This window comes from Pipistrellus kuhlii, unplaced genomic scaffold (assembly GCF_014108245.1).
Source record: "Pipistrellus kuhlii isolate mPipKuh1 unplaced genomic scaffold, mPipKuh1.p scaffold_m20_p_84, whole genome shotgun sequence".
Taxonomy (NCBI): domain Eukaryota; kingdom Metazoa; phylum Chordata; class Mammalia; order Chiroptera; family Vespertilionidae; genus Pipistrellus; species Pipistrellus kuhlii.
In genome coordinates, this window is record NW_023425589.1 from 37501 (window position 1) to 142500 (window position 105000).

Genomic DNA, 105000 nt, shown 5'->3' on the forward strand with positions numbered 1-105000 from the left:
TAGAAACATCAACCAGCTGCCTCCTGCACACCCCCCACTGGGGATGTGCCCACAACCAAGGCACATGCCCTTGACCGGAATTGAACCTGGGAACCTTCAGTCTACAGGTGGACGCTCTATCCACTGAGCCAAACCGGTTTCGGCTAGGAGCCATCTTTATTGCGAGCAGGTTCAGAGCAGATTGATTGCCTCTGTCAGATGCTGAGCAAACACAAAAGGGAGTGTTTCCTTTTTATATCCTCCTCGTTCTTTGTGTAAGACAGCCTGTAACCTCGAATGCATATTATATCCAATCAAACACCTGTGACCTTGGAGGAACGAACTCTCGGCAGAATCCTGTGAATTAATATTAGTCTCAGGGTATCGGCTCCTGTAGATGGCTAGCTTGCAAGGTCAGACAATAAAGTTTATCTTTTCTATTTAAGCAAAATACAAAGTTATTCTACAGTCTGAAAATGACAGGGTTGACCTACAGAATAAGAGGCTGCCTAAGGATAACAGAGTAGTTCAGACAGCAGTTTTTCCAAAGGAGGGAACACTCTGCTCCTGGTTCAAGTCGGGGCACATGCCCGGGTTGTGTGGACTACAGACATAGAGCCTGGTGGGCTGTTACTGGATTCATGACATCATCCCCAAGACATGGACTTCTGGAAATCCATCCATCCATTCATCCATCCATCCATTCATTCATTCATTCAATACATATGCAGAGAGCACCTACTATCTTCCAGGAAATGTTCTAGGCAGTGGGGGACACAGCAGGAGCAAGTCAGGCATGCTTCCTGCTCAGAGAGCTGTCATGTCCGTGGGAGGTGTGTCAGTCAGCTGATGCTGCGTAACAAACCAGCCCAAGTGTGGCTTCCAATGCAGACTCTCTCTTTTCTCTTTCTCACAGTCCACAGGGGTGGACTGGGTCCCGTGTTCTCCCCACGTGGTGTCACACGTCTGAGGTCTCTCACACAGCTGCTTGTGTTTTATTTATGTCTTTATTTTTGTTCATCCTCACCCCAGGATATTTTTCCCATTGATGTTTAGAGAGAGTAGGAAGGAAGGAGGGGGAGGAGAGAGAAAGAGAGAGACACGTCGATGTGAGAGTGACACATCCATCCGTTGCCTCCTACACACACCCCAGTGGGGCCGGGCACTGCCCTCGACAGAATCAAACCGGAGGCCCCCCGGTGCAGAGGCTGACGCTCTGGCCACCAGCACGTGGTGCCGTCTGCGCTCTCCTGTGCCGCCCCTTTACCGGGGAGCCGAGCTGGGCCGCATCCGTGGGGCCTTTCTCCCGAAGGACAGGCTGGGCCTCCTCACCGCATGGCATGGCAGCAGGGGTCCCGGGAACTGTGTTCCAGTTCCAGGAAACGGGGACCGTGTCTGTGCAGGGCCTTGTCTGTGCAGGGCCTTGTGTAGGGCCTCGGCGGCACCCGTGTTGGCTGCTAAGAGACCTCCCTGCTGAGCCCAGGGCCTTCTGCAGCAGGACTGGCTGCTTCCCAGGTGGGGGAGGGGGGAGGGAGGAGACCACCCCCTCACCCACAGCCCCCCACCCCCCCGGCTTCCCTGTGGCACGGCCAGGACTCGAACCCGGGCCCGCGACACCCCGCAGGCCCCTGCACTGCCCTGCTGCCCACTCCCCTGCCGCTGCCTCCACGGAGGGCGGCCACGCAGGCTGAGGCAGACGCTCGGAGCCGGGCAGTTCCAGTCCGGGACCAGCGAAGAAAGGAGGTGACGCAATGTAATTAAACGAGGCAAACAGCGAGCGGCTTCCCGGCAGCTGACGAATCTGGGTCTTATCTTCCCTCCCCGGAGCAGATGGCGGACACTGTGCAGACTGACTGGGCTGGGGAGGCCGGCCTCATCCCGGTCCCTCCTCAGTGATGTTGTTGACGACCTTCTTTAAAAAACACCGACCAGCTGAAACCGGTTTGGCTCAGTGGATAGAGCCTGCCAACTCAAGGATCCCAGGTTCAATTCCCATCAAGGGCATGTACATTGGTTGCGGGCACATCCCCAGTAGGGGGTGTGCAGGAGGCAGCTGATCGATGTTTCTCTCTCATTGATGTTTCTAACTCTCTATCCCTCCCCCTTCCTCTCTGTAAAAAATCAATAAAATATATTTAAATATATTTTTAGGACAGTCATCCTGTTACGCAATCACCGCCACGGTCGGATTTCCCTCGCCGCCAAGAGAAGCCCTGCGTCCATCCCAGTCCCTCCCTCTTCCACTCGCCGCCAGCCCAATCCCTTCTCCTTCTCCGGAGAGTTCGTGCCCCGGGCAGGTATGTGAGTGATCACACGTGTGTGTCACGCAGCCCTGGTCTGGCCTCCCGCCCTTCACACGGCGTTGTCAGGGTCCGTCCCTGTTTGTCGCACCAGCCGGTCCTTCGTCCCCTCTGGTGGCCGACTACCCAACAGACTTTGGCAAAGTTACAAGTGACTATAGACACGGAGTGGCCAGATTATTGTGATCTCTGAACGCATAATAACCTGGCCACTCAGAGTGTGTGTGTGCGTGTGCGCGTGCTAGAGGCCCAGTGCACTGTGGGGGATGACCCTCGGCCAGCCTGCACCCTCTCCAATCTGGGTCCCCTCAAGGGAAGCTCAACTGCCCATTTAGACCGATCCCACCGGGCAGTCGGACATCCCCCTCACAGTCCAGGACTGCCGGCTCCCAGCTGCTCACCTGCCTGCCTTCCTGATCGCCCCTAACTGCTTCTGCCTGCCAGCCTGATCACCCCCTAACCACTCCCCTGCCAGCCTGATTGATGCCTAACTGCTCCCCTGCCAGCCTGTTTGCCCGCAACTGCCCCCCTCTGCTGGGCTGGTCACCCCTAACTGCCCACCCTGCCAGCCTGATCATCCCCACCTGCCCCCCCTCAACTGCCCCCTGCTGGCCTTGTCACCTCTCATGCTCCCCCCCCCCCCCCCCCCCGCGCCAGTCTGGTCAAACTCCTGGTCAAGGGGACAATTTGCATATTAACCTTTTATTATATAGGATATGCACTGAGTGGCCAGATTATTATACGTTCAGAAATCAATAATCTGGCCACTCCGTGTGTGTTTATATACTTTAAAAATATTTTTATTGACTTTCAAAGAAGAAGGGAGAAGGAGAGCAAGATAAAAACATCAATGATGAGGGAACCTCTCTCCCTCTCTCTTCCTCTCCCTCTCTCTCTCCCTCTCCCACCCCTCCCTCTCTCTCCTCCCCCCCCCCCCCCTCTCTCTCTCTCTCTCTCTCTCGCGCGCGGTTATTTGCACCATGAGGAGGAATCTTCTGTCAGCGAATGCTGCCTTCAGCGATGTCGTGTGGCTGCCTGGCATTGCCCACGATGGGAGTAGTTACACACGGAAATTGAGGAATGCTGCCAACCAGCATTGTTCCTCCAGACAACAGCCACGAAGCGTGTGCGGGGAAGTGGGAGGCCTGGGGGGCGTTTCGGCATCACAGTGGTTGTCTGAGGCGTCACGGCATTCAGTGCCTGAGGGCTAGGACCAAAAGCTACACAATGAAGTCATCCTGCATCCCCTTTTGAACATGTGTGAGATGTTCTTTCACCTTTTCTATTTTCTACGAGAGGCCCAGTGTGCAAAGATCTGTGCCAGGATGGGCCTTCCTGCTCCTGGCTGCCAGCACCCCCTTTGCTCTGGCCTAGGGCCACCTTTGCACCTTCCTGCCCCGCCCCTGGCTGTTCAACGCCTGCATATGCAAATTGACCCACCATATTTGTTTGGCTAATTTGCATGCCCACTTCTGATTGGCTGGTGTGCATTGCAAAGGTACAGTCAATTTGCATCTTTCTTTTTTATTAGTGTAGGTTGATATGAGGGGGGGGGCATTCATTGGTTGATTCTTGTATGAGCCTGACCAGGGTTCGAACCCACAGCCTTGGCATCTGGGGACCATGCTCTAACCCAGTGGTCAGCAAACTCATTAGTCCACGGAGCCAAATATCAACCGTGCGACGATTGAAATTTCTTTTGAGAGCCACATTTTTTAAACTTAAACTTCTTCTAACGTCACTTCTTCAAAACAGACTCGCCCAGGCCGTGGTGTTTTGTGGAAGAGCCACACTCACGGGGCCAAAGAGCCACAGTGTGCCGACCACGGCTCTGAACCACTGAGCCAGGCCAGCCAGGCACCTGCCCGGCGCTCTCCTGGGCGGGAAGCCTGCTTCTCCCTCTCCGAGCGCAGAGCCTGCTCTGCACGCTGTCCGGCCCCGGGCCCTCCGTGCCGCCGGGAGCCGGAGAAGCGGGTCACTGCCCGGGAGGCTGTCCCACATTCCGGACTTGGCCGTGGCGTCCCCACGGTGTCGGTTCACCAGCAACTTTATCCTCCTGTTTTCTGAAAACGGCGATTACCCGAGAGGCCTGATGGGATTCGGGCTCCCTAAGGGGGGGCGGCGGGGGGTTCCGGACGTGTGGGTGACGCAGGGGAACTCCTGTCATGGCCCAGGGGCCATGGGGCGGCCCCCATCGGTGTGGCTCAGTGGTTAGAGCGCCAGCCCGTGGACTGAAGGGTCCCAGGTTCGATTCCGGTCAAGGGCATGTGCCTTGGTTGCGGGCACATCCCCAGTAGGTGGTGTGCAGGAGGCAGCTGATCGATGTCTCTCTCTCATTGATGTTTATAACTCTGTCCCTCTCACTTCCTCTTTGTGAAAATCAATAATATATATGTGTGTGTGTGTGTGTGTGTATATATATATGTATATATATATATATATATATATATATTTTTTTTTTTTTTTTTAAAGCAAAGGTTGCTGGGAACTCCTGGCGGTGCCCACCTCACCCCCCACCGTGCACTGTTGCCTGGGCCCCTGATGACCCATTAGCAGGCGTCTTCAAACTACGGCCCGCGGGCCACATGCGGCCCGCAGAGGAGTCTGATCCGGCCCGCCAGGTTTTTTGGGCAGTGAGCGCAGCCGAGGTGTTACAGTAGGAATTAGTAGTTCATATAGTCCGGCCCTCCAGCTCTCTGAGGGACCGTGATCTGGCCCCCACTTTAAAAAGTCTGAGGACGCCTGCATTAGGGGATGCAGAACGGTCCTTTCCTCATGCAGAAAGGGCCTTTTTTGGAATGAAGGAACCTGAGACACGCTGCTGTTTGCCCGGTGTTTTTCTGAGATTCAGGCTGCCTGGTTTCACGTGCCAGCTTCCGTGGCTTTGTGGCCTGGGGCAAGGTCCTTCCCGCCTCTGTGCCACAGAGCTGCTGAGCGGTCTGCCCACCCCCCGCCCCCAGTGGCTGTGAAGACGGAATGAGTGCTAACCTGCATTTGCCAAAACACAGAAAGCCAGGACCGAGGAGGCTGACGGCCAGGAGAGCCCAGCCCAGTGGGCTCCGCGCCCTCCTCCAGGCTGCCTTCCAGGCGTGCATCCGGGCAGGCAGGCGGGGAGGGAGGACGGGTTCGCCTGGCTCCCACAGCCGGCCAGCCCGCCTCCCTCGGCTCCTGGAGCCAGGTGGATCTGGGCGGGGTTTACCTGCCATCGGCCGCCGGCCGGGGAGGAAGGATCTGGAGGTTCCTGAGCGAGGAGTTGACGCCAAGGGGAGCGAGCCGCCAGCCGCCCCTCCGAGCCGCACCTGTCCCCCCTCCGCTCCGGCCGGCGCCAGTGCCAGAACCAGGTGAGAGGCGGAGCGAGAGGGCAGCCGCGGCCCAGCCCGGCTCCCGCAGGGCAGGGCGCTGGGCACGGACACGGACACGGACACGGACACGGGGTTTGGCACCGGGAGACTCGGGCGCACGCCCACCCCGGGGCCTCCTCCTGAGCAGCCGGCCGCCAGGCTCCCACTGTCCTGCCCCAGCACCCCACTGCCTGACCTCCCGTCCCCTCCTCAGCCCGTCCCTTCCTTCCCTGCAGACCTGCTCCCTGAGCGCCCCCCTCTGTCCCCCCCCTTCCCCCTCACACACCGAGGCCACCTGCCCCCCCTCCCTCGGGCCACCGGTTCCAGCTGGGGAGCGGAGGTGCAGATGCAGAGGCCGGGGCAGGGCGGTAGGAACTAGTTTCCTGTCCGCTCTTAGGGTCTGCCCCCCTCTTCTGGGAGGTTAGCAGGACCCCCCACGGAACACCCCAGTTCTCGGGGACCCCAGGTTCTCGGGGACCCCAGGCTGCCACCCCCACCGGTAAGCCCGCGTGGCCCAGGGCAGCCTGATCTCTGCTCCCTGATCCCCGTCACCCCTCCCTGTGGTCCAGGCCAGAGAGTGCACTCGGGGGGTCAGTGCCAGCACCCACCCCTGCCCCCGTTTTGTCCTGAGCGCCTCCCAGGGTTGAGAAGCTGCCCTGTGGGGCCCGTACGGATGGGCCAACCTGTCCGTGCACAGGGGCGGGGAGCCGGCAGCCGGGTGGGACCGCCTGGGTGCCGGAGCCGGAGCCGGCGCAGCGGGGTGAGGCCGGCCGGCCGGCCGGGCGGGAGGAGGGTTCGCCCGTGGAGTGCACAGGAGGTGGAGTGGAGCGGGAGCCGCAGGGCGAGGCGGGGGCGGGGGCGGGGGCGGCTGTGGCTTTGCCTGGGCTGGAGTTGGGGGGAGCCCTGGGAGGCTGGGGGGGGGGGACAGGGCCAGCTCTGGGTGCAGGAGGAGGCTGGGTCAGGCTCGTGGGGAGAGGGGGGTGGGTCTGGGAGAGGGAAGGAGCAGGATTTGAATTTTAACGAAATTTCTGAGTGACCTGGAGGCCGGTGTCCTCACCCAAAGTGGGGGCTTCTTTCCATTCTGTCTGCCAAGGACACCCCACCCGGGGGACCCCTACCCCTCCTCTCCTCACCCCGCCCGGGGGACCCCTCCTCTCCTCACCCCGCCCGGGGTGGGCCCTCCTCTCCTCACCCCGCCCGGGGATCCCCTCCTCTCCTCACCCCGCCCGGGGGACCCCTCCTCTCCTCACCCCGCCCGGGGGACCCCTCCTCTCCTCACCCCGCCCGGGGGACCCCTCCTCTCCTCACCCCGCCCGGGGTGGGCCCTCCTCTACACACACACACACACACACACACACACACACGCTTGCCCGGCCCAGGTGCCTGCGCAGCTGTAGGGACTGAGGGCGGGTAGCCAGCTGGACTGCAGGAGGGCCGGCTCCTCCCACTGACCAGAAGCAGCCCCCAGCGGGTGCGCCCCGAGATTCCCCACTGATAGGGTGCCGGGTATTTCCCAGGTTCCTCCGTCCCAGCTCCCACCCACCATCCCAGTCCTCTCTGAGCCTCACAGCCAAGCCCACGCCCAGGCGCGGGGTCTCCCCTCCGGCCTCAGTCAAGGTCAGGGGTCCCCTTCCTGGGTGAGGAGGGGGAGCAGCTAAGGAGGCTAACAGATGGTGTTCTAGAATGTTCTGCCTTTCTCTTCACCCCAAAACCCCCCACAACGATCCCTACTGCCTGTCTGTCTGCTGTAAACAAATTCCGGGGGAGCCGCCCGGGGGCTGCGAGATTAAGACCTTTGACTGTGAAGGTCTGTTCTTCCAATATTCATTTTTTTTTTTAATCTACTAGGCACTGGAAATGAAGACAAAAAAAAGAGAGAGAGAAAGAATAAGAGAAAGAAAGAAAGAAGGAAGGAAGGAAGGAAGGAAGGAAGGAAGGAAGGAAGGGTGTAGGACATGAGAAACGGGAGCCAAGGTGATGCTGGCAGAGTCAGAGAGAAGGAAGGGAAAAAACACAGATGAAGCCAGACAAGGACTTGACAAAGATAGAGACCATATTCTATTAAAAAAACAAACAACAACAACAACAACAAAAACTTCAACTGCCCTGGCCGGTTTGGCTCAGTGGATACAGCATCGGCCTGTGGACTGAAGGGTCCAGGGTTCGATTCCGGTCAAGGGCACCTGCCTGGGTTGTGGGCTTGATCCCTAGCGGGGGGGGGGGGGGGGGGGGGGGGGCGGCGCCAAGAGGCAGCCGATCCATGATTCTCTCTCATCATGAATGTTTCTCCCTCTCAAAAATCAATAAAAATATATTTTTAAAAATTCAGCTGAGTAAATGTATTGATTTGAGAGAGAGAGAGAGAGAGATGGAACATCAGTGATGAGAGAGAATCATCGATCTACACGTGTGCCCTGACTGGGAACAGAACCGGAACCACCTGGTTCATAGGTCAGTGCTCAACCTCTGGGCCACGCCTTGACCAGCCACGACCGCGCCGCGGCCACGCTGGCAGGCCGGCTGAGCGAATGATGAAGAGATCTTACTGGCTTTACCCGGGACTCCCGAGCAGGGCAGCGTCCGTCAAGCAGGTAGAAAGGAGGTCCGAGTAGCCACACCAAATGAGAGCCTTTATTTATAGGCAGAGAGGAGAGGCAGGGAAAGCTTTTCTAGGCAAAAAGTGGGCTGGTTGTGGCAAGGTCGCCTTCGGGGGGCAGGGAGGGGGGCAGGGGACCCGGGTTCCTAGCAGATTTCCGATGGACCCGCCTGGGATGCCGCTCCTGGCAGAAGCCGACTCTGGTCTCTGTTGGGTGACCTGGGCTGAGCGGGTATCTTCTTTGTAACCGTTCCCTCTGAAAATACGACCTGAGCACCTACTGTGTGCGGCTGAGACCTGCGCACCTACTATGCGCCCAGCCCAGTTTCCGAGACGGTGGGTGGGGGGGGTGCAGAGGACACCGTCCTTTCTTCACGGAGCTGTGAGACTGGGAGACACTGAGAGGGACTGATGGGGAAAGCGAGGACTGGGACGGGGGGGGGGGGGGAGCTGCCGGCATGACAGGAGGGGACAGTCCATCGGCCTGCCACCTTACTTCTCTCTGGCTCACTGCGTCTGGCAACCTGATGTCCCTCTATTCCTGTCTCTCTGACTCTCCCTGCCCCCCCCCCTCTCTATATATATATATATACATACACATACACACACACACACACACACACATATATATATATATATATATATATATATATTTCAGAGAGGATGGGAGAGAAAGAAACATCAATGATGGGAACGAATCATTGATCGGCTGCCTCCTGCACGCCCCCTACTGGGGATCAAGTTTGTAACCCAGGCATGTGCCCTTGACTGAAATCGAACCCGGGACCCTGCAGACTGTAGGCCCATATACTATCCACTGAGCCACACCGGTGAGGGCTGCCTCCTCCTTTTTAGTCATTCATGATTTTTTTTGTTTTTTTTAAAATATATTTTATTGATATTTCACAGAGAGGAGGAAGGGAGAGGGATAGAGAGCTAGAAACATCGATGAGAGAGAAACATTGACCAGCTGCCTTTTGCACACCCCCTACCGGGGATGTGCCCGCAACCAATGTACATGCCCTTGACCGGAATCGAACCTGGGACCTTTCAGTCCGCAGACCGACGCTCTACCACTGAGCCAAACCGGCTTCGGCTAGTCATTCATGTTGAAGGCCTCTCATATGTCCCCTTTTCCCCAATGGACCCCCTCTAGCCCGCCCCCCTACCCCCCTCTTTCCCTCTCAGTCTGTGTCTCCTGTTTCTCTCTCTTCTTGGCTCTGTCTCTTTCTCCCTTTCCTTATGTCGCTGAGTCCCTGCTCTTTCTCTTTTTCCATTTCTCTTCCCTCCCTCCCTCCCTCCTTCCCTCCCTTCCTCCCTCTCTCCTCTCCCCACTTCTGCCTTCCCACAGCCACTCCTTGGCCATGGTCCCATGTCCCTGGCAGATTAGGAGCCAAAAGCAGCCACGTTCACTCCTTTGTGAAGGGCCGGTCTCCTTGGAGAAAGGGAGAGCGAGGCCGGACGGGAGGTGGGAAGACAGCAGGCAGGCACCCTCGGGAGCTCTTCCTGCTCCCCGCCCGCTTCCTCCCGCTGCCCCGTCCGGTTCCTCTCCTCCCCACCCAGGTTCCCATGGAAGCCTGGAGAGAAGGGAGCCCGGAGGCCACCAGGCACATGTGATCCAGCTCTCTCTCTCTTTTAAAAATATGTTTTATTGGTTTAACAGAGAGGAAGGGAGAGGGATAGAGTTAGAAACATCGATGAGAGAGAAACGTCGACCAGCTGCCTCCTGCACCCCCTACTGGGGATGTGCCCTCAACCAAGGTACATGCCCCTGACAGGAATCGAACCTGGGACCCTTCAGTCCGTAGGCTGACACTCTATCCACTGAGCCAAACTGGTTAGGGCCAACCTCTTTAAAATATATATTATATATTTCAGAGAGGAAGGGAGAGGGAAAGAGAGAGAGAGCGACGTCAGTGCTAAAAGAGAATCACTGATTGGCTGCCTCCTGCCCACCTCACACTGGAGTCCGAGCCTGCAACCCGGGCCTGTGCCCTGACCGGGAATCGAACCGTGACCTCCTGGTTCATAGGCTGATGCTCAACCACTGAGCCTCTGAGCTGGCCGGCCGGGCTCTCTGTTTATCCTCAGGGCCGGCTCCTCTCGGCGTTCCCCTGGTTATCCTGGATGTGGCTTAGCGTGGCCGTCCGGCTGCCAGGCCTCCGGTGCACGTGCTTCTGTGCTTCTCCGCTAAGTCCCCAGGCAGAGGGTCTGCTGGGTGCAGCTTGTGCTCCCGAGTCAGGACACACACACACACACACACACACACACACACACACACGGCATGGGCGGCCAACGACGGGCCATTCTTAGGCCGATGTCATATGATATAGAATGGGCTGCATTTTAGTTTTTCCTGTTTTAATTCTCACCCGGGGCTATGTTTTTTATTGATTTCAGAGAGAGAAGAAGGGGGGGGGGGAGAGAAACATCGATTGGTTGCCTCCCACATGCACTCTGACCGGGGGTCAAACCTACAACCTGTGTGTGACTGGGAATGGAACCCGAAACTTTTGTGCGCAGCTGAGCTACCTTGCCAGGGCAGCCTTGGGGTGTTTGTGTGTTTAATATATAGAGGTCCCACTCCTGCCCTGGCCGGTGTGGCTCAGTGGCTAGAGCATTGACCTGGGAACTGAAAGGTCCCGGGTTCAATTCCGGTCAATGGCACATGCCTGGGTTGTGGGCTCAGGCCCCAGTGGGGGACTTGCAGGAGGCAGCTGATCCATGATTCTCTGTCACCATGGATGTTTCTGTCTCTACCTCTCCCTTCCTCTCTGAAATCAATAAAAATATATTTAAGAAATAAAATAAATAACTTTTAGAAAACAAAAATGAAGGTCCCACTCCTGTTGGGTCAGAGTACATCTCAGGGTGACCTCACTTGACTTGGTCACCCCTTAAAGACCTGTCTCCCAGTAAGGTCCCATTGGAAGTGCTGAGGGTTAGGATTTCTCTCTCTCTCTCTCTCTCTCTCTCTCTCTCCTCTCCCTCTCCCTCTCCCTCTCCCTCTCCCTCTCCCTCTCCCTCTCCCTCTCCCTCTCCCTCTCCCTCTCCCTCTCCCTCTCCCTCTCCCTCTCCCTCTCCCTCTCCCTCTCCCTCTCTCTCTCCCTCTCCCTCTCCCTCTCCCTCTCCCTCTCTTCTCTCTCTCTCTCTCTCTCTCCCCTCTTCTTTGTCTTTCCTCACCTGAGGATATTGTCCCCATTGCTTCTTAGAGAGTGAAAAGGAGAGGAAGACACAGAGAGAAACACGGATGGGAGAGAGACACAGGGAATGGGTGCCTCCCGCAGGCGCCACCGGTACACGCCCTTGACCAGGATCGAACCCAGGACCCTTCAGTCCATGGCCGACACTCTATCCACTGAGCCAACCCGCCAGGGCTCATATATCTTTCTTAAAGGAGCCCAATGCAGCCCATAATAGGCTGTAGCAAGGGTTGTGTGTGGGTGAGCAAAGTGTGCTACGTTAATACAGCCCACCCCTTGTTTGCCCATCACATACACTCTTCCATATCTTCAGCTCCATTAACTAACAAACAAACAAACAAAAATTGGCCCTGACCGATGTTGCTCAGTGGATAGTGTCAGCCTGCAGACTCAAGGGTCCCAGGTTCCATTCTGATCAAGGGCATGTCAGGAGTGTGCAGGAGGCAGCTGATGGGTGTTTCTCTCTCACCGATGTTTCTAACTCTCTCCCTCTCCCTTCATCTCTGTAAAAAATAAATTATATATATATTAAAAAGTAACCCTGGCCGGTTTGGCTCATGGATGGAGTGTTGACCTGCAGACTGAGGGGTCCCGGGTTTGATTCTGGTCAAGGACACATGCCCGGGCTGAGGGCTCAGTCCCCAATTCGGGACGCGCGGAGGCAGCCGATTGGTGATTGTCTCTGATTGATGTTTCTACCTCTCCCTCCCCTTTCCTCTCTGAAATCAATTTAAAAAAATTATATATATAAATATATTTTAAAGGCAGTCAGCCTGGCCCAGTGGCTCCACTGGTTGAGTGTCCCACGCACCAAAGGTCGCCTGCTTGGTTCCCAGTCAGGGCACACGCCTGGGTCATGGGTGTGATCCCCGGTCCGGGTGGGTACGGAGGCAGCTAATGGATGTTTCTCTCTGGCATCAATCTTTCTATCTCCATCTCTCTCTCTCCGTTTCTAAAATCAATTTTTTAAGACGTAATTTAAAGAATATCAGACGTCAACCATGGCGGGTGGGACCACGGATGCGCTCATCCACCCCCGAGGGACAAACCCCAAGGTCAGCTCTGTCCATGGCCGCCGCCTCCGGTGACACGGGGCTGCCCGGCGGGTCCCCGAGGTCACAGCCTCCGAACGAGACGGTTGCTCCTCCCTGCCCGCCCCTCCGAGCCTCCTCCCAGTTCTGCCTGCCGCGTGGTGGGCAGGCCAGATGGACCAGGAGCAAAATGCCGACATGAAAAGCGGGAACCACCCCACCCTGTCCTTGGCCCAGAGCCCGTACAGAACGCGCCCTTTGCTTCGTCGGCGGTAATATAAAACACCTGCACCGCCCTGGCCGGTGTGGCTCAGTGGATAGAGTATGGATCGGCCTACACTGCCCTACAGACTCAAAGGTCCCAGGTTGGATTCTAGTCAAGGGCATGCACCTTGCTTGCGGGCACATCCCCAGTGGGGGGGTGGGGGAGAGGGTAGGAGGCAGCCGATCCATGATTCTCTCTTATTGTGGATGATTCTCTCTCTCTCCCCCTTTCTTCCTCTTTGAAATCAATAAAAATATATTTTTTAAAAACACAAAACCTACGGCACGTGTATTGCCGGGCACCGATTCACGCCTCAGAGAGGCGAAGTCTCAGCCTAGAATCAGCGGGCGAGGGGGGCAGCCCGGCGCCGGCCCCTGGGGCCGTGGGGGCTAACGGGTGGTGTCATGCTCAGCTCCTGGGGTTCTCTGCGACCCCTGGGCCCCAGCTGCCGTTCTGCTGAGGATTCCGGGGCGTCTGTTCAGGTGCCTCATGGTTCCGGCTCCCTCTGCTTCAGCCTGTGCTGTCCGGCCGCCCTGCGCGGTCTCGGCGAAGGAAAGGCGTTTGGTCTTTGAGCCCGGCTCCCGCACAGCTCGTAAAAGCATCGGCATTTCCTGAGTCATAAGGGCGATAGGAGTGTTTTTTTGTTTGTTTGATACGTGGACTCTAGACTTAGGATGGGGTCAGGTCAACGGAAAAACCAAGCCTTGCCGGAACCGGTTTGGCTCAATGGAGAGAGCGTCGGCCTGCAGACTGAAAGGTCCCGGGTTCGATTCCGGTCAGGGGCATGTGCCTTGGTTGCGGGCACATCCCCAGTGGGGGGTGTGCAGGAGGCAGCTGAAGGATGTTTCTCTCTCATTGGTGTTTCTAGCTCTCTATCCTTCTCCCTTCCTCTCTGTAAAAAATCAATAAAACATATGGGGAGGGGAGAAGTGAAAGAGAGAGACAGAAATGTGGGTGTGAGAAACACATGGATTGGTTGCCTCCCACACAGATGGAGCCTGCAGCCGAGGTATGTGCCCTTGGCCAGAACTGAACCTGATACCATTCAGCCTGCAGGCCGACGCTCTATCAACCTGGCCCGGGGCTTCTGATCAGTGTCTGAAGTGGACAGTCTGGTGTAGGGGTGTCGAACTCAATCAGAGAAGGGGCCAAAATCTAAAATCCAGCCTAAATCGCGGGCCGAATGGTTTACTGAACAGTCATAAACTGTCATTGTGATGGAAACGCAGCGGAGTGCAGTGATGACAGCGCGGTGCGGGCCACATTGCAAGGCCTGGCGGGACGGATTTGGCCCGCGGGCCTTGTGTTTGACACATGTGGTCTGGTGGAACGGCGCTCTCTGATCTGATAGGAGCTCTGGCAGATAGGGTCCGAACTGAACTGGATTGTTGGACACCCCGTTGGTATCCGGAGTGCAGGGGGGGGGGGATCCTCTCATGGGCCTTCTGAGCCTTTAGTAAAAATTCCCGATAGCCCTGGCTGATTTGGCTCGGTGGACAGAGCGTCGGCCTGCGGACTGAAGGGTCCCAGGTTCAATTCTGGTCAAAGGCACATACCCAGGTTGTGGGCTCGATCCCCAGAGGGGTAATGCAGGAGGCAGCTGGTCAATGGTTCTCTCTCATCATTGATGTTTCGATCTCTCTCCCTCTTCCTTCCTCTCTGAAATCAATAAAAATATAGTTTAAAAAACTGGCCAGGCCATCTCACAGAGCCACAGGCCACAGTCACTGATGGAGGAGCCGGTGGAGGCAGCGTATGCCCGTCTCAGGCTCGGCCTGCTGTGTCCGGAGGGCGGCCAGGCCTGGCGATGGCCCTTCAAAGGGGATGAGGACGGCCGGGCCTGCAAAGACAGGCGTCTCTAGGAGCGGGATCTTCAGCAAATAGAGGTTCATAGACATGTACGTGCACACACAGACACCCCCGTGGGTATACCCACAGGCAATAAACACAAGTAAACCGACAATAAAGATGCACATAACCTATGTCCACTCACATCTATACACTCACATAGTCCCGTGGTCGGCAAACCGCGGCTCGCGAGCCACATGCGGCTCTTTGGCCCCTTGAGTGTGGCTCTCCCACAAAATACCACGGCCTGGGCGAGTCTATGTTGAAGAAGTGGCGTTAGAAGATTAGGTTTAAGAAGTTTGGGCTCTCAGAAGAAATTTCAATCGCTGTGCTGTTGATGTTTGGCTCTGTTGACTGATGAGTTATACCAGTGGTCGGCAAACTCATTAAAGTTCTTCAAAATGAAGGGTCCGAAGGGTCTCGGGTTCGATTCCGGCCAAGGGCACATGCCCGGGTTGCAGGCGCGATCCCCAGTGGGGGGTGTGCAGGAGACAGCCAATCCGTGATTCTCTCTCATCATAGATGTTTCTCTTTTTTTCACTTTTATTTTACTTTATTGTTGGAAGCATTACAAATAGTAATACATATGTCTCCTTCCCCCCCCCTTAACCTCCGCCCAGCCTGCCCTACCCCCCAGCATATGCCTTCACCTTCCCCCCTCCCGCCCCCAGTGTCTTGTAACCATTGGTTATGCCTATATGCATACATACAGCCCCCCCAACCTCTCCTCCTCATAGATGTTTCTGTCTCTCTCCCTGTCCCTTCCTCTCCGAAATCAATACACACACACCCAGGCACGCCCACCCACAGCCCACCCCGTGCGCCAGGCGCCCGCAGCCCCAGCGCCCAGCCCGCTAACCTTCCCTCTCTCCCGCCCACAGCCATGCCCCGCACCCAGGGGCCCTTCTTCTTCCCCATGGCCCACTTCGTCCTCTTTGTCTTCACGGCCTCCACCATCTTCCACCTTCAGCAGCGGCTGGTGAGGATCCAGCCCCTGCCGGCCGCCGAGAGGCTGGTGCCCGTGGAACCTGAGGACAACGCCTCCAGCGCCCCGAGTGCCGCGAACGCCCGGAGCACCCAGATCACCCCAAGCGTCCCGAGCACCCCGATCGCCAGGAGTCCCCCGAGTGCACCGAGCGCCCTGAGCACCCGGATCACCCCGAGCGTCCTGAGCACCCGGATCACCCCAAGCGTCCTGAGCACCCCAAGCACCCCAAGCGTCCGGAGCACCGCGCCCCGGGGCATGTGGACCATCAACGCCATCGGCCGCCTGGGCAACCAGATGGGCGAGTACGCCACGCTGTACGCGCTGGCCAGGCTGAACGGGCGGCCGGCCTTCATCCCCGCCGAGATGCACAGCACGCTGGCGCCGCTCTTCCGCATCTCCCTCCCGGTGCTGCCGGCCGCCGCGGCCCGCGGGCTGCCCTGGCTCAACTACCCGCTCCACGACTGGATGGAGGAGCGGTACCGCCACATCCCCGGCGAGTACGTGCGCCTCACGGGCTACCCCTGCTCCTGGACCTTCTACCACCACCTGCGCGCCGACATCCTGCGCGAGTTCGCGCTGCACGACCACGTGCGCGAGGGGGCGCAGGCGTACCTGCGCGGTCTGCGCGTGCGCGGGCGCCGCCCCGCCACGTACGTGGGCGTGCACGTGCGCCGCGGGGACTACGTGCGCGTCATGCCGCAAGTGTGGAAGGGCGTGGTGGCCGACCGCGCCTACCTGCAGGCGGCGCTGGACCGCTTCCGGGCCCGGCACGCGTCCCCCGTGTTCGTGGTCACCAGCAACGACATGGCCTGGTGCCGCGAGAACATCGACGCGTCCCGCGGGGACGTGGTGTTCGCGGGCGACGGCGTGGAGGGCTCGCCGGCCAAGGACTTCGCGCTGCTCACGCAGTGCAATCACACCGTCATGACCATCGGCACGTTCGGCATCTGGGCGGCCTACCTGGCCGGCGGGGAGACCGTGTACCTGGCCAACTACACGCTCCCGGACTCGCCCTTCCTCAAGGTCTTCCGGCCGGAGGCCGCCTTCCTGCCCGAGTGGTTTGGGATCGCCGCCGACCTGTCCCCGCTGCTCAAGCCCTGAGCCCGGCCCGCCCCGGGCACCCCCGCTCCTGGCTCCTGGCTCCCCCGAGACCAGATCCGCGCCTGTGGGGTGAGCGCCCCGTGGCCTGGGCCAGGACCCTTCCCTCTCACAGCAGAGGACTTCCGGCCACCGCCAGGGGGCGTCCCAGCAAACGTGTTTAACCTCGTCACGTGGCCAGAGGTGGCACAGGCCCCGGGCCAGCAGCTGACAATGTCACCGGTGCCCTGCTTCTACCCCTTCATCTGTTATTGGACGGGAGAGAGATACAGCAAGTTGTTGTTCCTCTTGTGTATGTATTCATACACAAGAGGAACAACAACTTCTTTTTATTTTTTATTTTATTTTATTTTTAAATATATTTTTATTGATTTCAAATAGGGAGAGGAAGAGAGAGAGAGAAGCATCAATGATGAGAGAGAATCATTTGATTGGCTGCCTCCTGCATGCCCCCCACTGGGGATCCAGCCCTGTAACCCGGGCATGTGCCCTTGGCAGGAATCAAACCCGGGACCCTTCAGTCCACAGGCCAATGCTCTACTCACTGAGCCAAACAGGTTAGGGCGGTTGCTTCTTTTTAAAGAAATATATTTTTTATTGCTTTTGAGAGAGAAGCATTGATGTGAGAGAGCAGCATTGATCAGCTGCCTCCTGCACATCCCCTTACCAGGGATCAAGCTCCCAGTCCAGGCATGTGCTCTCACCCAGAATCACACCAGCAACCTTTTGGTGCACAGGATGACACCCAACCAACTGAGCCACACCAGCCACCCCCATTGGCCGCTTTCTGTCCGTGCTCCAGACTGGGGATCAAACCCGAGACCTTGGTGTATTGAGGACGATGCTCTAACCACCTGAGCCACCCAGCCAGGGCCCAGTTCCAGCCATCGCAGTGAGCTGCCTTCATCTTCTCTCAGGCCGACTCCCTCATGGTCCCAAGAGGACTGCCACACGCCCAGGACGGCCGCCTGCAGACACCCTCTTCCTGAGGCCGCGAGAGCAGGCTCATTCCCGTCTTGGGTCCCTTCGGAAGAGGGCGGAGGACCTGCCGAAGCCGCCTCCGGCAACTCGGTGCCCCTCAACGCGACAGACCCTCCTGGCTCACTGACCAGAGGGTGTCCCGGGTCCACGGGTGAGGGACTCCTGGGATCGGCCTAACCTCGCCTCCCTGAGCCGTGGCCACCGCAGCCGAGGATTTTGGTCTGCCTTCCGAAGGACGTGGCTGCCGGCAGGAAGACATGGCGCGCTCTCACCAAGGAAGAGGGAGGAACGGGCTGCCGAGAACAAAGCCGGGAAGCCCTCGACCATTGTGCCCACTGCTCACTGCACAAGGGCTCGGCCAAGAAGACAAGTGGGCCTTGGCGAGAGCCCGCCGGGTGCTCTCCAAGCCGGGCGTCCTGGGACCATGCCTACCCAGGGGGCTCTTTTTTCTTCTTCTAGTTAGTCTGCCCTGAGGGAGAACCTGTCTTCCAGTTCTCACAAGAGTGACATGCTGGCAAGACCAGGGAGCCTAAGGCCCAGGGCGATGACTGTTGAGAACTCTGAGACCAGCATGGCTCCGTGGCCTGGAGGGGAGTCCATGCATCCTCTCAGTACACCTTTGTGACGGTGAGCCTTCACGGACAGGGTCCCCGCTCTCCGGGGTGCGATAGCAAAGCATAGTGGCCTTCAATGACGACGGCCATGTTTTATTCCCCACAATCCTGTGGGCCAGCCCGGGGTCCTCGGCGCCGGGCGATGTTGGCCGAGGTCTCTCCCACGCAGCTGCATTAGGTGGAGTTCGGCGAGAGCCTCTTGAGCTCAGCGTGGCCAGTCCTGCAGGGTAGCATGGTCTTCCTCACCACACAGCTTTCCGCGTGTTTGCTAGAACGTTCACTGGTGGGGCCCTCGTCGTCATCATCATCGTCATGTAAGAAATCCAACTGCCGGAAGCCGCCATACTGTGAGGAAGCCTAGTGTCCCTGGGAGGCTACAGGCAGGTGTTCTGGTTCACAGTATCAGCTGAGCCCAACATCAAGTCAACGCCCTGCAGGCATCAGATATGTTCATGAAGGCGCCTGTCGATGCTTCCACCGTTGTTCCAATCAGATTATCGCTTTTAGGGACCCAGTCAGGCTCCTGATCTTGTGTTACAGGGATAAGCCATATCTAACCGCCTGACTCCCAGATTCTGGGAACATCATATGGCGGTGTTCCGCCAGTAAGGGTCGAGGCCGTCTAACAGGCTGCCGTAGATGATGGGAACACACAGAACCATCGAGTCTCTTGTTTGCAGATCCTTGATGGCTTTGACATGAATGTGGCCAACATGAACTTCCCCCTCTGGCTGGGGATTCCATGTGCACATGTCCTGTGGCAGCAGGGAGTCTAGCTACACAGGAGAGAGAAAAGAGGCCAGTGGCTAGAGCACATGGAGCCGGATGTGGACGGGAACCTGAGCAGGGCCAGGCCCTTTGAGACCTGTGTGTGCTGATGAGGACTTTGGGTTTCTTCTAGGACCAGCTGGAAATACCAGAGGGTTTTAATCATGGAAGGCACTGTTGTGGAGAGAACACGAGTGAACGACCACTGGAGTCCAGACCAAATTAAAATTTAGGGAGCCTTTATTAGCCGGCCAGCGACTGCTCTGCCTTTCTCCACGCAGGGAGTCCAGAGAGCAGCCCCGACCCTTTGTGCAGGACCGCTTTTAAGCACATTAACCACATGTTGTTCTTGCAGAGCAAGTAACCCAAGACAAAACAGTTTTTCCCAAGCCACGTCAGAGTTGTGCCATTGACGGCCATGTTGTTCACAGGGTCATCCTGTTCTTCAGAAAGCTGGCCGTGTTCTGTGAAAGAAGGCCTACGTGCTGGGAAGGGGCCATGAGGCCCTATCTCAAGGCCTGGCCCGGTGTCAGCACCGACAACTCTGTCCGGGCCTAGTCCCCAGCCTCTCTGGAATGGGGCCTGCTCAAAAATCCCCACTCCCCAAGGGACACGATCGGATTTCCCTGGTGTGAACAGACCCGGCCTCTGTGGAGAAGAGGCTGTGGGGCGAAGGCAGGAAAAGGCAAAGAGGCCAACGAGAAGGCCGTGGCAGCTTTCCCGGCAAGTGACCGTGGCGGGCCACGGAGAGAGCGGTGGAACAGAGACAAGCCTCGCTTCAAGGACCCGAGAGAGGCTCTCGGTGTCTCTGTCAGTTTCCCTTTCCTGAAAGGGACCGTCGGATCGCCTCGGCCGGGTGGATGTCCGAGTCCAGCATCGGCCGGGAGCCCCTTCGCGGGGGCCGTGGGGAAGGCTCACCGAAAACACGTGGCGGCCACGTCTGGTCCCGGGGAAGGAGCGGGAGGGTGTGAAGAGTGGGAAGATGCTCCAGCATGGGGACTCGGGGCGGGAGGGGTGGGAGGAGGGAGGTGAGCTGCTCACACTGCAGCGGCTGCAGCAGGCCCGGAGGCCACACCCGGCTTCAGAGAGGACCAGCAAGAGGAACCCGTCCACACGCCCACAGTGTTCGTGCCCCAGTGACTACCTCACAGCTCCTCCCGGGCGCACGGCCCTCTGGGAGTTCTCCTGGGGCCTCTTCCTTCCTTCCTACCTGTTTTCCCTTTTTTTTTTTTTTTTTTTTTTTTAAGTTGACTACAGAGCCTAACTGGTTTGCCTCAGTGGATAGAGCGTCGGCCTGTGGACTTAAGGGTCCCAGGTTCGATTCTGGTCAAGGGCATGTACCTTGGTTGCGGGCACATCCCCAGTGGGGGGTGTGCAGGAGGCAGCTGACCAATGTTTCTCTCTCATCGATGTTTCTAACCATCTATCCCTCTCTCTTCCTCTCTGTAAAAACCAGTGAAGTATATATATATTTTTAAATTGACTATAAAGAGAGAGGAAGGGAGAGACAAAAAGAGAGAGAGAAACACTGGTTTGTTGCTCCACTTATTTGTGCCTTCATTGGTCGATTCCTGTCTGTGCCCTGACGGGGGATTGAACCCAAAACCTTGGCAAATCAGGATGACCTCTAAGCAACGGAGCTGCCCGGCCAGGCCTGGGACTCCTTTCCTTGGGCTTGGTGCCCGCAGAGCGGGGTGCCACCTTACTAGGCCAACAGGCTCTGTCTCAATTACTATTTAAGTAATCCTCTTTCAAATTTCCAGTCTTATTTTACTTCTATTTTTTATAATATGTTATTGTTTTAAATATATATTTTCATTGATTTCAGAGAGGAAGGGAGAGGAAGAGGGAGATAGAAACATCAATGATGAGAGAGAAGCATTGATCGGCTGCCTCCTGCATGCCCCCCCCCTGGGGATGGAGCCTGAAAACCAGGTCTGTGCCCTTGACTGGAATTGAACCCAGGACTTTTCAGTCTCTAGGCTGACCGACGCTCTATCCACTGAGCCAAACCAGCGAGGGCTTAAAATATGATTTTATTGATTCTAGAGATAGAGGAAGAGAGAGAGAAACATTGATTGCTACCTCTTACGCGCCCCCAACTGGGGATCGAACCTGAAGCCCAGGCATGTGCCCTGGCCAGGACTCAGACTGGTGACTTCCTGGTGCAGGGACAGCGCCAGCCTGCTGAGCCGCACAGGCCGGCTTCTAGTCTCACTTTGTACAGATCGAGTGCGTGGTCGTCAGTGGACCAGGTTTTGCCACTAAAGACAATCAATCCAACGTTAACTTATTAGCTTGCATTCTCTCTCTTTTTAATGTATGTTTTTAAATGTGTTCTACATGCTTCTAAACTAAACAGTGTCATGGCTGGGGTAGTTTCCAGAGACAGCCATGACGACATCTCGCCGGATTCTAACCCCTCAGACCTTCCCCTGCCCACCCCCATTTCACTACCCTTTCCCTTCCGCCAGAAACTTGAACTTCCCCGAGATGCCTTCTTGCACATTCCACCCGCCAGCAAGTTGTGTGGGCTTTGCCTGCAGTACACACCCTGACCTCGCTTCCCTGCTCTGCCATCGCCCTTCAGCCCGTCTGTCTTCCTCTCTCTCCCTCTCCTCCTCTCTCCACCTCCTCCTCTCTCTCCCCCTCCTCCTCTCTCTCCCTCTCCTCTCTCTCCCCTTCCTCTCTCCCTCATTCTCCCCCTCTCTCTCTCTCCTCTCCCCCCCTCCCCTCCCCCCCTCTCTCTCTAGCCCTCTCTCCCTTTCCCCCTGCCGCCACTCCTCCTCTCCTCCCTCGCTCCGCCCTCCTCTCTCACCCTCCTCTCCGCCCCGCCTCTCGCCATCCTTCTACCGTCTCACGCTCTCTCCTCCTCATCCCCTCCTCGTCTCCCTCTCTTCTTTCTCCTCTCTCTTTCTCCCTCTCTCTCCCTCTTTCCCTCTCCTCCTCTCTCCCTCTCCTCCTCTCCCCCCCTCCTCCTCTCTCTCCCTCTCCTCCTCTCTCCTCCTCCTCCTCTCTCTCCCTCTCCTCCTCTCTCCCCCTCCTCCTCTCTCCCCCTCCTCCTCTCTCTCTCCCTCTCTCCCCCTCCTCCTCTCTCCCCCTCCTCCTCTCTTCCTCTCTCTCCCTTTTCTCCCTCTCCCTCTCCCTTTTCTCCTTCTCCCTCTCCCTTTTCTCCCTCTCCCTCTCCCTCTCCCTCTCCCTCTCCCTCTCCCTCTCCCTCTCCCTCTCCTTCTCCCTCTCAAAATCAATACAAAATCTAAAGGAAGATAAAGAAAATAGTCCTTAAATTCCTAGCCCGGTTAAGCCATGGTCATGGGGTGGGCCCTAATCCAACATGACTGCGGCTTTATGGGAAAGGGATGCTTGGGCTCAGAGACAGGAAACAGCCAGGGGAAGAAGGTGGAGGTCAGGGGACTGGGGGGGGGGGGGGGGGCCTCTACCTGCCAAGGAACCCAGTGATGGTCCCCAAACCTTCAGGAGCTGGAGAGAGGCAGGGAGGGGCCTCAGAAGGAACCAGGCCTGCGAGAACCTGGATCTTGGACCTCTCGCCTCCAGACCTGAGGCACCCATGTCTGCGGCGAAGGCGTGCCGTGTGGGGTGCTTCCTGAGGGAGCCCCAGGAAGCTGAGGCCGTGTGGGGTGCTTCCTGAGGGAGCCCCAGGAAGCTGAGGCCGTGTGGGGTGCTTCCCGAGGGAGCCCCAGGAAGCTGAGGCCGTGTGGGGTGCTTCCCGAGGGAGCCCCAGGAAGCTGAGGCCGTGTGGGGTGCTTCCCGAGGGAGCCCCAGGAAGCTGAGGCCGTGTGGGGTGCTTCCCGAGGGAGCCCCAGGAAGCTGAGGCCGTGTGGGGTGCTTCCCGAGGGAGCCCCAGGAAGCTGAGGCCGGGCCTAGGCGAGTGGGGGGTGAGGGCGTTCCTGCCGGCTTTGTGCAGTTTCTTCGGTCCTCCCAGCTGGCTGCTGCCCCCTGCTGGCTGCTGCCCGGCTGTTCGTTTCCATGTTCATGGTCACGGGCTGTTTCTTCCAAGTCTTGGCATTCCCCCGGGTTCTATCCGGGCCCGTGGTTTCACATGCTGTGTATAAATGGCTCTCACATTTTAAAATATATATTTTTTTATTGATTTCAGAGCAGAAGGGAGAGGGAGAGAGACAGAACCATCAAAGATGAATCATTGATCAGCTGCCTCCTGCATGCTCCCCTTCCCCACTGGGGAAAGAGCCCGAAAGCCAGGTCTGTGCCCTTGACCGGAAGGACCCTTCATTCCGCCGAGCCACGTTTTCATTCTGGGGACAGAAGCTGCACTTGGGGGAGAAACATAGGTGAGCCAATAGAATGCACTTTTCAAACTCCCAAAATAGAGAGCGCTGAGCCAGGCAAGCTCTACCGGATGATAAAAAAAAGTCACGTTCAGTCTCGATAAATAAAACAGCGTGATCCCAGCGGGAGGGGGAACCGAAGAAAGGACCTGCCTGGAACCGGCAGGAGCCAGTCGGAGGATGTAGCGTGTTCTGAGGGTGGCTTCTGAGCAAACACTGAGCCAGGGGGGGTGGGGCAGTCACCTGCCCCTGATTGAATTCATTAAAAGTTGAATTAATGAGTGTGAAAAGACCAGAAGTCGTTCTTGTGGGGTTGTTTCCCGCAGGGAGTCCCCCACACGTGGGCTGGCTTTCCCCGAGCAGCACAGGGAGCTGCACAGGAGCCCGTCCCACCGGCAGGCACACGCGTGCTCCAGCGGGAGGTGCCAGCGGCTCGCGGCTGTGCGCCTCGGTAACCATGCCAACGAGCCCTGCCCCGGCTCCGCTGCTGGAGCATCGTCCTCTCCACCACCAGGCAGGGCGCGGGCCTCACTGAGGCTGGCTGCTGACGGGGCAACCGATCATAGTTCTCCCCCACATGGATGTGTCTCTCTCTCTCCCTCCCTCTCTCTCTCTCTCTCTCTCCTTTCTCCGAAATCAATAGACATATCCTTGGCTGAGGATGGAAAAACCCGATCGAATAGCCGAAACGGGTGTGGCTCAGTGGATAGAGCGTCGGCCTGCGGACTGAAAGGTCCCAGGTTCGATTCCAATCAAGGGCATGTACCTTGGTTTCAGGCACATCCCCGGTGGGGAGTGTGCAGGAGGCAGCTGATCGATGTTCCTCTGTCATCGATGTTTCTAACTCTATCCCTTTCCCTTCTTTGTAAAAAACCAAGAAAATATATATATTTTTAAATCCTATCTAATAAAGAGGAAATATGCTAATTGACCATCCCTCCTTCACAAAGATGGCTGCACCCACAGCTGAGGCCAAGTTCCCATAAGGCGCCTTAACAAGCAATCAGCAGGCTGCACCCTCCCCCACCCCCGTGGGCTTGACAGGGGACCCAGGCTGTGTCCCCCACCCGGCGGGCTTGATGAAGGACTTCCAGGCATGCCCGCACCCCGGACTGGTCTGGGGGACCTCAGGCCACACCCCTGGTCCTGGCACTGGGCCAGGGAGACCTCAGGCTACACCCCTGCCTGACAGGGCTTGGCAAGGGTGGGACTGGCTAGGTCTGGATCTAGCCCAAAGAGGGGGGGGTGCGGTCAGCCAGGTCTCATGCAATTTTGAGGTGCACTCGGGTGGGCAGGGACTTGACTCAGTCCTGTGCTGAGCCCCGGACATTGACAGGAGGAAGATTTTCACATACATTTTACTAATTTTCTTTCATCTCTGACACTTCTATTATAGAGAAAGGGCAAATAGCAATAGTAAATTATTTCCTCTAATTTAGGGGTGTCGAACTCAATCGGAGAAGGGGCCAAAATCTAAAATCCAGCCTAAATCGCGGGCTGAATGGTTTACTGAACAGTCATAAACTGTCATTGTGATGGAAACGCAGCGGAGTGCAGTGATGACAGCGCGGTGCGGGCCACATTGCAAGGCCTGGCGGGACGGATTTGGCCCTCGGGCCTTGTGTTTGACACATGTGCTCTAATTAATCCCCTTTTAATGTGCATGAATTTCATGCACCGGGTCACTAATAATAATAATAATAATAATAATAATAATCCTATTTAATAACAGGGTAATATGCAAATGGACCAAATGGCAGGACAACCAGAATGCCTGTGGCCCCTTGCCCAGTTGGCCTGGCCCTCCAGTGGGCACTGCCACCCTGATTGGAGGTGGAGCTGGCTGGCAAACTGCCTGGGGCCCCTGACCTGGTCGGCCCCGCCTCCGGCTGCCCCCACCCCACCCCATCCCCAGCCAGCCTGCCCCTGATGGTCCCCATCAGGGTGGGCGGCTGGACCCTACCAGTGCACGAATTCATGCACCAGGCCTCTAATACTCATAATTATAATTATAATGCTGAGGAGAATGTCCTTGTCACTTATGTCTACTGGCTGAAGCGAGGGGGATCTTTATGCATGCTAACATCGCTTTGTAAGGTCTATTGTTAGAAGTGACGGTGCTGGGTCAGGCAGCATGCATGCATTTAAGCTCAGCACTGGCGTGAGCTTTGTGACAATCCTATGCTCATGCACCCACGTCGGAGCGCTCACTCTCCCACAGCCTGTGACGCTGGCAGCGCGGTGCCGGGGGTGCGGGGGGGTTCCCCTGGGGCTGCTCAAGACTCCCCGGCTGACTTCCTCTTCCCTGGTCCCCACTTTGGTTCAGCCCTCAGTTTTCCCAAGACCCCCCTCCCCCACCCACCCAGCGGGGGGCGGCTGAGCTCTCTTCTCCTGGGGGAAGGAGGGAGGGACTGACACGTCTGCAGAAAGGCTGGTGACAGGCCTGAGTGCTGGATCAAAGCCGTTCCCGGCTCTGGGTTCAAACTCCCCGCCGGTGCCTGCGCCTCCATTCCAATCTGCACCCTCGGCCGCCCACACTCTCCCCGGCGCAGCGGCTCTCGGCGCACGCGCGCCCCCTGCTGGACACAGGAGGGAGGGAGCCGGCGGCAGGGCCGGGACTCAGGTGGAGATGGGCAGACGGAGGTGGAGACAGATGCAGCCTCAGGGGCGCCCAAAGGGAAGGAGACACAGGGGGCCCCGCCACGCCCCTCCCTGGAGTCTCCAGGCCTGGCGCACCCCGTGTCCCGCCGGGGCTCAGCCGGACACGCAGGGCTCCGCAGCACCCAGCCGCCACCCCCAGGCGCGCCCTGCGCCCTCAGCGTTGCCTGTTCTGCCTCCGCGGGGTTGGGATGCGTCTTCCAGGCGCTCCCTCTGCCAGCTCACCCCGGGCCTTTGGGACCCGGCAAACCCTCCCCCGGACCCTCTGCCCCTCCCCCCGCGGCTCCGGGCCTTTTCCGGGCGTCCCGGCCCGCGGCCCCGTGTGCACCCTCATCTCCCCGCGGGGGCGCTCTCTGTGCAGATGTCAGAGCTGCCCCAGAGCAGAGGTTGAGGCTCCTTCTTGTTGTTGTTTTAGCTCTGAGGACTCGACCTGTGGACTCATGAGTGTGGACTCACTCATTGCAAACCCCACTCCAGCCCAGCCAGCCTGGCTCAGGGAACCAGTGGGAGGTCCCGGTTCGGTTCCTGGTCACAGCGAATGCCCGAGGTGCGGGCTCCGTCACCAGCTCGGCGTGCAGGGAGCAGCTGGTCAATGATTCTCTTTCATCATTGATGTCCCTCTCTCTCTCTCTCCCTCCTCCCTCCCTCCCTCCCGTCTGTGAGACACCGGCCAGTTCACTCCCCTTCTCTGATCTCCCATGACCTCACTCACTGGGAAAGGGATTCTTCTTCTAAAGACAAACGGTTGCCTTTGGCCTTAGCCGGTATGGCTCAATGGCTAGAGCGTCAGCCTACTGCATTGAAGGGTCCCGGGGTTCAATTCTGGTCCAGGGCACAGGCCTGAGTTGCCAGTTCCATCCCCAGTTGGGGGTGTGCAGGAGGCAGCCCATCGATGATTCTCTCTCATCATGAATGTTTCTCTCTCTCTCTCACTCCTCCTTCCTCTCTGAATTAATAGAAATACAGATATATATTTTAGTATAATTTTATTTTTTAAAGATTGCCTTTGCCCGGACCAGTTTGGCTCAGTGGATAGAAAGGTCCCAGTTTCGATTCCAGTCAAGGGCATGTACCTTGGTTGCGGGCACATCCCCAGTAGGTGGTGTGCAGGAGGCAGCTGGTGGATGTTTCTCTCTCATGGATGCTTCTCACTCTATCCCTCTCCCTTTCTCTCTTTAAAAATCAATAAAATATATTAAATAATAAATAAATAAGGATTTGTCCACTCCTATCCAGGAAATCCAGGCTCCCCCAGAAGACAGACTCCCACATGTGGAGGCCCTAGGACTGCGGACTGTGAGCTAATAATGGTGATTCCTGTCCATGGGCACGCCCCCCCGCCAGGCCCCCTTTGCAGACACTCTCAGCCACACGGGACCACAGGGACAGGTGAGGAGACCGACAGCGAGACGAGGGGACACCGCGGGCTCTCGGGCCCGTCACAGGCATTGTCCTGGTGGCTGGTCTGTTCCCACCCGTGTGGACACTGCTGGTGGCCAGCCCAGGCCCCTGGCCGGTTCTGTGCAGGCAGCCTCCAGCCGCTGCGAGCTCTGGGCATGATGACGCCTTTCTGGTCCTCGGTGTGTCTCACATCCGGGGCTTTGCTGACAATGGAGGAGCTGCCCCCACAGGGCTAGCCACCCCCCAGCGGGAACACAGAACGCGCCTGTGCACAGGCCTCTCCCATGCAAACCCAGCGACCTGCAGCCTGGACTCCCACCACCTCCCGGGACGCTGTCCTCTCCTGCTTGCCCCAGGGCCGGGCTCCACACACCTGGGGCCCAGAGCCTGCTGAAATCACTCACACTCGCCATTCTCACCTGCTCACCCTGCCTCAACGGTTCCTTTTTAAAATATAGCTTTAGCCCTGACCGGTGTGGCTCAGTGGATAGAGCGTCAGCCTGCGGACTCAAGGGTCCCGGGATTGATTCCGGTCAAGGGCATGTATGTACCTTGGTTGCAGGCACATCCCCAGTAGGAGGTGTGCAGGAGGCAGCTGATTGGTGTTTCTCTCTCATTAATGTTTCTAACTCTCCCTCTCCCTTCCTCTGGAAAAAAAAATTCAATAAAATATATTTTATTATATATATTTTAGAGAGGAAGGGAGAGGGAGATAGAAACACCAATAGGAGAGAATCATTGATTGGCTGCCTTCTGCATGCCCTCTATTGGGGATCCAGCCCACAACCCAGGCATGTGCTCTTAACTGGAATCGAACCCAGGACACTTCAGTCTGAGCCAAACCAGCTAGGGCTCTGCCTCAGCTGTCCCTTCTTGAGGGAACCACAATAAATGCTCTTCCTCTCTCTCCCTAGGCCTTCTGCTGACGCTGGGGCTTCCCCATGTGGCCCTACAGGGCTTGGAATATTCCCTTCTTTTTAAAAGAAAAACACACATATTTTTATTAATTTCAGAGAGGAAGGGAGAGGGAGAAAGAGCTGGAAACATCAATGATGAGAATCACTAATTGGCTGCCTCCTGCATGCCCCCTACTGGGGATCGAGTCCACAACTCGGGTACATGCCCTTGACCAGAATCGAACCTGGGACCCTTCAGTCCACAGGCCAATGCTCTACACTAGGCTCAGTCCCTAGTGTGGGGCGTGAAGGAGGCAGCTGACCGATGATTCTCTCTCATCATTGATGTTTCTCTCCCCCTCCCGCTCTCTTCCTCTCTGCAATCAATAAAAATTTATTTTTTTAAAAAGAAAATGCTTCTTTTCCTAGATAGCTCACTTTGGGGAGCCCCGAGCTACCTACCAGGTAAGGAGTCTATGCCTCTGTTGGGGAGGCCATGTGGAGAGGGAGAGGGTGGAGACTACGCAGAGAGGGAGAGAAATCCAGATGCCCACAGCCCAGGCGAGGCCGGCCGAGGAGCAGCATCGTGGGATTTGCAGCCAATTGGGCCCTAGCTGACATCAGATGGTGCTGAAGAACTGCCTTGCTGAGCCCAGTCCACCCACGGAATTGTGAGCCATCATACAGTACTTATTATTTTAAGATGCTACTTTTTGGGGTGGTTTGTTATTCGGTGATAAAAACCCAAACTGGGACCTCCCTTTGCCTTAAAGGCCCAGTTCCCTTTTCCTCAAGGTGGGAACGGCCCTGCACCTTTTATTTATTTATTTATTTATTTATTTTAATATGGCTTTATTGATTTTTTAGAGAGAGAGGAAGGGAGAGAGGTAGAAAAACGGATAAGAGAGGAATATCATCAATCGGCTGCCCCCTGCCTGCACCCCTCCTGGGGATGGAGCCCGCAAACCAGGCATGTGCCCTGACGGGGAATCGAACCGCTGATCTTTTGTTTCCTGGGCCGACACTCAACCGCTGAGCTGCACCAGCGGGGCACGACCCTGCAACCTAATTCATCCTCCGGGTTCGGGCGGAGATCAGGACTTCATCTGACAGCCTCCTCCTGGTGGTCTTCCCCCCGTCACCGCCCTGTTTCCCCCACTCCTTTCACGTCTCCTGGGAGCGTTTCTTTAATAAATCATGCACACGGGAATGCGCCTCGGGCTCCGCTCAGAATGTGACCTGGGACACGAGGATGCTTCTGGTTTTCTCATCCCCAGCCAGAAGCCACGGGTCTGGCTCCCGAGTCTCCCTCCCCACTCCTCCCTCCCCCTCTCCGCATCCCAAGAGCACAGAGCACCTTCCAGATGCCCCAGCCACGGTAGCCACGTATTCGGTGGGATGAGAAGAAGACATCGGAGAGGTCTCTGCAGAAAGCAACAAGCAGCTTGTTTGCCCCGGGCAGCAGCCAGCGGAGCTCCCGGCCCCAGCACACAGCCCTTGGCGGAAAAGTCAGGGGGCTGGTGTGTCCGGCGGCAGGTTACGGCCCAGGCGACAGGAGTGTGGCTTCTGATCCCGGGTCCGTGGTGGGAGGGGACTCTCCCAGGCGTTCCAACCCCTCCCTCAGGGAGCCTGTGTCTCGGTGACTCCCCATCCCTGCCAGTTCTCCGTCCCTTGAAACCCTAGAACCCATCACCAGGGACCCTCCAGCAGGTCCCACAGCCGGGGGCCGCCGGAGTCAGAGAAGTCAGCAGAGAAGATGCTGGGGGCTGGGGGGCCACAGCCCAGCGGCGGACCCCCGCTCAGAGCTTCCAGCCAGTCCAAGGCGTCCGAGGGGCCCCTGGGAGAGGCGGGTGGGAAGCTTGTGGGGGACGGGAGCGAGGAAGAGAAGACAGAGCAGAGGCCTTCAGAGTCTGGGGAAGGGGACAGCACGTCGAAGGAGCCAGGGAAGTCCAGGGGGATGGGGGGCAGCAGGTCTGCGGAGGGGAGGGGGGGAGAAATGGAGTGTGAGCTTAGGAAGGCGGGGATCCGGCCCCAAGTCCCGCAGGGGTTTCCCGTTTCCAGGAGTCCAGAACCTCAGCCCCCTATGCCCCCAAAATCTAGGAGTTCGGCTTTTACCATCAGGCTCCTCCTGAACGTCCAGGATGTCATCGATGCCCCGGTTCGGAAGCAACTGCGGACAGGCAGAAGCGGAGTGACCCTGGGACTCTGGCCCAAGTCCCGACCGGAGCCCACTAGCCCGCTGCCTCTCACCTGCGCCCTCCGGATCGCTTCCTGCAGCTCCTGCTCCAGAGTCGGGGCTGCTGCGGCTGGTGCTGCGGCTGGTGCTGCGGGAGGGGTCGGTTCTGCAGCCAGAGCCGGAGCTGGAGCCAGAACCGGAGGCGGAGCCGGAGCGGCAGCCGGAGGGGGCACGGGGGTTCCCACGGCAGGAGACGGAGGCGGTGGGGGAGATGCCGGGCTGGGCTTGGACTAAGAATCCAGAGGAGGATGGTCCTTTAAGACACGCCCACTCGCCACAAACCCCGCCCGCTCCTAACCCGAGGCTCCACCCCTGGCCCTGGCCCGCCTTTCCCTCTTGACACTAGCCACGCCCCTCGTCTTCTCATTGGCTTCTCTTTCCCCTCATTTCCTCTTAACCACGCCCCGCACTTCCCCGGCAATTCTTTTCCACCGCCCGCCCGCCCGTTCCGCCTCTTCTCATTGGCCCACACGCGCGTAGCCCCGCCCCGCCGCTCATAGCCCTGCCCTCAGCGCACATAGTCCCGCCCTCTCCTCATTGGCCCACACGCGCATAGCCCCGCCCTCACCGCGCGTAGCCCCGCCCTTACCGAGTGTCGCCGGGCGGCGGCCAGGGCCTTGGGCCTGAGGCGCGGCCAGGGCGTGGCCGCCGGACCTTCCTCGCGCCGCGACTTAGGCCGCTCGCGGGACTGGGCGCCTCCGCGCATGCGCTCCAGGAGCGTCGACTTGGTCCCGGACACCGGGAGGCCCCGCAGGCGCAGCTGCTGCCGGAGCTCCGAGACCTGGGGCGGGGCGGGGCGGGGCGAGCCTCGCTGGGCGGGCTCCAGGGCGCGGGACGGGGCGGGCTGGGCCGAGGACACCGAGAGGAGGGACCGTGGACACGCACACACACACCGCTCCTGGGTCTCTCTCTCAAACACACACACACACACACACACACCTGATCCTGGATCACACACACACACACACACACACACCTGATCCTGGATCACACACACACACACACACACACCTGATCCTGGATCACACACACACACACACACACACACACCTGATCCTGGATCACTCTCACACACACACACACCTGATCCTGGATCACTCACACACACACACACCTGATCCTGAGTCACACAACACACCCCACTCTTGGGTCTCTGATGGGGCAGAAGCCGCAGCCTGAGCCTCCTGCGTCCCCCCACTGAGGGGGCGGGCAGCCTGGAGCTGCTCCCACACTCACCGTCAGCTCCTCCAGTTTCAGGGTCTGAAGTTCCAACTTGTGCGGCGGAGGCGAGGGGCTGGGGGCCCCGGGGAAGCCGGCGGGGAGGGCGGTGGCCCTCATCCTGGCGGTGGTCAGACGGGTTAGAGGGCGTACGGAGGAAAGGGACCCGGGTTAGAGGGCGCACGGAGGAAAGGGACCCGGGTTAGAGGGCGCACGGAGGAAAGGGACCGGGGTTAGAGGGCGCACGGAGGAAAGGGACCCGGGTTAGAGGGCGCACGGAGAAGGACCGGGTAGAGGGCGCACGGAGGAAAGGGACCCGGTTAGAGGGCGCACGGAGGAAAGAAACCGGGGTTAGAGGGCGCACGGAGGAAAGGGACCCGGTTAGAGGGCGCACGGAGGAAAGGGACCCGGGTTAGAGGGCGCACGGAGGAAAGGGACCGGGTTAGAGGGCGCACGGAGGAAAGGGACCCGGGTTAGAGGCGCACGGAGGAAAGGGACCGGGTTAGAGGGCGCGCGGAGGAAAGGGACCCGGGTTAGAGGGCGCACGGAGGAAAGGGACCGGGTTAGAGGGCGCGCGGAGGAAAGGGACCGGGTTAGAGGGCGCGCGGAGGAAAGGGACCCGGGTTAGAGGGCGCACGGAGGAAAGGGACCGGGTTAGAGGGCGCGCGGAGGAAAGGGACCCGGGTTAGAGGGCGCACGGAGGAAAGGGACTCGGGTTAGAGGGCGCGCGGAGGAAAGGGACCCGGGTTAGAGGGCGCACGGAGGAAAGGGACCCGGGTTAGAGGGCGCGCGGAGGAAAGGGACCCGGGTTAGAGGGCGCACGGAGGAAAGGGACCCGGGTTAGAGGGCGCACGGAGGAAAGGGACCCGGGTTAGAGGGCGCACGGAGGAAAGGGACCCGTGAAGACGCAGAGGAACGCAGCCTGGTATTCGGGTCTCGAAGGAGCAAACCCAGGAGGCCAGGCCTGGGCTGGGGAAGGAGGGGCAGGGCTCGCTCGGGTGAGGGGGGCTCAGGGGCCTGCAGGGAGAGGGGCTGGGAGCCGGACTCTGGCGTCCTGGGCGAGGTGGGTCTATGGGCCCACGCCCCTGACCTTGGACTCTGGGTGTGAAGGAAGAGGAGGATGGGACTTGAACTTCCCGAGGACAGAAATGGGGGCCTTAGCCGAAACCGGTTTGGCTCAGTGGATAGAGCGTCTGCCTGTGGACTGAGGGGTCCCAGGTTCGATTCCGGTCAATGGCATGTGCCTTGGTTGTGGGCACATCCCCAGTGGGGGGGGTGCAGGAGGCAGCTGATTGATGTCTCTCTCTCATCGATGTTTCTAACTCTATCCCTCTCTCTTCCTCTCTGTCAAAAATCAATAAAATTAAAAAATATATTTTTAGTTAAATAAAAGAAACGGGGGCCATACCTAGGAGGTGGCTGCTGGGCGTTTGTCTCTGCCCAGGCAAGTGGCCGCTGCGGGGCAGCCCCGGCCGCCCCTCCAGCCCGGGAGTCTGCCCTGGCCCCTTGTCTCGGCTCGGGGGGCAGGTACTGGTGGTAAGTCAGGTTCCCCTGGGACTTGGCCTCCGTCCAGCGCTGGGAGACCTTGGGAGGCGCCTGGAAAAGCAGGGGTGAAGTCGTACGCCTCAGCTCTGCTCCTCCTTCCCTGCCGAGCCCCATGGGAAGCAGGGGGTCAGCTTGGAAAGAGGACCGAGGCTGGACGGTCGGGGGGCCCTCCCCTCACTCTGGGGGAGACTCACATCCTCCTGGGGCCTCCACGGGCAGCGTTGTGGCTCGGGGTGCAGGACCCCAGGACTGGGGAGGAGAGAGGCGGGGCCCGCGGGCGAGGCCGGGACGGGGGCCGGAGCCGGGCCCGAGGCTGAGATCCAGGGGTCTGGGTCGGAGCCTGGAGGGGCGGTGAAGGGTCCCGAGAGGCCTTCGGGCAGCAAGCCAGGCAGTGAGGAAAAGGCTGTGTGGGAAGGAGGGACCCCGAGGCCTCAGACACCCCCACCCCTTCACCCCCCACCCCCCACCCCGCTGTGGGGCAGCGGGACCAGGGAGGGAAACCCAAGTGGAGGGAGCTGGGTGTCCCGACGTCTCGAAGCCCAGACTTTCCCAGCCCAGTAAGGCAGGAATCTTGTCCGCAGCCTCCGGGGGGTGCTCGGGGCTGGGGTTTGCTGGAACAGGGTGGGCCCGGTACGCCTGGTCTGGAGGAGCGAGGGGAGCCGAACGCTACATCCTGAGACTCGTGCGTGTGCCAGAGGTGGAGCCTGGGCGTTTTCTTCTGGGTGCACGCATCTCATTGGACTGGGGACACCAGAGCTCCGAGGGGTGGGGTGCAGGGACCTCCGGGGAGGATGGGTCTCAGTGACCCCAGGGCATAGGGACTGAGGCTCTGGAACAGCCAGGAAATCCGGCAGCTGCACTCCAGGGGCCCCCGGGGAGCGGGGGCTGGGGGCTGGGGGGTGGGGGGGACCCCGTCCCCTCCTGCTCAGGGCCCACACTCACTCGGGTCCTGATACCGTCTGTGGATCCGGAGCTGGAGGACTGTGGAGGGAAGGAGGGGGTGGGAGGAGAGAGGCGGGAGGGAGTGTCCAGGAGCCCGGCCTGGCAGGCGGTTCGAGCTGCTGTTGTTGGCGGGATGTGCGTGCCCAGCCCCCTTACACACACACACACACACACACACACACACACACGCAGCCCTGCGGGCGGGTGGGCAGGCAGCCCGCTCCCTTTCCTGGGCCTCCCGCCTGCTCCCTGCCAGCAGTGCGCTGAGGGCCAGAGCCGTTCTGGGGCCGGGTGCCAGCCAGCCCAGCGTGCAGGCGGGAGGCAGCCCTGCCCCCCACTCCACCTGCCCCCTTTAGGGGTGTGTGCCCCCCCACCCCTGGCACAACCTCCGTCTGGGCAGCCTGGCCCGTGTGCGCCTCGCCGCCCGCCCTCCTGGATCAGGCCCTCCACTTGGCGCGCACCGCGGCCTTCTGAGCTGCCTCCGGGCCTCCCACCGTCGCCGCCTCTGCACACCCACCTTCCAACACACATTCCCCCGGGCCCTAGTTTTGCACACACGCCACCTCTGCGCCCTCGTGTGTACCTTTGACACTCACTCGTCACCCTGGTCCCCTCCCCGAGCCACATCGGCACCCGTATTTGCACAGTCAGGATCTGGTCCCTGTGCACATTTCTGCTCTTGTGCGCCTGCACTCGTTGCACGGTCCTTGCCCTTTTTTTGGTGATTGTGTGTTTTCACCCATCCAACCACGGTGCACACTCATGGGCACACTCAGGGGCCTTTTGCCTGCTCAGAAACTGACCTCTAGTGCCACACAATTGCATACTTTCCACCGACACTGGGACCTAAAACTCAGCGCTGACACTTGCCAGGCCTCATAGCTCACTGCCCCCCCACAGGCCACTCTGAAGACTCCCCTCGGTGCACGTCGCTTTGCACACATGTCAGGGTAAGCCCCGGTTCCTCTGACCCTCTGCACACGCACCTCTCCCCGCCCACTCCCCACCGTTCACAGGAGCACTGGACTAGCCATTTGCACACTCACTGATCCAGCACAGCCTGCTCCCCTTGCTGAGGCCTCCTGTGGGCACGAGTGCTCTTTTGCACAGAAAGACACAGACCTCTTGGGTCCCACCGCCCTGCTCCCACCTCACCCCGCCCTGCACGCCCCCAGAGTTAGACTGCTCCCCGGGCCCGGAGGACCCCTTCCCCTACGTCTCACCGGAGCGGAACTTGGAGCGAATGATTTGGGAGCGCTGGGAGGGAGCCGCCAGGGTCATGGCCAAGGCTGGGATAGGAACCTGGGCTGGGGGAAGGCAGGACCCCACAGGAGGCGGGGTCACAGTGGAGGTCAGGAGGCTGCCCCGCACGTGAAGGACTCACAGTCAGGAGGGGCTTCGGGCCACAACTGGATCCTGGGAAGGAGGAGGCTGAGGACCCGGACTGCTGGATCCGAGGGAGGAGGGGCTGGGGGCCTGGACCCCTGGGTCTGAGGGAGGAGGGGCTGGGGGCCTGGACTCCTGGGTGTGAGGGAGGAGGGACTGGGGGCCTGGGTCTGAGGGAGGAGGGGCTGGGGGCCTGGACCCCTGGGTCTGAGGGAGGAGGGGCTGGGGGCCTGGACTCCTGGGTGTGAGGGAGGAGGGGCTGGGGGCCTGGGTCTGAGGGAGGAGGGGCTGGGGGCCTGAACCCTGGGTCCGAGGGAGGAGGGGCTGGGGGCCTGGACCCCTGGGTCTGAGGGAGGAGGGGCTAGGGGGCCTGGACCCCTGGGTCTGAGGGAGGAGGGACCTGTGGCCTGGACCCCTGGGTCTGAGGGAGGAGGGACCTGTGGCCTGGACCCCTGGGTCTGAGGGAGGAGGGCTGGGGGCCTGGACCCTGGGTCCGAGGGAGGAGGGGCTGGGGGCCTGGACCCCTGGGTCTGAGGGAGGAGGGTCTGGGTCTGAGGGAGGGCCTCAGGGCCCTAATTCCTGGACCCTGAGGGAGAAAGGACTTGGGATCTGGGACTCCTAGGTCCTAAGAAGGCGGACACTGGGGCCCTGGTCCCCTGAGTCTTGAAAGGAAGGAGAAAGGGAGAAGGGCTGGAACTCACTACAGGGAGGGGACTAGAAGCCAACATCCTCGATCCAGAGGGAAGGAGACCAGTAGGCCTGGGGCATGGAAACGTCTCCTCCCTCTGCATTTGGGAAGGGAGCGGACGGTTGTCAGCCACCACGGTCTGCGGGGGAGGGACTGAGTCCAGAGAGGGGACGGAAGAGTTAAGACGGGTCTGACCCCCCCCCCCCCCAGGGGCTTCTCACCGGGTGGCTCAGTGTCGCTGTGCTCTGCAGCAGGTTGAGTCCCGAGGTCCAGGCTGGAGGCTGCGAGCTGCACCCCACCAGCCTGGGACCCCTCCCCCGCTTTGGGGGCGTGCTGGGAGTCCGTGAAGCGGGGCGGGGAGACGGGAGCCCCGCCTGGGACCGTGAGAAGGGGCGGGAGGGGGGCTGAGAGGGGCGGGGCGGGGCGGGCGTCGGGGTTCCCCGGCTCGCTCCTCCTCCGCGTCCCGGGGCGGCGGGGCGGGCGGGGCCGCGGCGGGAGGACTGACAGCCGCAGGTGCGGCGAGTGGCGCCGGGTGAGCAGCAGAGGCAGGTGGTCGCGTCCCGACCCCACGGGCAGGTGCCACCTGTCGCTTAGCTTTTCCCTGACGCAGCAGCAGGAGTCGGGTTCAGGGGAGTGAAAAGTTCAACTGGATTCCCGGACTCCCGGGCCCTGAAGGAGGGGGAAAGGGACCTGGATTCCTGGGTTTGAAGGAACGTGGGCGGGGCCTGGGCCCCTGGGTGTGCGGAGTGGGCAGGGAGCCCAGACTTCCGGATGCTGGGAATGGGGACTAGAAGTGTTGGGACTGGGCAGAGTGCCTGACCGACAGAAAGTCCAGAATGGGCTGGGGACCGACTCCTGGGTCTGCGGGAGGAGGGGGCTCGAGTATGGACTTCGGGGATCAAAACGAGAGCATGAAAAAAGAAAAGAAAAACCTGGAGGATGGCTGGTTCCCACTGGCAGGCCCGAGGGCCTGATATTTGGCAGAGTAAGCTTACAAGCTCTGCCCCGAGATTTCGTGGGAGGCCCCCGGGCTCCTGGGTTGGGTTACGTGCAAGAGGGCGAGCTAAGGCCGTGGTTATAAATACCTCCTGGGAGTGGGCAGGAGCCCAGTGCCCCAGGCCAGGGCCCTGGTGCTGTATTCTGCAGAAAAACATCAAAAAACGCTTCCGGGTCTTAACAAGCGAGACGTTGTCAATACCTTTATACCACAGATACCTTTATTGCCCCGGCACTCAAATCCCAAACCCATCTACCCACCTTCCCATCCTCTACGACCCAAAAAACTCAAACTCCCAGCATTCCAAGCGGGGGAAAAAACTACAACTCCCAGGAAGTCCTGCGCTCAGGAGGGCTCCAATGAGGAGCAATCCCAGAATTTTTCAAGGCTCGCGCGCTCGTTCGCTATTGGCTTTCAAGGAGGCGTGGCCACAGGGGGTCCGTGGCGGTGATTGGCCGGCAGTTCCTGCTGCTCAAGATCCCAGAGAAGGCGGCGGAGTCTGCGCAGTTCGCGGTGCAAGGCGTCGTCCGTCACCGGCCCGGTGAGGCGCAGGCGCGAGCTGCCCAAGGGCAGGATGAGGGGAGGATGGGAGGAGAAGCTTTCGAAGATGTCCCCTGTGAGACCGGAAACGCAGAGTTAAGTTATGAAAATGGGCGTTAGGCAGAGGACGTGACACAGAGAGAGGCTAGGCAGCGGTGTCACGTCCGAAGGAAGGAAAAACTTAAAACCCCCAGCAACTCCTAGGGCGGGATCCACTCCCAACAGCGACTCGTGGAGTTCCCAAGCATCATGGGAGTTGTAGTCCACACTCTTAAAAGGACACCGTTGCCTGGGAAACGAGCGTTGTGGTTGGGTTCGTGGGTCCACGAGGAAGGAAGGGCTGGAACTTAGTTTTATGGATTCCTGCGAGTGGAGGGCCTGGAGCCGGGACTCCTGGATGACGGGGAGGGCAGTTTGTAGGGGAAAGAAGCTGGGAGTCTGAACCCCTAGGGAATAAAAGAGGGAGCTGGGGGCTTGAAGTCCTGAATCCTGGGGAGAAGGGGATTGAGGTCCTGGGGAGGAGAGGACTAGGGGTCCAAATCCTGAGTACGGAGAAGGAAGGGGCTGGGGCTGTGGATTCCTAGGTCCCAAGGGCAGAAGAAAGCTGGTAGCCCAGTGCCTGTCCCCATGTCTCCTCGCCTGTGTCCACGGCGTCCCGGTCTGCAGGGAGAGGGTCCCAAGCAGGTGGGGGCCCGCGGCCAGGGCCCAGCTGGTAGTGGCTGAGCAGGTGGTGGAGCTGAGCAGGGGTCAGCGTGGGGTGGTCAGTGCGTAGACTGCTCCAGGAAGCCTGGCGGGAGGAGGAGGGGAGAAGTCTGGTCATTGTGGAGCAGCTGAGAAATCCTACATAGAGAGCCCGCCGTAAAGGGGCTGGAGGTAGCGGGAGGGACTGCTGTCTGCGCCGTGTCTTGGGGCACTGTGAGGCCTGGTTGTCCCTGAAGTGATGGTCGGGAAGGGTGTGCTCAGCTTTTTTTTTTTTTTTTTTTTAATATATTTTATTGATTTTTTACAGAGAGGAAGGGACAGAGATAGAGAGCTAGAAACGTCGCTGAATGAGAGAAACATCATCCAGCTGCCTCTTGTACACCCCCTACCGGGGATGTGCCCGCAACCAAGGTACATGCCCTTGACCGGAATCGAACCTGGGACCCCTCAGTCCGCAGACCGACGCTCTACCACTGAGCCAAACCGGCTTCGGCTGCTCTCAGCTTTTTTAAAAAATGTGATTTTCGCCCTCCTTAGACATTTGTCAGTAAATGCACATCCAAACTATAACGGCAGCCACTTTTTTTGTTTTGTTTTTTTCTGTTAATCCTTGAAATATAGTGGCAACCATACTTTGGTAAAAACTGCTGTTTGAATTTTAACCCTTCTAGTTTGGCTCTTGCACCTGACTAAATACAGGGGGGAGGAAAACTATTCACCTTAGCTTTCAGGTGGAGGCTTGGAGGCTAAGGCAATTTTCCCTTGCCTGGGACCAGGACCACAGGAGAGTAATTCCCACTAACTCAGTAACCTTCAGAGATAGAAACTGTAGATAACCTCTGAGCTCTGCTTCTGTGTTATCAGCTATCGAAAGATAGGGCCACATTCCAGTGTCCAGCAGGATGTGACTAGCTGACCCAAGTCTTTAGAATGTAGTCTTTAGGATTTAGAATTTAGAACAAAGGAAAGTTCCTGTGGTTTGGACCTTTAAAAGGGGCTGCCTACCCCTGGAACGGGGCAGTCCTGTGGAGACCACCTGCCTGTGGTGCTCTCGTGTCTGTCCTGGCCAGATATTTCAATAAATTCTTGCCTGTTTTTTTTTAATTAAAAATAAAAATAAAAATGTGATTTTGCTGCTCAGCTGGTGTTGCTCAGAAGTTAAGCATCAACCCATGAACCAGGAGGTCATGGTCAGGGCATATGCCCAGGTTCCGGGTTCAATCCGGATGTGTAGAGAAGGCAACCTATTAATGCGTCTCTCTCACATCGATGTTTCGCTCTCTCGCCCTCTCCCTTCCTCTCTAAAAATTAACAAAACATTTTTTTTAAAGTGATTTGCTGTGGAATAAATGAAGATAGGAGTAGGCAGGGACGGAGAAAACGCGAACTTAGCCGTTCCTCCATACTATTGAAGCTGGTGATGTACCTGAGAATTCATTATTCCACTGTGGCTACTTTTTGTGCCTGTTTGAAAATCTCCACACTTAACCTCGCTGGCGTCGGAATCATCGGTGTGGTCAAAGCCAGAGACTGGACCCAGATTGCCTGGGATCAGAAACTCCAGTTCGGGTTTCTTACCCCCTATCACCTTGTGGCAAGTCACGGTGCCTTGCTCTCCTCACCCGTAAATTGGGGGAGATTAGCAACTACTACGAGGGCTGTTGGAATGATTCAGTATGGCAAGATTCCAAAGTACTTAGAACACTGCCTGGTGCTTATTAAATGCTCTGTACACATTTGACAAATAAAAATAAATAAATGAAGTCAAGTGACCTAGCCTACCTAATTCTCTGTTTCCTTGTCTGAGAAAAAATTGTCCATTAGTAACCCACTTCATGGGGCTTAGCATTCAAACAGAAGTGCCTGGCATGTAGTTTTATGTTCAATGAGTGTGTAGTGTTGTTGTTGTTTTTAATATATTTTATTGATTTTTATGGAGAGTAAGGAAGAAGGATAGAGAGAAACATCAGTCAGCTGTCTCCTGCACACCCCTTACTGGGAATCAAGCCTGCAACCAAGACACATGCTCTTGACTGGAATCGAACCTGGGACCCCTCAGTCTGCGGGCCGATGCTCTATCCACTGAGCCAAGACAGTTAGGGCCAATGAGTGTTTGAACTACCCCATTCCTTGATCTCATACCTGACTTCCTGAGTCAGTATGTCTGAGGGTGGGGGTCCTGGAAACTATTAACCAGTCCCACTGAGATCCAGATGCAACCCCGTTTGGATACTAGTTGGATATATCCTTTGAGCTGCCAGTGCATCCTCCGTGGTGTCTGAGCTGGGACTGGGAATAACATGGAGACCCAGGGAAGACCCAAGGGCACGCTGAATTCGGAGCATGGCTGAAGAGCCAGGAGCCAGGGGTCAGGACTCACCTTGAGCAGGGAGGTGCGAGGCACACAAAGCAAGTTCACAGCCATGGAGAGTTTCCGGAAGAATTCCGTGGCAATGTCTCCCAGCCCAGCCCCCTGCAGCCAGTCCAGGACAAGGTCCAGGTTGGTCCGGATTTGGACAGCTCGAGACCACTGATAGAAAGGTCGGCCCTGGCCTGTGGGGGAAGGGATGAACAGCCGTGGGTGCATGGACCCTGCCCTTCCGCCTCACAGCCCCTTCCTGTCCTTCAGCGTGGGGCCTGGAGCTTGCTTTCCAGAGTGCCTAAGAGCCAGGCCTTCGCCTGTGACGGGTCTGACGTGACCTGGATCTCAGGGACTCCCGTCTCTGCCTCCTCGCCCTTCCCCGTCGGACACTCACCTCGTTCCATCAGCGAGTTGAGAAGGGATGCATTGGAGAAGAAGAACAAGTAGCCGAAAGTCTGAGACACAAGGTCCGGGTGCAGCTCGCACTGGCTGGTCAGCTCCAGAGCTGCCTGGAACACGCCCAGCGTAGGTCTCAAACCGGGAGGCATGGCCTCCAGCTCCGTGCCAGGGCCCGGAAGCTCCGCCCCCGCGGTGAAAGGGTTACTATCCAGGAGAGCTGGCAGCGTGGAATACAGAGTCTGAGGAGATAACAGAGATGCAACCAAGATCAGACTACAACTCCCAGAAGAGTCAGGGTAGCAGCCTATGAAGATACTGGGGGAGTTCCACCAAAGGTCTCTGGGAATTGTAGTCCATTTTGCCTTCAACATCCTAAAGATCTCCATGAATCAATTCCTACTTTCCAATTGGGTGTCTAGCATGCATCCGGCCTGGGGCACCTCAGGTCTTAAGAAAGGCTTTGCAGAAGTTTCTTGGGCATTTTAAGACCACTTCTGGTGCCTTACTGGACTTGCAGTTTCTCAACAGAGACAACTCAAGGAGGACAAAGGATACTGAGCAAGGAGGCCCCCTTTAGTCAAAGAAGTATTTATCCCGAATTCCTGAAGGAAAGAAAAAGAATGGAGAGCCAGGAAGTGGGAGTGGGGTGGCAGTCAGCCAGTGGAAAGTGAGATCAGGCCAAGGACAGGAAATAAAGTCAGAGCCAGAAAAAAAGGCAAACCACACTTGGCAGGGATGTACAGGAAGTGAAGCCTTCAGGAGGAAAGGGGTTCACCAATCAAGGCTCCTCAAGGAACATAGACTATCTGCCCCGAGAGATTCCTTTTCATTTTACAGAGAGGGAATCAAGTCCACCAGAAACCCTGAGAATGCCAAGAAGCAATATGAAGGTCAAGGGTGGCGGCTAGGAACTGAGGCAGCAAACAGGTCCTATAGGATGGGCACTCCAGGGAGAAAAAGGTCTGTGACTCAGAAAAGGGAGTTGATTCAGTTACAGAAAGTGAGGTCAGCAAACGCAGGAAGCAGGAAGTCAGGGCTGGTTAAAGAGGACCTTTCATTTAAATGACAGTAGCTAACACTGTTTAATCTATATCTATATTCTTATATATCCATCTATCAACTTATGAGTGACTAAAGAATTGACTCAGGAAAAGGGAGCTTGAGAAAGTGATAGAACCCGGTAGGGAGACTAAACTGTTGAGGGGGGGGATAGGTGCATGCGGAGACAGGAAGAGAAGCCAGAAGACAGGAAGTGATATAAGCCCAAACGGGGAGTGATTGATGTCAGAGAAGCAGGAAATCTTGTGAGGGCAAATCGGAAGTGACATTAGAGCGATGCGATGTAGCTCACGGGAAGTTAGGTTATGCCAACAGGAAGCAAAGGTGAAGGCCAACCTTGGTGAGGTAGTAGACAGACTGCTGGAAGGTACACATGATGACTTCGTCCAGGAGGGCCATGGCCTCATCACATAATTCCAAGTCATTGCAGAGCTGTGGGTCTGGGGACAGGCGTGGGGGTGAGAGGGAGAACCAGAGGCTGGCAGAGGGGAGCCCGGGCCCCGGGTCCAGGGTCCAGGGAATGGCAGCGGGCTGGGAAGGGCTGGGGCCTGGGTCCGCGCTCACCCTCCTGGTCAGCCTCCTTCTCCATCTCCAGCACCTTCTCCTGCACAAAGCTCAGCAGCTCCGTGGTGTTTGCCATCCACAGCATGAGGGGCCGCAGCTCCACGGACACAGCCTCGGGCGTCAAGGGCTCCTCGGGGACGCCCTCAGGGTGGCTGGGAAGGAGGACGGGACCTGTGATCCTCGCCCAACCCCACCCTAGTGCCCAAACCCCGAGATCTGCGTCTCATGGTGGACTGAATCTAACCCCCAGCTCACTGCTGGAGTAGCTGAGTAGAAGCAGGAAGAGCAGAAACGGGCTATGACCGTGGTCGGCAAACTGCGGCTCGGGAGCCACATGCGGCTCTTTGGCCCCTTGAGTGTGGCTCTTCCACAAAATACCAATACTTGGGCAAGTCTATATTGAAGAAGTGGCGTTAGAAGAAGTTTAAGTTTAAAAAAATGGGGCTCTCCAAAGAAATTCCAATCATTGTACTCTTGGTATTTATCTCTGTTGACTGAGTTTGCTGACCACTGGGCTATGACATGCATCCAGTGAACAGAACTGACTCAAATCCCAACCCCCACGTCCCTCTAGTTCAGCGGTTCTCAACCTACGGGTCGCCTAAGGCCATCGGAAAACACAGATATTTGCATTGCGATTCATAACAGTAGCAAAATTACAGTAATGAAGTAGCAACGAAAATAATTTTATGGTTGGGGGTCACCACCACATGAGGAGCTGCCTTAGGAAGGTTGAGAACCACTGCTCTGGTTGCTCCTCCCAGAATTTCTCTTACTTCTCTGGCTGACGGTCTCCAATTTCCTTAATCTTTTCCTGTGGAACAAAAGTGAGGGGGGATCAGGGAGACAGGCCCAGAGCTAATACCCATGTTTTTCTAGAAGCACCTTTTAGCCAGAGACTCCGCACTTTTCAAATGGACTCAAGCTTCGGAATGGTCTCTCCTCTTAAAACACACCCCTCTCCCCCAGGTCCCCTTCTCTATCAGAGTTCCTTCTTACCCCCAAGCGACTTCCGAAACTTTCTGACAGGCCCAAAGTTTTTTGAGGGCAACCCCGTCATTGCTTCTCCCTGGCACTCCCAGGTTTGTCCTCCCTCGCCTCTAGGAAAGGTCTCACGCCCAGCTTCAGACCCCATGAGCTTCCAGCCTCACTTCCCACAACAATCTCTCCGATTTTTCCATACAGTGGGTTCTCTTCCTCCCTCCCCACATCTCCAGCTCCCAGAATGCTTCTTACATTCATCCCACAGCTGCAAAGGTAGGCAGGTACTGCACAGCGGGTGAATCCTACAACTCCCAGCATCCCCTGGGGCCCCTCGCTGCTTTAAAGCGCCAGCCCCCTCCCGAGGCATCACGGGAGATGTAGTTCCTCCCCGCCCAACGACAAAACTGCGGTGCCAGGTGTGGCCAGCAGGAGGCTGCACACAGGACCTGGGGCGGAAGCGGCGCCCGGCTGCGGTCGGGGTCGCTCACCCAGACGGACTCCTTGATCAGACGGGCCAGGCGGCCCAGCAGGCGCGGCAGGTGGCCCAGCTCCAGCTCCCGGGCCGAGTGCTGCACGCACAGCGCCAGCAGCGTGGCGGGCCCGAGCGGCGGCAGGTCCCCGGCGCCCGCGGCCGCGGCGCGCACGATCTCGCCGAGCAGCGCCTCCTCCTCGCGCGGCCGGAAGCGCAGCACGGGCTCGCGGCCGTCCAGGTAGGCGGCCAGCGCCTCGCCGCGCTCCTGCAGGCCGCGGCCGCACAGGCGGCAGGAGAAGGCCCAGCCCGGGCCCGGGGGCGCGGCGCCGGGGCGCGCGGGCAGCCAGGGCGGCCGCGCGGGCCCCGAGCCCCCGGCGCGCGGGTCCTTGTACATGAACAGGAAGTGCTCGCCCAGCCCCAGCAGGTCGCCGGGCCGCAGCTCGGCCTCCCGCAGCAGCGGGCAGCCGTTGTGCGTGACCGGGGCCCCCCGGGCCGGGCGCACCGTGGCCGGGGCCTCGGGGTCGGCGCGCACCGTGCAGTGGCGCGGCAGGATGTCGGGGGCGTTGAGGAAGGTGTCCACGTACGGGGCCGGCGACCCGCCGCCGCGGGCCGAGGAGTTCCCGCCGCGGCCGAACACGTGCTGCACCCGCGTCATCACGTAGACCACGAAGTCCTGCGGGGGAAGGGGAAGAGGCGCTAAGGAAAGTCCCCGGATGGATGGATGCTTCCAGAGAGACCTCTCTACCATGGGCTCTCCCATCAGCTTCCTCATGAACACTTCCAAGGAGGTCTCCCCGGATCCCCAAGGACTCACCAACCACACCACCCCTCGGGGTTCCCCCTTCAAAGGCACTTCCCATGCTGTACTGTCCCATAGCATCCAGCCTGAAGACCTGATACTTCCAAGTCTTTTTTTTTTAATGTATATTTTATTATTTTTTGTTTGTTTGTTTGTTTGTTTTTACAGAGAATAAGGTAAAGGGATAGAGAGTCAGAAACATCAATGAGAGGGAAACATTGATCAGCTGACTCCTGCACACCCCCCACTGGGAATGTGCCCGCAACCAAGGTACATGCCCTTGACTGGAATCAACCTGGGACCTTTCAGTCCGCAGGCCGACGCTCTATCCACTGAGTCAAACCGGTTTTGACCCAAGTATTTTTTGTATTATTTCAGAGAGGAAGGGAGAGGGAGAGAGAGAGAAACATCAATGATGAGAGAGAATCATTGATTGGCTGCCTCACACCGATCGAGCACAAAAAACGGGGAATGTGCCCTGACCAAGGAATCTAACCTTGACCTTCCAATTCATAGGTCTACACTCAACCACTGAGCCACACAGGAAACCCCTTCTTGACATGGGCTCTACCATTCATTCCCCTCCCTCAAAAAGTGGATGATTCCCAGATCTTTCTCCAGGAGATTCTCCCATCATCTCACCTCCTCTGAATGGACTCTCTCCAACCAATCCCTACAGAGGACTCTTCCGTCTTATCCAGCCCAAGGATTGGGCACTTCCAAGGACAGTGTGCCCATTACCGTACCAAAATGGACGATTCCATTCCCCACCACCACCAAAGAATGGGCCTTTCCAAGGAAAACTTTCTCCAAGGAGCATCCCCATTTTCCTGCCCCTCACCCCACCTACCCATCCTTCCACCCCCATGACGGAGGCTTCCAAACACATTTCCCCTCCTAAATATAGTTTCTTTCAATATTCCTAAAGCAAGGAATGGTTACCTTTCCAGAGACCGTGCCCTGGAGCAAAGATTTCTTCCATTATCTCCACCCCATGAATGGACACTTCCAAGGAGACCCCCTTTCTCCAATGGACTCTCCTTTTTTCCCCACCCTATGATGGACTCGCTTCCGAGGAGACAGAATCGTTCAATGAACTCACCTATTACCCCCTCTCCCGTGATGGATGTTCCCAAAGGTGCTCTCCCGTGGATGGATGCCCTCAATAATGCCATCCCCCAAAAAGGACATCTCCAAGGACATCTCCATGGAGGGCACTTCTAGGAGCCCCACCTCATTCACATGTTTTCAAGGACCTTCTTATGATGGAGGGTCCCATTGCACCCCCCAAACGAAGAGGAGCATTGAGGAAGACCCTTTCCTCAAAATGACTCTCCCGTCTCCATCCCATAGCAATGGAAGAGCTCGGTCTGACCCGCTTCTGCCGTTAGACCCTCCTGCTCTCCATGCACGGCTGAGAGAACAGTCATTCTGGTATTCGTAGATCCTCTTCCTACACTGAGCCCTCCCATTACCCATACCCAGCGGGTGGACTTTCCAAAGAGACCCTTCCTACCATGGATCTGCTCATCTGCCTCTAGAAAAAATGGACCTTTCCAGTCTGACCTCTTTCTGAAGGTAGACGCTCCCATTTTCCATCCCTGTCAAAGGAATGGAATGATCCAAAATATTTGGCCCTAGCTGGTTTGGCTCTGTGGACTGAAGGGTCCCAGGTTCAATTCCAGTCAAGGCCACATGCCTGGGTTGCAGGCTCGATCCCCAGTAGGGGGCATACAGGAGGCAGCCAATCAATAATTCTCATCATTGAGGTGTCTATCTCCCTCTCTGAAATATATATATATATATATATATATATATATATATATATATATATACACACACACACACACACACACACACACACACATACACACTCCTTTTCTAAAATGGGCTCTCCTAAGAAGGGATGCTTTCATAGCAGACATGGTAGAATCTCAGATAACAGCAATCATGAACAGAGGAGCACAAATAAATTCCTTTTTATAGTAGACTCACCTCTTACTCCTTTTCCAAGGAATGGACACTTCTCATAAAGCCTCTTTCTCACAAAGAAATTTCTCATGGACTTCACCCAAAGAATGGATGTTTCCGATGCCTCCCCCTCTTCCCATAAAGACTGTCCCACACTCCCCAAATAGATTCTCTCAATTGGACCACATCCCCAAAATAGACCCTTTTTCTCCAACGTCGTCTGGAGGAACGAGCTGTTGTAATATATGCAAACCCCTTCCTACAATGAACGTGCCCCATCCTGTTGGTCCACAAAGGAATGACTTCTGTTCTGAGCAAGCTCTTCTCTGAAGTCTTAAACTCTCACCACATATGCAGCTAAGCTGGGAGCCCGTTGGATCTCCCTCTGACAGTAAAAACAGGACTGTTCTGTTAGCTCCACACCTCCAGTGGGCTTTCTCATTGATCCCAACCGTACCTGTTGAGCTTGGCTGCCCAAAGCAGACGACACTATCAGGATGATTCTCCCAATCATCACACAGAAAGATGAGTATTTCCACTACTGCATTACAGTTCTTGGAATGAAATAACTTCCCACCAACTCCCAGCTGCTAGCCCTTTCTCCCTCTCTGCTTGGCACTCAAACAAGTCTACTGCCACCCACATATGTCAAATAGAAAGATCAGTACCATCTGCCCCCATCACTAATGGTCAAATGCTTCCGGTGAAGCCCTAACCGGTTTGGCTCAGTGGATAGAGCATTGGCCTGCGGACTGAAAGGTCCCGGGTTCAATTCCAGTTGGGGGCGATGTTTCTAACTCTCCCTCTCCCTTCCTCTCTGTAAAAAAAAAAAAAAAAAATCAATAAAATATATTTTTTAAAAATCATTCCAGTGTAAGCCACCTTTTAAAAAAAAAGATTCGGCCGAAACCGGTTTGGCTCAGTGGATAGAGTGTCGGCCTGTGGACTGAAAGGTCCCGGGTTCGATTCTGGTCAAGGGCACATCCCCAGTAAGAGGTGTGCAGGAGGCAGCTGATCAATATTTCTTTGTTATCGATGTTTCTAACTCTCTATCCCTCTCCCTTCCTCTCTGTAAAAAATCAATAAAATATATTTTAAAAATAAAAATAAATAAAAAAGGATTTGTCCGCTCCTCTCCAGGAAATACAGGCTCCCCCAGAAGACAGGCGCTCCCGGTACTTCCCCTCGAGGCACTTTCACGGAGCTCTTTCTACCACAGGCTCTTCCATCCTCCAAAAGTGCTTTCCCCCACTTTGAATGAAGGGAACTATTCCCTGCTCATCCGGGTGTCTTTCTCAGCCGTCTACCCTCGTCCACTCCCTCTACCCTCTCCTACAGCATCTCCTACCTGGCTGGGCCCACACCTTCCAGCACACGGTAACCCAGGGGATGCTGGGGGTTGTAGTTCTGTCGCCCCGTAGCCTAAGGGTGGGTGGGGCATAGGGCTTCCTGGGCGAGAGGGGCTGAGCGTACCTGGGCATCCTGGTAGCCCTGGAGCAGCAGGAAGTAGGGCCGGTTGCTGGGGGCCTGGATGAGGCACTGGGTCAGCTGGTCGAAGTCGCTGGGGTCGGTGGGCACGATCTGGGCGTCGGCCGCCCCCGGGGCCATGCTGAGCGCCTGCTGCCTGCGCTCCTGCTGCCGCCGCCGCCGGCCCTGCAGGCTGAGCTCGGACACGCTGCGCCGCAGAGAGAGGTTTTCCGAGCGCTCCTTGCCCGGCCCGGCCGGGGTCCCCGACCCGGACCCGGGGCCCGGGCTGGCCAGGGCCGCCCCGCCGGACGCCGCCCGGGAGCGGTTCTTCTGTGGCCTCCACAAGGCGGGGCCTGAGCCTGCGGGGAGAGATGGGGCCAGCAATGAGGCTGGAACTGGAAAAGGACCCGGAGAGACCGACTCAGAAATCTCAGAAATCGGGCGGTTATCGAGGGACAAAGAGTTGGCTCCGGAGAGATGGGGCTGTCCATGCTGGCCCCTGTGCCTGGAAATATGTATTTTTCTGCCTGGCTCCTATCCATCCCCATCTTTAAGTCAGAAATTCATTCATTCAATGTATGTGCTGGGCTCTGTTCTGGACACGAGGGACTTTGCAGTGAGCAGAGAAGACCCTGCCCTGTGGAAACACAACGCCAAGCTGACATGCCAAGCTGAAGCAGAGAATGGCACCCTGGGCACACCCAGCACGGCCCTGGCATACAGTAGGCGCCTAGCGGATGAGGTGAGGTGAGCCGGTGAACTGCTGTGTTTCTCACTGGGCTGTGCAATCCAGGAGGGTGGGAACGTCACCGGCCAATGTCCCCATTGTGTTCTCCCAGGGTCCTTAGCGTGTGGCCCAGAGTAGGTGCCCAATGAATGCTTTATGAAGAATAATTTAAAAAAAAAGAAAAAAGACAATGATGGCCCAGCCGGTGTGGCTCAGCGGTTGAGCATCAACTCAGGAACCAAGAAGTCACCGGTTCGATTCCCAGGCAAGGCACATGCCCGGTTTCAGGCTCGATCCCTAGTAGGGGGCATGCAGGAGGCAGCCATGATGTTCCTGTCTCTCTATCCCTCTCCTTTCCTCTCGCTCCACACTTGCTACTTCACCAACGGCACACCTCCAGTTCCAGGCCCCATCTTCTCGGTCTCCTACCCTCAAGCCACCAACTCCAAGGCCCGCCCCTCTGAGGCTCCGCCCACTCTCAGGCTTTGATCGGGCCGCCCATTTCTCCTCGCTCCAGGTCCCACCCCTTCTAGTCCCCATCCGCCGAAGGCTGCCTGCCCCCAGGAACTACTGCTCTGAGAGGCCTCCTGTCTCGGGAACCCAGGCCGCTCACCCGCCCGCCCAGCACCTCCAGCTCCAAGCTCCTCTATTCTGCAGGCCCCGCCCCGGCCCTGTGGGCGCTGCACTTCTCCCCAGGGCTCTGGCCTGGCACCTCTGGCTGACCCGGGTCCGAACCCACCTTTCCTCCTCTTGACCCAGTGCTCTAGGTCTCGCCCAGTCCCTTTCCAGGGGCTTCGCTTCCAGCCCTGCAGGCCGCCCATCGCTGGCCCCGCCTCCAAGCCCGTCCCGTCCCTCCGCCTGGCCCCGCCCCCAAGCTCGGCCCCTCCCTCCGCCTGGCCCCGCCCCTGGGTCAACTCCAGCCCCTTCCCGCAGGCCCCGACCCCAAGCCCGGCCCATCCCTCTGTCTGGCCCCGCCCCCAAACCGGCCCATCCCTCCGCCTGGCCCCGCCCCTGAGTCAGCTCCAGCCTGGCCCCGCCCCGAGGCCCCGCCCAAGGCCCCGCCCTGGATCAGCTCCTGCCCCAGGCCCCGCCCCAGGCCCCGCCCCCAGGCCCGGGGCCGCCTCACCTTCGCCGTCGGAGGCCCCGTAGGCCTCCTGCTCCAGGCGGCGAGCTTCCTCGCGGCCGCGCAGCTCGAAGCGCCGCGCCCAGCCGGGCCGCGCCCGCCACAGCTCCTGCACCAGCAGCGGCCGCTCCGCGTCGCCCAGGACGCGCAGGTGCTCCGCGCGCCACTCGCCGTTGCCCAGGCCGCCCGCCGCGGGCCGGCCCAGCGCGTCGCACAGCGCGAAGGCGTCCACGCAGCTGCTGTCGCCGGGGCCGCCGCCGGGGCTGCCGGCCAGCCCATAGCGCTCCAGCGCCTCGGCCACCAGCTCGCGGGCCGTGGAGCGCGCCGTGGCCAGCACGCTCTTGTAGTTGGCGCCCGACGCCAGCCCCGCGCCGAAGATCTTGAGGACGCCCGGGGGCGCGGCCGGGCGGGTGGCCAGCGGGGGCTCGGGCGCCACGCCCGCCGCCAGATCCGGCAGCTTCTTCTCGCTGGCCCAGCGCTGCGCGCTGCCCGGGGTCCCCGGACCCCCCGCGACGCCGGATCCCGCGACCCCGGCCCCCGAGCCCCGGAAGAGCTGGGAGATGCGCTTGGCGCGGCTCCCCGAGGCTCCGCCGGCCGCCTTCACCGCGCCCACCCGCCGCAGCTCCACGTGCGGCGGCGGCGGGGGCAGCGGCTCGCTGCTGCGGCTCCCCGTGTCTGAAGAGGAGGACCTGGGAGCCCGCCGGGGAGCGGAGAGGCGGGGGAGCGGAGGGAGGGAGGCGGACAAAGACCCAGGTTGGGGGGGAGGGGGGCAGAGGCCCAGAGACGGGTGACAGAGACCCATGGAGACGGGACAGGGACGGACAGAAAGGGGCGAAGCGTAGAGCGAATGGAGGTAAGAGGTGGGCAGAAGCCAGAGACAAGGAAAGAGATGAAATAAATCAATAAATAAGAGATTAAATAAATCAATAAGATCCCGAAGGGGGGTCTCAAAAGGCGATCAGGGAAAGAAGGGAATCCAATCCATCTCCTCCGGGTCCCCACTCTGTGTCCACGCCCAGCACTTCCCCCGCCCGGGCCCTGGGGCCCACTGCGCCCTCCCCACCGCAGCCCATTCAGAGGCCCCTGGCACTGCCAGGGCAGGGCCTGGGTGGTGGACAAGGGCAGGCCGGAGGCCCTCGGGGCAGAGGCAGGAGTCCCGGGAGGAGGGCACTCACTTGACAGAGGCTGCGCTGGGCCAGCGCCGCCCCAGCTTGGCCAGCTGCTTCCGGGGGTAATTGATCCAAAGGCCCACGGGGAGATGCAGCTTCCCGAAGCGGGGGCTCCCGCCCTCCTTCCGCTCACCAGAAAGCATGGCCCTGCGGGAGGGTGGGCAAGGCCCGGCTTCTGAGGCTTGGAGTCCGCGGGGAACGGGCTGCTGGAGGGGACCTGGACTTGGGTCAGAGCCTGGAGGGGGCTGGGGCCCAGTCTCCTGAGTCTGGGTGGAGGGACGGGACGGCAGCCTGGCCTCCTGGGTGTGGGGCGGGAAGTGGCCGAGGACCGGGCCCTGGGTCTGAGGGAGGAGGGATCTGGACTCCTGGGTTCCGGGCTCTTACCCTGCTTCGGGGTCCCGGCAGCACCCCGGAGGGCCCTGGCTCCGTAGGCCTGGGTCTGTTCCCGACCCCACGGCTCCCGTCCAGCCTCCTCTGCCCCGGCTCCCAGCACTGGGTGGGGGACAGGAAAAGGCGAGAGGAAACCGGGCAGGAAGAGCGGGGAGGGGGCGTCCTGTGAGGGACCGGGCCTGGAGGAGGAGACCTGGGCAGCCCTGGCTCTGCCCCGCGCCTTCGGCCCGGGGCACGCTGCAGCCCTTGGGCCCTGCCAGGACCCCCGGGCCCAGCTCCAGCCCCCCCTCCCTCAGATAGGAGGCTTGTCCCCAGACCTCTGCTCTCCGGGGGGAAACCAAGAGCTGAGATCGGCATGCACGGGTGCGTCAGACACTTAAAACAATCAAATAAATCTTTTATTTGCTCCTGGATTTCTTGGCCTTTTTCTCTGGAGCGTCGGGGATCTGAGCCGCCTCCGGGGCAGTGCTGAGCCAGGTCTTGATGGAGTCGATGAAGTAGCCAGGACTCTTCTCAGACCAATAGCAGAGCATCCTGGGAGACAGCGGGGGTGCAAACAGCCGGACGGGGCTCAGATCCCAGCCTCCTCCGCGCAGGGATCTGATCTTATTCTAGCAACGACCCCAGCGTCTTCTCCCTCGCGGTCTGTTACATGCCCCCGCCCTCCGCCCCCCTTCGCAGTTCAGCTCCAGGGCCCCCCGGCTCCCACAGCCCCCGCTGCACTGGAAGTCCCTCCCCCCCACTCCGTAACCCTCACTTCCTCGGAGGCTGCTCACAAGATGACGATGCTGGCTATCAGCACCACAAAGCCCCAGATCAGCAGCCCGACCAGGAGGCTCCTCAGCATGCTCTCCACCGTGGGGGCGGGCGCCGCGGAGGGCGGCGGCGGCGGCCGGGGGGTCGTGGACGACCTGTTGGGAGCCCACGTCACCTCGTCCAGGGCCACGTCCAGGTCCTCCGGTTTGGGGGCGACGGTGGACGGTGTCTCTTCCTCTACCCTTGGGGGCAACACTGATCGAGGAGGAGAAAGGTGGATAAGGTGACCAGACGCCGTCCGCATTGGGCAGGACAGTCCCGATCGATTTTTTAAATATATATATATTTTATTGATTTTTTAAAAAATATATTTTTATTGATTTTTCACAGAGAGGAAGAGAGAGGGACAGAGAGCTAGAAACATGGACGAGAGAGAATCATCGATCAGCTGCCTCTTGCACACCCCCTACTGGGGATGTGCCCTCAACCCAGGTACATGCCCTTGCCTGGAATCGAACCCGGGACCTTTCAGTCCGCAGGCCGACGCTCTATCCACTGAGCCAAACCGGTCCCGGCTATTTTACTGATTTTTTTTTACCGAGAGAAAGTGAGAGGGATAGATAGCTAAAAACATCAACGAGAGAGAAACATCGATCAGCTGCCTCTTGCAGGCCCCCACCTGGGGATGTGCCCGCAACCCAGGTACATGCCCCTGACCAGAACCGAACCCGGGACCCCCCAGTCCACAGGCTGATGCTCTATCCACTGAGCCAAACCAGTTTTGGCAATAAAATACATTTTTTTTAAAGAAAAAAAGAAGGAAAGAAAGGAGTAATCCTGGGAAGGCACGAAGGAGGTCCCAGCACAGTCAAGGCGAGCCCTCCCTGCCCCCTCACCACCCCCCAGCCCCAGCAGGGGGTAATCACCGTGCCTCCCGCCCACCCCGAAGGAAACCCTGCCTACGTGGCCGGCCCCACACTCGGGGCAGGAAGTGACTCTCTCCTGGCCCAAGTCCACACGGCGGCAGGAAGTCATTCCCCCACACGCAGCCCTGAAGCTCACAGCCCCAGGCCCGAGTCCCACACGCCCGGCGCTGACCTCTGACTTGATAATGGATGATGGTGGCCGGGAGGTCATTCACGGTGTTCAGCTGGCAGCGGTAGGCGCCCGCGTCCGAGGCCTTCACGTTGGGCTTGGTCAGGGTGGGCGCCGTCCCCTTGTACACCAAACTCTCCGTTTTGTTCTTCCAAACCTAGACCCAAGCTCAAGGGGTCACAGAGGCCTGGGGAGTTCGGGGGGAGGGGGGAGTCCGGGGGTGAGAAGGTGACGGGTCTCAGCGGGGGGAGATGGGAGTCCTGGGTTACTGGTCAGGGTCTAAGGGTCCCGAAGGACAGGACGAGGTCATTGGCAGCCAAACCTAGCAGGTCGTGGGGTCATGGGGATCGTGAGACGGGGTTCCCACGGGCCTGGTGGCCCTGGAAGTTCAAGGGTGCAGGGTTGGAGGGCCCCACCCTGAAAAAGCTGTAGTCAGTCAGGCCTTCGGAGATGTGATGCCAATTGAGCTCACAGTCCAGGATCATGTCTTCCGTTTCATGGACCTTGACTTTGCGCTCTGGGGAGAGGGGGTTACGGTGGGGTGCTGCTTCCTTTGTGGGCTCTGGGCCTTCCCCCCAACTCCCATCCGCCTGGCCAGCCCGGCCTTTTGTCCTCGGCTGCCTGTGGTCTTGGCCTTCTCTGGACTCAGTCACCGCCTCTGGCTCCGCCCCCTGGGCGCCAACCCCTCCTCTGGGGCCCTGCTCTCGCACCCCCGCAGTCCGCTTTCTTCCGACAGGCGTGAAGCTTCTTCTCGCAGGTGGAGCACCAGATCATGGACTGCAACATCATGCCTGCAGGAGCCAGGGTCAAGGTCAAGACCGTCTCTCCCCACTGAGAGGCGGGGCTTGAAGGAGAGGGCCAGGGCAGCCACGGGCAGGGCAGGGCAGGGCAGGGCAGGGCAGGGCAGGGCTCCAGCGCAGCTCGGTAGCAAGCCCAGATCTAACCAGGCTCCGGAGAAAGTGCTCCCCCAGAAGGAAAGCTGGAGACCCGGAACCTCGCAGGCAGGCCCGGAGAAGAGATGCCGAGAGAGACCCAGCAGGGGTGGGAGAAAGGCTGGGCAGTCGCCGTAGGGAGGAGGGGAAGAGGGCCAGCTCCCATCGTCCGCACTCACCACATTTGTTGGGACAGAGGACTGCCTCGAAAGAAGAGAAAGACAATCGTGTTGTTAAGTTAAAGGGGACGAGAGAGGGGGCAAGGGGCGGGGGGGGGGGGCTCCCAGCTTTGTGGGAGGAAGGACTGGGTGCCTGAACCCCTGGGTCTGAGGGAGGAGGGTGGGGAGAGCTGAGGGACCAGACTTGAAGAAGCAAGGGCTGGGGACAAGGACGCGGACTGTGCACGGAGAGGTGGGGGCCAGGACCCCCATCTTCCCTCACCATCTTGTTGGAACACAGAAACGTGTCTGGACAAGATCTCCTTTTCGTTTTTCAGCATCCAGAACAGCTCCTTCACGAAGAGCTCACCTGGGAAGAAGCGGGAAGAAGCAGGCGGTCCCCTCCCCGCCTCCGGGTGTGAGTGAGGTGCAGGCAGTGTGCCTGTGTCTTCTGCAGACAGAGCCTGGTGCTCTGCTTTTCGGCTTCCCCGGGAAGAACAGTGAAACTGAGTGGCCACTCAACCTACTGGCTAAGCAACAACTGGGACGAGAGAGCACTGGTGTGGGGTCCATTTTAGGGTGACGGTCCTGCAATGCCACACAGCCTGCAAGTGGCAGAGCCAGGAACTGAACCTAGGCAGTCTGGTTCCACAGACCAGTGCCTAACCTGGCATCGCCATCCATCACTTCCCTGGAGCCCCTCCCCTGGCTCCTCCTTGTATTTACCTTTTACGTCACTGTCCATGATGCGTTTCAGTTGCTTCAGAAAACTCATGGTTCCCTTTTCCAGTGTGGAATCATCTATGTGTGGGGGGGGCCGGAGGGGGTGGGGGGGAGGGGAGGACAGAACCTCATATTCCAATGGGTCACCTAGTTTTAGAAACTACAATACCCATGGGGCCACTGGGCAAGGATAGGGCTGGTTAGGGGGATTATCCGCCTGTTGCTTTCTGGGAATTGTAGTTTGGTTGCATAAAATTTCTAGCCCCGGGGAAACCCTCTAAAATCTGTCCCCAAGCCCAGAAGACTGTCTCCAGCCCTCTCACCCCTGCGCCCCAGCAACCCGAGTCCCAGATCCCTCCTTTCCCAGGACCCAGGAGTCCCGGCTCTGCCTGGCCCTCACCAATGACCCCCAAAAAGCTCTCATCCTCAAGCTGCAGGTTCTCGAACTCCTTCATGCCATTCGATAGCTTTTCAATCAAGTCTTTGTGATACTGAGCGTCCAGGTGATCAGGCAGGTAATCCGTCTCCATCTTTTTTAGCGCATCCACGACCCTTTTATCACATATGAGACAACCGAGGGCAGGAAGCAGGCAGCTGCCCAGCGCGGCCACCAGGAGGGGAAACCGCGGCCCCATTGGAGGTCAGAGCGTCCAACCCACGCCGGCCTCCGGGAAAAGTCCTCTCTCTCCCGGAGGAGGAGGTGAGCCCTCAACGAGACTAATGGACCCCACCCCACCCCCAATCTGCAGGACGCACACTTCTCGTTAGGAAAAGGAGGAGTCCCGATGCACCCTCATCAGCCACGGCCCGGATCTGGACTCGAGTCTTGTGCTCTCAAAACACTAAGGTTCGCTGAAGAGCCGACTCCAGGTTCCGAGGGCTTTGAGAGAGGAGGACCTTCCTTCCACTCTAATATTTTCCCATTACTACAGCTAAAGAGTTTGTTAGGGGCGAGGGTGAGGTTGGTTGCGTGGCATAGAGAGCATTTGACACGGTTCGCCCCTATCCGCAAGGTACTCCCCCGCCCCCCACACACCCAGCCTCCGTCTTCTAACTTCCTATTTGGAGCCCCGAACTCCCAAGGGACAACACTCCGGGGGGCTTCCCTGGCCCCGCCCAGAAGCCACACGCCGAATCTGATTGGACCGCAACAAAGGGAGTCCCCGCCCATCGCGCTTTGACGTCACAGAGGCGGCCGCCTTTGAGACCGGAACTTCCCCAGCATTTATCGAAGAAGGTACCCCTTGGGCTCTGGCATTCCAGACACGAGGAAAGGAATCCCGGCCTCAGCTCCCTCCCCATCCCGGGCCCCAGGAAAACCCAAGCTCCCGACCAGATGCCCAAGACCCCGGCGTCGACCTGGGAGGACGCGAGAAGCGGCCCTTCCCAGCCCTAGGAATAGAACTCCCAGAAGGCCCCTGGTCTCTCTCTCCAGAGCGCCGCAGCCGACCCCCGTAGCATTATGGGGAATGTAGTTCAGGAATTATACGCCGCGCTCACTTCCTCCTCCACCTTCGCTCCCAGCCTCTGGGGCTTGAATGCCAAGGTCCCGGAGGAAAGTGAGGTCTGGGGGCCAGTGTGGCGAGGTGAGAATGGAATTGGGGCTCAGAGACCACAAGTCTGACAACAAGAGGCTGCCAGATCTGAGCAGGGAGGATAGCCATGAGAGTCCCTGGAAGGTCAGCACTTTTCCTCCTAACACACACACACACACACACACACACACACACGATTCAAAAACAAAAAAATTACAGAGTCAGAGTTTGGTGATGTGGACTTTTATTTTTATTTTTTAAAATATATTTTATTGATTTTTTACAGAGAGGAAGGGAGAGAAATAGAGAGCCAGAAACGTCGATGAGAGAGAAACATCGACCAGCCGCCTCCTGCAAACCCCTCACCGGGGATGTGCCCGCAACCAACGCACATGCCCTTGACCGGAATCAAACCCGGGAGCTTTCAGTCCGCCGACCGACGCTCCACCACTGAGCCAAACCAGTTTCGGTGGTGATGTGGACTTTTAATTCATACCTCCCTCTCCCACCTATGGCAGCTGAGTAGAGAATAGTCCCCCCCCCAAAAAAAAAAAAAAAAATTCCATGAGAAGACTAGAAACCAGTCTGTAATAAAAGTGTCCCCTTCAAAAAGCACCGAGGGGTCCTGAAACCTGAGTCAAGAATCCGGTCCTGCTTGGCCAGGTCCTAGCCAAGGGCACTCCTGCTTGTGTATGAGGCTAGTCCAGGGTCTGCACACCCTTGGATCTTGCCCAAGGTCAAAGTCAGAGACTTTAGGGGCAGACAGACAGTGGTTGGCCAGGGGGACCACACCAGCGGCTTCCTGCCAGCCCAGAGGGAACGTTTATTCCATCCCATCTCCCCCAGCAGCTCAGCTGTGGAGGAAGGACCACCCTTAACTGGGAGACGCACCCCATCCTGGGAGCCAACGTGGGCAGTGCCCGTCTTTGTCCGTTAAAAGTCCCATTGCGTTTCTGGAAAGCCATCCAGCCAGAAGTGCCCGCATTTCAGCAGCCACCCCCTTCCTCCACCTCCCACCTTTCAGCCTATCCGCCGGGGTGGGGGGGTGGGGGGCGTGTCTTTGTGGTTTTCCTCACAGGGGCTGAGAGTTGACTCCGGCTTCCTTCGTCTCACAAACTGCCCCAGCTACACACAATCTGTCCGCCATCCGTCTTCCTGGAAGTTGAGCTTCTGATGGCACTCAGCTCTTCACCAAAGTGATCCAGGATTCCAGGACCCCCACCCCTCCCTCTGCAGGGTTCGTCGGGGGCATAGAGCGGGGCCTCTCCAGAGCAAATGGCCCACCCGGAACCAGCCCAGAAACACAAGGGGCGTTGGCCGGTGCTTGCCCCGGAGCCCCCGGGAGTCCCTTCAGTCCTGAGGGTGCAGGCGACGAAAAACGCCTCTTCTAGAAAAGACCTGAGTCGTTCGTTAGCCCTGGAGAGGGCGGCTCCCGGCGGCTGGGGGGCAGCCGTCCACAGTGCGGAGAAGGGCTGGGAACCACGGGCGATCCGGAGCCTCCCCGGGCATTGCCAGTCAGGGAAACACTTCCTGCCGCTTCTAGAACATTCCCAGGCAGTTGCTGGGAGGAGCCTCTCTCTTCCTCCGAACTGGAATCCCTCTCGAAACTCTGCCCGCCAGCTGCGGGCCGCCGCCAGCGTCTCCAGAAGCGGCGGGGCCCCTGGAGCCGCCTCGGGCCGGCCCGGGGGGGTCAGGCGAAGCCCCCGAGCCCCCACGGCTGCTACTGCAGCGGTGACAGGTCGGCTGCGATGCCCACCCACTCGGGCAGGAAGGCGGCCTCCGGCCGGAAGATCTTGAGGAAGGGCGAGTCGGGGAGCGTGAAGTTGGCCAGGTAGACGGTGTCCCCGCCGGCCAGGTAGGCCGCCCAGAAGCCGAAGGTGCCCACGGTCATGACGGTGTGATTGCACTGCGTGAGCAGCGCGAAGTCGCGCTCGGGCGAGGCCTCCACGCCGTCGCCCGCGAACACCACGTCCCCCCGGGAGGCGTTGATGTTCTCGCGGCACCAGGCCATGCCGTTGCTGACCACCACGAAGACCGGGGCCCGGTGCCGCGCCCGGAACCAGTCCATGGCCGCCTGCAGGTAGGCGCGGTCGGCCACCACGCCCTTCCAGCGCTGGGGCATGACCTCCAGGTAGTCCCCGCGCCGCACGTGGACCCCCACGAAGGCGCTGGGGGGCGCCCCGGAGCCCGGCAGGCGCAGCCGCGCCAGGAACTGCTGGGCCCTTTCCCGGACGTGGCCGTGCAGCGCGAACTCCCGGCGGATCTGCTCCCGCAGGTGGTGGTAGAAGGTCCAGGAGCAGGGGAAGCCGGACAGCTTGAGCAGCGGCTGCGGCAGGCGGGCGTACTCCTCCGACATCCAGTCGTGCAGCTCCAGGCCCTGCCAGGCCGTGCGGGCGTCCACCTGGGGCGCCAGCACGGGCAGCGTGATGCGGAACAGCGGGGCCAGGGCGGCGTGCATGGCGGGCAGCACGAAGGCCTGGCGGCCGTTGAGCCGGGCCAGGGCCAGCAGCGTGGCGTACTGCCCCATCTGGTTGCCGAGCCGGCCGTCCGGGACGATGGTCCAGGCTCCAGAGGGGGGCGCGGGGGGCGGGGGGCAGGAGGAGGCGTTGAGGGCCGCCCGGGCACCTGCCGGGCAGAAGACGGCCACCGGGGCGGCCGCCAGGGGTCGGTCTGCGCACAGGAACGACAGCCCCAGGCCGCCGCTGAGGAGGCCCCGGTAGGTGTGGAGGAAGGAGAATCCCGCGAGGACGCACAGGAGCAGGAACGTCAGGCAGAGGCGATGCCGGCCCAGGGCCCACATGGCTGCAGGTGGAAGAGGCGAGGGAGCAGGAAGGAGCTCAGAGCCGGGAAGACTGGGGGCGGGAGGCGCGGCCCCAAGGAGTGAGGGGCCTGAGGCTCTGCGCCAGGTCTGAGGGCGGAGGAGCTGGAGGCCGGGGGTCTGGGGTGGGAAGGGGATTGCCAAGATCGCAGCCCCTGCCCGTCAGGCCCGCAAGCAAATAAACCCCCCGGTGTGACCGTGTCCCAGCGCCTCTCCCAGGCGAACCGGTGTGTGAGCGGCCAGACCCGTAGGGGCGGCAGGAAGAGACTCGCCAAACAGCCGAGGGCTGGAGGCCCAGGACGGAGAAGGGATCTGGACACACACACACACACACACACACACACCCCGCCCCCAGCAGCAGGAACTGGGGTGGTGGGTGCAGGAGGCTGCTCAGGTCCAGGGCGGTTAGAGGCTGAGATGGGGGTGCCTGGCTCGGCGTGTCTGTGCTCCCCACTCACCTGAGCTCCTGGCAGGCGGCAGGCGGCCGGCGGATCCGCGGCTGGCTCGGTGTGTCCCCCAAAAGCACCGCAGGCCCCTGGTTCCCTCCCTGCCGCCGCCTGCTCCCTGCGCCGGCCTCGGCAGGCAGCGCCGGGAGCCAGGAGGGCGGGCGGACGAAGTCCCAGGCTCCCGGCCTCTACCTCTCCCAGCCCGGCCCCAGCTGCCAGGTGGAGCCCCACCCCTCCCCTCCCCGCCCCCCCTGCACCCCAGCCCGGCTGGAGTCCGCCCGCCCGCCAGCCCTGCCCTCCGGGCACCCACCGTCCCCACCCGCCACCCACCCCCTCTCCCCGGGCTTGCCGGGAGGAGGGCTCGGACCCGGGCAGCTACCGGGCCGCCCGGGAGCCACATCCTCTGCAGGACCTGCAGGAGGTGCCATGCTGGACCCGGGCGATCTGGTCTGTCCGCCTCTCCCCCTTCCCTGGGGTCCTGGGCTCCGGGCATCTGGATGCGCCCAGCGGGGCCTCGCCCCGGCCGTGCAGGGTGGGGCCCGACTCGGAGCCGGCGGGGAGGGCAGTGCTGGCAGTGGCGTCCACGGAGAACCTGTTTGCCAGGTGGGACGCGCCTCCAGCTGGCAGGGTGGGTCCCGGCCTGAGGTGTCCCTGCTCCTCCCTCCCCAGCCCCACATCCCTCAGGCACGCCCGCAGCCCCCCCTCCGGGGAGATTCTGGGTCCCCGAGGAGCTGCAGCTTTCCAGACGGGCGGGTCCTGAAGGCGCCCCTCCCGAGCGTGGGCAAGGTAAGGCGACCAGACGTCCCGATTTTTAACAGTTTGTCCCGCGGCGTTTTAAAAAAGTCCCGATTAAAAAAAAAAAAAATCGGGACTTTTTTAAGACGCCTCAGGATGCGGGACAAATTGTTTCAAAAAAATCTTTCCAAGAATCCGGACTTTGCCGAAACCGGTTTGGCTCAATGGATAGAGCGTCAGCTTGGGGACTGAAAGGTCCCAGGTTTGATTCCAGTCAAGGGCATGTACCTTGGTTGCGGGCATATCCCCAGTGGGAGGTGTGCAAGAGGCAGCTGATCGATGACTCTCTCTCATCGATGTTTCTAGCTCTCTATCTCTCTCCCTTCCTCTCTGTACAAAAACAATAAAATATATTTTAAAAAAATCTTTCCAAGAATCCGGACTTTAAAAAATATATATTATTTTTTACAGAGAGGAATGGAGAGGGATAAAGAGTTAGAAACATCAATGAGAGAGAAACATCGATCAGCTGCCTCTTGCACACCCCCCACTGGGGATGTGCCCGCAACCACGGTACATGCCCTTGACCGGAATCCAACCCGGGACCCTTCAGTCTGCAGGCCGACGCTCTATCCACTGAGCCACACCGGTTTCGGCAATTGGCACTTTTTAAAACGCTGTGGGACGAGGGACAGATGATTAAAAATCAAGACTGTCCCGCCATGCTGAGGCCAGTATGGCTCAGTGGATAGAGCGTCGGCCTGCGGACTGAAAGGTCCTGGGTTTGATTCCGGTCAAGGGCATGTACCTGGGCTGCGGGCACATCCCCAGTGGGGGCTGTGCAGGAGTCAGCTGATCCATGTTTCTCTCTCATCGACGTTTCTAGCTCTCTATCTCTCTCCTTCCTCTCTGTAAAAAATCAATAAAGTGTATTAAAAAAAAAAACTGTCCTGCCAAAAGCGGGCGTCTGTCACCTTAGTCTAACTTCCTTCTCTGGAGCCGGCTCGCCTGCCCGCTCTGCCTGAGAGACCGCACCTCCGCCCAGGCCGTGCTGGGCACCTGGTCAGACGGAGGCCGAGGAGGAGGCGGGGCGTCTGGGTACCAGCTGCTGGGCTGGCTGCCGAGGCTGCTGGGAGGCTGGCTCCAGGCAGGTGAGAGGCGTCTGGTCCAGGACAGCCCAGTCTCCCTCCGGGAGGACACTGGTCACATGGCTCTGGTTCATTTCCTGATGCCTGAAGGCCCTCAGGGTCTGACTGCCAGAGCGAGATGCCCCGGTGGGATCAGACACAGCTGAGCCCTCATTGGGGAGGCAGGCAGTTTATAGCCCCAGCCCTCCTCCCTCAGACCCAGGGGTCCAGGCCCCCAGCCCCTCCTCCCTCAGACCCAGGCCCCCAGCCCCTCCTCCCTCAGACCCAGGGGTCCAGGCCCCCACCCTCCTCCCTCAGACCCAGGGGTCCAGGCCCCCAGCCCCTCCTCCCTCAGACCCAGGGGTCCAGGCCCCCAGCCCCTCCTCCCTCAGACCCAGGCCCCCAGCCCCTCCTCCCTAAGACCCAGGGGTCCAGACCCCTGGCCCCACCTCCCTGACGCCCAGGGGTCCAGGCCCCCAGCCCTCCTCCCTCAGACCCAGGGGTTCAGGCCCCCAGCCCCTCCTCCCTCAGACCCAGGGGTCCAGGCCCCCAGCCCTCCTCCCTCAGACCCAGGGTCCAGGCCCCCAGCCCCTCCTCCCTCAGACCCAGGGGTTCAGGCCCCCAGCCCCTCCTCCCTCAGACCCAGGGGTCCAGGCCCCCAGCCCTCCTCCCTCAGACCCAGGCCCCCAGCCCCTCCTCCCTCAGACCCAGGGTCCAGGCCCCCAGCCCCTCCTCCCTCAGACCCAGGGGTCCAGGCCCCCAGCCCCTCCTCCCTCAGACCCAGGGGTCCAGGCCCCCAGCCCCTCCTCCCTCAGACCCAGGGGTTCAGGCCCCCAGCCCCTCCTCCCTCAGACCCAGGGGTCCAGGCCCCTGGCCCCACCTCCCTGACACCCAGGGGTCCAGGCCCCCAGCCCTCCTCCCTCAGACCCAGGCCCCCTGCCCTCCTCCCTCAGACCAGGGGTCCAGGCCCCCAGCCCCTCCTCCCTCAGACCCAGGGGTCCAGGCCCCCAGCCCTCCTCCCTCAGACCCAGGGGTCCAGGCCCCCAGCCCCCCAGCCCCTCCTCCCTCAGACCAGGGGTCCAGGCCCCCTGCCCTCGTCCCTCAGACCCAGGGGTCCAGGCCCCCAGCCCCCCAGCCCCTCCTCCCTCAGACCAGGGGTCCAGGCCCCCCGCTGGAAGGACCCCTGCCGATTGCATCACCCGTCCGGGCTGACCTGGCCACGGTGGAATCGGCGCGCCTGCCAAGTGGGTCAAAAATCACGGGTCAGGCGTGGAGAAGGTGACGGGGCGGGTCCGTGTGGATATAAACCCGGAGCTTCTGCCTCTGTCCCGAGAGGCCTGCTGTCCCTCGGCCCGGGATCCACGTGCAGGACACAGGCGTTGGGAGTCTCGCACTGCGGCGCCTGGACCCCAGCAGAGCCGGACCCTTCGGTGCCTGAGGCTGCGGCCGAGCCCGCGCTGAGGACGGAGCCATCCATGGGCTGGGTCCCTGTGCTGGCCCTCCTGCTGGGAGCCTGCCGGGCCCTGCCCGTCCCAGACTCCAGCCCCCTCCTCCAGTTCGGGGGCCAGGTGAGGCAGCGGTACCTCTACACGGAGGATGCCCAGGAGACGGAGGCCCACCTGGAGATCAGGGCTGACGGCAGCGTGGCCGGCTCTGCCCACAGGAGTCCCGAGAGTGAGCGAGGGGCAGGGCTGGTCTGAGGGAGGAGGGCGGGAGCCTGGACCCTGGGTCTGAGGGAGGAGGGCGGGGGCCTGGACCCCTGGGTCTGAGGGAGGAGGGGCTGGGGGCCTGGACCCTGGGTCTGAGGGAGGAGGGCGGGGGGCCTGGTCTGAGGGAGGAGGGCGGGGGGCCTAGACCCTGGGTCTGAGGGAGGAGGGGCTGGACCCGTGGGTCTGAGGGAGGAGGGCAGGGGGCCTGGACCCCTGGGTCTGAGGGAGGAGAGGCTGGGGCCTGGACCCCTGGGTCTGAGGGAGGAGGGCGGGGGCCTGGTCTGAGGGAGGAGGGCGGGGGGCCTGGACCCTGGGTCTGAGGGAGGAGGGCGGGGGCCTGGACCCCTGGGTCTGAGGGAGGAGGGCAGGGGGCCTGGACCCCTGGGTCTGAGGGAGGAGGGGCTGGAACAGGCCAGCGGAGCCTCTGACCTCTTCCTCCCTCAGGCCTCCTGGAGCTGAAAGCCCTGAAGCCGGGGGTCATTCAGATCTTGGGAGTCAGGACGTCCAGGTTCCTGTGCCAGCGGCCGGATGGGAGGCTGTATGGATCGGTGAGTGTCCAGTCTGCCTCCTGGACCCGGTCTGGTCCTTCCTGCCTGGGGACCGCCTCTGGCACTGGTGCCGGCGAGGCCGGTTCTCTGCTCTCTTCATGGCGGACCTTATGCCCCCCCCGCCCGCCCCCCGGAAACCATGAAGCCAGGCTGTTGGTATCCGCGTTTGCAAGAAGGGGAAACTGAGGCTCGGGCAGAGATGGATGCCATGGCCCCAAGTCACGAGGCCTGTGAATGGGAGCCGAGGTCCTGTGTCCCTTCGCCCTTGCTGACCCCACGTGTCTGGCTCACCGCCGTCCGTGACCTTGACCTCAGGTGGCAGCCAGGCTCCCTGCTTGGTCCGGGCAGCCTCCGCCGCCCCCGTCTGGAATGTCGGTCCTGGTGACGTGGGGACCTTGCAGGACCCTGTAGGGGTGTCCTCCAGGCCCGGGTGGGAGGCCGGACCCCGGGTCCTGCAGCTGCGGGAGGCGTGGCCGTGGCCGTGGCTCTGACCTCTGACCTCTTTGCTGTGCCCTCAGCTCCGCTTCGACCCCGAGGCCTGCAGCTTCCGGGAGCTGCTCCTGGAGGACGGCTACAACGTCTACCGGTCGGAGGCCCGCGGCCTGCCGCTCCGCCTGCCCCCCCGCCCCGGGGACCTGCCCCCCCGGGGGCCTGCCCGCTTCCTGCCGCTGCCCGGCCTGCCCCCCGCGCCCCCGGAGCCGCCGGGCGGCCCGGCCCCCGGCCCGCCCCCCGACGTGGGCTCCTCGGACCCCCTGAGCATGCTGTGGCCCTCGCCCGGCCGCAGCCCCAGCTACGCGTCCTGAGGCCGCCCGCCCCCTTATTTATTGGCTTATTTATCGTATTTATGTTTTTATTTTTCTTACTTGGGACAATAAAGAGTCTGAACGAAGGACCCAGTGAGCGTGTGTGTTGGAGGGAGGGAATGGGAGCTGCCTGCCTCCCTGTCTGCAGGGATCCCCCAAACCCCTGCTCCTTCTCTCCCCCCTCCCCCACCCGCAATTGCTGAAAGGATGTGACAAGGTCCCAGCATCCCTCTGGGCCTTCTAAGGGGTCCCCTAAGGGGTCCCCAGGGACTCTGGACCATCCCTGCCCTTTGACAGCACAGAACTCATCCCCGTTCACTGGATCCCAACCTCCCCTCAGTGTGGTGGAACCGTTCCTCAGAGGTCCCTCCGTAGCAGGGGGTTGTGTTGAATGACACTGCCTGCCCACAGCCTCATGGGAGTTGTAGTTTTCTGGGTTCATTTGGCACTAGAAATGGGAAGGACTCTTGGCCCGCTCCCTCTAAAAATCAACTAAGAAAAAAGAGATTCTATTGAGTCATTCATTCTAAGATCTCTGAGGGCCCAGAACATACCAGCACCTTCCATCTTCCCGTTGTCTCTTACTAATGGAGCTTGTGAAGTCACACACACACACACACACACACACACGCACACACACGCACGCACGCGTGTGCACACTCACAGGACATGTGACTGCTCCTGCTGTTGCCATGTTCTCACCGAGCCCTTGGCCATGAGGCCGCTTCTCCTCCAGGGCTGAGGGCTGGTGGGGGATTCCAGCCCCCACATTCCCTGCCCCCTGTACGTCCGGGCTCGGCCCCACCCACTTCTATTTCGGGGTTCCTGGGGCTCCACGGCCAGCTGGCTTGTGGGAGATGTTCTCGGTGAACTTCCGCTCTCCTGCTTGTTCCACGGGGGCTTGGGGGTGGGATTCAGGGAGATTAAGAAACCGCTGCCCCACCTGAGAGTAACAGGGAGGAAAGGCCCGGCGAATTCCCATCCGGGGACTTGCTGCCAAACTGCTGGCCTTGACTCAGGAAGTTTCTAACTCTTTCTTCTTCTCCCTTCCTCTCTGTAAAAAATCAATAAAAATATTTTTTTTGTTTTGTTTACTTCATATATTTTATTGATTTTTTACAGAGAGGAAGGGAGAGGGATAGAGAGCTAGAAACATCGATGAGGGAGAAGCATTGACCAGCTGCCTCCTGCACACCCTTCACCGGGATTGTGCCCGAAACCAAGGTACATGCCCTTGACCGGAATCGAACCTGGGACCCTTCAGTCCGCAGGCCGACACTCTATCCACTGAGCCACGCCGGTTTCGGCCAATAAAAAATATTTTTTTTAAAAAGTGTCAAGGTCAAGAAGGAGAAAGACAGGCCTGCTCATGTGAACGGAGACCAGACAGAAGCCTCCAGGAGAAGGGACTTCCCGCCCTGGGTGGTGTTTGAGTGGCAGATAGTAGGAATCTGTCCACTTCACACTTTCTGGTTTTGATCACCGTATTGTGATTGTTAAAAGGAATGCCCTTGTCCTTAGCAAACACACACCGAGGTGTTTAGGGACAATGGGATGTGGCATCACCAATGTTTTTTCGAATGCTTCTGGAAATGTAAATACATGACGAGAGAGAGAGAGAGAGAGAGAGAGAGAGAGAGAGAGAGAGAGAGAGAGAGAGAGAGAGAGGGAGAGAACGAACAATAGACTAAATGGGGGGGGGGGGGGGAACCTGGGGTTCTCTGCACAAGGCTTGAGACTCATCTATTAGTTCAAAATTATACCAAGTTCAAGTTCCCCCGCCGAGGAAAGCCATGCTGCCGCCCCTGGAAGAGGCATGGATACGCTGATAGGAGGACAGAGAGCCGGGCCGGCCGGGTGGCTCCATGGTGGAGCATCGATTCCCAGGCAAGGAGAAGAGGGTGGCCCTGACTGGCTGAGCTCGGCCTGCGGACTGAAGGGTCCCGGGTTCGATTCTGACCACGGGCACATGCCCGGGTTGCGGGCTCGATCACCAGTGGGGGGGGGGGATCAGGAGGCAGCCGATCAATGATTCTCTCTCGTCATTGATCTCTCTTTCTCTCTCTCTCTTCCCCTCCCTCCCTCTCTGAAATCAATAAAAATGTTAAATTTTTAAAAAGCCCTAGTAGGTTTGGCTCAGTGGATAGAGCGTTGGCCTGCAGACTGAAGGGTCCCAGGTTCGATTCCGGCCCAGGGCACATGCCCGGGTTATCGGCTTGATCCCCAGTGTGTGGGGGGGGGGGGGAACAGGAGGCAGCCAATCAATGATTCTCTCTCATCATTGATGTTTCTGACTCCCTCTCCCTTCCTCTCTGAAATCAATAAAAGAAATATATTAAAAAGAAGAAGAAAAGCCCTCACCGGTGTGGCTCAGTGGATAGAGCGCCGGCCTGCGGACTGCAGGGTCCCGGGTTCGATCCAGTCAAGGGCACGTACCCACCTCAGTTGCAGGCTGGGAGCCCAGTCCTGGTCACATGCAGGAGGCAGCCGGCGGGTGTGTCTCTCTGACATGGATGTTTCTCTGCGTCTCTCTTTCCCTCCCACTAGCTCTAAAAATCCATGTTGAGGATTAACAACCATGTCCCCAAACTGCACTCAGAACACACACCTCAGCGGGGCCTCCGTGTCTGTTGGGCCCCTGGATGGGGAAGGTGATTCTTGGTTAAAAAAGTAAGTAACCTGCCAAGACCGGTTTGATCAGTGGACAGAGTGTGGGCCTGAGGGCTCAGGGGTCCGAGGTTTGATTCCGGTCAAGGGCATGTACCTTGGTTGCAGGCACATCCCCATTGGGGGGGGCGGGGCGTGCAGGAGGCAGCTGATGGCTGTTTCTCTCTCATCGATGTTTCTAGCTCTCTATCCCTCTCCCTTCCTCTCTGTAAAAAATCAATAAGATATATATATATATTTTTTTGTTAATATATCATGATTTTATTGTCATATAATAAAACAAAATATGACACTCTAGAACTGGATCACTTGACCCTTTCTCTTCTTATCTCCTCCCAGTTCAAAATGCTTGCATCTCTTAATAGCCAGCATTCTCTTAGATCTGCAGTTAGGCTCAACGCATTCAAGCCTCAGCACAATCTTCTTTGTAGTTTTAGCCTTTTTTCGGAAAATAGGCTTAGTCTGCCCACCATAGCCACTTTGCTTCCTGTCATAACGCCGCTTTCCCTGCGCATACAGAGAATCCTTGCCCTTCTTGTACTGTGTTACTTTGTGGGGTTGATGCTTGCCACACTTCTTACAGAAAGTTCGGCGGGTTTTAGGAACTTTCACCATGTTTGCAAGCGCTATCAGCAGTGAAAGCTTTTTTATTTTATTTTATTTTTTTAAGTGTGTAACCAGCAGGCGACCAGTCACATGGGCTGGGTCTGAAGCCGCCCCGGGTGGGGTCCAGGAAGCCGGGAGGAGCGGTCGGACGGGTGACAGACCCAGCGCTGCCGGCCAAAGCAAAGGTCTCCGGAGAGACGCCACTCCGCTCAGATGTCACAGAGGAAGTCGTGAATGAGTCCAACGTCCAAAGTGACAGAACACACCCCGGCTCCAGGCACGTGGCATCTGCCAACAGAAACAGGGAGGGCGGCCGCGCCCCGCCCGCAGGCACTGCCGCGGAGCTGTCATCGCACGGCTGTTTGATGCCCTAACCGGCTTGGCTCCGTGGGCAGAGCGTCGGCCGAGGACTGAAGGGTCCCGGGTTCGACTCCGGCCAAGGGCACATGCCTGGGTTTCGGGCACATCCCCAGTGGTGGTGGGGGGGGCGGGATGGGAAGCAGCTGATCAATGATTCTCTCTCATCATTGATGTGTCTATCTCTCTCCTTTTCCCTTCCTCTCTGAAATCAAGAAATATCTTTTTAAAAAGAAAAATGACAGTTGGTTTGTCTGTGTGTTTACTTATTTTGTTAATCCTCAGCCAAGAATAGCTTTCCTATGGATTGTTTAGAGAAAGAGTGGAAGGGAGGGAGGGAGAGAGAGAGAAGCGTTGATGTGAGAGAGACACATGGATGGGTTACCTCCCATGCTTGCCCCCACAGGAGCTGGCGCTCAAGCCTGCAACCCAGATATGTGCTCTTGACTGGGAATCGAACCTGTGACCTTGCTTTCCATGCATGGGCTGGCGCTCTAACCACGGAGCCACACTGGCCAGAGCTCAAGATCTTAAGGGAAAAAAAATTGTGATCAAATACACACAGCATAAAATGTGCCATCTTAGCCGAAACCTGTTTGGCTCAGTGGATAGAGTGTCAGTCTGGGGACTGAAAGGTCCCGGGTTCGATTCCAGACAAGGGCATGTACGTTGGTTGCAGGCACATCCTGGTAGTAGGTGTGCGAGAGGCAGCTAATAGATGATTCTCTCTCATCGATGTTTCTAACTCTCTATCCCTCTCTCTTCCTCTCTGTAAAAAATCAATAAGAAACATATTTTTTAAAAAATGTGCCATCTTAGCCTGGCCAGTGTGACGGAGTTGGTTGGAGCATCAGCCAGTACACTGAGAGGTCATGGGTTCAACTCCCAGTCAAGGCGTATATTTTTAAATAAATAGATTTTTTTAGAAAGGGTGGAAGGGAGGAGGAGGAGGAGGAGAGATAGAAAGCGAAACACTGATGTGAGAGAGACACGCATTGCTGCCTCCTGCACTTGCCCAGACCATGGCCTGGACTTGAGCCTGCAACCGAGGTACGTGCCCGTGGCCTGAATCGAACGGGGGACCCTTCCCTCCGCAGGCCGGCGCCCTGCCCCCTGAGCCACACCGGCCAGGGCCCCCTCCTTCTTCTGCAGCTGGGTACCCGGCTTCCCCAGCACCGAGTGTGCGAACGACCATGATGAAACGTTTGCGTGTGGGAAAAGAGCGTGTGTGTGTGTGTGTGTGTGTGTGTGTGTGTGTGTGTGCGCGCACACCGCCATTCACAGCTGTTTGTCTTTTTGGTAATGATTAATTCACCTTTAAGCCGTCAACTTTCCTCTAATCACTCCCCGGCTCACTCCATCACTAAAAATAGCAAGCCGTGCGTTTCATCATCCATTTCCCCAAACACTCGGCTGCACGGCGGTTGTAGATTCAGTCACTGAGCTTGTGACAGGGCAGCGATTAGGGAGCACAAATTGCCGGTCGTGAAGGCAGTCACGGAGGGGAGGCGCAGCGCGGGCGCACGGTCACTCCGGTTGTGGGGGCCGCGTACGGCGTCAGAGTGGCCAGCTCCCATCAGGCGATCGCCTCATACGTTATGTAAACGTCTAATCACCATGGCATTTATCTGAATATAACCTTGCGGGTCAATTGTAATTGGGGGAAAAACAAACAAAAAACTTGAAAACCAAACCGGTACATGGAGAGAAAATGCCTTGAAGAGAAGAAAACCAGTAATACAATCTTTTTTTAAAAAATTTTTAAATGTATTTTTCATTTTTTTAAATATGTTTTTTTAATTGGTTTTTTTTACACAGAGGAGGGGAGAGGGAGAGAGAGTTAGAAACATCGATGAGAGAGAAACATCACTCAGCTGCCTTTGGCACACCCCCGACTGGGGATGCGCCCGCAACCAAGGTACATGCCCTTGACCGGAATCCAACCTGGGACCCTTGAGTCCGCAGGCCGACGCCCTATCCACTGAGCCAAACCGGCCAGAGCTAATTTTTTTATTTTTTATTTTATTGATTTCAGAGAGGAAGGGAGAGGGAGGGAGAGACAGAAACATCGATGATGAGTGAGAATCATGGATCGGCTGCCCCCTGCACGCCCCACACTGGGGATGGAGGCTGCAACCTGTAGGAGAATTGAACCGGGACCTCCTGGTTCATAGGTCAACACCCAACCTACTGAGCCACACAGGCCGGAGCCTGTTCTTCCTCTCCCCTGGGGTGTGTCTCACCGAGGACAGAGGTCTTTTGGGTAAGATTTTCTGAGGAGGGAGGCTGTGCTCACCCACCAGGTGAGGGCAGGTTCGCAGTTGGGTGGTTGAGGGTTCGGCCCCTGGTCCCTCCCACGTGGAGTCTCAGCCGCCACCCAGCGGGAGTTGCAGGAGGAGCCCCCGTTTTGTGGTTGTTGTTGTGTATTTTTTCTTTCTCTCTCATTAAACAGTCTCATGGTCACGTGGCTCAGGAAGTTGATTCTGGCGATCCTCACATGTTCTCGGCGTCAGATCTTTTTTTTTTTTCAGTGTCATATCTTTATAGCCCAGAGAACGTGTCCTGCGCGTCATGCTTTTATTGCCTTTGGTTAATGAAGCTCCACGGGTTTCCCGTGTACAGTTCTTTTTTTCTTTTTTGTACACTTCAGAGGGGGAGGGAGAGAGACAGGCATCACTGACGAGAGAGCCTCGGGTCAGCTGCCTCCTCAGGCCCCTGACCGGGGACTGAGCCCGCAGCCCGGGCCTGTGCCCTGACCACATTCAAACCCGGGACCCTCCAGCCCAGAGGCCGACGCTACCCACTGAGCCACACCGGCCAGGGCTCCCGGTTACAATTCTCTGTTTCTTTTTTAAATATATTTTATCGATTTTTTACAGAGAGGAAGGGAGAGGGGATAGAGAGAAACATCGATCAGCTGCCTCCGGCACACCCCCCACCGGGGATGTGCCCGCAACCAAGGCGCAAGCCCTTGACTGGAATCGAACCCGGGACCCCTGAGTCCGCAGGCCTGTGCTCTACCCACTGAGCCACACCGGCCAGGGCTCCCGGCTGCAATTCTCTCCTACCTCACCTGCCCCGAGGCCAGAGCGCGGGCGGCTGTCCGGCTGGGCCTTCTCTGCGGACGTGACGCGCAGCCAGTGTGGGTGGCGAGGCTGCTTCTCAGCACAAGGCTCACCTCGCTCTCAGGAGGCCCGGCCGGCGGTGGGCAAAGGGACCTCTTCCCCCCCCCGCCCAGCTGCGCCTGGCCGGCCCGCTCCGCCCTGCACAGGCCCGGGGAGCCAGCTGCCTGCGCCCTCCCAGACACACACACACACACACACACACACACCCCACACACACACAGAGACACACACACACACACACACACACACAGAGACACACACACACACACACACACAGAGACACACACACACACACACACACAGACACACACACACACACCCCGCCACAGGCTCTGAGCTCTGCCCTGCAGGGCCGGCCTCCCAGACACACACACACACACACACACACACACACACACACACACACAGACACACACACACACACACACACACACACACACACCCCGCCACAGGCTCTGAGCTCTGCCCTGCGGGGCGGCCTCCCAGACACACACACACACACACACACACACACACCCCGCCACAGGCTCTGAGCTCTGCCCTGCGGGGCCAGCCCTCCCAGACACACACACACACACACACACACACAGACACACACACACACACACACACACACACACACACACACACACCCCGACACAGGCTCTGCGGGCCGGCCCCCCAGGCCCCGGGCACAGGGTCTGAGCCAGGCCTGGTGGCTGCGACCCCCACTCTCAGGCACCGCCCTCTTCGCCATGGGCGCGCGGCTCCGTTGGTGAAATTCTCGTCCAGCGCACCAAAAGGTTCCGGGTTCGATTCCCTGTCAGGGCACTTACCTAGGTTGCTGGTCAGGGCACATACGGAGGCAACCGATAGGTGTTTCTCTCTCTCTCTTCCTCCCTCTCTCTCTCTCAAAATCAATAAAAACATATGTTTGGACCTGGGCGGTTTAGCGCAGGGGACAGAGCATCGGCCTGCGGACTGAAAGGTCCCGGGTTCGATTCCAGTCAAGGGCACATGCCCAGGTTTCAGGCTTGATCCCCAGTGGAGGGGCAGCCAGTCAGTGATTCTCTCTCAACATTGCTGTTTCTATCTACCTCTCCCTCTCTGAAATCAATAAAAATATATTTTTTTAAAAAAGAAATTCTTCTAGCCCTAACCGGTTTGACTGAGTGGATAGAGCATCGGCCTGCGGACTGAAAGGTCCCGGGTTCGATTCCAGTCAAGGGCATGTACCTTGGTTGCTGGCACATCCCCTGTTGGGGGGTGTGCATCAGGCAGCTGATCGATGTTTCTCTCTCATTGATGTTTCTAATTATCTATCCCTCTCTCTTCCTCTCTAAAAAATCAATAAAATATGTTGTTTTTAAAGAATTAAAAAAAAATTCTTCCATAAAAACTACAACAAAAACACATGTTCCAGTGAGGGTTAAAAAAAATTGTACATTAAAAAAAAGAAGAAGAAAGAAAGAAAGAAAGAAAGAAAGAAATTTCCTTTTGCCCTTCCAGTCTCCTGGCACTTTGTAACCAGTTCTGTTCAATAAGGCCCCTGTGTCTGAAATACCTGGTGTGGTTTCTGTTCTCCTCAGCAGACCCAGGACCTGGTCTCTTTAGGTTCAATTGAAAGCCTTTGGTCAATTATGAAATCAAAACATGTCTTCCTAAGAAAGCTTAAGACCTCTTAATATTGTCAACTATAAAATGAACACACTCAAATGTCTAAGGACATTTTTTTAAAGGATCAGAAATGAGAGAAACCGAGGCATTATTAAAAGGCCATGCAGGTCTTGAAAAGAACAAAACGGGACTTCTAGCAGGAATGAAGCGCACATGGACATGAAACCGCCACTGAAATGACACCGTCATCCGAAGAGCCAACAGCAGGCGAGAAACGGCCGAAGGGAGAGCTCCCGAACTGGAAGACAGGTCTCAGTGTCTCACCCGGGAGGCCACCCAGAGAGACACGCCGCTGGAACACTGAAGAAGACATTCAGAGGCAGGAAACAGCACGAAAAGTTCCCACAGACTTCCAGAAGGAAACAGCGAGCTGCTGGGAGAGCTAAGCTCCAGGAGAATAATGGCTGGGGCTGGCCTGGCCGGTTTGGCTCAGTGGGTAGCGCATCAGCCTACAGACTGAAAGGTCCTGGGTTCGATTCTGGTCAAGGGCACATGCCTGGGTTGCAGGCTCAATCACCGGTAGGGGGGCATGCAGGAGGCAGCCGACCAATGATTCTCATCAGGGATGTTTCTATCTCTCTCTCCCTCTCCCTTCTTCTCTGAAATCAATAAATATCCTACATAACAAAAGCATAATTGCGGGAACCCCTTTCACATCCCGTGTGGTTCAGGGTTTCTGCTCAGGGTTCGGGTTCTGGAGAAGGCCACACACAAATGACGGAAAGTATTCATTTGGGAATACTGGGGGCCAGGCGGAGCCCACCTCTAGGGGGAGGACCACGGTCTTGCTTTGGCCTCGCCACCCCTTTTAGTCAGGTGTGGGACACACCCTTTGTCCTTGGGCAGGCAATTCCAGGAACAGGCAGATTATCTTATCAATAAGGATTTACATTATGATTTGGTAGGGAAGTTGCCTCAATTACCATTTTTTTTTAATATACTTTATTGATTTTTTATGCAATATAGTGGCAACCATACTATGGTAAAAACTGCTGTTTGAATTTTAACCCTTCTAGTTTGGCTCTTGCACCTGATTAAACACGAGGGAGGAGGAAAAAAAAAGCTATTTACTTTAGCTTTCAGGTGGAGACCTGGAGGCAATTTTCCCTTGCCTGGAACCAGGACCACAGGAGAGTAATTCCCACCAACTCAGTAACCTTCAGAGATAGAAACTGTAGATAACCTCTGAGCTCTCCTTCTGTGTTATTGGCTATGGCAGGATAGGGCCACCAGCAGGATGTGACTAGCTGACCCCAGTCTTTAGAATGTAGTCTTTAGGATTTAGAATTTAGAACATAGAAAAATTCCTGTGGTTTGGACCTTTAAAAGGGGCTGCCTACCCCTGGAACAGTGCAGTCCTGTGGAGTCCACCTGCCTGTGGTGCTCTCGTGTCTGTCCTGGCCAGATATTTCAATAAATCCTTGCCTGCTTTTTTTAATTAATCATCAGCCTCCGGTGGTCTTATTCTGAACCCAGGGTTCGAATCCACAACATTTTACAGAGGGAGGGAGAGGGAGCTAGAAACATCGATTAGCTGCCTCCTGCACACCCCCTACTGGGGATGCGCCTGCAACCAAGGCACATGCCCCTGACCGGAATCCAACCTGGGACCTGTGAGTCCCCAGGCCAATGCTCCATCCACAGAGCCAAACCAGTTTCGGAAGTTACCATTATTCTTCATTAGCTAGGGAGTGGTTGGGTCTGACCTTTCAGAGCTTCAACTGTTGACTAGCCTTCCAAGTTCCTTGTCCATATCTTTCTGTTAGCGAGACAAGGATCGAATTCCAGCACATCAGGACACCCTCTGGCACCAGGCCAGCCAGGATGGTTCGATGCCCGGCCATCACCCCATGATCACCCCACAGAGGGAGGCCCAGGTCAGCAGCTGGGGGGGGCCATCAATAGGGGAGCTCCCTGGACCCCTTCCTGCAAGGAATGCTGGGAGAGACTTCTGACTGGAAAATGGTAGTTGGCACACTAACCGGTGTGGCTCAGTGGATAGAGCATCTGCCTGCGGACTGAAGGGCCCCGGGTTCGATTCCTGTCAAGGGCACGGACCTTGGTTACGGGCACATCCCCAGTAGGGGGTGTGCAGGAGGCAGCTAATCAATGTCTCTCTCTCATTGATGTTTCTAACTCTCTCTCTCCCTTCCTCTCTAAAAAATCAATAAAAATACTGAAAAAGAAGAAAGAAAAAGAAAACGGGGGTTGGGGGAAAAAACCACCACCATTTTCTTGCTCCCTTCCACTCAGGAAACACCCCAAAACATGAGAAAGAACGCCTCTGGGCCCCTGATGTTTCTCAGGGGCTGTCACTTGGAACCCTTTCCCCAAGAACTCCGGGGCGGCACTGTTTCCGGGCGGCACAGTGTCCCCCTGCCCCATGGCACCGTCCTGGTCAAGCCTGTTCCTCTCAGCCAGAGCTTCCCAAACGTCTGACATACATGTACCCCTTCTATACTTGTCATACCGCTGAGTGCCCCTCGTACTCATGAGGACGTAGAATCAGGCGCAGCTGAGCACGGCGCAGTGCACATCCCCACCGAACACCGGTGCACCGCGTACCCCCACCCAACTCTCCCCGTGCCCCTGGGGTACGCGGGCCGCACTTTGGGAAACGCTGTAATTTTAGTCTCTTCCCGCAGCGGAAAAGGCTGCGATGCCTAAGCTGCAGCTGCTTTGTCTGGCGGGCACCGGTGTTACAGCACTTGCGAGCACTCTAGGCGGCAATCTGGCGGCATCTGTAACATTGTGAATGCACCCTTTGGCCGTATATATACACACATCTCTATATTAGGTCTACACACACACACATTAGGTATATGTACCTTTATATGTTTCCATATCTATTTATGTATATGTTTTTTTAATATATTTTATTGATTTTTTTATAGAGAAGAAGAGAGAGGGATAGAGAGTTAGAAACATTGATGAGAGAGAAACATCGATCAACTGCCTCCTGCACACACACCCCCCCACTGGGGATGTGCCCGCAACCAAGGTACATGCCCTTGACCGGAATCGAACCTGGGACCTTTCAGTCCACAGGCCAACGCTCTATGCATTGAGCTAAACCGGTTTCTGCTATGAATATGTTTTTATGTATTGATTTGAGAGAGAGAGAGAGAGAGAGAGAGAGAGAGAGAGAGAGAGAGAGAGAGAGAGAGAAAGGGAGACATCAGTTTGTTGTTCCACTTATTTTTAAAAAAATATATATTTTATTGATTTTTTTTTTTTTTTTTTTTTTTTAGAGTGAGGAAGGGACAGGGATAGAGAGTTAGAAACATCGATGAGAGAGAAACATTGATCAGCTGCCTCTTGCACACCCCCTACCAGGGATATGCCCTCAACCAAGGTACATGCCCTTGACCGGAATCGAACCTGGGACCCTTCAGTCTGCAGACCGACGCTCTATCCACTGAGCCAAACCAGTTAGGGCTGTTGTTCCACTTACTGATGAGTTCATTGATCTTTTCCTGTATGTGCCCTGACTGGGGGGTCGAACCTCCAACCTTGATTGATGTATTGGGATGACGCTCTAACCAACTGAGCTACTGAGCCAGGGCAAAGTATATCCTTGGGAGTCTGACCTGCAGTTTGGTCCCTCACTATGACATGTGCTGACCACCAGGGGGCAGTGCAGAACGAAGGAAGGCCCTGATCGCCCCTGGTCACAGGCCAGGCCTTGGGACCCTAGCCGTGCATGGATTTCGTGCACCGAGCCTCTAGTTTGTGTCTATTGAAAACTGTGAATTTGGCCAAAACCGGCTTGGCTCAGCGGTAGAGCATCGGTCTGCAGACTGAAAGGTCCCAGGTTCGATTCCGGTCAGGGGCATGTACTTTGGTTGCTGGCACATCCCCGGTAGGGGGTGTGCAAGAGGCAGCTGGCCGATGTTTCTCTCTCATCGACGTTTCTAGCTCTCTATCTCTCTCTCCCTTCCTCTCTGTAAAAAATCAATAAAGTTTATTTGTTTTAAAAAGAAAGAAAACTGTGAATTTGTAAGGCTGTACCCAAGTCAAGTCCAACACCTCTAACTTGCTCCCTTTCCGTACTTATACCCCCTTCTCCAGACGTGAGGAATCTGACGTCCATTTCCCCTAAATTGCTTCTTTGATTAACTCCCTGTGTGTTCCCCATCCCCTCCTCCTCCCTGTCCCAAGCCCTCCTCCCCCAGCGTGGGCTTCCACTCCCCTCTCCCCTCTTCGCGCTGTGCTCAGCTGCCATGTGAGTGGGTGCCCTCCACACCCTCTGTGGTCCTGACCCCGTTCTGCTCCCACCCCACCCCCAGCGGGCCTGGCCTCCTCCGGGGTTCGGACTATCTTGTTCAGGAAGGAAAGGAAAGGGAAGGAAAGGGAGGAGAAAGAATGTGTGATCCTATTTGTGCATTTAAATATTTCAGTGTTTCTGTGTGTTTGTTTTTTTCTCTGTTTTTCTTTTTTAATTTTTTTTTTATATCTTATTGATTTTTTACAGAGAGGAAGAGAGAGGGATAGAGAGTTAGAAACATCGATGAGGGAGAAACATCGATCAGCTGCCTCCTGCACACTCCCCACTGGGGATGTGGGGATGTGCCCGCAACCAAGGTGCGTGCCCTTGACCCGGATCGAACCCGGGACCCTTCAGTCTGCAGGCCGACGCTCTATCCACTGAGCCAAACAGGTTTCGGCTCTCTGTTTTGTTTGTTTGTTTGTTTGTTTGTTTGTTTTTGTGCGTGTGTGTGTGTGTGTGTGTGTGTGTGTGTGTGTTAATGGCTTTTGGATTCTGAGTTCAAAAGCTTCTCTCCACACCCAGGTTGTAAAGGAACTTTCTAGTGTTTACTTCTCCTTTTTTTATGGTGTCACATGCTCCAGGGAAATCTTTTTTTTATTTCCCTCTGAAATCTTTGATCCGTGTGGAGTTCAAAGAGCGTATTATTCCCCTCCCCCCCATGCCTTCCTTCTGTTGAGCTGATGGGGGTTGTTTCCCTTTTTTGATATTTATTCTTTTTATCAGCGTTACATACACACCCAGTCCAGTCACAAAGTGCTACCTGCTCAGTTCAACCGTCTGCATCCTGGCCCTCGGGCCACGGGTCCCTGTACGAGATAACACCGAGGTGACCTGAAATACCCACAGCACCACTACGGACGGACGCTCGTTAGAAACTTCCTGTGCAGTCCCATCGGCGGAGGGGCAGAGGGCAGGAGCCCAGGCTGATGGGAGCTGTGTCGTCTTCACACACGACTCCCAAATTCAGCCAGACTCCAAGATGAACCCTAACAATCCCCACCTCCTAATAGCCACTTGCTGCGCCGTCCTCTGTCCTGTCCCAGAGTGCACTCAGGCTGGCATGTGTGGCCCGTGGCACAGAAGAGGGGGTGGGTGTTACCTCTCAGTAAGTTATAAAGGCAGCTAGAGGCCCCGTGCACAAATTCGTGCAGGGCGTGGGTCCTGCTGGCCAGACCAGATTGGGAACCATCAGGCCCAGCGGGCTGAGGGGAGGGGCCGCAGATGGTTGGTGGGCTGGCCCCGCCCCCAATCAGGGTAGGGAGGGCTGTGGGGGTGGGGCCGGCTGGGAGGAGGGGCTGCAGGCAGTTGGCCGGCCAGCCGGGCCCCCTGGTGTCACTCCTGTTTGAACTCCCCGCAGTGGAGGGGACAATTTGCATATTACATTTTATTATATAGGCTGGCTGTTCCTAGCTGCTTTGGCTCAAAGGATAGAGACTGAGGAGTCCCAGGTTCGATTCCAGTGGAGGGCACATGCCCAGGTTGTGGGTTTGATTCACAGTAGGGGGCATGCAGGAAGCAGCCAATCAATGATTCTCTCTCATCATTGGTGCTTCTATCTCTGTCTTCTCCCTTCCTCTCTCTGAAATCAATAAAAAAAATATATTTTTAAAAGACTATGACTGCTTCTCTCTCTCTCTCTCTTCCTCTCCCTCTCTCTCTCTCTCCCCCTCTCCTTCTCTCTCTCTCTCTCTCTCTCTCTCTCTCTCTCCCCCTCTCCTTCCCCCCCTCTCTCTCTCTCTCTCTCTCTCTCTCTCTGTCTCTCTCTCTCTCTCTCTCTCTGGAAGAGACTGTCTGGTGTGCCATGATGATGCCCAAACCGCCCATGGAGAGGCAACCTGGCAGCAAGGAACTGAGGCCTCCAGCCAGCAGCCAGCTGAGTGAGCTTGGAAAGGAACTGTTTAGCCCAGTGGTCGGCAAACCGTGGCTCTCAAGCCACATGTGGCTCTTTGGCCCCTTGAATGTGGCTCAGCGGTAAGAACCACTTCTTCAAAATAGACTCGCCCAGGCCGAAAACCGACTGCTGCTCATGGGCCACGCAGTTTCAATCGCCCGAACATGTGCGCCCACATGTGGTGTTTTGTGGGAGAGCCACACTCAAGGGGCCAGAGAGCCGCATGTGGCTCCCGAGCTGAGGTTTGCCGACCACTGGTTTAGCCCGCTGAGCCTCCCGGGGGTTGGGGTTCTGGTCACACAGCTTGGCCGGAGCCCCATGAGACAGCCGGAGGCAGAACGCCCTGGTGACGCCGCTCTGCACTCAGACCCTCAGAAACCTGGGACACAGGCAGGACGTGCGTGTTACGTTCAGCTGTGAGGGTTTGGGGGTGCCTTGTTACGCGGCAGTCCATAACCAATACACTGGCAGCCGCGCCCCATTAGCAGGTGGGGAAGGGAGGAGACGGCAGGTCCGGGGTGGTGGCTGGCTGCCCCGTCTCAGTCGCACACATCCAGGGCCCGTGGTCGGCAAACTGCGGCTCTTTGGCCCGCAAAATACCACGGCCTGGGCGAGTCTATTTTGAAGAAGTGGCGTTAGAAGAAGTTTAAAATATTTGGTTCTCCAAAGACATTTCAATCGTTGTGTTGATATTTGTCTGTGTTGACAAATGAGTTTGCTGACCTCTGGCCCAGAGCCTCCGGGGGCCAGCTGTCCCGGACGGCGCTCCAGGCACCCGGCCGGTTTAATCCTCCCAACGGGCCCTGAGGGAGGTGCTGTTAAACCTCCGTCTTATAGATAACAGAGCAGATCGATCCTTATCAGATATTTGATTTGCAATTTTTTTTTTCTTCTTTAAGACGTCCCTTGAGTAGTTCTTCTCTTACTGGTTTGGGGGTAATGAACCCCTTTAGCTTTCTCTTTTTCTGGACGCCTCAATGCAATCTTGTTTTCCTTTTTTAAATATATTTGATTGATTTTACCGAGAGGAAGGAAGAGGAATAGTTAGAAACACTGATGAGAAAGAAACATTCACCAGCTGCCTCTTGCATGCCCCCTACTGGGGATCAAGCCTACAATCAAAGCCTACATGCCTTTGACCAGAATCGAACCCAGGACCCTTCAGATTGCCAGCTGACGCTCTACCCACTGAGCAAAACCAGGTAGGGCTCGATTCAATCTTACTGTTCATCGTTTTTTCTTATAACAAGGAAGATATGTACATAAGTGAATACTTTTCGTCACCACTATTTTTATATAATAAAATACTAGGTGTTCCTGGATAGAACAGAATTTATTTTATTCATATTCTTGACTTAGTCATTCATTGACTTAGAATTGGTACATATCATTCACAAATTAGACTAATCTGATTTTTTTGGAGTCATTATGGATAAGTTTTTGTTGTTTTTTTGTTAGAAACCAATAAAAATGTTCACATAGCCGAAACTGGCTTGGCTCAGTGGATAGAGCATCGGCCTGCGGACTGAAAGGTCCCAGGTTAGATTCCGATCAAGGGCATATACCTTGGTTGTGGGCATATCCCTGGTAGGGGGTGTGCAGGAGGCAGCTGATCGATGTCTCTCATCAATGTTTCTAATTCTCTATCCCTCTCCCTTCCTCTCTGTAAAAAAAATCAATCATATATATATATATATATTTTTTTTTTCTTTTTTTTTTTTTTTTTTAATGAGAAAACGGAGGCTCAGGGAGGTGAACTCACTTCCCCGTCAGTTACTGGGGATTCTTTTTATAAGAGTTTATCTCTAGGCAGTGTAAGAGGGTTATCTGAAATGAGTATGGACACCCCCAAATTCTCTTCTTCACCTAAGTGTGGCCCAGTGACCGCATGCACAGTGGGACTGTCCCCACCATGGGGGCGTGTGTGTGGAGGAGGAAGAAGCTAAGTTCAGTTTGTGGTGAAGGAAGACTTTCCCACGTCAGAGGAGCCGCCAGGGCAGGGGGCGCGGATGGAAAACGAATCCTGGTTAAGAGACCCTGGAGGGCTGAGTGGTGGTAACACTGAAGATGACAGCCCGAGTCTTGTATTTGGCATTTTTATTTCAAAACTCCAGCAAGAAGAAGAAATCAACGGCAGCACTAGGAGGTCCGGCCTGAGAACGGAGGAGAGGTGCAGAGTCGGGCCAAGGTGTATCCCTGACCCTCGGCCCAGAGCAGCGGGAACCGAGTCCCCAGGCCTGAGAGGCAGAGGCGGAGCTGGGCCCACGCGCCTGGGCCCGGCCCTTATGGCTTTGGAGTGTAGCGGCCACGAGGGGGCGCCCGAGACCCAGGCGTCCCGGCCCCCGGCCTTGCCTTTCATATTGCACTTGAGGTGGAGTCATTGGTAGGGAGGTGAGCGTCCGGCTGCGGCTGGAGGCTCCGCGCGCCGGCGGGTCCGCGGGGCGGACGGGCAGCCTGCGGCGTCACACCTGCAGCGCCCACTCGTGGGCCTTGGCTCCGTACTGCGGGCGACAGAGGCAGAGCGTGAGGGGAGGGAGCCACCCTGGGCTCCCGCGGGCCGGGGCGTCCCCGGTGGCTCCTAGGAAACGCCTCCAAGTACGGGGAGGGGGAAGGGCCAATCGTTGCAAAGGTGGCGCAGAGGCTCACGGGAGATGTAGTTCTGCAGAGGAGTTACTGTCAGGCCCTGAGAGCTGGAGCGGGAATAACGGGGAGAAGTGCAGCTCTATGGTAAGTGACCAGACGTCGCGATTTTTAACACTTTGTCCCGCGGCGTTTTAAAAATCGGGACTTTTTTTTAAAACGCCGCGGAAGCCGAAACCGGTAGATAGAGCATCGGCCTGTGGGCCGAAAGGTCCCGGGTTCGATTCCCATCAAGGGCATGTACCTTGGTTGCAGACACATCCCCAGTAGGGGGTGTGCAGGAGGCAGCTGATCAATGATTCTCTCCCATCGATGTTTCTAACTCTCTATCCCTCTCCCTTCCTCTCTGTAAAAAATCAATAAAATATGTTTTAAAAATAAATAAAACGCCGCAGGACTCGGAACGGATTGTTGAAAATCGGGGCTGTCCCGCCAAAAGCGGGACGCCTGGTCCCCTTACTCTGTGCAGCCCATGCACCGGCCACAGCTCACGGGCCAGGCAGCTCTGGGAGGTCACGGCCCAGCGCCTGGGGGAGAGACTCCTCCGGCCACAGGGGCAGCCGGGCTCCGGGGCATCGGCGGGGGCGGCCCCAGGCCCCGAGGCTGGTGGGAAGGACGCCGGGGCCGCAGAGGCGCAGGGAGAGGGTCCTGAGCCACAGGCTGCCCGGCCCAGGCCAGTGGGGGGCCAGGTCACCCCCTGGATTGCTGGGGTGAAGGGAGGGGGAGGGGTGGGGGTGGGCTCCTGGGCGGGACCCCCGGGGAACGGGCCATCAGCCTCACCTGGATGGCCTTCAGCTCCTTCTGGAAGCGCAGGATGAGCTCGGGCCCGTTGTCCATGGTGGGGATGTGGAGGTCCTGGGAAGAGGCGCCGTGAGGACCGCCCGCCCCCCCCCCCCCCGCCGGCCCCCGCCCCGGGCAGCCACTCACCTGGCCCTGGTACAGCACCCGGTGCACCGGGCACACCTGGCAGGCGGTGCCCGAGCCGAAGACTTCCCGCACCCGGCCCTCCTGCAGGGCTCGCTTGAGCTCCTTCATGGTGATGTTCCGCTCCACCACACGGAACTCGTCCTGCGGCCGGGCGCACGTGAGGACAGGGGAGGGCGGGGAGGAGAGGCAGAGTCCAGGGGGGGAGACGGACAGCAGAGGCCCAGAGGAGGGGGACAGAGACCAAGCAGTGTGCCCCCCGCCCCCTGCCCCCTGCCCCCCTCCCCCGGCCCCCGCCTCACCCAGGAGCGGGCCAGGTCCAGCAGGCTCTGTCTCACCACTCCCGGCAGGATGACCCCATCCAGCGGCGGGGTCACCAGTTCCAGCACTGGGTCAGGGGCGAGGATGGGGGGGTCACCTCACGTCCTCTCAGGAGCCAGCCCCCCAACCCCCGAGACCCGCCCTCTGCTGGGACTGCACCACGGCTTCCAGCAGGGCCCTGGGGGTGGGGGTGGGGGTGGGGGGTGGCGGGGGGTCTCACCCCCGTCCTCGTGGGTCCAGTAGATGAAGATGTTCATGGTGCCCACCTCGGTGAGCTGGTGGTCGGGCCCGTACAGCCAGAGCACCTGCTCGCAGCCCTTCTTCTTCGCCTCCCGCTGCACAAACACCGTGGGCCCGTAGTTCCTGGCGGGGACAGCGTGATCGCGGGGGCAGGGGGACCCCAGCATGGCCCTCGTGGGCCTCCCCACACCAGGCCCCACCCTGCTACTCCCCAACGCCCACTCCCCCTCCCGCCCCCGCCTCCCAGGCCCCAGAACGGCTGCTGGGGCCCAGGCTCTCCGAAGTCCGTCCTCCCATCTCCAGGTCACGTTTTCTTTTTGTTTTTTCGCTTTAAAAAAAAAATACTTTTTTATTGATTTCGAAGAGGATTGTGGGTTTGGTCCCCAGTGGGGGGCAGCCGATCAATGTGGATGTTTCTCTCTCTCCCTCTCCCTTCTCTGAAATCAGTAAAGACATATTTTGAAAAAGAAGAAGGAAAGAAGACCACAGCCCTCAGTGGTGGCGAGGCCGGCCTGCTCTGCCCAGGACTGTTTCCTGCCGGACAGCTCCGGTGGCCGCCCCCCGCCCTGCTGGTCCCCGCTGGGCGGCTGTTCCCCGCCGTCTGCACCCGGGACGCCTCCTCCCACCCGCGGGCTCCCCGAGGCCGCCCCTCCTCTGTGAGGACCGACAGCGCCCCTCGCACCCCCAGAGCCCGGACAGGGGGCTCCCCGAGGCAGCCCCTCCTCTGAGGACTGACAGCGCCCCTTGCACCCCCAGAGCCCGCGCCCCCGGACAGGGGCTCCCACAGCGGCCGAGCCCGGCTCCACTCCAGTCCGCCTCCGAGGGCGGTTCGGGAGGACCTGAGCGAACCCCGGCTGCGGCCACACTCGCTGTCCCTGCACCCCGGCACCCCCTCCTCTGCCTCCACCGCCCCCCGGAGGCCCTCCCTGCGGCCCCAGCAGAGGTCCGGCTGACAGTGGGGCCCAGGAGTCCCGCGCAGGTGAGGGCGCTGCGCAGGTGAGGGCGCTGCGGGCCGGGCCGGGGAGCTGGGTGGGGGAGGGGGCGGGCCTGGGTGCTGGGGAGTTAATGGGGTGACACCAATGGACGGAGTGCAAACTTGATTGCTGGGGCTTCCCAAGGCCAACCCTGGTCTCTCTGACCCCCCGCCCTCACCACCAGGTGCCAATGACGTCACCCCCCATGTGTGGGCACAGCTGCCCCCAGCCGTGTGCAGCGGGACGGGGAGGGCCATGGCCATCCAGGGACACCCCAAAGCACGGCCGCCACATCCACTTCCAGGGGAGCAGGGGTGCAGGAGGGGGCGGGGAGGGAGAAGGGGAGCAGCGGGGAGAAAGGGGGGGCCACTCACCCGCCCAGCTTGCAGTCGCCGACGCCGCCCACCCAGGCGCGGATGAAGGCGGGGTCGGCCAGGAGGGACACGGGGCTCAGGGCGCCGCCGGGGAAGTAGGAGCCCACGGGGCACAGGATGACGTACAGGAGCGCGCGGCTGGCGCTGGTCACCCCCAGGGAGGGCTGCGGGGGGGGGGGCGGGCGTCAGGACCCGGAGCGGGGCCAGGCCCGCAGCCCGCCCCGCCCCCGCAGGGGGGCCGGGCCCACCTCGTTGCCCAACAGCACCGGCCGGATGTACAGGCTGCTGTCCGCGCTGTCGGGGACCCAGTCCTTGTCCACGGCCACCAGCCGGCGGATGCACTCCAGCAGCTCGGCCTTGTCGAAGCTCTGCAGGGACCCCGCGATCAGGGCCCGGGGCCCCCGCACCCCCGCCCCCCACCTCCCCGGGCCTGGCCCCGGGCCTCACCGGCAGGCAGAGGCGCAGCGCCGAGCGCAGCATGCGGTCCATGTTGAGCCAGGGCCGGAAGAGCCGCACCTGCCGGTCGCTGCCCTTGAACGCCTTCATGCCCTCAAAGAGCTGCGGGGACAGGGGCGCTCAGAGATCAGGGGAGGCACACACACGCGCGCGCTCGAATGCACCAGCAAACAAGGCCAGAGGCAGAGCTGGGGCGAGACCGGCCGCTGAGCACACAGGAGGTGGGGGAGAGCCAGAGACACTGGAGAAAGCCAGAAGAGCAGATACAGGGGAGCAGGGCCCAGAGCGAGGGGTGCAGGGCCCAGAGCGAGGGGAGCAGCGGTGGAGCTGCCCGGCTGCTGGTAGAGCTGATGATTGGGTGGGAGTTACGTCTCTAAAGAGCTTTACTCAGGCCTGGCCGCCAGGTAGCGCAGCTGGTTAGAGTAGGGGTGTCGAACTCAATCAGAGAAGGGGCCAAAATCTAAAATCCAGCCTAAATCGCGGGCCGAATGGTTTACTGAACAGTCATAAACTGTCATTGTGATGGAAACGCAGCGGAGTGCAGTGATGACAGCGCGGTGCGGGCCACATTGCAAGGCCTGGCGGGACGGATTTGGCCCGCGGGCCTTGTGTTTGACACATGTTGGTTAGAGCATCGTTCCCCCACCTGCCAAGGTTGCAGGTTCAATCCCTGAGGGAGGCACAGACAAGAATCAGCCAGAGAAGGCAGAAATAAGCAGAATAACCAGGAGTGCGCTGGGTCCCAGCCGGGAGGCAGAGAGATAAATAAATGGTAGTTTCCTTGTGGTCAAAATCCCCACTGTCCACCCTGAGCCTCTAACTGCCACCCGGGCTGTCTCCCTGCACAGAGTTGGCTGGTTCTAGTCAAACGTCCAGAGGGGAGGGCTTGGGGGGGGCAAGCCCTCAAAATTCTTAAGAGAAAAGCATGCCTCATGCCACAGAACCAGCTCCAAAGGAACAAAAACTACTCAAACTGTAAACCAGCTACTAGAGCTGGAATAGGTTCAGGCAAGTCCCGTCCCAACTAAAGTCTCTGCAGGGAGACGAGCTCAGCCAGAGCTTTCAGCCGCAAGCCAAATGCTCTGGCCCTCTCCCCACAGGCCCCCACCGGCCCCGAGAGCCCACCGGCCTCCCAAGTCCCTGTAGGCTCACAATCCAAGGCCCTGGTCACCCAGCCAAACCTCTGGGCACCATCCACGCCCTCCCCCCCCCCTCCTGCAGCCTGCCAACCCCTCAGGCCTGATGCCTCCGCCCTGTCGCTTCCTGTCCAGCTCCCAACTCCGGCCCCAGCGCAGCCTCCCCACCTGCCTGTTTAGTCCCACCCCGGCCTCTGCCCCAGCCCGGCCCCCGGGCCTCCCGTCTCCCGCTCCACCTGGCCCTCCACAGGCCCCCAGAGGGCCTCCCAGTGCCCAGCGCCGGCCCTGCTCCGCGCCTGCCTGCTCGGAGCCTCCGCGGCGCCCGGCCCGGCGAGGTCCCAGCCACTCAGTCTCCCCGTGGCCCCGAGGGCACCCTCCGCCTCTGCCCCCGGGCTCCAGTCCAGTTCCCCCGTGTGCCCCGCTCTGCTTGTGCCATGCCTCTGCGCTGGCCACCCCCCTCTACTACCCTCCCTTCTCCTCTCTGCCCAGACGGGCCCCACTTCCTTTCAAGTCAGAGGTCCAATTGGGTCCCTCAGGGCTCAGGTCACACCAGCTGGTAACCAAATTCGGGCTTTCTTTTTTTTTTCTTTCTTTCTTTTCTTCTTTGTTTTAGTCCTCACTGGAGGATAATTTCCCATTGTTTTTGTTTTTTTTTTAGCAAGAGTGGAAGGAAGGGAGTCGAAACCGGTTTGGCTCAGTGGATAGAGCGTCGGCCTGTGGACTGAAAGGTCCCAGGTTCGATTCCGGTCAAGGGCATGTACCTTGGTTTCGGGCACATCCCCAGTGGGTGGGAGGGGGAGGCAGAAGGCAGCTGGTCAATGTTTCTATCTCTTCAATGTTTCTAACTCTCTATCCCTCCCCCTTCCTCTCTGTAAAAAAATCAATAAAATATATATATTTTTAAAAAGAGTGGAAGGGAGAGACAGAGAGAGAGAGAAACATCAGTGTGAGAGAGACACATCGATTGGTTGCTTCCCACATGCACCCGACTGGGGCTGAGGGTCGAGCCTGCAACCTTGGTCCATGCCCTTGACCGGAATCATACCCACCGATGCCCTATCCACTGAGCCAAATTGGCCAGGCAAGTGGTGGGGTTTTCAAGTGAAGGAACTGGATCTGCTCCTCTTGGGGACCTCAGCGTCAGCCAGCCCAGGGCCTGGGACACGGGGCGCCTCAGGGAACAGATGAGGAAGACACGGAAAGAGGATCCCAGAAGCAGACCCAGCGAGGTGGCCCCAGCAGCAGACACAGCAGGAGGGAAGATATGGGGGGGACGAGGGATGGAGCTCGCCGCCATGCCACCTGCAGCGAGTAGTGGAGGGCGCAGCAGGCCGGGTGCAGCGAGAGGTTCTGGAAGGGCTGGATTCTGGGCTGGCTCCAGCCCGTCTGCTCGGCCCACTCCACCATCAGCATGTGGTCGGTGAACGTCTTCCCGAACACCAGGGTCTCGTTGGGGCCAGGCTTCTGGCGAGGTTTCTGTGTCATCTCCAGCTGCAGGTCTGCAGCCTGCGAAAAGAGAGGGGACCCGGGGACCCTGGAATCTGCCACAACCTCCAGACTGGGGGGGGACTACAACTCCCATGAATCCCTGCATCTAAGACCCAGCCAGAAGAGGGTCCTGAGGCTCCAGAGGCTTCTGGGACGTGCAGTTTCAACTCTTTCCCACAGCCTGGTGGCAGGCAATCAGGCTAGCCCCGTGGTGGGCAAACTGCGGCTCAATGGTCCCTTGAGTGTGGCTCTTCACAGGATACCACGGCCTGGGCGAGTCTATGTTGAAGAAGTGGCGTTAGAAGTTTACGTTTAAAAAATGTGGCTCTCAAAAGAAATTTCAATCGTCGTGCTGTTGATATTTGGCTCTGTTGACGGATGAGTTTGCCGACCACTGGTGCTGCCCACCTTGACCTTTGAACCCTGGGCCTTTTGGAGATTCCCAAATCCCACCTTCAGCCCCCTCCTCCCTCAGACCCCGCAGCCCAGGCCCCAGCCCCTCTCCCTTGAGGTCCTTCCTTCTACCTTGAAGCTGGATGAGGCATATCTTCTGGGGCCACACAGAAGCCAGGGCACAGGGAGAAGTTTCCGGGCCCAGATCTGGGGGTGAGGACAGAGGAAAGGTGGTGAGGCAGGGGAGGGGGGCGGTCCCTGGATGCCTCCTTCACGTGGGAGCCCCCCCCCCATCTATCTTTCCAGGTCGGGGCGCTAAGGGGCCATGGGCGTGGCCAGGTCTCCCCCTGCCCGGCCAGAGGCAGGAGGGGCTCCGAGGGGGCCACGTCCCTCCCTGCCCCCGCGAGGGCCACCCGGAAAGAGCTGAGCCAGCCTCCATGCCGGGCAAAGTCAAACGCAGGCGCCTCCCACCCGGGGACTTTGGCCCCGGCCGAGACCAGCTCAGACAGACGACGGCAGGGAAAGTGCTCAGGTAAGTGAGGGCCTCGCCGGGGGACTCAAATCCCGAAAAGAGTGGGGGACCCAAGGTCAGGCTCCCCCAGAACCCAGGATCTATACCCCCTCCTCCCTCCTCCCTCAGACCCAGGAGTCCAGGCCCCTGGACCCCTCTTCCTTCAGATCCAGGGTCAGACCCTGAGCCCTAGGCCCTCACACCCTCCTCCCTCAGGCCCAGGGGTCCAGACCCTCCTCCTCAGACCCAGGACCAGACCCCCAGCCCCTCCTCCCTCAGACCCAGGGGTCCAGGCCTCCAGCCCCTCTTCCCTCAGACCCAGGGCTCCAGCCCCTCCTCCCCCAGACACAGGGGTCCAGGCCCCCAGCCCCTCCTCCCTCAGACCCAGGGGTCCAGACCCTCCTCCCTTCAGACCCAGGACCAGACCCCCAGCCCCAGGCACTCAACACCATCCTCCCTCAGACCCAGGGGTCCAGACCCTCCTCCCTCCAGACCCAGGACCAGACCCCAAGCCCTAGGCCCTCACACCCTCCTCCCTCAGACCCAGGGGTCCAGCCCCTCCTCCCTCAGACCCAGGGGTCCAGGCCCTCCTCCCTCCAGACCCAGGAGCCAGTCCCCAGCCCCTCCTCCCTCAGACCCAGGAGTCCAGGCCCCCAGCCCCTCCTCCCTCAGACTCAGTAGCCCAGGCCCCCAGCCCCTCCTCCCTCTGACCCAGGAGTCCAGGCCCCCAGGCCCTCCTCCCTCAGACTCAGTAGCCCAGGCCCCCAGCCCCTCCTCCCTCTGACCCAGGAGTCCAGGCCCCCAGCCCCTCCTCCCTCAGACTCAGTAGCCCAGGCCCCCAGCCCCTCCTCCCTCAGACTCAGTAGCCCAGGCCCCCAGGCCCTCCTCCCTCTGACCCAGGAGTCCAGGCCCCCAGCCCCTCCTCCCTCAGACTCAGTAGCCCAGGCCCCCAGCCCCTCCTCCCTCTGACCCAGGAGTCCAGGCCCCCAGCCCCTCCTCCCTCAGACCCAGAAGTCCTGGTCCATATTCGTTCAGGGTATTAGATCCACTGAATTCAGATGACTTGAAGCCCCCAGCCCCACGCTTGCTTTGGTCCCCAGGGATCCAGTTCCCTTCCGGTCCCAGCGCTGAGGGGTAGCCATGCGGACCTGGCGGCCCGCCACTCCAGCCGGCCGTGGACACTGCCAGACGGACACCGCCCAGGTCTGGCTGTGCACAGCAGGGTGGCCTCTGCCCGGCGTGCTTGGGCCTCACAGCGCCTCTCTCCAGCCCAGGGGGAAGGCGGCTGGGCCTGCGCCCGCCCTGGGAGCTGGGGGAGCTGACACCACGCGGGGAGAACGGCTGGTCCGCAGGTGAGTCATGGGCAGAGGGGCCCCGGGGCTTCCATGACCGGAAGTCTGGGCCATGAAGCCTGAGGAGCAGCCCTGAGAGCATGGGCACCGGCTTCGGGCAGGCTCAGGGTGTGCTCCCACGCGTGGCCTCTAGGTGGCGGTGTGCGGCCTCCGTCCAGGCGGGAACAAGACACCCACAGCCTGGAGTCTGCACGCAGGGCAGAGGCGGCTCAGAGGGAGCAGAGACGGGAAAGAATGAAAGAGAGCAAGAGAGGGAAGCTCAAGGAGAGAAAGAGAAAGGGGAACCAAAATGGGAAAGAATAAGAGAGTAAGAGAAGCCAAAACCGGTTTGGCTCAGTGGATAGAGCGTCGGCCTGCAGACTGAAAGGTCCCGGGTTCAATTCCGGTCAAGGGCATGTACCTTGGTTGCAGGCACATCCCCAGTGGGGGGTGTGCAGGAGGCAGCTGATCGATGATTCTCTCTCATCGATGTTTCTAACTCTCTTTCCCTCTCCCTTCCTCTCTGTAAAAAATCAATAAGATATATATTTTAAAGATATATATTTTATTGATTTTTTACAGAGAAGAAGGGAGAGTTAGAGAAACAGAGAGTTAGAAACACCGATCAGCTGCCTCCTGCATACCACCCACCACCAGGATGTGCCCGCAACCAAGGTACATGCCCTTGACTGGAATCGAACCTGGGACTCTTCAGTCAGCAGGCTGACACTGAGCCAAACCGTTTTTGGCAATAAAATATATATATATTTTTTTAAAAAGAATGAGAAAAAGAGACAATGAAATAGAAAACACTCACTTGAAAGAACAGAAAACAAGACCAAGAGATGCCAAAACAGACTGGGGAGAGAGAGGATGAGACAAGAGACAAGAGGGAGAGAAACTCAGGGAGAGCAGAGCCTGAGAAACCTGGAAACATTCGGAGTGGGATACAGAGAGGTCCGGAGAGCGAGGACGAGGAAAAAGGAATCCAGGAAGCCCACACTTCAGCCTCAGTGGAAGGGAGACCACAGAGACGAGGAAGGAGGAAGGGCTGCGAGGGACGGAATGATGCCAGGGGGAGAGACGCGTATCCAGGATGCTTAGAGACAGGCATCCAGGAGAGAGATGCCTGGAGCAGAAAGTCACACCACAGGCCGGGCAGACGAGACACGTGCTCCAGAGCCCCGGGCTCCCTGGGGAAGCTGCCCTCGCCCTCCCAGGACAACCCCTCGGGTCTGAGAGAAGGTGCCCCCCCATCGGGCACCCCAAGTCGTAGGGGTTGGCCCAAAGAGGCTCTCGGTGGTAGGTGGGCATCTGGGACCAAAAGTGTGAAAGCATGGGGCCAATTAAGAAGCAAGGAAGGCCCTATCAAGTTTGGCTCAGTGGATGGAGCATTGGCCTTCAGACTGAAGGGTCCCGGGTTCGATTCCTGTCAGGGCCATGTGCCTTGGTTGTGGGCACATCCCCGGTGGGGGGTGTGCAGGAGGCAGCTGATCGATGTTGCTCTCTCGTTGATGCTTCTAGCTGTCTATCCCTCTCTTTTCCTCTCTGTAAAAAAATCAATAAAAATATGTTTATTTTTTAAAATATATTTTATTGATTTTTTTTTTTTTACAAAGAAGAAAGGGGAGAGATAGTAAGAAACATCAGAAACATCGATGAGAGAGAAACAGCCATCAGCTGCCTCCTGCACACCTCCTACTGGGGATGTGCCCACAACCAAGGTACATGCCCTTGACCGGAATCGAACCCGGGACCCTTTAGTCCACAGGCTGATGCTCTATCCACTGAGCAACACCAGCCTCGGCTAATATATATATATATATCTCTGAAGAAGTGAGGAAGGTCGGGGGCAGCATGCACAGGGCAGGGCTCTGTAACATCATATGCAGCCTCCACCGTGTCTCATTCCAGCCGGGACTGTCCCTACCGGGATCCAGGGCTGCCTCCCCACATGGCCCAGGTGTGTCATCATCTCCACGGCTGTCTCTGTCCTGGTCCAGCTCTGTCTTCCACACGCAGGCCTGCCCCCCGCCCCCCACATCACACACACACACACACACACACACACACACACACACACACAGAAGGGAGTCCCCACACTAGAGCACGGGACTCTCCCATCCCGGACCAGAACGGTCCCCACAGCCCAAGGCTCTCCACAGCCTGAGAGCCGGGGCGGCCCCTGCCCGTCCCACCAGGATCCCCGGGCGCCCCGGCCCGGCCCCGGCCCGGCCCGTCCCCATCAGCCCGGGAGGCGCCACGGGAGGACACGCCGCCGGCCCGCCGCCCATCGGCTGGGCTCGGGGGCCGGGCCGGCGGGCCAGGCTAGCAGCACACACTCCTCCCAAGGTTATTAGCTGCGGCCGCGGGTGGCAATGACCTCCCCCTCCCTCCTAGACTGGAAACTGTTTCCTTTCCCCCGGAGAAGCCTCGATCTCCAGAGCCCACAGGCTTTTCGGAAACGCTGCTGGCTAGCCCCGCAGCAAGAGGGGACTGGCTCAGCCTGGCCCCAGCAGCCCGGTCACCGACCCGCTGCCTCGGTGTCCACGCCAGATGCGGGGCTCAGATGAGGGGTTCGGGGGACACCCCTGCCCACATCTCCCTCCACTTTCAGTGCCAACAGGAGAGGGGCTTGACCCCGATCCCCAGGCCAGACCCGAGGGTGCATTCCGCGCCTTCATCCCCCCCCCCCCTTCCCCTATAGACGCCGGAGCCCCTCTCCCGCTCCCCGCGCCCGCCGGCGGGTCCCTTCCCGGTCCCCCCGGCCCCGGCCTCTCCCGTTACGGTCCCCTCCTCCCTCCCGGACCCCGGGCCCGGTCTCCAGACCCCCAATCAGGTCCCCGCTCCGCATCGCCCCTAAAGCCCCGCATCCTTCCCGATCATCCCCCCGCCCCCCGGCCCCCCACTCCTCCCCCTCCTCCTCCTCCTCCTCCTCCTCCTCAGCGGCCCAGGAGCCGGCGGGCGGGCTTGCAGGCGGGAGGTCCCCGGGGAAGCGCGCCCCCCGCACCCACCTGGCCCAGCGCGGCCGCCGCCATGGTCGTTGCGGCGGGTAGCAGCGCCCGCCCCGCGGAGAACGTCGCGGTCCCGCCCGGGGCACGCCCCTCCCCGGCTCCCGCCCCCCGGGTTCCTCCCGCCCCTCCCCGCCCGCCCGCTACCCGCGCCCGCGCCCGCCCGCCCAGTGCGCAGGCGCCGCGGCAGGGCCCCGGGCGGGGGGAGGGGGGGAGGGTCGGTCCTCCCCCCCGCCCGGGTCTGTCCCACCCGCATCCAGGCTGCTCGCGGGCAAAACGGCTTTTCGATCGGCTCCGGCCTCCGGGCGCGAGCGGGGAAGCTGCTCAGACCCGGCGGCGGCGCCCCGGGAACGGGAACGGGAAGGGAAAGGCCCCCCGAGAGGGCGGCGGGGAGGCCGGAGGGGCTGCAGTCCCGGCCCCGTGCACAGTTTTTCTCTCCAGCGAGAACGTGTGTATCTTTTTTGTAACTTTTTTTTTAACAAACGATGCGTCCTTTATTCACAAATAGAAGCCGCGGGAGGTGCGATCTGCACGCTTGTTTTTGTAACTTTTCTGAGAGGTAAAAGCGCACGCGGTCGCCGTGCCTCCTCCCAGCCCCCCTCAGCATCAGGGGGGCCGGGAAGTTTCCGACCCCGACTGATCCCGGAGCCTCTCAGGTGGCTGGGCCCCGGGCAGCACTTCCTGGTCACGCCCCTTCCCGAGTCTCCCCGAGTTCAGGGCCCGGAGGCGCCGCCCCAACCTCCCGGGTCAGAGCGCCCCAACTCGCGCGCCAGGTGACCGTGACCTCGGGCTCCGCCCTGAGCCGCTCTGCCCCCTGGTTCTGCTCGGGGTCATCATCTGCCCCCCAAACCCTGGGCCCCAACAGCCCCGGACCCGCGCCCATTCCGAGCCGCCTCCGCCAGCCTCCCGCCTGGGGCCGCGGGGGTGTGGCGCCCGCCGGGCTGCGCGGCCGCCCCAGCCAATCAGAGCCCGCCGCTCCCCCCACACCCCTCTCGGCGGCCAATCCGCGGCGGCCCTGCGGCCCCACCCCCAGCCCATGGGTGCCACCCCCGCCCGGGCCCGCGCCCGCGCCCCACCGGGCCAGTCCGGGGTCAGCCCTCCTAGGCGGAGGGGGCCGCGACCCCCCAGTTTCCTACCCGCCCGTTCTCTCTCCTCCCAAATCAGGCCTCCTCTGCCCTCATTTCTCTCAGCGCCGGCCACCCTCCTGCTCCGCGGGCGGCGAGGCCCAAACCCCTTTCCCCTGCTGGCCTTTGGCTCGCCTCCCGCATTATCTCCTAATTAGGCCTTAATTTCCTCCCCCTGCGGACCTGTCACTGGGGCTCTGGTGAAACGACCTGCAACATCTCCCTGGAGCCCCCGGCCAGAGGCTCCCGCTGCAAGGCCTGCTGGGAGCGGCAGTCCCTTGGGTCCAGGCTGCTCAGGGCTGGGGAGGGGGAGGGGGGGGCGCGGAGGATGCGGGGGTGGGGGGTGGGGCGGGCGGCGGTGTGGCCAGACTCACAAAGGACTGAAAATAAATGGAACGATGCCCTCCTCCTTCTGGCTGCCAATTGCTTTTTCTTTTTAAATATATATTTTATTGATTTTTTTTTACAGAGAGGAAGAGAGAGGGATAGAGAGTTAGAAACATCGATGAGAGAGAAACATCCATCAGCTGCCTCTTGCATAACCCCTACTGGGGATGTGCCCGCAACCAAGGTACATGCCCTTGACCGGAATCGAACCTGGGACCTTTCAGTCCGCAGGCCGACGCTCTAGCCATTGAGCCAACCGGTTTCAGCTGCCAGTTGCTTTTGTGGGAGCCTGTGGGGTGGGGTGGCTCGCTGGTAAGTGGGCACAGCGTCTGGGGTTGGCAGACCGACTTTGGAGAGGGAGAGACCTAGTCAGGGAAGCCCACTCGGAAATGAGGCAAAGCGGGAAGGGATGGCAGGGGCCTCCAAGGGCTGCCACAGCAGCCCCCGCCCCGGCCGCCAGGGGCTGGGAGAGATGGGGGGGGCATGGGGAGCCCTCCCCTGGCGCCCACACACCTGGGCCCTGTGCCCTCTCGGGCTGTGGCCTCCGGGGCAGGCCTTGAGGCGGCCAGCTCCTCCCGCAGTGGGTCCAGATGTTTCCTGGAGACACTGAGGAAGGGAGGGGAGAACCCGGTGGGTCTGCCGCAGACACTGCTTCTGGGGCTCACTGCATCTTCTCAGCCTCCTCACACACACACACACCCCACTCTCAGTCCACGGAGCTGCTCACCAGTTGACTCCGATGCCACATGGACACCCACCTTGGTCATGCTATCAGGGCCCCCGAAGAAGGCAGGGCCCCGGGAAGCTCAGTCCAGGGCACATGAGGCTCCTCCTCCCCCTCCTCCCAGCCACGGGGGTCCAGCAGGGGCGTCAGAGTGGGGAAGTCCCGCCCTCCCTGAAGTTGGCAAGCACCAGGCTGTTTCTTGGCTAGCAACACGTCACAGGTCTTTCTTTGTGTGTGTTCTGAAGATGTTTTCACTGATTTTTAGAGAAAGGAGGCGGGAGAGGGAGAGAGAGAGAAACATCAGTATGAGAGTGAAACATGGATCGGCTGCCTCCTGCACACACACCCCTACCAGGGATTTAGCCAGAAACCCAGGCATTTGTCCTGACCGGGAACCTTCTCTCCTCTCCCTCTCCCTCCTCCTCCCTCCCTCTCCCCTTCCCTCCCCCTCTCCCTCTCCCTCCTCCTCTCCCTACCTTTCTCTTTCATCAGCCATGACCTTGAAGAAACTCATCTTCTGTTCTTCCCCTGTTTGCTTTGGGCAGTGGAACTGGCCAGGCAAGCCTGTTCCTGCCCCCCCCTCCCCGGGGTTCTCCGGGCGGGGATCCCCACTGGCTCCCTCTCAGGGTCCCCCCCCCCAACTCTTTCAGACCTCCTTCACTCGTCAGAAACTCGCCCTCCGCATTCCCAGGCCTCACGGCGTTCGGAGCGTCCCCACCCCAGGGCCTTTGCAGGTGCTGCTCCCTCTGCCAGGAATGCTTCTCCTGGGAGAGCCACGCCACTCCCTCCGGGGGAACAGCCATCCCCGTGTGGCCGGGGCCAGAGGGATTCTAGGGGACCTGGGACCCTCAGCCCACAGTGGGGGACAGTGCTAACGTGGGGGACAGTCCTGGGCAAACCTGCTCCCCCAGCAACTTCAAGTCCTGGTCCGATGCCACCTTCTCCGTGGGGCCTTCCATCCCGGGCCTGGCCATCCTATTTACTCACAGGGCAGCCTGCCTGTCCCGGGTCCCCGTCCGCTTCCCCGCTCCTGTCCTCCGGGGCACGCACGCCCGCCTGGCGCTCCGTCTGTATTTTACTTTCCTGTTTGCTCCGCTGAGGTTCTTCTCTCGTTTCCTCCCCCAGTTCTAAGGGGTCTGGCACGCAGTAGGTGCTCCATTCATAGGGTTTGACTACATGAGTGAATTCATTGAGGGTCTACTGTGTGCCTGGCCCTGGTTTCGGCAGTGTATGCAGATCAGGAACGGAAGAAGGGTGAGTGATACACAGAGGGTCACATGACACCCCACAGACCCGGTCTTTGTAGCTCAGCAGCCAGAAACCAAAGCCCTAACCGAATAGTAAGAATTTCTGACAACTCGCCCTGGCCGGTGTGGCTCAGCGGATAGAGCGTCGGCCTGCGGACTGAAGGGTCCCAGGTTCGATTCCGGTCAAGGGCATGTACCTTGGTTGCGGGCACATCCCCAGTGGAGAGTGTGAAGGAGGCAGCTGATGGATGTTTCTCTCTCATCGATGTTTCTAACTCTGTATCCCTCTTCCTCTCTGTAAAAAAAAAATTAATAAAAAAGCTGAAGCTGCTTTGGCTCAGTGGATAGGGCATCAGCCTGCAGACTGAAGGGTCCCGGGTTCGATTCTGATCAAGGGCATGTACCTTGGTTGTGGGCACATCCCCCGGGGGGGGGGGGAGGTGCAAGAGGCAGCTGATAGATGTTTTTCTCTCATCAATGTTTCTGTCTCTATATCCCTCTCTCTTCCTCTCTGTAAAAATCAAAATATATTAAAAAGAATAATTTCTGACAACTCTAAGATAAGAACCATAGGATGCTGCCTGCGTATGTGGGCCTGGGGGTGGGTGGAATTCTAACCCTCCAGCCCCTCCCCCAGGGCCCCCCCAACCCCCCCGCCCGCCCCTCCCCCACACACGCACTCATCTCCTCCCCCTCACTCATTGGCCTTGACGCCCTCCCTCCCTCAGGCCGGGGCTCGCCCAGCCCCCACTCCTGGCCCTGCTCGGGCCATATTTCTCTCCTCCATCCAGCTACCAAGCCCCGCCTCCTACTCCCTCTACCCTGCCCCCCGGCACGCCCCCTCCCCCGCACACCCCCGACCCCGACCCCCTGGAACCTGAGGCGGAGGAGGAGGAGGGCTGAGACACGGTCCGTTTGCCGCCCTCGCCCCAGCCCTGGGAACACAGCTGCCACCAAACACGATTGGCCTCACATTCCCTTCCCAGCCCTCTCACATTCCTTAGCCACGTCCCTGCCCGCTCCCCCAAGGTCACCTGGTAACTATGTGACCCATTGGCCTGACCCCCCTCTCCCGTCAACAACGCTCGGGGTGTGGCTTTCCTGGATGCCCCGTAGCCTCGTTCTGGCCTCGTTCCGTTTCTTCTAAAGTTGGGGGGCCCTCTCCCAGCTCTGCCTGGGGAGCCCCGACATTGTGTTCTCACCAGCGTCTCCGGGATCTCCCTCAGAGCCCCCCACCCGTGGGCCTCTCTGTCTCTGTGCCTCCAGTGCAGGGTTCACCCCATTTTCCCTTAAAACGTGCCTCTCTTCTTGGTCCCCAGCCTGGGGCATGGGGTCCACTCCCACCTGCTTCTCAAGCCGCAGACGGAGCCCCGGGTTCCCCTGACCCTCCCTCTCCCTCAGTTCCTCCTCTGAGCCGTCACTTTCTTTTTTAAAATATATTTTTATTGATTTATTTTATTTTTTTATTTTTTTTTACAGAGAGGAAGGGAGAGGGATAGAGAGCTAGAAACATCAACCAGCTGCCTCCTGCACACCTCCTACTGGGGATGCGCCCACAATCAAGGTACATGCCCTTGACTGGAATCGAACCTGGGACCTTTCAGTCCAAAGGCCGACACTCTATCCACTGAGCCAAACCAGTTAGGGCTGAGCCATCACTTTCTTGCTCAAATCCCTTCCATGGCTCCCTATTGCTCTTGAGATAAAGGCCAGACGCCTACATGGCCCTCAAGGCCCCGTGTGACCTGACCCTCAACCCCTTCCTCCCTCCGCTCAGCCCCTCAACAGCACCGAACCCTCTCGCTGGGGTGCAGGGGCCAGATGCAGCGGGGGCCAGGTGTGGGGGGATCTCTCTCTTCCGAGTCCAGCACGGAAAGAGAGACGAATGAACCGGTTCTAAGTGGAGGCGGCCAGGGATTGAGAAAATAAAAGGAAAAAATATGTAGAAAGAAGACACAAAAATAGATTTATAAAGCTGGGAGCCGCGTGGGACGCTGCCACTCTGATGGAGGGACAGGACCCTGAGCCCACGCAGCTCATTTATTTTATACCCCAAATACCAGGAGGAGTCCCCAAAGCTTAGGATCAAAGGAGCTTATGTGCATTCTTGAGTGGGCCCTAGCATTCCTGGTGCTTGACTGGATTTGCATATCTAGGCCCGCCCCTGCGGCACCTGGACAAAGGTAAAAGCCAGTATGTGTATCCGAGGCTTGGCTCTGCCAGTCACCTTGGACTCAGCTGACAACAATTGAAAGAATGTCCATAGGTTTAATTTAAAAAATCAAAACAAAACAAAAAAGAATGTCCACATGCCTTCCCAGGGGCCCTCGGCACACAGGCTGTGCCCTCTGCCCGGAACACTCGCACCTGGTCCTCCGTGCTGCGACACCCAGGACCCGCTGCTCTGATGGCCCCTCCCTGTGGACCCCGGCTCTGGAGCATCCCCTTCACCGCCCCTCTAGCTAATGCTGCTTCCTCCAGGAAGCCCTCCCTGGCCTCCAGAACGAGCCGGTCTCCCCGTCACACATCTCCCAGAACCCCCCATAAGCTCCTGTCTGCATTGATTTAATAACCTTGGCTGCCCCACGGCTATGAATGCCACAGGGCAAAGACCATGTGGCGAACCCCCGGCACCTAGAATACTGCCGGACTATTTATCTCTCTCTCTATATAAAAGCCTCAGTGACCGGCTGACCAGCCAACCGGACAGTAGCTATGATGCACAATGACCACTGGAGGGAGCAGACGCTCAGTGCAAAGCCATGGGACCATGGAACAAACTGATACATCTCAGAGGGAAGGGGGAGGAGGAGGGTGGGAAGAAATTAACCCAAATATCTTTTATGCATTTCTAGTCCCTCACCCTGGCCTGCAGGGGATTGGGCCAAACCGGCTCTCAGACATCCCCAAGGGGTCCTGGATTGGGAGAGGGCGCAGGCCAGGCTGAGGGACGCCACCCGTGCTCGAATCCATGCACTGGGCCTCTAGTTGATAAACAGATGAAGGAATGGATAGTTCTCTAAGAACTAACCCAGCTCTGAGAGTCTACAGGGGACACTCCTTTCTTCAAACACCTCCTGCACCACCACCCCCCCCCCCACTGGGGATATGCCCACAACCAAGGAACACGCCCTGGACCGGAATCGAACCCGGGACCTTTCAGTCCGCAGGCCGACGCTCTATCCACTGAGCCAAACCGGTTTTGGCTTATTTATGAAATTCTTACTGATGAAATTATATGATGCGTGGGTAGAAGGTTATAAGAGGCAGTGAGTAGCACATGTTTAACCTAGTGCTCCTAATTGCTAAGCTGGAGATGGAGGCAGGGTTCTCTTGTTCCTAGAAGGCACTCGGGCGTAGCTGCCCCAGGGCCTTTGCACATCCTCCTCTCAGTCAGTGAAACGCTCTGTGCCCTATTTCTCCACGCCCTCTCCTCCCACTCCAGGTCCAGCTCCAATCTCGCCTTTCCCCTTTTCCTTCTCCCAGGCTTCATTTGCCCAATATGCTAGGGCCTCAGAGATCTCAAATGGAGGCCCAGGCCAGTTCTGCTCAGTGGTTACAGCGTCAGGGTCTCAGGTTCGATTCCAGTTAAGGGCACGTACCTCAGCTGCAGGCTCAATCCCCAGCCTCAGGTCGGGGGGGGGGGCAGGTGCGGGAGGCAACCCATCGACGTGTCTCTCTCACGTCGATGTTTCTCTCTCTCTCTGTCTCACCCCTTCCCTTCGACTCTCTCCAAAAAAATTCAATAGGAAAAATATCCTAGAGGGAAGGTTAACAAAATGACTGAGGGAGGTAGATTAGCCACCAGAAGCGGAATGGGACAAGGTTCATGATAAGCAGCGATAACGTGCAGGCAGCATGCTCTGTGCCAGGCACGTTCTGCAGGCTCAGCGGGAGTTTTGTTGAATCTCTCAGTTCCCAGGACAGCCCTGGGAGTGAGGTCCCGTGATCAGCCCTGCTTTACAGGTAACAGAGGTGAAGCCGGAGAGCTGAACGTGCCCACGGCTGCCAGAGGGACATGGCAGAGAACGCAGGAGGGCCGGCCCCCGATCTAGACCCTCACAGGGAACAGTCAGGCAGCCAATCAGGGGGCAGGGACTGGGTCATCAGAGCCAGGCCACACTGAGCACAATGTCACCTGTCCCCATGGTCCAGTTTATCAACTTTTCAGGAGAAACCAGAAATCCAGGTGTTATCTAAAGTCTAAAATCACTCTCTTTTTAAATATTTGGCTAAGTGGATAGTGTGTCAGCCAGTGGACTGAAGTCCCAGGTTTGATTCCGGTCGAGGCCATAAGCCCAGGTTGCAGTCCCAATCCCTATTGGGGGGGAGGGTGTGTGCGTGCAGGAGGCAGCCTATCAATGATTCTCTCTCATCATTGATGTTCTATCTCTCTCCCTTTCCTTTCCTCTCTGAAAGCAATGAAAACATCTATTTATTTATTTTTATTGATTTTCTTACAGAGAGGAAGGAAGAGAAATAGAGAGTTAGAAACATCGATGACAGAGAAACATCGACCAGCTGCCTCTTGCACACCCCCTACCGGGGATGTGCCCACAACCAAGGTACATGCCCTTGGCCGGAATCGAACCTGGGACCTTTCAGTCCGCAGGCCGACGCTCTACCGCTGAGCCAAACAGGTTTTGGCTGAAAACATCTATTTAAAAAAAAATTTTTTTTTTAGCCGAAACCGGTTTGGCTCAGTGGATAGAGTATCGGCCTGCGGACTGAAAGGTCCCAGGTTCGATTCCGGTCAAGGGCATGTACCTTGGTTGTGGGCACATCCCCAGTAGGGGGTGTGCAGGAGGCAGTTGATGGATGTTTCTCTCTCATCATGTTTCTCACTCTCTATCCCTCTCCCTTCCTCTCTGTATAAAATCAATAAAATATATTTTTTAAAAAGTTTTTTAAATAAATTGATGGTGTTTGGAGGTGAGAGCTTTGGAAGGTGATTTGGCCGTGAGGGTGGAGCCTTTGTGAGGGGACACAGCCAACAGCTGGCCCTCCGCACGCAGGGGATCTGCCCGCTCCTTGGTCTGGGACTTGCCAGCTTCCAGAACTCAGAGAGAGAAATGCTTGCCCCGTGAGTCACCCAGACTGTGGTATTTCCGTTTTACCGGCCAGAACAGGCTAAGACGACACCTATACACGTAAGTATGTGTGTATGTACACGTATTGAGATACCTGGATATCTAACATAGATCGTTATCTTTTTTTATTTTTTAAAAAATATATTTTATTGATTTTGTACAGAGAGGAAGAGAGAGAGAGATAGAGAGTTAGAAACATCAATGAGAGAGAGTCATAGATCAGTTGCCTCTTGCACACCCCCCACTGGGGATATGCCCGCAACCAAGGTACATGCCCTTGACCGGAATCGAACCCAGGTCCCTTCAGTCCCCAAGCCAACGCTCTATCCATTGAGCTAAACCGGTTTAGGCCATTATCTTTTTTTAAATGTATTTATTCTTTTATTTTTATTTTTAAATATATTTTATTGATTTTTTTACAGAGAGGAAGGGTGAGGGTTAGAGAGCTAGAAACGTCGATGAGAGAGAAACATCGACCAGCTGCCTCTTGCACGCCCCCTACTGGGGATGTGCCCACAACCAAGGTACATGCCCTTGATCGGAATCGAACCCGGGCCCTTCAGTCCGCTGAGCCAAACCGGTTTCCGCTAGATTGTTATCTTAAATCCTAGAACCAGCTCCTACTGATAAACTCTTATTTGCTTGATTTTGCAAATAAATAAATTGCCTGAGGCTGCCCTCCCACCCACTCCCAGGCGCCCACCTGGAGACTCCAACCCCCTTCCAGGGCCCCAGAGCCTGAGGCTGCCCTCTGGGCACCGTTCTGCCCGGACCTGACACCGGGGCAAAGCATCCTCTTGTGCAACCTCTGCTGGGAGCACGCGCTACAGACAGCTCCCAGGCCTGTCGCTCTGCGCATGTCCTCGGAATGAACAGCACAGTGTGCCCACTGACTCTGGGCTTTGGCTCAGTGGATAGAGCGTGGGCCTGCGGACTGAAGGGTCCTGGGTACGATTCCGGTCAAGGGCATGTACCTTGGTTGCGGGCACATCCCCAGTAGGAGGTGTGCAGGAGGCAACTGGTCGATGTTTTTCTCTCATCGATGTTTCTAACTCTATCTCTCTCCCTTCCACTCTGTAAAAAGTCAACAAAATATATTTTTTTAAAAAAAAGAATTTTGAAGAAGTAGGAGATAGGAGGACCCACCCAGGAGACACTGGACAGCCAGCAGAATCCCGGAGGGCAGGGCGGACACGGAGCTGAGACCTTCAGTCCCGGGCAATTTCGCCAAGAGAGGGAACGGTAGAGGGAACAGCAGGTGCAAAAGCCTAGAAGAGAAGGAAGCTGGAGAGAGACTGGGTATAGGGGGTGGGGACAGAAAACACGCTCATCCTCACATCTTCCTCCTGAGTCACCTCACAGAGAGGGACAATTCCAGGGCCTGTCTCCGGGGCCCGGCCCCCCAACTCTGCAGGGAGGGAGGGGCTGGGGCCTGGGGCTGAGGGAGGAGGGCCTGACCCTCACTGGGAGACCCTGTCTGTGTGGCACGTGGGCCCCGCTTTCCCCTGAGGCGGGAAGAGAAAGGTTACCCCAGCGCAGACCTCGGTGAGGCCTCTGCTGCCCCCTTGTGGCCACCTGTGATGGGCCTATCACCCAACTCGGTTCCCCTGGTGACCGGTCTCACGGTGACCCCCAGGACAAAAGGCAGAGGCCTTGCTACTCCAAGTACCTGCTGGGGTTCCTGAGGCCACCACCCCGCCCCCACTCCCCGTCTCTGGCTTCCGGGGGAAACCCTAAATCTGCCAGAGACATATCCCCCCAAACCACCAGTTTTGCTCCAGTAACCGAGACCCAGAGAAAAGGGAATGAGGGTTTGGGGCCTGCCCCTCCCACGCATTCGTCCCTTGGCTTTGCAAATGGGATTTTATAAGAAAAGGATCAGGACTCCTTCTTCCCCCCTGGTCGCTCCTCTCCCAGAACCGCCCCCAACCCCGAAGGCTAGCGCGATCCGGGCTCCAGTGGCCCCCCCCCGCCCCCGCCCCCAGCCAGGACCACCTTCCCGGCAGAGCGCCATCCCGTGGGCATCCCGCGGCGGTCAGTCTGTCTGTCTCTTTCTCGGTTACACGCTGAGCCTCTCCCCAACTCGAGTCCGGGCTGGCTGTGGGCTGGACGCTGGAAGTTCGGCCCCAGCCCTTGGACCCCAAACCCCGTCACCCAGACCCCCAAACCCCGTCATCCAGACCCCCAAACCCCGTCATCCAGACCCCAAACCCCGCCATCCAGACCCCCAAACCCCGCCATCCAGACCCCAAACCCCGCCATCCAGACCCCAAACCCCGCCATCCAGACTCCCAAACCCCGCCATCCAGATCCCGGTTCCCTCCTCGCGTAGCCCTGCCAGTCCCAGGTCCCTGCCCCTTGCTCCCCGGGGACCCAGGATTACCCGCCCTTCAGAGTCCCCCGGAGGGTCACAACCCCAAACAGACAGACAGACAGACAGACAGACAGAAAGCTATCAACCAACAGTTCCAAACGTTTTAATCCCGATTCGGACCAGTGCCGGGAAAACCCCCAGAACCCTCCCTGCAGGCCCCCGGGAGGACCAGACCACGCCCGGGAGCCCTGGGCCGCTCCAGGCCACGCCCTCCTCTTGCTCCTATTGGCTGCCGTCCTGGGTCAGAAGCTGAACTGCAGCAGAGGCCACGCCCTCCTCGCGCT

At 58.5% G+C, this 105000-nt stretch overlaps 9 protein-coding genes across 14 annotated transcripts in view; 2 read left to right on the plus strand and 7 right to left on the minus strand.

The window, feature by feature from the left end:
* The first annotated feature begins 5559 nt into the window (after positions 1-5559).
* FUT2 (fucosyltransferase 2) lies at positions 5560-16848 on the plus strand. Its single transcript, XM_036425684.2, has 2 exons — positions 5560-5620; positions 15445-16848. The coding sequence occupies exon 2, from the start codon at positions 15447-15449 to the stop codon at positions 16650-16652; it is 1206 nt and encodes a 401-aa protein (XP_036281577.1). The 5' UTR covers positions 5560-5620; positions 15445-15446; the 3' UTR covers positions 16653-16848.
* An 11781-nt stretch (positions 16849-28629) lies between these two features.
* MAMSTR (MEF2 activating motif and SAP domain containing transcriptional regulator) lies at positions 28630-36960 on the minus strand. 4 transcript variants are annotated; one of them, XM_045577184.1, is made up of 10 exons: positions 36511-36717; positions 35439-35517; positions 34216-34254; positions 33468-33676; positions 33137-33324; positions 31747-31849; positions 31100-31291; positions 30525-30740; positions 30390-30444; positions 28643-30247 (listed from the first exon to the last, which is right to left on the minus strand). In XM_045577184.1, exons 2-10 carry the CDS (start codon positions 35494-35496, stop codon positions 29964-29966), a joined length of 1344 nt encoding a protein of 447 aa, XP_045433140.1. In that variant the 5' UTR covers positions 35497-35517; positions 36511-36717; the 3' UTR covers positions 28643-29963. The 4 variants fall into 4 exon arrangements, with proteins under 4 accessions (XP_045433141.1, XP_045433140.1, XP_045433139.1 ...); XM_045577183.1 differs by having other exon boundaries at positions 28644-30247; positions 35439-35522; positions 36511-36716; XM_036425682.2 differs by having other exon boundaries at positions 28644-30247; positions 33468-33643; positions 35439-35522; positions 36511-36715.
* Positions 36961-37484: 524 nt separating this feature from the next.
* Positions 37485-52290, minus strand: RASIP1 (Ras interacting protein 1). 2 transcript variants are annotated; one of them, XM_036425668.2, is made up of 12 exons: positions 52009-52283; positions 51631-51771; positions 50459-51144; positions 48612-48964; positions 44385-45041; positions 43689-43726; positions 42913-43064; positions 42685-42788; positions 41285-41528; positions 40909-41081; positions 38466-38613; positions 37485-37900 (listed from the first exon to the last, which is right to left on the minus strand). In XM_036425668.2, exons 2-12 carry the CDS (start codon positions 51765-51767, stop codon positions 37701-37703), a joined length of 2892 nt encoding a protein of 963 aa, XP_036281561.1. In that variant the 5' UTR covers positions 51768-51771; positions 52009-52283; the 3' UTR covers positions 37485-37700. The 2 variants fall into 2 exon arrangements, 1 of the variants encoding a protein (XP_036281561.1); XR_006740773.1 differs by lacking the exon at positions 40909-41081 and having other exon boundaries at positions 37770-37900; positions 52009-52290.
* Positions 52291-52314: 24 nt separating this feature from the next.
* On the minus strand, positions 52315-57091 carry IZUMO1 (izumo sperm-egg fusion 1). Of its 2 annotated transcripts, none has more exons than XM_036425703.2 (9): positions 56079-57091; positions 55682-55756; positions 55239-55325; positions 54977-54997; positions 54576-54656; positions 54282-54382; positions 53869-54022; positions 52791-53025; positions 52315-52548 (listed from the first exon to the last, which is right to left on the minus strand). In XM_036425703.2, the coding sequence occupies exons 1-9, from the start codon at positions 56311-56313 to the stop codon at positions 52413-52415; spliced, it is 1125 nt and encodes a 374-aa protein (XP_036281596.1). In that variant the 5' UTR covers positions 56314-57091; the 3' UTR covers positions 52315-52412. The 2 variants fall into 2 exon arrangements, with proteins under 2 accessions (XP_036281596.1, XP_045433134.1); XM_045577178.1 differs by having other exon boundaries at positions 52432-52548; positions 52772-53025.
* Positions 57092-58900: 1809 nt separating this feature from the next.
* Positions 58901-60593, minus strand: FUT1 (fucosyltransferase 1 (H blood group)). The gene is made up of 2 exons (XM_036425688.2): positions 60490-60593; positions 58901-60015 (listed from the first exon to the last, which is right to left on the minus strand). Exon 2 carries the CDS (start codon positions 60011-60013, stop codon positions 58934-58936), a length of 1080 nt encoding a protein of 359 aa, XP_036281581.1. The 5' UTR covers positions 60014-60015; positions 60490-60593; the 3' UTR covers positions 58901-58933.
* A 3221-nt stretch (positions 60594-63814) lies between these two features.
* Positions 63815-65474, plus strand: FGF21 (fibroblast growth factor 21). Its single transcript, XM_036425693.2, has 3 exons — positions 63815-64013; positions 64493-64596; positions 65115-65474. The coding sequence occupies exons 1-3, from the start codon at positions 63815-63817 to the stop codon at positions 65397-65399; spliced, it is 588 nt and encodes a 195-aa protein (XP_036281586.1). The 3' UTR covers positions 65400-65474.
* Positions 65475-68313: 2839 nt separating this feature from the next.
* Positions 68314-68681, minus strand: LOC118712179 (60S ribosomal protein L36a-like). Its single transcript, XM_036425700.2, has one exon. It carries the CDS (start codon positions 68679-68681, stop codon positions 68361-68363), a length of 321 nt encoding a protein of 106 aa, XP_036281593.1. The 3' UTR covers positions 68314-68360.
* Positions 68682-82054: 13373 nt separating this feature from the next.
* BCAT2 (branched chain amino acid transaminase 2) lies at positions 82055-93892 on the minus strand. The gene is made up of 11 exons (XM_036425687.2): positions 93774-93892; positions 89050-89124; positions 88339-88542; positions 85892-86002; positions 85693-85812; positions 85445-85608; positions 84077-84219; positions 83838-83923; positions 83539-83679; positions 83392-83466; positions 82055-82472 (listed from the first exon to the last, which is right to left on the minus strand). The coding sequence occupies exons 1-11, from the start codon at positions 93795-93797 to the stop codon at positions 82434-82436; spliced, it is 1182 nt and encodes a 393-aa protein (XP_036281580.1). The 5' UTR covers positions 93798-93892; the 3' UTR covers positions 82055-82433.
* Positions 93893-104794: 10902 nt separating this feature from the next.
* The window catches only part of PLEKHA4 (pleckstrin homology domain containing A4), a 25272-nt gene continuing 25066 nt past the window's right edge, over positions 104795-105000 (minus strand). The window contains exon 21 of the mRNA XM_045577195.1: positions 104795-104957. The gene's annotated coding sequence lies outside the window, so the exon portion shown is untranslated. The remainder of the gene's footprint in view (positions 104958-105000) is intronic.

Bases quoted from the DNA above. Each gene is read 5' to 3' on its own strand.
- FUT2 (XM_036425684.2), top strand. From the start codon at position 15,447: ATGCCCCGCACCCAGGGGCCCTTCTTCTTCCCCATGGCCCACTTCGTC.
- MAMSTR (XM_045577184.1), bottom strand. From the start codon at position 35,496: ATGACCCTGGCGGCTCCCTCCCAGCGCTCCCAAATCATTCGCTCCAAG. The intron at 30,741-31,099 runs GTAAGGGCGGGG...CTGGATTCTTAG, and splicing joins CCGCCGCCCGGCGACACTCG to TCCAAGCCCAGCCCGGCATC. The intron at 30,248-30,389 runs GTAAAAGCCGAA...TCCCCTCCGCAG, and splicing joins CGTTCAGGAGGAGCCTGATG to ACCTGCTGCCCCCCATCCCC.
- RASIP1 (XM_036425668.2), bottom strand. From the start codon at position 51,767: ATGCTTTCTGGTGAGCGGAAGGAGGGCGGGAGCCCCCGCTTCGGGAAG. The intron at 42,789-42,912 runs GTGAGCGCGGAC...GCCTGTCCCCAG, and splicing joins GAAGGAGGCTGACCAGGAGG to ACCCACAGCTCTGCAATGAC. The intron at 37,901-38,465 runs GCGAGGAGACAT...CCGGTCTCACAG, and splicing joins CCGGGACGCCGTGGACACAG to GGGACATCTTCGAAAGCTTC.
- IZUMO1 (XM_036425703.2), bottom strand. From the start codon at position 56,313: ATGGGGCCGCGGTTTCCCCTCCTGGTGGCCGCGCTGGGCAGCTGCCTG. The intron at 55,757-56,078 runs GTGAGGGCCAGG...CCCCACACATAG, and splicing joins GAGCTTTTTGGGGGTCATTG to ATGATTCCACACTGGAAAAG. The intron at 55,326-55,681 runs GTAAATACAAGG...GCTTCTTCCCAG, and splicing joins CATGGACAGTGACGTAAAAG to GTGAGCTCTTCGTGAAGGAG.
- FUT1 (XM_036425688.2), bottom strand. From the start codon at position 60,013: ATGTGGGCCCTGGGCCGGCATCGCCTCTGCCTGACGTTCCTGCTCCTG.
- FGF21 (XM_036425693.2), top strand. From the start codon at position 63,815: ATGGGCTGGGTCCCTGTGCTGGCCCTCCTGCTGGGAGCCTGCCGGGCC. The intron at 64,014-64,492 runs GTGAGCGAGGGG...TTCCTCCCTCAG, and splicing joins TGCCCACAGGAGTCCCGAGA to GCCTCCTGGAGCTGAAAGCC. The intron at 64,597-65,114 runs GTGAGTGTCCAG...CTGTGCCCTCAG, and splicing joins ATGGGAGGCTGTATGGATCG to CTCCGCTTCGACCCCGAGGC.
- LOC118712179 (XM_036425700.2), bottom strand. From the start codon at position 68,681: ATGGTGAAAGTTCCTAAAACCCGCCGAACTTTCTGTAAGAAGTGTGGC.
- BCAT2 (XM_036425687.2), bottom strand. From the start codon at position 93,797: ATGGCGGCGGCCGCGCTGGGCCAG. The intron at 83,924-84,076 runs GTGAGACCCCCC...CCCCTGACCCAG, and splicing joins CTGGACCCACGAGGACGGGG to TGCTGGAACTGGTGACCCCG. The intron at 82,473-83,391 runs GTGAGGCTGATG...TGTCGCCCGCAG, and splicing joins AGGAGCTGAAGGCCATCCAG to TACGGAGCCAAGGCCCACGA.